This window comes from Notolepis coatsorum, assembly GCF_963971535.1.
Source record: "Notolepis coatsorum genome assembly, chromosome: 14".
Classification (NCBI taxonomy): Eukaryota; Metazoa; Chordata; class Actinopteri; order Aulopiformes; family Paralepididae; genus Notolepis; species Notolepis coatsorum.
This window is the reverse complement of record NC_140178.1, coordinates 61,096,031-61,217,926: the sequence shown is the minus strand read 5'-3', so window position 1 is coordinate 61,217,926 and position 121,896 is coordinate 61,096,031. Positions and strand designations below refer to the sequence as shown.

The window sequence follows — 121,896 nt, the reverse complement described above, 5'->3', positions numbered from 1 at the left end:
TAGACAGCCTATTTCCGCGCTGCAGCTCTCTCGCAATGGCCAATCAGAGAAAACGCGGAAGCACGCAACGCACTCTTCCGCTGGGAATAAGCTACACGCGTCCTGGCTGAGAGAAGGAGGTTCTCACCCAAGATTTCCCGGTACATGGCCCCGTTCATCCTCCTCGATGTGGTGAAGTCGTCCTGTCCCCTTAGCAGAGACACACCCCCAGAGCATAATGTTTCCACCGCCATGTTTGACAGTGGGATGGTATTCTTGGGGTCAAAGTCAGCATTTTTCGTCCTCCAAACACGGCAAGGCGAGTTGATGCCAAAGAGCTTGATTTTAGTCTCATCTGACCACATCAACTTCTCCCAAGCCTCCTCTGAATCATCCAGGTGCTCATTGGCAAACTTCAAACATGCCTGTACATGTACCTTCTTGAGCAGGGGGACCTTGCGGGGCATGCGGGCACTACAGGATTTCGATCCATTATGGCATAGTGTGTTACCAATGGTCATCTTGGTGACTGTGGTCCCAGCTGCCTTGAGATCATTAACTCATTCAGCGCCAGTCACGATGATAGTCGGGTTAACTCGCCATCGCTTGAGCGCCAGAGTATAGTCAGGTTTTAATCGTTATTTCTTTTATTAGCGATATCCATTCATTTTCATCCATCCAGCCTGATATCGTTGGGAATGGGTCTGAGCTCGCAAAAGGGCAAATACCGCCGCCTACGCCTTCCAGTTGGTATTGCACCCCATTGGGAATGGTCTAGTTTCTTTTCTGGGACGATCCAAGCCGTGCGGGCGGGGTTTAAATACTCAGGCGAGGTAACCTGTTTCAACGATACATCTGCAAGGCTGCCCCCCCCCCCCCCCCCCCTCAATATATTATATGCAATGCTGTTGAACGTGGCACGGACCTCCGCGCCCAGTACTTCAAATGGCTGAGATAATTGGTTATTTCTTTTGCATTACATCAGATACAAGGTAAGAACACTATATATAAATTTGATTGTTGATCTGATATGTCTTTCTACCGCGATCGCGGCTGTGTGTGTGTGGCTGTGTGCCGTTGAGTTTGATGAGGCTGCGGCGGAGCCCCGCGGTCCAATGCTCTTTTCATGTATGCACGAGGAAGGATAATAATAATCTAGCGTTGATTTCAGGAAGATACGATAATCAGGCGAAAAATTACGTGTTTAGTGTATTCCACTAAAACGCTATTATCCGTCTTTCTCTGGAATTACTCAGAGGCACCCAAAGTTATACTCATTCAAAAGGCTATAAAACGGAAATGTACAGATGAAAAAACAATCCGTTTTGTACATGTTGACTGGATGCAACTAACTGATAATCGATGGGTGTATTAGACCCATAGCTATACTTTAAGATATATTTATGGACTCGCAAATCTCACAGTCCCCCCATTGACTTACAGCGGTGGCGCACTAGTGCCATCGAGGATTAAGCGGTGGTGCTGAATGAGTTAACAAGCTCCTCCCATGTAGTTCTGGGTTGTTCCCTCACCTTTCTCATGATCAAGTTCACCCCACAAGGTGAGATCTTGCGTGGAGCCCCAGACCGAGGGAGATTAATGGTAATTTTGTGTTTCTTCCATTTTCGAATTATCGCACCAACAGTTGACTCCTTCTTATCAAGCTGCTTGGCAATGGTCTTGTACAGGTCTATTATTTTGTCCCTGATTGTCCTTAGACAATTCTTTGGTCTTGCCCATGGTGGAGAGGTTGGAATCTGATTGATTGATTCTGTGGACAGGTGTCTTTTATATTCTGTGGACAGATGTCTTTTATATAGGTAACGAGTACTTAATTAAGTAAGAGGACTAATCTGTGTGCCTCCTGGTCACATAACTGGTCTGGGAGCCAGAATTATTGCTGGTTGGTAGGGGGTGAAATACTTATTTTACTCAATAAAACACAAATAAATGTTTAGAATTCATGTGATTTTCTGGGATTTATTTTTTATATTCCATCTCTCACTGTTAAGATGAACCTACCATGAAAGTTATAGACCGTTCATTTCTTTGTAAGGGGGCAAACTCACAAAATCAGCAGGGGGTAAAATACTTATTTTCCCCACTGTAGGTAGACCAGACTAGTATGAATGATCAACCAGAGGTTCTCTTTGAACCCCAAGTATGCTATTTATTGACACAATGTATTAAATTATAAAAAAAATGTAAAGTCAAGAACTCGCAAGGATTTGTTGTTCTTAGACAGAAGTGGACACTGGTCTATGGAACAATAGTAATAATCAGATTGACATTAGTAATAAAACACAATATTTCAACCACTTTAGGTTTTATTTCATGAATAAATTAAATAAATACATGTCGGTTAATGAATGCCTTGGAATGCTCGTTTGAGACCATGGTGGAAGTTGCCCCTTACCACTGATTTCAGAGCAGATCTTTGTACCCCTTCATACTTGTAGTTAGCGCTCTACATGGGCAGATCTGTGACTGAGGACAGACTGCCACAGGGCTAGGCTACCTTAATTCTACCTCCACAGCCTCGGCTACCAAAGCCCAGCGCTGAACACAGAGTGCTCCACTGGCGAGCGCAACACAGTAATCTCATATCGGAATACAAAAAGTAAACAAACCTAGAAATCTTATTACCACATCCACCATGCTAATTTAGCTATTCACTAAACATACAGTATTGTTGCCCTTACGGTCCTAGGATGCAGACTTCACACTGGGAAGAGGAAACACTACGGACAGGTTTTGACGATGAGCGAGCGAGGAGAGGGGGAAAATGAACGACTGAGGGCTTATTTGGAACGTGTTCACAAACATACGGAGAACAGGTCTTGGTTGGCTACTTTGGTTTCTTCCTCCTTGTCTAAGGTCTTGCCTCCTATTCGAGAAGAGTACTAAGGTGGACGGGTCAATTGAGGTGCAGGATTGGCTAGCCCCGGGACTCCAGAGATCTGTGTTGGATAGGAGAGAGCGAGAAAGAGGTTATGCCACACTTTAAAATCCTGATCTCTAATATCACTGAACGCAATAGCAGTATTACCATGGAAAAAGGAACTTACAGACTACATAACCAAACAGTAAACAAGATCATTTGTTTATTTACATGCTTCACTATCCCAGCCAATACCAGTATATCCCTGTGAACATAGTCAGGATATGATGTTATTCCACTTATGATAAACAAGATAGAAGATTTACAAAAAAAACATTAAATATTAATGTAAATGCAAACACACTCATTGCATATTTGCAGTATTGTCAGTCTACCTGTGCTGTTTGTGTGTATATGACATGAATGTATTGGTGTGGTTGTTTGAGAGCCTTTGCATGGGCCTAGTAATGCCAGTATTCCTTCTAAATGCATTCATGAATTGTGGGCCACTCCAGCTACAGTAAATGTGAAGGGGGAACATTTGTTTGTTTATTAATTGTATTTTATGATTACACAATTTTCGATCACAGGTTTTATTTATTTTTACTCTATAACATCTTAACGTGGACACACTTCATTGACCAGTGTAGCAGCAGTGCACAGATGTTGGTGCCTGTTTTGTGGTTCATTAGGATTTCTATTGTTTCTTGATTGGCGAGTTCCCACAGGTTAGCATGTGTGATGGTGTTGGGCCAGTAGATTCCCAGGAGGTGTTGGAGGCAGCAGTTAATAACGTCTGTAGTAGAGATGAGCCGAACTCTAATATGAATTCAGGGAAAGCACGGATAATGCAATGGACAGATGTTCTTTTATACTCTAATATGCTTGTTATTATCTAGGGGGGGGGGGAATCCCTTGTTATGTTATGCACAGAATGCGCTCCTACTATGCAGCTACCAGTCATCTATGCCAGGTCTCAGTCATTAAAATGTATTGAAATAATGTATTTTCTTGAATAAAAATTACTTAATTTACATTTCAATCGATTCATTTGATTTCTGAGGGTTTCCATATGAAGAAATAAAAGATCCAATAATTGCACATGTAACAGTCACATAGACTTGGTGTTCAAAAGGCATGTTATTCGTCAGCGGCCACTCCTCTCTGTAAACACTTGAATGATATTCTCTGATTCTGATGAGCTGACGTGCCTAGAAGGGCAGTGACTACTTCCACAGAAAAGGTAGAGGAAAATTATATTTTCTGTTGAGTCAACATTTCCAAGTTGCATAAGAACAAGAGAAACTATCCTATTTACACCTGCTGTCTCTGACCATCTTACCTGTGACGATACCCAAACAGGCTATTCACTCCTGTTTCTCCCCTCTAAGTTTGAAAACATTGTTCCTCTGTAAACATAAAAACAGACTTACAGTATATGGTTCTTCGTCTGAGGTACTCAAATGTCCAGTATAAGCCACACCCACTTCTGGTATTCTATAATAATAATAATAATTTAGGACCTGCTCAGAGGTCATCAATCGGCACACATGCGATGCATGCAATTCGTATCTGCGATTAACCCATCCCGTCGTCCTTCCCCCCCCCATGGGCAGCCGGGAGCAGACAGGCGTCAACGTGAGCCGCGCCAGGGGACCAATCCAAGTGCTCCTGTCCGTCTTCGTCAAGGACGCCACAGCGTTAGCGATCTATACATATCATTTTGTTGGTTGAACAGATACAGATAATTATGTAGATAAAGCCTCAGACAAATGGCTCTTTAGAATGGAATATCTCTGCACTGCTGCTACACTGGTCGATAATGCACTCACAGCAGTGAGTGTGTAGCGAGTAAGTCTGACCACATTAAGATTAAGAGTCCACAGGTTCTCATTTTGTCATGAGGACGGCATGTGCGTGCGTGTGTGTGTTGTTAAAGAGGTGCCGCTCACGAGTAGCTGGTGTGCTGCTGACGCCTCCTGGCACTCCTCATCTTCTCAAAGCGAGCCTCCATCTCCTCCAGCACCTTGGGGGTGTACCGCACCACCAGCTTGACGGAGCCCTGGGCGGCCTTCAGCAGCTCCACCGCCTTCTCGTGGTGCTCCCCCTCGACACTCTGCATGGACACACAGCACGTGCACGAATCAGACCAGGACGTATGCGTATATACAGTGTTGGGGAAGCTACTCTGAATGCATGGTTTCAAAATGTTTTTTTTGCAGTGCAATACAAAATGATAACATTATAGGCTAAGACACATTGACTGCAAAAGACAAATACAAAAGATAAAGATGTTCATTTAAAACTTGTTTATCCTGAACTGGCACATTTGCCAACCTTACCATCCGTCAGCTTAGTTGTCAAGAGTAGAATATCTTGCACGGTAGGGAGAGGGGAAGGGTTGGTCACAGGACTCGGTATACCAAGCTAGGGCTGTACCGAATGTCATTTTTTAACATTCGAAGCTATTGAAGTATTTGAATGAAGATTCGAATGTCTGTCATATTTTATGACGTAATCAAAAAAGAAATGGAGGAACCTACTTCCAGTGACTGACGCTAAACTAGGCTAACAGTGTGCGTCTATGTATCTTAACACCAACATTTTGGGAACCCTGGAGTTAGACAAGAAGATGCATACCTTTTTCTTCTCTGTGCATGCAGTAGGAGTAGGAAGACGTTGGGAACTAGGCTAATGGAGGAACCTACTTCCAGTGACTGACGCTAAGCTAGGCTAACAGTGCGTGTCTTCCTACTCCTACTGCATGCACAGAGAAGAAAAAAGGTATGTATCTTCTTGTCTAACTCCAGGGTAGATGGCAAATAAGCTAATTTCCCAAAATGTTGGAGTTTTCCTTTAATGTCCTAACTAAATCCTAAACAGCGATTAATCTGATTAAATTAGTTTTCTTTTTATTAAATCAACTTTCATTCAGCGCCAGGGATTAGCCGTGTCCCGTTCTAACTATGCCACGCTTGAAAGATATGGGTGCGTCACCTTGTTTGTAGAGCTATATCTATATTCTATATTACAGCTATGGAGACAATACTTTGGATAAAAGCGTCAGCTAAATGACTACATTTAAATGTAAATGAATATACTCACGGCGTAGAACACTCTCGACCAATCACAATGTGTGGTCGGACCTACCTGTTGTATAAATTATTTTATTTTTAAAACATCCACATAGCTTTCAGAAAGGTGCAGAATAAAAGTATTGCTTTTCCCAAAAAAGTATCCCCTCCCTACTTCCCATTTCCCCACGTGGAATGCACCAGATTGGATAAATGACATGCTGGTGCGTCATCTAGTGGCTTAATATTATCTATAGCACCTTTAAGTATGTCATCCCTTCATTCTAACACACACACTGCTGGCTCCCCCGACAGCCCCTCATACCACTCCGTTGACGGAGAGCAGCTGGTCTCCTCTCTTCAGCCCCCCTTGCCGGTCGGCCACCCCCCCGGGGATGACCCTGGAGATGTAGATGGGTGAGTTCTGCTCCTTGCCCCCCATGATGTTGAAGCCCAGGCCCTCGTCAGTCTTGGGCAGCTCGACCACACGTGGGTGGGCATGGCCCTCGCTGGCTGCAAAGGCTGCCACTGTGGCCTGGAATAGGGGGGAAAGTATTTCATTTCAACCTGTATTTAAAATCCTACATTTGAGGTTTCCCTCATTTACAGAAATGACGATGACACAAATACAAAACGGTACACAATAAAGCAGCAATATTCACAGAAGATTACACAAAGAATTCATAGAAATCAGCTAAAAACAGTTACTATAAATTATTTATAGTATGAGGGATAATGATTTATAGTTTAGCTGGAGGTTACATGCACAGTGCTATGTAAAGGTTTGGATGCATTAAACAGGACTACTTTCCCCATCAAGTACAAAACTAAAATAATTCGTCTTTTCTTTTCTTGCATGTACTGTATTTGTTATTCAGCTGCAACCATCAGTAGAGTGGTTGTCTCGTAATCAAAAAGGTTCCCGGTTCGATTCTGGCTCCTCCTGGGCAGTGTGTTGAAGTGTCTTTGAGCAAGACACTTAATCTCTTAACTCACGTGTCAAACTCAGCTAAATCCGGCCCCCAGACTGAATTTGCTTATCAATTCATTTTGGCCTGCTGCCTCCCCTAGGCCCAATTCAACCGGACTGTGAAATCAAGTGCACCCCACACAAATGTCCCGACTTTTCAAACAAATGGAGAGAGCGTTATTTGCACCTGGATCGTGTTTTTATTGAATAAAGATGCATCAATCTGCTTTCATGGACCATTGGAAGATGACAATATTTCTTCAGTTGTAGGCTACCTTGTGTTTTTATTTACTTTCGCCATTTTCACTAGACTCAAGCCGTGGTATTATTCGGTTGTATCCAATTTTACTTCATTAAGTGGATTATTGCCAATTCATCATACCTACTCTGAAATCAAATCTCAGATTCAGCAACAAGTACAATGGAATCTGTGGAAATGATAGTTTTTTGCACAAGATAAGTGAAACCTCTTTAGAAAGACACAGATGAGAGATGTTTTCTGTGTGTTGCTTGTGTGTGTCTGTGCGCGTACGTGCGTGCATGCATGTCCGTGCGCGCCACTTAGTTCTCCAGGACCAATTTAGAATGACTAATCTTACAAACTAGTGTGGGTGAATAACTAATTGAAACTTAATAGCTACAGTATCATTAGCTGCATCATTGCATCATTATTTTAATTAATTTCACATACCTACTCTGGAAATAATAATTTTGCATGAGATCAGTGAAAGTGAGGTGTTCTTCATTCTCCAATAGTCGAGGACCAGTTTAGCCTACAAGTGCTATCTTACAAACTCTTGTGGGTGAATAATGAATTACATCCTAATATATGTAATTTCAATCTATAAAAAATTATTCTATAATAAGCCAATTATTCATAATTACCCACCTTTTAAACAGCCTTCATTGTATTCATTGAGGCACCAGAGAATGAACAGAAGTGCATTTACAACAACATATTGAGCTGGTATGCACAAACTGAATAGATAAACAAAATTACCAATTAAGCAAGTGACCTCAGGAAAATGGACCCTTTAGGTATTATTATGTGTCTGGTCTGCAAAATCATCTGTATTTTTCATTTCGCCCCCTTTGGTAATTGAGTTTGACACCCCTGCCCTAACTGCTCCCGATTAGCAGGTTGGCAACCTTGCATGGTTGCTTCCACCGTTGGTGTGTGAATGTGTGAGTGAATGTGAGGCATAAGTTGTAAAGCGCTTTGGATAAAAGTGCTATATGAATGCAGCCATTTACCATACTGTATATTATGTAGGTAATTGTGGTGTACATTGCACTAAATTAATATCAATTATGTACAATGTAATGTATTTCATAAGCAAAGGGTGTCCCCATAACGCACGTTATTGTGAAAACAATGCTGTTGTGAAGTGTCAGCTGTGGATTTACATTGAAATTCAAAAGGAGTCTAGTCTACTGCATTCTCCTGAATCACCAACAAGGTCTAATCTGGATCAACATCTCTGGGACATATTGATTATTCCTCCAGTAATTTTTGGTCATGCGTCACTGGTACCTTGGCGGTAGCTTGTGCGCGCACCTCAGGCCCTCCCACGATGTCCAGAGTGTCATAGAGTTGCTCATACACCTGTGGGGCAGCAAAGCAGATGAGTTGTCAGAAAGCAGCCCGATCTCACTTAAAATATGTATAAAGTAAATAAAGTCCTAATCGACCACAGGGAAAAAAGGTACATAATGTATGTTATAGCAATAAGTAATATATTTATGTATTGTATCGAAAATGTAACATGTATACATATTACAAATAAGTACATATTATTCAAAAAAAATTAAAATGTAAGTTCCCCTGCTGGGGATCAAATCCTAACCTTAACTTTATGTCTGAACCATAACCGTTAAGCGAATGTTAAAACTAACCTCAACTCTAATCAGTTAGATAGTGGTGAGAGCACTCGCCCGCAATTGCAATGATAGCTGGTTTCAACTCCTCGTTGTGGCATTTGTTTTGCAGATACAATACGTAAATATATTACTCATGGCTATAACATAACATACATTATGTACCTTCTTTCCTGTAGTCGATTAGTACTTTATTTGTGTTTTCTGATGAGACCGTGTTGCAGCAAGAGGGGGGGGGGGGGGGGGGAAGGGTGTGGTCTAATAAAACTACCAAAGGTGCACCGATACCACCTTTTGCCGACCAAGCACAAGTACTTTGTTTGAGTACTTGGTATTAACCATTTTTTACAGATAATTTATTCTGCTGATAAATTGTGTGTTGGTGGGGAGCACACAACATTCTTTATATAAACGGTTCCATTTTTAAGTTCCGATCTAAGCAAATACCAGCCTCCCATTTTTATTTTCCAATTTGACTGATAGATAACCAATTAATACCAAGTCTGACTATTTGTACCTCTAAAAACGACCACACCAAGTCCAAACATTGTGTTTAGTTTATCTGTGATCATAATAAAGATATTCACTCGATGCAACAATTGTTAAGTAGCCTCACAAAGCCAGAGAAAATATGTAACGTATTTCATAACGTTATTGAATCATGCAAGATATTTTCTAGTTGTTAAGCAGTTGACTGAGGTAGGGCTGATGTTGTGGGACTTGTACAGCACTTTGTTCAACTTTGTCAGTGCTGTAAAGTTTAAACCTTTTTAAATCTTAGACAAACAAAACACTTTTAATGAAATATTGTAAGCCATCATTTGAGGCTTTATAAAAGCAGCACAATGAACACATCTGTCAGTGCTGAGTCCGACCTCATCTTAAATAACAAACTGCATTGCTTGTTGTAATTAACAAAGAGAGGCAGAGTTGATTTTGCAAAAAAAATCATACTTTTTTTTTCTTTTATAATCAATTTTTTTTTCATATTCGAATCCCATGCCCATCGAACGAAGCTTCGAAGTATTTAAGACAGCCCTAGACTGAGGAACACATCACATTCAGTTTAGTTTAGAATTAAACAAGTACATCTCAAGAGACTCTGCATGCTTACGTGGACATGCAGCAAACAATACAGACTAGCCGCAATCACAGTTTTAACTTATATAAAATGAACAAAAAGGACTCCAAGAAATGTTTAGTGAACACTGCCTTCAAGTTAGTCTAGTCAGTTTAGGCATAATGGCTGCAAAAAATTATTAACATTTGAGCCAATGTTTTTCTGTTCATTTAGGGCCTGATAAACAAAAAAATGCAAGGAGCCCAAAAAATGTGTTAGGCGAAGTCCCTGAAACGGCCACGCCCACTTTTTAGGCCTGGCATTTTGTATCTCGGCTCCTGAAGGTCACAGAGAGTTGATTTTGGGCTCAAAAGTTGCGGAAACACCACATTTATATTAGTGTTATGAACAAACATATGCCCTAAAACCTTTACTTTTTCAGATATTTGTGAAAAATCACTGCCATTCCGCCACGCCCGTTTTGGCTACGGCCGAAATTCGAAACCGCTCTGGGTGTATCGCGTATCATGGGAGAAGAGTTTTCTCATTCATACTTTGCTTTTATGGGTGGGCTGCACCTTGAGAAGGTTTCTCTGGTCTGTGTTGGCCAGTTGATAAAAGGAACTGGCCTGGATACCATCTTAACCTCAGCTAATCTGAACATCACTGGTCTGACAACTGCTGTATGTGATGTGAATTCCATAAAGAAGGCTAGATACTGCATTCAAATCTTGGCTGTGGTCCTGGCCAATAAGAGAGATGAGGCATTCCAGGCAAAACATCTAGAGGACAACAGTTTGATTTGGAGCAATTGGGTGGCCAATGAAAACAGCCCCATGTTTCACTACTGGACCAATGTCCTTGAAGCAATCAAGAAGGATCTTATCTTCATCAGATACTTTCGGGAGGCCAACTTCATCATGATGGTCAGTGGACTTGAGCAGCTCATTCCTCTTTACTTTGCACTTGATCATACACATATGCCAGATGGATATCAGTGTTTCTTCAGGATCTCAAAGAGCTCAAATGGAGACACCCAGAGTTGTTCAAGGAATTTCTATCAGGCTCTTTCGCAGTAAACACCAGAGGTAACCGATTTTCGAAGATTGTATGTGATCAAAAGCAGGAGCATAATATAAAGGTCATCAAGTCTGACACTGGATACGTCGATATCATCAATCGGGAAGATCAGGAATTCTTCAGGAAACTCGAACTTGCCCTACCCGAAATCCAGTGCTACCTAGCTGAGGTTGAAGGTCAAGATCTAGCACACGTACACAAAGAAATGCTGGACTCCTTCAAGGAAACGTTTTCAAGCCACACTCTCAAGGTGTACCAACCCCTTCAACCAAGCTCAGTTCATGAGGTTGACCTCATCCATTCCCTTCCCAGATGTGGTAACTAAAGATGCCAGCCTTGTTTTTACAGTTGGCAAAACACAGCATGACCAGTTTGTGCAGGAGCGATTTGTATATGCTCAGAAGGATGTTAGTGCAAAAATCTCCCGAAATGCCCTGAAACTCCAAGTTCAGGTGCAAAAGTCCAGCTTGCTAGCCCTGCAATCAAGCCACCTAAAGGAACCTTTGCAAAGCTGAAGGAGGCCTGCAGATCAAGAGAAGAAGAGACAAGGAGGCTCTTTGGTGGTGAATTCACAGGTAAATCTAGTTGATATAATTTCAAAGTTATTCAATGTTTTAGACGCAGGCAACTTTCGTCTTACCAGATTCTCGATACAGTGACGTTCAATTATTCATTTTATAAGTGAATTGATTTGACAGTGCTAATTTAGTTTTGGTAAAACTATTCATTTCAATCACAGGTTTACCAGAAGCCCTGTCAAGAAAGGATGGAGACATTTATCACAGCCAAAAGTCTCAAATCCTGAAGGACATCTGAGTACAAGTTCAATCTACAGCCTCAGAGGGACTCGTGATAGATCTATCTGTGCAAGTACGAATCCTGGCAAAGTCTCTCACCAAAGGCATGACATTCCGGGACTTTGTCTTCAAGGTGTTGAACAGTGTTGCCAAGATTGGTCATGAGAAGGGAGCAAATCGTATTGACATTGTGGCTGACCTCTACCAGACTATGAACATTAAGACTGCGACTAGGAATAATCGGGGGTCAGCAGGTAGTTCACAGATGGCCTTCAGCGAGAATGACACTGTGCCGGAATCTAAGCAATTCTTTGAAGGTTTTCTGTCTAATCAAGACAACAAGGTAGCCCTGAATTTAATGTTTGCCAGGATTGCTAAGGAACATGCATGGAACTGGAGCAAGGAGTTCAGCATCACTTACAGCAGGAAGATCCTTGCAAACGTTGGCGAAAATGTTGAGATCCAGCTTTATGACCGCATAGAGATGCTTGAGGAGGCTAACAACCGCATAATTTGCCATGAGATGGACATGCTAAACAAGGGGATCAAGTCAGTTACGGTTAGAACAGTCAACTCCGATGTAGTTGTCATCCTACTAGGGTTCACTACAAAGTTCCTGTCAGTATGTTGTGATTTGCAACTTCGTCGACTTTGCTGTTCCGGACAAATGCCAGTTCTACTCGATCACAGAAGCACACAAGAAGCTTGGTGGAGATGTGGCTGATGCCATGCCTGTGTTCCATTATTTCAGTGGCTGTGATTCTGTGAGCGCCTTCTTTGGCCACTCAAAGAATGCTCAATTCAAAGCCTGGATGAACCACAGTAAGTTGACAGAGCTCACTGCTGCATTGAGAGGACTAAGTTGCTGCCCTAGTATTGAGACTGTTAGGAACAGCATGGAAGTTATTGAACCCTGGGTAATGAGCTGGTACAACAAGGCTGGACTGTACGACTGTGCAAGTATAGATGGACTCAGATTCGAGCTGTTCAAGCAGTCAGTTAAAGATGAGCTGCGAGACCTGCCCCCAAGACAGGATGCACTTCTACAGCATCTGTTGAGAGATACAGTCCAGGCAGGATGGCTGTGGGAGAACAGCCTTCTACAACTCCCTTGTCCCCCGGTTGTTGAATGGGGATGGACTACCGATGGGGAGAAACTCTTCGTCAAGTGGAGCACAGTTTCCGCAGGAGACACATTATCTCAGGTAACGGGGGTATGTAGCTGCAGATCTAATAAATGCACCTCATGTTCTTGTGCTGGCAGGGGGATGAAATGTCTCATTTATTGCAAGTGCCTCAGAAAGTGTTTGAATACTGTGTGATGGGATGTGTGATGTGTTCAAATAAAGTTTTTTTGGGGGCGGCTGGGTGGTGCAGCGGACATTGCGCTCGTCACCAACGCAAGAGACACCGGGTTCGACTCCGGCTGTCGCCGTTGCCTCCGGCTTGGGCCAGCCGTCATACTAACTCAATTGGCAGAGTTAGCGGGTGGAAGTCAATGGGTGGTAATCTGGACATTGTGGATAGCGACTCCTACAGGTCGGTTGGGGACGCCTGCACAGCAGAGACAGGAAATGGCGGGGGTAGTGTGAGCCTCCCACACGTTACACCTCGCCAACAAGTCCACGCTGGCAGGTGAAAAGATGTATCGGAGGGGACACGTGATGCAAGGCTTCTATCCTCCCTACAACCGGCCAGTGGGGGGCATATGCAAGCAACGTTCAAGACAGGGGAGGGAAGAATTGGCACAGTGGAATTGGGATGGAAAATAGAAAAAGAGGAGAAAAAGTGGATAAAAGAAATTCAGTTTTTTTGGACTTCAAGTGGTTTGCTTTGTTTCTTGGGTGGTTGTTGGGTCCTCATCTTATAACAAAGCCTCAACCTAAACACTAGTATGCCCCATGAGTAGATTTAGAACTTTGGCCCAAACTAACTGCATGGCCTTCATGAGCAGATTTGGCTGAAGTGGCTTGGGCGCTGATCAATTCAGAGATAAAAAAAGGTTTTTCATGAATATCTCAAAAAGTTAAGGTTTTAGGGCATATGTTTGTTCATAACACTAATATAAATGTGGTGTTTCCGCAACTTTTGAGCCCAAAATCAACTCTGCGACCTCCAGGAGCCGAGATACAAAATTGCAGTTCTAAAAAGTGGGCGTGGCCGTTTCAGAGACTTCGCCTACCTAATTTTTTGGGCTCCTTGCTTTTTTTTCTTTATTGGACCCTAAATGAACAGAAAAACATTGGCTCAAATGTTAATCATGATTTGCAGCCTTGACCCCATATTTGCCCCAAACTGACCAGACTAAGTGGGTTTGGTTACTAGAAGTGAAGAACTTTTTAGTGGTCCAATAACATTACATAGCACTGAAAAGGTGCTACAAAGTAGTAAACTGCAGTTTTAGGAGTTTCTTGAGCTTTTTTCTTCTTCCATGAGATAATTCAAATGTGAACAAAAGTCTAGCAACATATTCTCAATTGATTGACAAGACATCTCAGAAAAAGGGCTGACAATGTGACTTAACTTAGTTTACAATACTGTACACTGAAATGTGTTTTTGTTGTTTATTTACTGACTTTTTTTGTGAATTTTTTTGCCGATGTTGGAATTCCATTTCTAATTTTGTCAATAAGCGAGTACTCAAAATGAGAACCCCTGATATTGTACAATGATAAATATCCCAATAACAAATATCCCAATGATAAATATCCCAATAACAAATATCCCAATGATGAGGGCGGCTACGTGGCGTAGTGGGCAAGGTGCTCGCCACGAATGACGGAGACGCTGGGCTTGCCTGTTCGAGCCCAGCGCTCCACATTGCTTTCAGTTTAGCTGGCCGTCCATACTGATACACATTGGCCGTATCAGGGGGTGGGAAACTGATGGGTGGGGATCGGGCGTTGTGGACAGCGACTCCTACAGGTCGGTTGGTGCGCCTGCGCAGTAGAATCAGGAAGTGTCGGGGGCAGCGTGAGCCTCCCACGCGTTACTCCTCGCCACTGAGAGATCGAGCTGCGCAGGTGAAAAGATGCGACTGCTGTTACCTCAAGTACCGGAGGGGACTTGTGCTATGTATGACTTAGTCCACATTGCAGCCGGCTTGTGGGAGGCAAGAAACAGCGTTCGTGACAGGGGAGGGTTGAATTGGATGATACGAAATTGGGATGGGAGAAAAATAGAAAATGGGAGAAAAAGTGGATCAAAAGAAATTTAAAAATCCCAATGATGAATATCACAATAATAAATATGACATAGATTAAAATGTTATGTCTCTGGAAAGCATTTAGCATGCACTTACTAGTGCTTACTAGAGGTAGATGGAAATCTCATCAATAGCCAAATAAACTTAAATCATGCCTGTATGTGAAGGGCCCCTATGAAAGGCATTGAATGTCAGAACCTTTTCCATTACTTTTCACAGTTCTTAGTTCACAATTTCTGACATCACTTGAGCACAATTACATGTTTAAAAACAACGCTGTAGCAGGAATATCAAGGGTTCTCGAGACTCCATCAGTAGTACTTACATCGCAGAGTTTACCATTTCTAGTCAATTCTAGGATGACCTAGACATCAAGACAAGTGAGATCAAGTGACTCAACAAGTGAATGGGTGCAGGTGGTCGTGTGCAAAACATCAGTGAGATGGACATCAGAGATACACCATGGCTGCAAGGCTGTTAAGCCTCAAAGTGAAAAGAAATCATTCTGTTTAGTCAAGAACAGGGTTTGGATCAATCCCATCACTTTGATAAAAAAATTCCGGCCATGAATTCTCAAATGAAAAATAAACATTAAAATTGTATATATATATTACATTTTTTATATGAATTGATTCCAAATCCTATTCAAGAGGAGGGAACAGGGAGGTGATGTTAGTGCTACTAGCTTACCTACCTACACACAGAGTAGGCCTACTGGTAACCGCTGTAAACAGGTACATACATTGTTTACAATTGTTATTATATACAATATGACCATGTTCACTTTTAGGTTTCTCTATGTAGCTTTTAGTTTCCCTGAAATCGTATGTTAGCATTGCTTAACACATTGACCACCGGGCATTGTGCCCATCTCATACCCCTCTCTGCCACCGTTAAAAGCCTATGGAGATGTTTACCTTCTTTGCAGGGCTATAACTTTTTTAATTGTATTGCTATATTAACATTACTATGGCCCATTCAACATCGATTATCTATCGTTCAGGATGTGGGAACGTTATACTTTTTCATTCATACATTGTTGTGTTAATACCTTCTAGAATATAAGTATGTTTTTAATATTTTCTGCTGTAATTCCAAAAACGCTAGTTATAGGCCCAAACGCATATGATAGATTATCGATTGCCGTTTCTTTCCCATACACGCCATATAAAAAATGTCAAATGTATATGATCGGTATACATTATGCTTCATCATGCGTGGAGGAAAGGGGGGGGGGTCGTTTATAATTCCTTGATCATCAGTAACGGCTTTATGTAGTATCGGTGATATATTGATCAAATGGTTTGCAGTGAAATTAATAAACAATCGGGTGAAAAATAACGTTATATTCCCCTTACCGTGGGCCGATGAGACTGGCAGTGAAAGATCCCAATTATTCGACGCTGATCGCCTAGGTCCATTTCCGGTTTGTATGGCGCAATAAACGCCGAAATCATATCGATTATTAAAGGTCAACCTCCACGTTGTATTTTTGTTCAATAAACAATGTGGACTAGGCCAACAGTGACTTTCATGAAGAATTGTAAAAAAAAGTATTGAAATTGACCCAGTTTTAGCGTTTTTATCAAAACATTTTGTCTGCCCAACACAATCAACATGCACTTGCATATTTTAATCAATGGTTTATAACGTGCACGTGTAATGTCGTCACAACAGGTATTGGTCACCAGGGGTATCACCAGGGGGCGCTGAGAGTCACACAGCTAGTGGCAGGCAGAGAGCCTTGCTACCATAGATATATGCTTGCTACTACTAGCCGAATGGAAATGTATCTGTTTCACCTCACTATTGCTCCGTGATTATAGCCATCCATCCATCTCTAAAGCTAACCACGTTACCATATTTGTAATAATGTAAATCATTGTGTCGTTGTACACATTGTGTTTATAACGTTAGTAGATAACATAGCTTAGCTTGGTAGCTATTGTGCTAACAACATATCCCGACATCCGGCTCGCTGGCCGGCATGAACGGCCGACCCAAAATGGTTCTCTCCTCTCTGTACACCCCGACCCGACCCCACGGGTGCCCTGCCGGGGGGCCCATGGACGCGACGGCGGCGGCAGCCGCAGGGCGCCCGAGCCCGCAAAGGCTAGTGTTACACGATAGCTATGAGCTAACTAGCGCTGCGGGCTCCGGCGCCCTGCGGCCGCCGCTGTTGTCGAGTCCACAAGCTTCACTCGGTGCATCAGTCACGAAAGGGGCTATGATGAGCTTGGCAAGCCAGAGTAAAACACAGTTTTCATTCAATCAATCAATAACAACATTAACCAGACTCTCGTTGTGTCTATTATGCTAACGCTAACGTTACCTCATTGTGTCTATTCTACACAGATAGCCTCTCGTGTCTATCTGCTAACGTTAGCATTAGGCTAACTAACGTTACGTCCCTAACCCCCAACAACAAGCGTAACTAATCAGCGATCTTTTTGTCAGACTAAACTCTCCGCTCGGTGGCAAATTGTGTTGATGTCGGTTTTGTTTCATCAATAAATGAGGCAGAATACACAGTGACTGTATCCTTTTTTATTGCACTCGTTTCTTGCTGCAAACGTACAAAAGATATCCTACGCGAGACATTAAAGATGGCGGCGCGGACATTCTGTTTTCGTTCAGACTCCCCAAACAGTGACGTCACGCGTCTCTCTTCTGACCAATCAGTGGTCTGCAGTTTTTCACGTGTCATTTCTGGAGCTCTCATGCTGATCACCAGCAGCCCCGCCTCCCCACACGGAGACAAACTGAGTACTTTATTTTAGTGGAAAAGCAACATTAGATTCGGCTCATTAATATGCAAGCCACACCTGTTGTGACGTCGGCGTTTTGATAAGCTTTTTTGATTCGCGCGTGCATGTTATTCGTGCGTGGACCTTTTTAACTCTTTCAGAGTGGCATTTCCGGTGTCAAATGGAAATAAATAAATAATGAAATTATATACCAATGATGTAAACTACCCATAATTGATCAGTAGGGTTTAACCTAGAGGTTGGCCTTTAAGTTTAGAAAGCGATCCATATGTACTATAGTGTCTGTCAGGAGTCTCGTAGCGAGATGTGACTGCCGGAGGAATTTCATCGATGCACCGATGACACTTCCGGTTTTTGCGAGAGTGTAACTCGCCTGACCATCCACCAGGCGGCGGTATTGAGCCGTTGCAGTCACATCTAGGGTCCCGCTAGGGCATCGGGGGTTGGCTGGATGAATTATGAATGCCATGGCGAAAAAATTAAATATTGATCTAAAAAACGCGGTACAGCGATCTTGGCAGACAACGCATGGCGGGCAATAACGCTGGACAGCGTTTCCGGCGCTGGATGTGTTAAAGGAACACGCCAACATTATGGGAAATGTGCTCACCGCCTTCTCCAGAGTCAAACAAGAAAATAGATAGCAATTTCCTCTCTATACGTTCAGTAGAAAGCTATTCGGCTGCAAGCTAGCCTAGCTTAGCACAAATTAATTGAAGCAGATACAGACCACTACCGCAACAGTTTTTGTCAACAGCTAAGCTAGCTGGTCCGTATCCAAGCCCACGTGGTTGAACTAAAAACTCGAAGAAACAGACTAAGAAATGACGTAAACACCATGATCAAAACCGCAAAAAAAAATCATCAATGACAAAACTGAGGAAAACAAAAACAAACCCTGCGAACTTTGGAAATTACTCAACAACCAACTAGGCTGCAGCAAAAAACCAAAAACCAGATTTACAAACATAAACATAAAGACAGAAAACACTCAACACAGACAAACTGGATGTGGCCAAATACCTAAACCAGCAGCGGAGCCTATCAGACCCGGGCCGGGGGGCGGGGTTACATGACCGGGCCCTTTAAAGCCAATAAAGCTTGACATTATATCGGGAGTCCGGGGTGCCGACACGCGTCCGGGGTGGTAATCTGACGCTTGCGTAAAAAGTCTAAGATTACAATTTAAAACAATGTTTGAAAGAAAACTAACCAAAGAAAAGGTGTAATATTTAAGATTTCGTTTCTACAAAGGGTATAGAAACGAAATATATACAGATAATGATATAACATGACATGAAGCCAACAAACTACAAGAACAACGTAAACATAGCCTAATAAAATTACTACATTTCTGACACACCATTCACCACGGACCACGAGAGCAGCTCGTGGCGATGTCCCGACTATAGTGCTCTCCTGGGCAGCTTGGTGTAAACTCCTCATCCTTTGCTTGCAGTAGTGTGTTGGGGTGAATTGCCTCAAACATGTTCACAGTTGCATTTAAACTTTTGTCCCCTATAGGCTACTCCACCAAAACAGGCATGTTGCAGTAGAGTAGATGCTTTAAGAATATCCGCGTCTTTTGCAACAAGCGCATCATGGCAAGATGACCAGCGAGTGGGACATAAGCGCTTGTGATACTACACGAAGTAACAACAACCATATCAACATTAACAAACTCACGTTGTCTTGTTGACAGTGTGTGTTCGTGATTGTAGCCTACCTGTAAATCTGGCTCATCGCCTCATCCCCACTAACGTTGTTGGCGGGCAGGAGGAGAGTAGGGCGGAAAAAAGATACATCTATAGCTTGGACAATTTGTCTTTTCCTTGGTCCCTTTTATCTTTTTCTTTGCGTTTTGTCGCTCCACTTGTGTTTATAACTGCTCCCGCTCATGCTTAGGCAGTGCTCTGTTGACAAGTGATTGATGATGAAGTTCATTTACGTATGATGTTGATGGACGGCTGATGACGCTTTTACCCAAAATACATTTGGAGATGGAGACAATAGAAGGGATTCACTTGCAATTTTTCATGTTTTAATGTTAAATGTGAGTGTGAAAATAGCAGCACAAGTTCAACTCATATTATAGGCTACGATGCTTTATACCTAATATATGACCACAAACGTCAGTGCACTCAGTGGCGCGAGGCAGCAGGGCCCGCCTGCGAATATCTCGGGGGCGGAGCCTGCTGCCTCGGCGACGGGCCCCCATTGGGTCCCGACCGTCCCGGGCCCGGGGAGCACCGCCCCTACAGCCCCCCCTGAAGCTCCGCCCATGACCTAAACATATTCTTTACAAACATAGCCACAACACTGGTTAACACATTCCCGCCCGAGCACGGAGATCTCCGTGTTTCGAGTCCATGCGTTGTGGACAGAGGCACGGATATATCCGTGGGAAGTTGTTATTGCTTTTATTCCATTTTAATAACCTATTCAAGGTCGCCGAGCGGCACTGCAGATTTACCCTACTCTATGAATTCGACAAGGTGCAATACCGGCCAGATCCTCTTAGGGGCGCTATCGCGATAATGCAGTGTGCCCTGTGGCTGAACGGATCAGTATTTTTTTTTTCTTTCAATGGAGATTTCAGTAGCAGGATTCTGGATGTGCAGCATGTAGCTTGGATTACGTTTCAGATCGCAGATTTCACCATGCAATAAGGGCATTTATCATCAGCCAATGGACATATCGATCTACCAGATGGCGATCGATAATGGGGAAATGCTCGGGGGGGGGGGGGTCAGCCCGGACCACGGTAAGATCTTTTTCACGTAAATTACAGCCCGATCGGGCATTGTTTTGATAGCCATCCAGGCGTTCGGCCTATGTGGCTAGTTAGACGAACACGGTTATTGGTAATCAATAATAATAAACGACGTCCCCCCCCCCCCCCCCCTTTCATGCATACATGCTTTGGGATCGTGTCGATCATATGCAGTTTGAGTTATTTCTGTAGAATCTGTAAAACGGAAATGCCATTGGATATAACGTTAGCAGCTATTAGCCCTATAACTAGCCTTCCAGAAAATATACTAGTCCCAAATCTTGTATAACGCTTATATTCACGGCGCTATAAAATGAGAACCTATTAATGAATTATTTTTTTCTTTAAGCCATTTTGAAGGGACGGTTTATGGACTCAATTGACAATGAGAATGGACAGATAGCAATACTATAAAGTATAGATTTAGCTGTACAAACAGCCCCACGTTTGTTTACATTCCCCGGTCCTCTTGACATTAATTAGACTCAGCTCAATGGCCCCGAATGTGTGTTAATAAACTACCCTCCCACTCAGGGCATTATGGGGTAGAACACTGTTACATTCAAGCCTAAAATATGGCTCGTCAAGGCCTTGAATGCGACGTGGTGAACACAGGACACTGGACAAAAGTTTATCAAAAATAACTATTTATTTACAACTAACTAAATGGACAGAAATAGTGGGAGCTGGGTGTTCCAGACTCCAAAGTTAAATAACAAAACTATAGGCAAAAAGGAAGAACAAGCCGAATGTACAACAAAACAATGAGAGCAGGTGAGACGCTGGAGAGCTGACACATCTCCTGTGAAGTGGGGGAGACTTGACAACTGCTCCCTGCACTGCATTTGTAGGGCGTGGTGCCTCATCACCACACCTGTGATGAATTAGAAGGGCGGCCATTTTAATAACAAAAACAGGAAGAATCAGTGTGTCAATTAAACCACCAATTAGTGACAGCACACTTAACCACAATGTGAATATGCACCACAGACAGTAAGTATCCCTCCACCATGTGAAAGTAATACGTAACAAACACATAGTAGCATACTACAAAAACCTAGGGGTCCGCAAAGACGACTTCAAACTGGAAATGGTAACAACAGATGAGGTACTCAAAAAACTGAGCGCCCTCCAACCTAACAAGGCCACTGGCCATGACAACATCCCCTCCAAATTCCTCAGAGATTCAGCAGCCGCCATCACCCCAGTCATCACACACATAATAAACCTCTCCATAAAACAGGGACACGTCCCCAAGGACTTCAAAATTGCGAGAGTGACCCCCCTGAACAAAAAGGGCAGCAAATTAGACCCAGGCAACTACCGCCCTGTTTCTATTCTTACCTCCATCTCGAAAGTCATGGAAAAAATTGTCTACGAACAGGTCGAAAAGTACCTAGCGGGAAAAAATCAAATCTACGAATTCCAATCTGGCTTCAGAACATCCCACTCCACTGACACATGCCTTCTCTATTTGAACGACCACATCAAACAAGAGGTGGACGTGGGCAGATACTGCGGCATGGTCATGCTGGACCTACAAAAGGCCTTCGACACTGTCAATCACTCCATTCTGATTGACAAGCTAAAAGTAATTGGTTTTGATAGTCTATCAGTGAGCTGGATGCAATCCTACCTTGAGGGGAGAGAACAGATGGTGGAGGTAAACGGTACCCTATCCCCCCCCCCCCCTCACAGTGAGCTGTGGTGTTCCACAAGGAAGCATACTAGGACCGCTACTGTTCCTAATTTATGCAAATTACATGTCGTCAGCTTGTGACTGCAACTTGTTCTTGTTCTCGGACGACTCAGCCCTGCTGGTCTCTGACAAGAACAAGTTACACGTTGAAAAAACCCTCAGCTCAGAACTCGGCAGAATCTGCACCTGGCTCGCTGATAACAAACTATCATTACACCTGGGTAAAACAGAGTCCATTCTCTTCGGATCAAATAACAAACTCAGCAAGACCGACGGCTTCTCAGTTACAGTGGGTGACAATATTATCACAAGGAAAGATGAAATTACATAACAAGGTTCCATCCTAGAGGCAAATCTTTCCTGTGACAAAATGGCATCCAATGTAATCAAAAAAGTCAACCAACGAACTAGATTCTTGTACCTGATCTCCTCTTTGGTTAACAAGAATATCCTGAAGACTCTGGCAGGAGCACTCCTGCAAGGGTACTACGACTATGCTTGCACCGCATGGTACCAAAGCACCTCAAAGGCGCTAAAAACAAGATTACAAACATCACAAAACAAAGTGGTCAGACTACTACTTGACCTTACTCCTAGAACCCACCTCACCCCTGCCCACTTTGACTACCTAGGATGGCTTAGAGTAGACGACAGAGTACAGCAACTTGCAATGGGCCTGGTCTACAAGATACACTATATGACTAAGGTACCCATTTACATGTCAAAATACTTCCCAAAGGTCAGTGAATACCACGACCACAACACCAGAGGGAGCTCCACAAATCATGTTAAACCCAGATTCGGCTCAAACAAGGGACTAAACACGTTTCGCAATTATGCCACATCAATGTGGAACGCCCTACCCAAAGCTGTAAAGGAATGTGAATCACTACCCACTTTCAAAACCACTCTCAAAGAGCACCTACGGGAGACTGCAATTTGAAACTGGCCCCTGTAAATGTACAGTAAATGTCCTAACCCAATAATACACGAGACCCTCTTCTTGGGACCAAGTAAGGTTGTCGATATTCCAATGTACAGTTTTGCTTGTACAGTTGTACAGTTTCCCCCACCCCACCCAACCACCTCCAATGTACCAACCACTACCTTCCCCACGATCCGAACGTATGTGTGTAATGTATTCCGTTGGTGACAATCAAACCATAGAAAAACGACATTTAGTGAAATGCACTAAACGCTGCATAGCGGCGTTTTCTGGGATTAGACAGGATTACTCTAAAACTATACTCATATTCACCACGGTATGAACGGGAATGTATGGATGAAACTTATTTATTTTTTCACAAATTTAACGATAGATACTCAATGTCAAATGGGCAATAGTATTATATCCATAGCTATGATATTTAATATAGTTTGAGCCCTGCAAACACCGCCATGTATTCCAATTTCCTATTCTTTAAAGCGGTGGCCTTCTTACCACACGGTAAACAGCGACCTCTGGTGCTGATTGAGTTAAAGGCGAATGTCACCCATTTGAAATAACCAGTACAATGATGTTAATTCAGTCATAAAAAAGCTTATCGTGGGGCGACAGTGGCTCAGGAGGTAGATCAGTCGTCTGGCAATCCGGAGGTTCCCGGTTCGATTCCCGCTCCTCCCGGGCATCGTGTCGATGTGTCCTTGAGCAAGACACTTAACCCCTAATTGCTCCCGATGAGCAGGTTGGCACCTTGCATGGTTGCCTCCGCCGTCGGTGTGTGAATGTGTGAGTGAATGGGTAAAATGTGAGTAACAAATTGTAAAGCGCTTTGAATAAAAGCACTATATAAAAAATCAGCCATTTACCATTTATGTTAATGTTGTGTAACGGTTGTCGTTTTTTTCAGCTTCACGTGTATCTAAGTGTTTTAGTGCTGCACCCTCTCTGAGCACAGCCAACTCTTAATAATTATGCTGAGGGGGAGTGGCCTTCTGTTCATTGAAAGGAGATGTCAAGTTAGTCAAGAAGCGGACAATAAATATAAAACATATAAAAATAAGTTAACTCATTTCATTATAAATAGGGCAAATAAAAAAGATAAGAAAATACTAGATGATAATAAAAACAATATTAAGGGAATATGGAAGTTATTGAACAGTATTATAAGAAACAGTACCACAGCTAATAATTATCCAAAATATTTCATTGATGATGACAAAGATAATTATAATATAGAAGATGTGGCCAACAGCTTTAATAAATTCTTTGTAAGTGTTGGACCCGATCTTGCAAAAATAATTCCTGATCCTGGGACAGCTGGTAAAATTGTTTATGGATTGTTGGAGAGAAATCCCAGTTCAATGTTTCTTTTTTTCTTATTTTTTTTTATTTGTTTTTGGTAGATTTTTTTTTGTTTTTACTACCGGCAGTCTATGTGTATTGTGTAACAACCATCAAATGCACTCACAGCACACACATCCACACGCACACACTCACTTTAAACAAACAACTCACTGCAGCACCCACTTTAGAACACCTAAACACACTTTATATTTATTGGCAAAGAATTTGCACTACAACCCATACCTCATTACACCTTACTGTAAATTGTACCTAAATTGTACCTCATCCCATTTCTGCATTGTACTGTATAGTATATATTGTATTGTAACTCAGTTACTTTTCTACTCTGCATTGTACATTGTATATATGTATATACTTTTGTCTACGTACTTGCCTTCTATTTTATACTTACTATACTTATTTTATACTTATCTATTTTTATCTAGCACAATCTCTGGAGCAAAACAGAAAGAAGCATTTTATATAAAAGTATTCTGTACTTCTGTATGACAACTAATAAAGAAACTTGAACTTGAACTTGAACAGAGCGGGGGGAAGACATTCGGCAAAGGACGCCGGGTCCGGGAATCGAACCCGGGACGGCCGCGTCACGACGCACGCAGCGCGTTACATGGTTCGCCACTTGGGCACCCCCAGTTCAATGTTTTTAAAAGCAGTGGATGGAAAAGAATTTTTGGACATTGTAAATAAATGTAAGAACAAAAAGTCCACTGATTGTGATGACATTGATATGACATTAGTGAAAAAGGTCATTGATGGGATTTCAAAACCATTGACCATCTGCAATTTATCATTTCAAACTGGTTAATTTCCAGATTAAATAAAAACAGCTAAAGTCATACCACTGTATAAAACTGGGAGCAAACACCACTTCACAAACTATAGGCCTGTCTCTTTACTCCCACAATTCTCCAAAGTACTTGAAAAAAGGTTAGATGCTTTCTTAGATAAGCATCAACTACTCTCTGATAGCCAATATGGGTTCAGAGCAAACAGATCAACGTCACTGGCAATAATAGAAACAATAGAGGAAATCACAAATGCCAGACAAAAAACAAAATGCAATTGGAGTATTTATTGATCTATTATATCTGATATATTAATTTAAAAATTTGGAAAAGTATGGCATCAGGGGGGTAGTACTAGACTGGATCAAAAGTTTTTTAAATAAGAGACAACAAACAGTATGTGAAACTGGGTGATTGCTCTTCAATGTGTTTGGACATTGCTTGTGGTGTCCCCCAGGGGTCAGTTTTGGGGCCAAAATTATTTATACTGTATATCAGGGGTCAGCAACCTTTTTGACATGAAGTGCCTGTTTGAAATATAGTTGTAACTAGTGTGCCATATCAACAATATTCCATGCATCGTAAAAAACATTTCTCATAATCAGGTATTTTTAACCTGTTAATCTGTAGACCGTTTTCACCTAAAGGTACATGCCTAAGTAAATGGAAGATTGCTCCACTTCTGCAAGGTCAATTTGCATGTTCTTGGTATCTATGTATTTCTGGGGGTATGTATTTCCAGTGTCAGAAATATTGTGTCTGTTACTAGTAATTATTCAATTGTAATGAATAAATTAATTATGATTAATTATGATTTTGATGATGATGATAAAAAATGTATACGGGTAGGAGAAAATGCTCACTGAGCTCATTCACCACCTTATTGAGATCATGTGTAAAAAAATCTAAGCAAATGAACCGCGGGAAGATGATTAAACAGAAGGATTTGTAGATACAGTAATTTTTTTTTGTATCCACTTTTTCTCCCATTTTCTATATTTTCTCCCATCCCAATTTCGTAGCATCCAATTCAACCCTCCCCTGTCACGGACGCTGTTTCTTGCCTCCCACAAGCCGGCTGCAATGTGGACTAAGTCATACATAGCACAAGTCCCCTCCGGTACTTGAGGTAACAGCAGTCGCATCTTTTCACCTGCGCAGCTCGATCTCTCAGTGGCGAGGAGTAACGCGTGGGAGGCTCACGCTGCCCCCGACACTTCCTGATTCTACTGCGCAGGCGCACCAACCGACCTGTAGGAGTCGCTGTCCACAACGCCCGATCCCCACCCATCAGTTTCCCACCCCCTAATACGGCCAATGTGTATTAGTATGAACGACCAGCTAAACTGAAAGCAATGTGGAGCGCTGGGCTCGAACAGGCAAGCCCAGCGTCTGTCATTCGTGGCGAGCGCCTTGCCCACTACGCCACGTAGCCGCCCTTTGTAGATACAGTAATTAATGATAATCGACTTTAATTATAAATTCATATTTGACCTTGAACTTGACCTTATTATGGCCAAATCATACATCTATGGATATGGAAAATGCGCCTCTTTCCAATGGCCGGGTTGAATCTGGATTTAGTCATTTCTTGCGGTTTTTACGATAATTAGCATTTTCCGATAAATTTTTATTTCCGATAAATCGTATAAAACATCGGTAAAAATTAAAATAGACACTTTGACTACTGTTTTTGATAGGGTTATGGTCTTTACTCTTGGCTACAAAAAAATATTTAAAAACATTGACCTCTTAACATCCAAGGGCCCACATGTGGACGATTCTTTGCCGACCTCTAGTGGCTCGGGTGTGCATTTCTTTTAATACAATATATAGATATTTGTTGCCTGTCGATTGCCCTTCCAGGTGACAAAATCCGTTCAGCGGTTCTCGAGTTACATGCCGATATGTGAGGCGTGCCCCAAAGTACGCAAAAGTACACATTACCACCCCGACTCCCGGGGCTCTAGCTCCGTCAATCATTTGGCGATCTCGAAAGTCTTTGCACAGGGTTGTAGCCAATGAGTGTGGCTTTCCAATGATACCCCATGATATGATAATTGGGGATCTAATACGGTCTCTATTGATCGATTTATGATAAAGAAAAGCAGGGTCCCCCTATAGGGGGACCTTAAGGCTTAACAGGTTAATGATAATTTTTACATTATTACATCATTATTGTTATTGTTATTATTAACAATATTATTATGATGGTTGTATCAACCCTAAATCTGAGTTGGGGCGGGGGTGCAATGCAGACAAACAGTTTTGCTTTACTGAGCTCCGTTATCTGGGGGCTGTAGTTGGTCACTTTAAGCTGCACACCGGAGCATCTTTTAATCCAGCTGTTTGCTGTTCTCTGATATTTTCTGACATTTCGTTGATGCGTCGCTCGACACTTCAAGCTGACATGGGGATATCTTTTATCCTTGATTTGATTGTCTCTTTGTTTGGCAAGCCTTCAAACAAAACATCTGAGCTACAGAGAAAAGCCTCCTTGATATACTCGACTTACAAAAAAGAACCTGTGGGAGGATTTCAACAAGATAAATGCGACAACAGTGCAAAATATTTCACTATAATATTTCAAAGCAAAAGAAATTAAAAAAATTATATTTTTATTTTTATTCTTTTTATTTTTTTGAATGCTGCCCCCTGTGCCAGAAAATGCCCCTGCGTGCATGCACGCGTGCCTAGGGTTGCCTACCCCAGCTGTATATCAACGACATATGTAAAGTGTCCAAGTTACTTATTTGTTTTGTTTTCTGTTCTGGGGATAATTTAAATAAACTGCAGGAGGACATTACGCAGGAAATGTTTAAACTTAAAATATGGTTTGATTTCAACAAATTGTCATTTAATTTATCTAACACCAAAATAATGCTGTTTAGAAATTGTAGGAAAGATATAAATGTGTACAGATAAAAATAGATGGGGTGGAAATTGAAAGAGTGTCTGAAAATCACTCTACATTCTCTACTGTTAACTAGTTTTACCATATTTAAATTACTGTGCTGAAGTCTGGGGAAACAATTATAAGTCTACACTACAACCACTTTTTATACTCCAAAAAAGGGCCATAAGGATAGTTCACATTGCAGGTTATCGTGATCACACAAACATATTATTTTTAAAGTAAAAAACATTAAAGTTAAATGATCTTGTGGAATTTAAAAACGGCACAATTAATATATAAAGCAAAAAGTCATGCACTTCCAAGAAACATTCAAGAATTGTTCTTTTTTTTTAAACTTAAATTTTTTATTAAACATTTATAGACAAACAACACGACATATACAATAACATCAACAACACTATTAACACTTTGGTTGCCTTGGGTTAAATTAATGATATACCATAGATTGCCAGCGCTATTTGTCTATGGAGAAAGTCCCCTTCTTTGCAGGGCTATAACTTTTTAAATTATATTGCTACATTGCCATTATTAGGGCCCATTCAAAGTCCTATATGTATTGTTCATTGTGTAGCAACGTTAAACTTTTTCATTCACATATTCATAGTAAAGTATGGTCTAATGTATAAGTATGTTTTCATCTCTTTCTGCAGCTTTCTCCAGAACGTGATATATAGCCCCAAATGCATTATATTGATGATGAAATACAGTTTGATGGCAATCAGCGCGATATAAAAAATTCCAACTAGACGTACTTCTAGAAGTTACTACACGTCATCTGATGTTGACCGGATGGGCGAGGGGGCGTTTATAATTCCGTGGGCAGCGTTATACCAATCATCTAATGTGGGTCAAATGTTGATAAAAGCAGTTAGTATCGAAGATGGTAACGTTACACGCTGAAACTCACCCCAGTCTCCGCGCGCCGTTGGGCGATCATCGTCGAGTAGAAATTTTATCATTATGGGATATATTATTACCCGGTCCATCTCCAGCTTGTATAATGGTATATACGTCCAAATCATGTTGTTTATCGAGTTATTGGCAATCGATCGCTATGTAGTGTGACGAGCTAGAGTGCCGGAACCTATACCGAGTGCCCGGAAGTAATAGGGCCGACCAGCAAAACCTCTACTGCGCTTCCTGTTAAGCGGTTGCGCCGATCGGCCACCAGATGGCGCTCCTGAACCGCCAGAGAGCTCAGTGGGTCCTGCTGGTGGATCTCAGGCCAGCGGAGGGGGATTATGAATCCGATCGCAGATTTTTGAAATATTGATATAAGGACGCTGTACAGCGTCCCCTGGCAACTTTAGCATGGCCAGGAAAGACGTCTAAAGACGGGTCCCGGCAGTCAAAGTGTTAATCAGACATAAATAATAAATAAAAAAAAATGTAATACCCAAAAGACGAAAAATAAAAAATACTGACTTAAGCAAATAAAAAACATAAAACAGTTGTCATACCTTAAACCAAAATGAAATTACAAAACATTAAATGTGTGACATGGGTTCAGAGACCCTCTTTGAACCTCTTTCCTCCTTTACCCTTTGCCCTCTTGTGGTGTATTTGGTTCTTCCTCTGTGATGTCGTTTTCGTTCCCCTTGTAATCCTCCCACTTACCCCATCTTTCTCCAAATTTCTCTTCCTGTAACCTCAGCATGTGTGTTATCCTCTCCATATCCTGTATCTCTTCCACCATTCCTACCCATTGTGCTATTGTCGGTGGGTCTTCCTTGTACCACAGCTTTTCTGGCCGCTATCAACATTATCTTTATTAAATATTTGTCCCCCCCTTGTATTCCCTCGTGTGTCAGGTCTCCTAAGTAAAGCACCAGTCCTGTTTGTGGTAATCCGTATCCTAATATTCTGATCATTGCCTCTCCTATCTCCTCCCAATACCCCTTCAGCTTCTGACATCCCCAGAATATGTGCGTGTGATTTGCCCCCTCCTTCCCACACATCCTCCAGCATGCTCTTTGTGTTGGTGTATATTTTCCCTTCAGCTCTGGGGTTATAAAGAATCTGATTATGTTTTTCCATCCAAACTCTTTCCATATCCTCGATCCTGTTGTTGAATGTTGCACCTTGCATATGTTCCCCCATTCCTTCCCTGTTATTTCTATCTCTAGCTCTCTCTGCCATTTCTCCCTTATGTAATCGGTCGTGTGTCCCTTGCTGTTCATTATAGCCCGGTATATTGCTGATATTACTCTTCCTTGCCCCCCTTCGTATGCCCATACTATCATCTTTATTATTCCATTCTGTTCTTCGTCTTTGGCCCCCCTTATTTCTTTGTTGTAGTAGTCTCTAACCTGTAAATATCTGAAGTGGTCCCTGTTTTCTAGTCCAAATTTCTCCTTTAATTTTTGTAGTGTCTGCATTTCCCCCTTCTCTATCATTTTGCATATCGCTGTTGCCCCCCCCCCCCCTCTCCCACCTTCTGAATCCATGGTCTAACCTCCCTGGTTTGAATCTCTTGTCATGTGCTACCCATCTCAGAACCCCTGACTGCTTCTCCAATTTGTGTGTTTTTACTACTCTGTTCCATTATGGTCAAGGTGCATTTGGTGATTGGATCTAATAGTCCCTCTTTTTCTTTAAATAGTTCCCTATCTCCCACCAGAGCTTGTACCTTGTATCCCTCCCCTTCTTTTTCAATGTCTTTCCATCTTACCTCATATCTGTCGTTACACCAGCACGTCACTGCTCTCAGTTGTGCTGCATAGTAATAATCTTGTAGGCTGGGTACTGCCATCCCTCCCTCTTCCTTTGGTAGTTGTAGTGTTTTATATCTGACCCGTGGTCTTCTCCCCGCCCATATGAACCTCGATATCAGTCTGTCCCACTCCCTGAATTGATTCTGTGGTATTTGTATCAGTAGTGACTGGAATAGGTACAGTAACCTTGATGTTCATTTTAATGACCTCTATTCTTGAATTGAAGTCCAAGGGCATTACTGTCCATCTCTCTAAGTCTCTCTTGATGTTCTGATTTATCTGTGTATAGTTCGCCTCAAACAGTTTCTCCACCCCTCTCGTGATGTTCACCCCTAAGTATTTAATCTTGTCCATGTCCCATCTTATCCCGTACTGTTCCCTAATTTCCGTTGTTGGGGTATAGTTCCATGCTAAGGTCTGTGTCTTTGTCACGTTTAGTTTGTATCCTGAGTAGTGGCCATATTCCTTCAGTAGATCCATCAGTGCTCTTGTCTGGTTGCCTCATGTATACTATCACGTCGTCCGCAAATAGGCCTAGTTTATATTCCGTTCCCTTTATCCTTACTCCCTTAATGTCCTCGGTCTGTCTGATCAGTTGTGCCAGTGGTTCTATGAAAACGGCGAAGAGCGTCGGTGAGAGACAACATCCCTGTCTGGTAGCCCTCTCTAATCTGATTCTATCCGTCAAGCTGCCATTCACCTTAACCCTCGCCGTCGGTTCTTGATATAGCGCCTTGATCATCTTCATCGCCCTCCCGTTCAGTCCGAACCTCATCAATGTTTTATATAAAAATGTCCAGCTCACACTGTCGAATGCTTTTTCTGCATCTAGGCTAATCAGTACCGCGCTACCACCTTGTTTTTGTATCTCCTCTACTATGTGTAATGTCTTTCTCACGTTGTCCTGTGTCTGTCTCCCTTTAATAAATCCAGTTTGATCTTCATCTATAATGTCTGGCATAAACGTCTCAAATCTCTTTGATATTATCGATGTATACATCTTGTAATCCACGTTGAGTATGGACACAGGTCTGAAACTACTACATAATTCTCTATCCTTCCCTTCCTTCGGTATCGTGGTGATTATGGCTTCCTTCCACGAGGGGGGCATTTTGCCCTCTTCCATCGTGTGTCTGAACGCCGCCCCTAACATGGGTGCTAATTCCGTTCTAAATGTCTTGTAGAATTCCGATGGGAATCCGTCGCTCCCCGGAGATTTGTTGTTTTTAGCTCTACTAATTGCCTCTTCCAGTTCTCGTTCCGTAATTATTTTATTTAATTCTTCATTCTGTTCTTTCACTATCGATGGTAACTCTAGCTTCTCCAGATATGCTTCTATTTCCTCTTCTCCCGCTGCTTTTGGCTGTGTGTATAGTTTCTCATAGTATTCTCTAAATGTCCTCTCTATTTCAGCTGGGTCTCTCAATATTTCATTAGTCTTTAATATCCCTTATTGTGTGTATCGTGTTCAACTTCTGTTGCGTCCTAATTCTCCTAGCCAACAGTCTGGTCGCTTTTGGTCCCCCTTCATAGTACGTTTGTTTCATGAACCTCGCTTTCTTTTCTATTTCCGTCAATAATTCCCTATTTATCCTGGCCTTTACTTCTTTGATTTCTCCGAGCGTTTCCTGTTCTTTTGATATCTGGTGTCTCCCTTCTAGCTTCTTCAGCTTCCCTATCAGATTGTGATATGTCTCCGTTCTGGCCTTCTTCAGCATTGCTGTCTTCTCCATCAATTTCCCCCTTATCACCACCTTCAGTGTGTCCCATAGAATGTTCGGATCTACCGCCCCGTTGTCATTTTCTTCCTTATACCTGGCTATCTCCTCCTTGATCTGACTCACCACCCCCTTGTTATTTAATATTCCTACATTTAGTCTCCAGATCGTGTTCCTCCGTCTCCCTTCTAGATCTACTGTCAGATATATGGCACTGTGATCCGATATGTCCGCTACTCCTATTCTGCTCTCCCGTACCCTGTAACTGTCCCCCGTCGTCATCAAAAAGTAGTCTATTCTCGCATATGTCACGTGCGGGTGTGAGTAATGTGTGTATTCCCTGTCCATGGCGTGCATCGCCCTCCAAACATCTGTAATTCCCATTTCCGTCATCTGAATATTCATATATCTACTGATTGGTGCCCGTCCTTTTCTAGTACTCGTGGTGTCTAGGTCGTGATTCAGTACTACATTAAAATCTCCCGCGCATATCAATATCCCTTCTAGTTCCATCACTATCATATCAAAGATGGTCTCATATAAATCCCTCTCACTCTCTGGGGGTGCATAAACATTTACTAACGTAACCATTTGGCCCTCCATTTTTCCCTTCACCAGAACAAACCTTCCCTCCTTGTCTCTTACTTCCTTGATCAATTCAAATTTGACTGTTTTTGATTAACGTGATTACTCCTCTCCTCAGGTTCCATTTAAAGGAACTATAGTATGCATTTTCATATCCGAACCTCTTCAGTTTCTCATGATCCTGTGCTACCAAATGTGTCTCCTGCAGAAAAATCACTTCCATCTCACTTTTTTTACATTTCAACATCACTTTGCCCCTCTTTATCACATTATTCATTCCATTGACGTTTAACGACATCATTTTTATACCTTTAACCATTGTCATCTTTCTTCTTCTTTCGTCTGTCAGTCCCCCCCATGTCACATTCATTCCCCCCTCCGGTTGTAGCCTCCGCTCTCTTCACCGAATACATATAATGATTAACATAAATAAAAAACATAAACTTTACATAAAGTGCTCCCTGTCCCCTGCTGGTGGGTGAGGAGTAATTGCTCTCCTAGTGAGAGGCCTCCTCCTGACGGCTTGGGGGTTTGAAACCTTTACCCCCATCCGCTCGTCATATTTGTCCAGCTTTCTTACTGTTTTTATTGCTGTCGTGCTCCTGGTCAAAAGCGCTCTGTCCTTCATTCTGATCAAAGACCCCCATTTCCTAGGTCCCCCTCAATGCGGCTCATATGTTCCAATGTCCCTCTTTCCTCCCAAACCTGTGTGTGGTGTCTTCTGTGTACCCCTTTTTATTTTCCTCCTCTCTATTTTCTATGTGATGTCCATTTATCCGCTTAATCCCTTCCAACTGTGTTACTCTCAGCGTGTGTCTATGTACTTGTTTCAATATGTTCTGTGTTCCGTCTATCATACCTAATTTTATTTCCATTTATTTCCTCCGTCAGCCTGTGTATTATGTGTCCATGTATACGTTATGTTCGTTCCTATATCCTGCCTCTACCTGGGAATGTGTGCTTATGTATATGTTATTTCAGTTTCTATATTTTGTCTCTATTTGGATAGTTTTTCAATCTCTTGTGCGTGTACTCATCCGTTCGTCTCCTCCCGCCTCCTCTCCCCTCCTTCTCCGTCTCTGGCCTCCTCGTCTGTCTCCGCCTTCGGTCTGTCACGTCTCACCTCGGCCTTCTCCTCTCTCCTCCCTCCTCTCCCGGGCCTCGATCTCCCACTCTGGTCCATCTGCGTGCCCCCTCCAATCTCTGCTGCAGGCTCCGCGTCTGGTCCTCCTGTCTCCTTCCCTCTCCGTCCTCCGCCATCTGCATCCCCCGTCGCCTCATCTCCTCCGCCGCCTCCCGCGCCGTCGCGTATGTCACCGTCCCTTCCTTCCAGTGAATCCTTAGCGAGGTCATGGGTGACTGGAATTTCATTCCGTTTTCTTTCAGAATTCTCTTCAGTCCCGCGTAGGACCTGCGTGTTATTGCCACCGCTGTCGAGTAATCTTTTTTTTTTTTATAACTTTCTTTTTATTGTTTTTCACAATATGCAAACAATCACAAACAACAAGACATAACAAAAACACAATCACAATCCCGGGCTGCATTATTAGTGTCACTTTACAAAAATATACTTTTCACATGCTGAGTTCTCAATTCTCTTACTTTCCATATAGGTATGGCGAATATTCTTTACAACTATACATCAATACATCATCCACTGGTTGTCGTCATTAACATATAAAAGTCCCACTTTTCCCAGTACTTCAAACCTTTCTCTTCCTGTAATCTGAGAATAAAAGTAAGTCTTTCCATTGTGTATATTTCGCCTATAATGGCCAACCATTTTTCTTTTGTTGGAGGTTCTTGTTAATACCAGAGACGCGTGATCGCTTTCTTACTTGCTGCTAAAAATATTTTCATCAAATATCTGTCTCCTCCTACCAATTCCTCAGGTAAGTTACCCAGGTACAAATAGGAGAAGGTCTCCGGTATCTTAAAATTCAATATAACCTGCATGGTGGAGTGAACATCTTGCCAATAACGTTGAATTCCTGGACAATTCCAAAAGATATGAGAGTGGTTTGCCTCCCTCTGGCCGCACTGTCTCCAACATGGTTGCTCTATGCCTACTTGTCGGGATTTGATTTTGGGAGTTATGAAGAATCTAGTCAAGTTTTTCCAGCAGAATTCTCTCCATGTTTTTGAATTAGTCGAGCTACATTGAGTTCTGCACATGTTCTCCCATTCGTCTTCGGTTATTTCAATGTTTGATTCCTTTTCCCAATTTCTCTTAATGTAACTTGTGGAGTCAGTTCTGGCCTGAACAAAGCTATTATACAATTTTGACACAGTTTTACTCATCTTGTCCCTGTATGCCTGAATGAATATCTGAATAACACTGTCTATTGGGGTATTGGGCTCAGACACCTTTACCTCTTTTAGAAAGTACTGGCGTAGTTGTAGGTATCTGAAGAAGTCGTGTTTATCCAAACCGTATGTATCTTTCAAGGTTTGAAAGCTCACAAGTTCTCCATTCTCTACCATTGTGCTGAATGAGGTAATACCTCGGAGAGCCCATTCCTTAAATGTTTGATCATACATTCTTGGTTTAAATCCTAAATCGAAGGCAAACCACCTCAAGATCTTAATCCTTTTTTCTAACTTGAATTGTTTCACAATTTTGAACCATGTCTGTAGGGTGTGTACAATAAATGGGTTTAAGTTTCTATATAGGGTCTTGGCCTGCTGTCTATCACCAATTACTGTCTGGAGTGGTATATCAATTGATTTCACTTCAATGTCCTTCCACTTCGCTTCGTAGTCCCTTTCACACCAACAGACCAAAGGTCTTATTTGCGCTGCATAGTAATACTCCTTCAGATTTGGGAGGGACATGCCTCCCTTCTCTTTAGGGAGTTTGAGTGTCCGGAACCTAATTCTCGGTTTTTTCCCGCTCCATATGAATCTAGAAATCATCCTGTCCCACTCGTTAAACTGTTTAGCAGGGATTTCCACCGGCAAGGACTGGAAAAGATATAGTAGTCTAGGGACTACGTTCATTTTTACTGAGTCTATTCTGGAGGTGAAATCCAGGGGGGCTAATGACCATCTTTCTATATCTTTTTTAATTTGTGTGTTTATGGGCTGGTAATTTGCTTCATACAATTTTGTTAAGTCCTTAGTCAGCCTTACTCCCATAGTTATATGTAAGTATCTGTGTTTTTCCTATATTTAGTTTGTATCCCGAATGTTGACCATAGGTTTCAATAAGGTCCATTAGTCTAGGGAGGCTCAGACTGGTTTTTTTTAAGTAAATTAAGACATCATCCGCGTATAATGCTATCTTATGCTCCGTTTCTTTTATATTAATACCTGTTATATTGGGGTCTTCCCTAATTGCTTGGGCTAGCGGTTCAATGAAAATCGCGAACAGGGCGGGGCTACATGGACAACCTTGGCGTGTACCGCGTTCTAGGGCGATCGGATTTGTTAGCCGACCGTTTACTTTTATTCTCGCTGTGGGTCTTGTATATAGTGTTTTAAAACACCTAATTGAATCTTCCTTGAATCCTAACCTTTCTAGTACCAAGAATAAATAGTCCCAGCTCACACAATCAAACGCTTTTTCCGCGTCCAGACTTAATAAGGCAGAATAAACGTTGGTTTGTTTAATCTGATTCATAATATGTAGTGTTCGTCTTAAATTATCCTGAGTTTGGCGACCAGATATAAATCCAGTTTGGTCCGTGCTTATTAGGTCTGGCAAAAACTGTTCTAATCTTTTTGTGATAATGGAGGCGTACAGCTTATAATCCAAATTAAGGATCGATATTGGTCTAAACGAACTACATAATTCCTTATCTTTACCCTCCTTGGGAAGTACTGTTATAGTCGCCTCCCTCCAGGAGGGAGGGGGGATGCCCTCTCTAAGAGTGTAGTTAAATGAGGCCACCAGCAATGGCATGATCTCCTGGCGAAAAGCTTTGTACCATTCTGCTGGAAGGCCGTCACTACCTGGCGATTTGTTAGTTTTAAGATTAGATATTGTCCTGTCTAACTCCTCTATAGTGATTTCTGCAGTCATAATTTTGTTCTGCATTTTGCCAATTGAGGGCAGGTCGAGAGACCACAGGAATGCAATAGTGGCTTCACTATCTATTTGTGCTGGTTGTGTATATAGGTTTTTGTAGTATGATTCAAATGCCTTCTCTATATCTCCCAAATTACTGGACACTACTCCAGTTAAGGGATCTTTAATCTTATTAATTGTATTTTGTGTCTGTTGCTTTCGCAACCTTCTGGCTAATAATCTAGTAGCCTTTGGGCCTGATTCATAATATGTTTGACGTAAAAATCTAGATTTTTTTCTCAATGTCATCTTTATAGACTTCGTCAATCAATTTTCTTGTTTCCCTAATTTGCTGTAGCAGCTGACTAGTTGGAGTATTTTTATGCTGTTGCTCTATAGATGTCAATTTTTGGGTTAGATCCTGATATTTGCGTTTCGTCTTCTTCAGTGTTGCTGTGATGGCAATCATTTTCCCCCTTAGCACAGCTTTTGCGGCATCCCAAACAATCACTGGATTAACCTCACCATTGTCATTAATCTCTATATATGTTTTTAATTCTGTCCTAATACTTTCAACAATTGTTTTGTTGTTCAATATTCCTGTGTTAAGCCTCCATAGTGTGTTCCTTGGCCTACTATCCAAGTGTAAAGTCATATAGACTGCAGAGTGGTCTGATATGTCAGTAGTTACCAAAGTACAATCCATTATCCTATGTCTATCACCTCTAAACATAAAAAGATAGTCAATTCTTGAATAAACAGAGTGAGGAACAGAATAGTGGGTGTAGTCTCTCTCAGATGGGTGGAGATCTCGCCATACATCAAACATTCCTAAGTCTGTGAGTGAAGCATTAATAATTTTTGTCTGTGGAGTCCTGTTCACCCTATGGCTTGTTGTGTCCAGCTCACGACTAAGAATAGTATTAAAATCTCCCCCACAGATTAGTATCCCCTCAGACTCCGCTGCTATCAGACCAAATATGAATTTATAGAAACCTTTGTTGCTCCCCGGTGGGGCATATACATTCAGCAGCGTAACCAAGTTGCCCTCTAATTTGCATTTTATCATGACATAGCGTCCTTCCTTATCATTAGTTTCTGTCATAAGTTCAAAATTTAATGAGTTAGGAATTAGTATAGAAACACCTCGTTTATGACCCGATCTAAACGAGCTATAGAACGTATTCCTATATCCATATTTCTTGAGTTTCTCGTGCTCCATCTGAGAGAGATGAGTTTCTTGCAAAAAGATAATTTGAGCTTTTTCACGTTTCAATTTGGTTATGACTTTGCTCCGTTTAACTGGGTTAACCAGACCATTTACATTTATAGATACCACCTTAAAGTTTCTACTCATCTGTGCTTTAACAACTTAAACCTGACACTGTCAACCCGGAATTCACACATTACTAAACATGAACAGTTAGACATATACACATAGAGAACAGGTGTAACATTAACAAAAACAATACTTGGCTTCCAAAAACAGACGTTCGCTGGCCATCCCATGGCTTAGGTCCCGTTGGGGGTGGGGGGATAGACTCCACTCAAGTGCAGGCCCCCGCGGAAAAAAAAGGAGCTATAAAAAAAAGAGAAAGTGTCTAGTCTACCTACAGCGTGCCTGAGTGACTCTCGTCGGTCTTTCAATAATCAAGTGGAGTCTGTTAAACTATAAAAAAAGGGGAGACTAATAGTCATCCAGTCATTTGGGTCAAGGGGCTATTCAGCGTTCACGTGAATAGCTTACAGCTAGTCCGCATTAGATCCAACAAAAACTCGGAACGTCTAGCGTTAAGCGAGTCAAAACAACACAATACAGCCCATAGTCTGCGACATATTCGGGCAGTTCACTCACGTCACGTTGAATTAACTCACCAGTCTTATTATGCTATGTATTTCTCACCCTGAGATTTATTTGCTGGTGGTACATTGAAAGTCCTGCAGTCTGTTCTTTGCTCGTTGGGCTATTCCTCTCTCCCTCTCGCTCGCGTCTCCCGGGTGTCTCTCCTTCCTTCCAGCGCGCTGCCACGGTTGCCCTCGCTGTAGTCGCTCGTCCTGGTCTGTTCTAGCAGCGCGGGGGGCTGGCTCCTCCACAGCGACTCCTCTCTTCTTCAGATCCTGTGCGGCTTCCTCGGCGCTGTCATATGTACGTGTGCCGGAGTCCCAGTGGATTCGGATCTTAGCGAGGGGTGTCTGGAACCGAATCCCGTTTACTTTCAGTGCCCTTTTGATGCCACCATATTCTCTTCTCCTCTGCATCACAGCTGTCGCGTAGTCATGGTCAAACGACAAGCGTTTGCCCTCGATCTCGATCTTCTTCTGCCAGGCTTTACTGATGACCATCTCTTTGGTAGTGAATTGGAGGACGTTTATTATAATCGACCTAGGTGGTGCATCGGGTCCTGGCTTTTGAGCCAATGCTCTGTGGGCCCGCTGGATCTGCAGGTCGGTATCTGTCGGTAGTGAGAGCTCAGCTCTTAGCAGCTTATCAATAAACTCCGGGAGAGGGCAGTCTTTCTCCGTTCCCTCCGGTACATTATAGATGCGCATATTTGTTCTTCTGGACCTCCCTTCCATGTCCGTTAGCGCTTCTTGCATGGCTCTCTGCTGTTCCAAAGACATGAGGAGTGTTTCCTTGACTGTCATATTCCATGTTTCTGTTTCTCCGATGCGCGCCTCTGCCTCGTGTATTCTGGTGCTTTGTGCTTTGGCCTGTAGTGCGTTAGCTCTCAGTTCTTGATTAATTTCCTTTTTAAAATCTTTGAGTTCTGTCATCAGTTCTGTCTTTAATTCTTCTTGTGTCGTTTTCAAGTCATTCTTCAGTTCTGTCTTAAGGTCGCGTATCTCTCTGCTAATGTTGGCAAGTCCCTCTTGAATTGTTTCAGTCGTGTTTTCACCGCCGCCATCTTCACCCATGTTAGTTGATCTTACTTTGTCCATCTCGCCGTTTTCGTCGTCTTTCTCCTGTTTTTTACAATTCCTTCGACTCCTTCGACTCATAGTTTATGTCCTCTCACTTATTTCCGAGTATTTCATTATTGTTTGAGCTTTTCTTTTGAATTTGGAGAGGTTATCTCAATCGACCGTCGGGAGCTACAACTTCAAGCAGCCATCTCATGTGCCTCTCCCTACGGAAGCCTCGCTGTCGAGTAATCTTGATCAAACGACAGTCTTTTCCCCTCGATTTCTATCTTCTTGGTCCACGCAGTTCTGAGTATCAATTCCTTAATCTCAAATCTCAGAAAGTTAATAATCACCGCCCTCGGAGGTCTGTCCGGTTTCGGTCTCGGAGCCAACGCCCTGTGGGCCCTCTGTATCTCCATTTTTTCCAGTCCCGTCTCCTTCAGTTGTTCCTTGATAAGCTCTTCCACATATTGGATCACCGATTCCCCTTCGACTCCTTCTTTCAATCCCCATATTCTGATGTTATTTCTCCGTGACCTCCCCTCCATGTCCGATATCTTTGTCTCCATCTGTTCTTGTTTTTGAATCGCACACGTTAACACCTCGTGTATCTCTGTGTTCCATTCCTCCATTTGCGCCGTTCTAGTCTGTACCTCTGTTACGTTTCTGTCCTGTTCCGCCATCTTCTCATCCACCCTTTTGATTTCTGTATTCATTTCACCTCTGAAGTCCTCCTGTTCCTTCCTCAATTCCTCCCGTAACTTCCCAATATCATTTCTTATCGTGTCCAAGTTCAGTTTCATGGTCGCCTGCATCGTGTCCGAGTTCAATTTTATGGTCGCCAATATCCCGGCCTGCATGAGCACGGCCCATCCTGGCATTTCCTTGTCCGTCTCAGCCGAGACTCCCCCTTCCTCCGCCTGCTCCTTCTCGGTCTCGCCTCGGGGGTTCTGCTCCATCGAACTCTCCTCTTCCTGTGAGTTCTCCATTTCTCTCTCCTTCATATTTGTTTTCTCCTCCTTCCTTCTCGTTTGCATCTTCATTTTTAATCGCTTTCCGTCACTTTTCGGGTCCTTATTTCTCCATTTTTCGCTCTTTTGACCAGGAGCCTCACCGCATGCGTGCTACTCCTCCGCTCTCATACCGGAAGCCCCCTATGTATATCCAAGAATTGTTCTTTGATAGGGAGGGGGGTTATAATCTGAGGGGAGAACACAATTTAAAAAGTGCTAAATGTACGCACTACCATGAGAAGACACTGCATCTCGATATGTGGAGTGAAACTGTGGAACAGTCTAAATGTGGTGCTAAAGCAATGTCCAAACATGAGACAATTCAAACTGATGTATAAGGTAATGATATTTCTTTCATGTTTTACATATATAGTTTTTGTTTTGCATATATATATTTTTTTATGTTTTAAAATAGTACACTCATTTGAGTAGTGGAAAAGGGGTAGGATTAAATAAGTGTATACTTCTTCCTACTCCTTTTCGAACATGTAGATTGAGTTGTGTTTTGCTTTTGTTATTGTTTGTTTGTTATTCATTGCATGTTCGAAATAAAGATTTCAAATAAAAAATCAAATGTCTTGGTGTCACGATTGACGAAAAGATTTATTGGAAATCACATATCAAACATATTCAAACCAAATTGGCAAGGAGCATTTTAGTAAACAAAACAAAGCAGGTCCTGGATCACAAATCACTTCACATTCTCTACTGTTCACTAGTTTCACCATATTTAACTCTTTCACGGCCAACAATGTTTATATACGTTATATAGGACACTATGCATGTGTTGTGCCGTGGACCAGATGGACACCAATACTGGAAATTGCGATCAAACAATTGGAATATTCTTTTTGGAATACCCCCGATCAAAGGACTATCTGACGTCAATTCCAGCTTGATCGTACAATGTTTTCATATCGATCCAGCATGTGTGGTGTTCAATACGAATGCCGTTACTGGCCATCAAAGCATAAAAAAACGACCCCCCCCCCCCCCCCCCCCCCCCCCTTTCATGCATTCATGATGAAACATAATACCCATTATATACATTTGATTTGGAAATAGTAGCGTGTCCAGGAAAGAAACGCCAACGCTTATAGTAGAATTCACGTAGCGCCCTATAACTCCGCTTTTCAGGAATTATCCCGGATCACTCAAACTATACAATATTCACCACGGATTAACGCGCAAACGTATACATGAAAAAATATCTCTTTTTTGCATGTTCGACGGAAGAAAGTTACTGTCAAATGACCATAGTATTGTCTCCATAGCTATAATATAGAATATAGATATAGCTCTACAAACAAGGTGACGCACCCCTATCGTTAAAGCGTGGCCTAGCTAGAACGGGACAAGGCTAATCTCTGGCGCTGTATGAGTTAAGGGCCATAAACGTATATATACGTTTTTGGATAGTTTGGTTTTTTTCGATTTTAATATTCTATTCAATGTCACGGACCTGTCAACTTCCGGTTTGAACGCAATGTGAAGCGACACGCGTTTGGTTACAGCTCCGCTCCCGTCAACGTTAATTTCGTTTAAAAACCTTATTTGAACAATACCAAAAGAGATTAAACCACATCGTATGTATTGATAAGACCTTCTACTAACTATATCAAAAGACATAAAGACTCAACATGGATATTAAGGATAAGAAAAAGGTTGGAAAGAGATTCGGCACAACGGCGCCTATTTTGACACGGTCAAAAAATACAACAGGCGAGGCAACGGCGGAACCGTTGTTGACTAGCCCCGATGGGGGGACTATAGTAGAGAATATACCGGGACCAATGATGACTGGCCCCGAGAGGGAGACAGCAGTTGACAACACAACGGTAACGACGTGTAAAAATACCGTAAGAGATAAAGCAGGGGAACTTGAGAAGATAATCTCCAACAAACCCATCGGGTCCATCATTGCACCCACAACATCAACTGACACAAGCAGTGCAATTTCACAACCCGACTTCAACTCTCTGACTATCCTGATAAAAGATCAGATACAAGTAGGGAAGGATCAGATGGTAGCTTTCAAATTACACATCGAGGAACTCATAGATGAATTCAAAGCACACGTCGATGCTAAATTCGAAGAGGTTATGAAAGCAGCCGCTGCACAGGCCGGGCGAATCACGGCAGTGGAGAATACGGTGATAGAAATTACACAGATGGTCCAAGTGAACGAGAAGAACGTCAACGATGGATTAACAGAGTTATCGAAGGAGATAAAACAGGTGGAAGAAGAGTGTCGGAAGAAAATACAAGAAGTCGAAGAGAAAGCAATGGAGAGGCAGCTCGAGACCCAACGTTACTACAGGCGAAATAATATCTGCATTGTGGGACTAGATGAATCAGTCAATTGCACAGACGACAGCTTTCCAACAGTGTTAGTAGATATTTTAGGTAATAACACCCTTCCCACAGCGCTGACAGTGGACCAATGTTACAGAGTCGGTACACGAGGCCAAAGAGGTAACGGTCCGAGAGTTATCATTGTTACCCTGCGTAAGACTGTAATAAGAGACGCCATCATTAGAGCAGCGCGCAATCAAAGGGGGAAACTGAAATATGGTGAAAATTCAATATCTATCTACGAAGATCTATGTAAGGAGGCTATCGCTCAGCGTTTCCCCTACAAGGATGTGATGCAGAGAATGTTTAAGAGTGGTCTCAGGCCAATCCTTAACTATCGGCACTATTATCGATCTTGGGAAAAGACGGTATTAGGCAGGGAATACGCATGCCTAAAGCCGCCGAAGATTACATGAAGCAACATGGATCTGGTCCCCCCGGGCAGGACGCAACACTGGCTCGAATCAGATAAGCTTACTCATCTCTCTCTTTCTCTTTGTATTTTAGTAATTTTATTAGAATGACTTTACCACGGCTCAACAAAAGTAACAGATGATATGCACGCTGGCAACAATAAGGCACAAGATGTTTAATATGGCTCGTAAGGCATTATATTTACAGTCTTCTGGTCTCTGTGGAGACAATAATCCAACATTGACATTATGAACATTCTGGAACATTCTGGACTCCTCTCTCGACTGCTCAGGGACACAAAGGAATATCCCGGAAAATACTAGAAGGTCATGACCCCTGGGTAGGAAGATCATTCTGGAACATAACAGCAGTGTTTACATATTTACTAGTATTCTACAACCTTCTAGAATATAATGCACCCCTTCAATGAAGGCCTGTAAATTTAACACTAACATCCGGTGTGAATAAGCATAGGATTCAAGGACTGAAGTCTAATTAGGCTTTAATAAGGCTTTAAAAAAAAAAAAAAAAAAAAAAGACATTAGCCACATCTAAATGTATAAGCACGACAAGGTTATTCTAATATTTTAAATAATTACTCCACTGATTTAGAGATTTGCACAATGTAGCTCTAAAAGTCTCTGTTTTTCTCTTTTTTCTCTTTACTCAATTTTATTTTAGTTCTCACTCCTTTTTTTATTTTTTATCTTTCATTGTTATTTTTTTTCATTTTAAGGTGTTAGTGTTTATCTCCACTCTTTTCCTTTTTTCTGATGTTTCCTACATAAGTTAGTAGAAGGTTCAAATGAATATATTAATGAAGGTATATTTTTAATTTTTCAAACTTTTGTTAGTACATTAATGGGAAGGCGCAAGACCAAAAGCGACATTCTATTGAATTAGAATGAAAGTTTTAGATCCTATGGCAATTAGCATAGGAAGAATAGGATTACAAAGCTCAATTTGGGTAATCCGGTGGCCTAAGGGAGGGAGTCATACGTGTAGGATGTGTCTATGGGACACAATCCTGTACGACTCTCGGTGGGAGGGGGGGAAAGGGGATTTTTATTTGTATATATGTATGTTTTTAAGCTCGGCTCTCAACGGGACCTCACTAGTTGGATGTATATCTATTGTTGCCTCGCACTCCAGAAGCATTACCAATAACTACACAACAACATGTATAGATTATGGCTAGTTTGAATATAATGATCTGGAACACTGGGGGAATAAATAACCAACACAAACGCAAAAGCGTGCTCACACTGATGAAAAAAGAACAGGTGGACGTTGCTATGCTAAGCGAAACGCACATTCTAGAGAAAGACATAGATACGTTAGCGGACAACACATATCATAATATTAGTCACTCTTCTTTTGGTACGAGAACTTGAGGTGTAGCCATAGTCGTTAGACGTAAGTTGAATATTGAATTAAAGGGAGTATGGTCTGATGTAGATGGTCGGATAACTATAGCTAAGATTGTACACAAGAACAGGAAAATAGCGTTGGTAGCGGTATACGCCCCAAATTTGTACGAAGTGGGTTTCTTCACTACACTAACCAAAGCAATGTTAGACCTTCCCGATTACTCATTTATAATAGGTGCGGATTTTAATGCCATTTGGAATCCAAGGATGGACAAATCTTACCTCGCCTTTTCCAGCAAACAAAAGAATTCATCTAATGCATTAAAGGATTGGTCGAAGATTACAGGTGTAAATGACTTATGACGATCACTTAATCCCACGACCCGAAAGTACTCTTGTCGATCTGCGAGACATAACACATTATCCAGAATAGATTATGTCTTTGCATCCCCGAGACTATTTGATAATTATGAAGTGGAAATTATACCCAATGCAGATCACTGTTATTTACTCCTAAAAGGAACATTTGGTATACTATCTTCCCGAGCCCCAAGATGGCGATTTAACTCGATGCTGCTTAATAACAAGGAATTCATTACACAACTCAAAGAAGCTCTTACAGTATTCCTACGGGAGAATGCAAACTCGGTGCAAGACCCCAGAATAATATGGATGTCGGTAAAGGGAATGATCAAGGATTTCACTGATAGCTTTTCCTCCAAAATGCGCAAGAATCGATGTACAAAACTGGCAGAACTGGAAACACTTTACTCAACGTTATTTAATTCTTTACAATACAACAACTCAACTCGACTAGAAAATCAAGTTAAGGTACTAAAAAAAGAGATCAATGCCATATACAGACAACAATCGGAAATACAAATACGTAGCACAAGACAACAGCAGTACTCCCAAGGTTCTAAACCTAGTCACCTATTAGCCATGCGATTAAGAATTAATGCAAAATTTGCAGATATAACTACCATTAGAGCACAACAAGTACTTGAAACAGACCCTGAAAAAATAAACGTGACATTCAAAGAATTCTACTCCAACTTATATAAATCAGAAACGACCTTCGATCAAAACAAAATGGAAACATATCTTAATCAAATTATTCTCCCTAAACTTTCAGAGGATGACGCTAAACAGTTAGAAACACCGATCACACTAGAGGAACTCAAGAAGGCCATATCCGAAATGCAAAGTGGTAAGGCTCCTGGAAGAGACGGTATCCCACCAGAAATGTACCTCTCTTGTTGGGACATAATTGGACCCTTATTACTAAATATGATCTTATACTCAGTCAAGGAGGGGAACTTCCATAAGAACGACAATATTGCACTCATAACAGTCCTTCTCAAAAAAGACAAAGACCCCACCGAGTGCGGTAGTTACAGACCCTTAAGCCTCCTCGGAACCAATATCAAACTGTACTCTAAGGTATTAGCCATCAGATTACAAAAGCATATGACGTCTTTAGTTCATCCGGACCAAACTGGCTTCATAAGAGGCCGCCTGATCACTGATAACATAAGACGAATACTGCACGTACTAGATGCCGACAAGGACGACACCATACCTAAGGCGATGCTGTCCTTGGATGCAATGAAAGCTTTTGACAGGCTGGAATGGTCGTTCTATGGGCAGTATTAGAGAAGATGGGGTTAGGTAAAGGTTTCATTGATATGATTAAAGTAGTATACAAAGACCCATCGGCCATGATTACAACAGGTATAATCACCTCCGGAATCTTTCCGGTATCACGCTCAGCTAGACAGGGTTGCCCTCTTAGTCCCGGACTATTCGATCTATCATTAGAACCTTTAGCACAATATATAAGACAATCCCAATCCATAGAACCAATCGTAATCAAGGGCACACAACATAAAAAAAATTTATATGCGGACGACGTAATACTGTTCATGCAAAACCCCATCACCACACTGCCTCATCTGCTCAAGTTGATTGAGAACTTTGGAGATTTATCGGGATTCAAGATAAATTGGCCGAAGTCGGCTTTCCTTCCACTTAACGCCCCTTCAAAAAAAGATATAACCCTCCCAGGAGAGATACCTATGGTAAAACATTTTAGATGTTTGGGAGTGGAAATATTCCCCACCATAAGACAAACGGTGAAGCACAATTACACAAAAAACAAAATCAAAGACGACCTTGATAGGTGGGCAAAACTTAAAAACTCAGTACAGGCACGGATATCAATAGTTAAGATGGACGTACTACCTAGAATCAACTTCTTCAGCTCAATGCTACCGTTACCCCCTCCAGAGGGTTACTGGAAAAAATTACACTCCTCCACATACAAATTTATTTGGAATAACAAACCACCACGTATAAAAAGATCCACCGCACAGAGAAATAAAGCAGACGGTGGCATGGCATTTCCAGATTTTTTCCACTATTTTAAGGCGTACACATTAAGACCATTGACAACATGGTTTGATCCCCAAGCATTAGTATCCTGGAGAAAATTAGAAGAAAACATAGTAGCCCCACATAGACTGAAGGACATAGCATACACTAAACTATCAATCAAGCATTGCGAACGGAAATTTGGCCCCATAATTACTCATGCGATCCGGATATGGCGTGAAACACAAAAAAAATATCCTAACCCACATAAATGGCACAATCATACTCCCTTATTCAATAACAATGCACTCTTGATTGGAAAACGACCTATAAGATTCCCTATATGGGAAAAGCAAGGCATACACTCATTAGGGGATGTTTTTAACAAACAGGGTTTCTGTAGTTATGAAGAAATACGGAAAAAATGTAATCTCACCAAGTCCACACATCTTTTTTACTTACAGTTATTGTTATGTTTGAAGACTCAAGGTGTTCCATTAACGAAACCAATTGAACACCACAGATACCACACATTCTTCTATGAAAGAGAGACATCAAGAGGTTTTGTTTCAGATTTTTATCATCAATTACTAACGTCCTCATATGAAACCCTCCACCTAGACTCCGTCTGGAGGAGGGATATACCAGACCTGGAAAGTTATTTTGATTGGCAAGAAGCCTGGGCAAATGTTCGACTCACATCAAGGAACCCGGACCATCAACAAATCAATCTTAACTATATTCACAGGACATACTTGACTCCTATAAGACTGAAAAAAATGGGTCTTATACAAGACTCCAAATGCTCCTTATGTACAAATGGGGACGAGGGGACATTTATGCACATGTACTGGGACTGCCCACCAGTTAAGATATTCTGGAAAGAGGTGACCCAGCGATTATCAAATCTCTTAACTTGGAATATACCTGTACACCCCTCTGTATTACTGCTGAATGATGTTTTTGAGTGTGCAGTACATCCACAGCTAAAGAGATTGGTTTTATCGGGTATCACAGTGGCTAAAAAGCTGATAGCATCACGATGTGCCAACCAGCTGGCCCCTGTGTTCACCGCCATATTTAATCAATCACTGGCGGAGTCAGTGGTCCCTGCCTGCTTCAAGAGGTCTACCATCATCCCTGTGCCGAAGAAACCCTCCCCAGCATGTCCAAATGACTACAGACCGGTGGCACTCACCTCTGTGGTCATGAAATGTTTCGAGAGGCTGGTCAAGGACCACATTTGTGCCTCCCTCCCCAGTGATATGGACCCTATGCAATTTGCATACAGGACAAACAGGTCCACCGACGACGCGGTCTCCCAGGTACTGCACAGCACCCTCTCGCACCTTGACCGTCAGAAGGGGGGCTATGTGAGACTGTTGTTCATTGACTACAGCTCAGCGTTCAACACCATAGTCCCCACCAGACTGGTGGACAAGCTGATCGAGCTAGGTCTGAGCTCCGCCCTGAGCGCCTGGGTACTGGACTTTCTGAGCGAAAGACCCCAGGCGGTCAGGGTGGGGGGTCAGACCTCCAACACCATCACCCTGAGCATCGGGTCCCCCCAGGGCTGTGTTCTGAGCCCCCTGCTGTACTCACTCTACACACACGACTCTGTGGCCAAGTTCAGCTCCAACTCCATAGTGAAGTTCGCAGATGACACGGTGGTGGTGGGGCTGATCTCGGACAACGACGAGAAGGCCTACCGGGAGGAGGTTGAGGTACTGGAACGCTGGTGCCAGGACAACAGCCTGCTCCTGAACATTGGCAAAACCAAGGAACTGATCGTGGATTATAGGAGAGGACAGCAGGAGACACACACACCACTGATGATAAACGGGGCTACCGTGGACAGGGTGAGCAGCTTCAAGTACCTGGGGGTCCACATCTCAGAGGACCTGACATGGTCAACACACATAAACACAGTAGTAAAGAAGGCGAAACAGCGTCTCTACCACCTGAGACAGTTAAGGAAGTTCAGAGTATCGGGGAAGATACTCCAGTCCTTCTACTCAGGAGCTGTAGAGAGCATCCTGACCGGAAACATCACTGCCTGGTATGGAAACAGCACGGCACAGGACAAGAAGGCCCTACAGAAAGTGGTGCGCTCAGCCGAGCGTACCACGGGTATTGCACTACCCCCCCTGCAGGTTCTATACAACAAGAGGTGCAAATCCAGAGCCTGCAGGATAATGAAAGACCCTCACCACCCCAATAACAGCCTGTTTCAGCTGCTGAGGTCAGGCAGACGCCTGCAAATCCCAGCTACTAGGACAGAGCGGCTTAGGCTCAGCTTCTTCCCCCAGGCCATCAGAGCCATGAACAATGTACATTGAGTGCTCAGAACATTGAACTGTCCACACACAAGCACACATGAACACACACACGACACGCACACTGTGCACGCTCACACACGAGCAGCCACTTAACACTTTAACATGAGCGGGCACACACTCATGTCGCACACACGCACACTTATGGCCAAAGGAAAGGACACTTTAAATTAGAATAACAGGAACAGTGTATTGCACTACCAAAGCTAACTAGCATGTCACACATGCGCTGTAAATAACTATGTACAGATACCGAGATGTCACTCCATGTTACCTGCTACCTGTTACTGCACAATGTTGTTTCTTCTTTTGATTCTATTATATGTACCACTGTATTGCACATCGTTGCGGGCAAGACCACCCGCATTTCATTGTATACCTGTATGCCGTGACAATTAAAACTCTTGACTTGACTTGATGGTTCCAACCGGAAAAAATGTGCCGAAAGGTCTGGATTATTACATATCTCGATGTGATCTATCAAGAAATATCTACAGCAAGAATTTTGGGTCTCAATGAATCCAAAATGACATTGTGGTTAGAAGTGGTGGAGAAAATAAAAGCTAGCATATAATGGTAATGTCTGGTTAGGGTTAGCGAGGGAAAATGGATGGATTATCCAATGGGGGGTCCGGGAGGGGGGGGTACGAGCTGGAGCATATGTGTGTAGGTTTTTAGATAACAGGTATTAAGGGTATATCCTATATAAGACAATTAACTAAAATGTGATTTCATTGGATGTGCACTGTCAACTAATGCTTGTATATCTTATCGTGTGTTGTCAATTCCAATCTGGCTTCAGAACATCCCACTCCACTGACACATGCCTTCTCTATTTGAATGACCACATCAAACAAGAGGTGGACGCAGGCAAATACTGCGGCATGGTCATGCTGGACCTACAAAAGGCCTTTGACACGGTCAATCACTCCATTCTGATTGACAAGCTAAAAGCAATTGGTTTTGATAGTCTATCAGTGAGCTGGATGCAATCCTACCTTGAGGGGAGGGAACAGATGGTGGAGGTAAACGGTACCCTATCCCCCCCCCCTCACAGTGAGCTGTGGTGTTCCACAAGGAAGCATACTAGGACCGCTACTGTTCCTAATTTATGCAAATGACATGTCGTCAGCTTGTGACTGCAACTTGTTCCTGTTTGCGGACGACTCAGCCCTGCTGGTCTCTGACAAGAACAAGTTACAGGTTGAAAAAACCCTCAGCTCGGAACTAGGCAGAATCTGCATATGGCTCGCTGATAACAAACTATCATTACACATGGGCAAAACAGAGTCCATTCTCTTCGGTTCAAATAACAAACTCAGCAAGACCGACGGCTTCTCAGTTACAGTGGGTGACAATATTGTCACAAGGAAAGATGAAATTACCTACCTGGGTTCCATCCTAGAGGCTAATCTCTCCTGTGACAAAATGGCATCCAATGTAATAAAAAAAGTCAACCAACGAACTCGATTCTTGTACCGGATCTCCTCTCTGGTAAACAAGAACACCCTGAAGACTCTGGCAGGAGCACTCATTCAGGGGTACTACGACTATGCTTGCACCTCATGGTACCAAAGCACCTCAAAGGCGCTAAAAACAAAATTACAAACATCTCAAAACAAACTGGTCAGACTACTGCTTGACCTTACTCCTAGAACCCACCTCACCCCTGCCCACTTTGACAACCTAGGATGGCTTAGAGTAGACGACAGAGTACAACAACTTGCAATGGGCCTGGTCTACAAGATACACTACACGACCAAGGTACCCATGTACATGTCAAAATACTTCCCAAAGGTCAGTGAATACCACGATCACAACACCAGAGGGAGCTCCACAAATCATGTTAAACCCAGATTCGGCTCAAATAAGGGACTAAACACGTTTCGCAATTATGCCACATCAATGTGGAACGCCCTACCCAAAGCTGTAAAGGAATGTGGATCACTACCCACTTTCAAAACCTCTCTCAAGGGACACCTACGGGAGACTGCAATTCAACACTGGCCCCTGTAAATATCCTAACCCAACCCCCTCCAATGTACAGTCATTTACCTAGTATGGTTTTGTCAATAGTTCAATGTACAATTGTGTTTGTTTGTACAGTGTCTCCTCCCCCCCCCCCCCTCAATGTACAGTGTTACTTGTTTATACAGTGTGCCCCCCGGCCCCCCCCCCCCCCCAACCACCTCCAATGTAAATTACCCAGTATGGTTGTCAATATCCCAATGTACCCAACCTCCTCCAATGTACAGTTTCTACGTCAAATGTATATACTCCCTTTTCTTGACTCCTTCTGTATCACAAACAGTACTGTATTTGCAAATCTGGTATGTCATAAATGTATAGATGTAGCAGTACTGACTATCTGTATGTCATGTATGTCATATATGTCTATATGAATTGAAAATGGGGGACCCTGATGGAAACAAGACAAACGTCTTTCTCAGGTCTGCATCCCCTTAACAATTGTATGTATTGAGCCGTACTGTATTGTACCCATTCTGCAATCTGTTAAATAAAGTTTTCATTCATTCATTCATTCATGTTGGTTTATGTGTTTGTTTAAAAAATAATAAAAAAATAAAATACAAAAAAAAATTCACGGACCTGTATGTTGCGGTTAAAAGGCATACTGGGAGCCCGAGGGTGCAGTACCAGCCAGATCCTGCAAGTAGGCAGTATCGAGAGTGCAGTAAACCCTGTTCCAGACCGGGTGTTACGTTTAAACTGCTCCGGGCGCAGTTTTTTTAGTACATGGAAGCCTAGGGCTTCACTCAATCGCATTGAATAGTTTTCCAGACAATCGATGCATGTGTTGTGCTGGATTATGTCGTGGACCAGATGGACATCAGATGGACCAGATGGCGATCAAACAATTGGAATATTCTTTTTGGAATACCCCTGACCACAGGGGCTCCAGAGTGAGACTGTTTTGGTTGCACTGTGCACCCAAAAATCAGTGCAGTGCGACTGAATATTTTCCCTTGTTGCACTGGTGCAGCTCCCAGCAGGTCTGTCTGTCTGTGTGTATATGTGTAGCGTCTTTTCCCCCGTGGGCCGTGGCCATGTGCGTTCTCAAAAAAAAATGTAAATAAAAAGAAAAACTCTGCCTTTGATTGGCTCTAACACGTGCATTCTGCAAAGACCAGCCCCGATCTGCCTCTGATTGGCTCTGATCATCACCCTGACATTATTATTTGCTGAATGACGGGATAAACAAAAAAGCCATGTGAGCATCAACTTTCCGAATTGAAACGATAAAAAAGCACAGCGTCTCATACTGGTTTCATAATACAACGTTTCCGAATGGACGTTTGGATTAAACAAAGTGTATGCAGTGATGCTTTCCCAGCGGAACACAAGCTGCTTAATGTTACACAGGTATGTTATGCACGTTAATTAAGCTATGTAAAACGTTAGAGTGCAGCCCTTTAGCTTTAGCTTGCTAACGTTAAGATAGCAGGAGCCGCCGGCCAACAAAGTTGTTTCAACAAATGTATTCACAAAATAGATTATCATTTAAACGTTATTGAAGCCTCCTGTGACCAGTAAGTAGGTACTACTACTCAACCGCAGCAATGTGCGCTATGTACCTAAAGTCAAGACTCGACAGTACTGAACTAGAAAAAACCCACGAGTAAATCAAGTACGCTGGAGTGAGGCGCGGACGGAAGTGGCCATTTTTCAAAATAAAATACTGAAAGACTATTAGTATTTAGGAGCAAATTGTTTGCATGATTAAAAACGATGGTTCGAACGTCCGTTCGAAAAACCCTGGCAAATGTTCGAATCCCAAAAACAGGCTTGGGGACAGCTCTAACTGGAGCTGAGCTGAATGTGTTAAAATAGACATAAAAAAATGAGCTCTAACTGGAGCTGAGCTGAATGTGTTAAAATAGACTCTAAATAAAAAAGTGAAGGATTGGACTTTGCGAGCTAAATGTAATTCAATGTTATTTTTTACAATAATTCTTATTCTTATGAAATTACTAATGTATGGGAACTGACGAACACACGAAAAAGGTAATGGTAAAAGCAACGCTTAAAATGTATTATTGCAGCGGCAAAAGGCGCGGTGCACATTTTTGGGTGCACCTAAATGATGTGCTGGTGCACCTAAATGAAAAGGTTAGGCACACTGGACTGGTGCAACCAATATAAAAAGTTAGTCTGGACTGGAGCCCTTAAAGGACTATCTGACGTCAATTTCAGCTTGATCCAACAATGTTTTCGTACCGATCCAGCTGATCGGCGTGTGTTGTGGTAATAACGAATGCTGTTACTGGCAATCAAAGCATCAGAAACGACCCCCCCCCCCCCTTTCATGCATTCATGATGAAACATAATACCTATTATATACATTTGATTTGGAAAGGGTAGCATGTCCAGGGACAAAACGCCAATGCTTTTAGTAGAATTCCGAAATTATACTTATATTCACCATGGCATAACGCTCGAACGTATTCATGAAAAAATTTATTCTTTTTTGCATATTGGACAGAAGATAGTTACTGTCAAATGACCATAGTATTGTATCCATAGCTATAAATGATAGAATATAGATATAGCTCTACAAACAAGGTGACGCACAGTGAAAATATGTAATGGAAACCTGGCCTAGCTAGAACAGGATGAGGAAAGGCCTCGGCCCTGAATGGGTTACCTTACTGCGTTGAAGTCTGGGGAAATAATTATAAATGCTCATTACACCCATTAACCATCCTACAGAAAAGAGCTGTGCGCATCATTCACAAGGTTGGATATCTGGAACATACTCATTCACTTTTCTTACAGTCAAAATTATTAAAATGTACTGATATTGTAATGTATCAAACTGCACAAATAATGTACAAAGCAAAAAATAATAAACTCCCAGGAAATATTCAAAGATTGTTCAACGTACAAGATGGGGGTTACAATTTAAGGGGAACATTTCATTTAAAAAGATACAGTTTTCGAACGACCATGAAGAGTCTTTGTATTTCAATTTGCGGAGTAAAACTATGGAACAGTCTGATTGTGGAGTTAAAGCAATGTCAAAACATAAAACAGTTTAAAATAAAATACAGTCAAATGGTTTTCCAGAGGTACAGAGATGAAGAAGGGTTTGATAACTGGCAGTATGTATGTGTATGTATGTATATATAAATGTATATATGTGCATATGTAGGTATATAGTTATATATATGTATAGGAAATGTCTAGAGGAACTATACAGGGTAACATACAGTTTTGGCAAATATTAATAAGGTATTATTTAAAAAGATATTGTTAACTAAGTAAGTCTAGTAATGTATGAATTAGTAAATAAAATATAGTATGTTCTGATGAGTAAATAGGGGTGGGAATAAATAAGTGTATGCTTCTTCCCACTCCTTTTCAAATATGTAAATAACAAAAATTTAAAAATAAATTAAGTTTGACTTTTGTTTGTGCCGTTATTTTTTTTTATACACTTATTATTTGAACGGCTTATGGCTATATATACTTGATGTTTGTTTGTTATGTTGCATATTTTAAATAAACTTCAATCAAATCAAATAGTCAAGGTAATCATAATACATTAAAAGGTGCTATAGTTTTATGTAGAGTGATCACTTAAAAATATATAATAATACATCCACAGACATTTTAGAAGGGTGCAGAATAAAAGTATTGCTTTTTCCACCAATAAATTATTGATTAATGAATTATAATTTAAAAAATGTTGGTGGGTCAAAATGTATCTTGTTTACAGGTTGCATGCATGTATTCCCTCCCTACTTCCCATTTCCCCATGTGGAATGCACCTGATTGTATAAATGACATGCTGGTGCTCTAGTCTAGTGTGACTGAATATTATCTATAGCACCTTTAAGCTTTCAAATGTAAACAAATCCATGGGACCAGTCCACGCCGGTCATTCCTACCTCTCTGATGGCAGCACAAAACTTGCTCTGCAGGACTCTCTGCAAGGCTTGCAGCTTGGGGGGGGGCAGTTCCCCGCTCCTCTGCAGGCGATCCAGCAACTCAATCACCCTGCACACATCTGACAGAGAGAGGGAGGGAGACATGGTAAAAAATGAACAGGAGTGAAAACCCCAACAGAACAGTGGTACCAGTCTTGCCCATCTACACACCATTTGCATCAGCTCTCGTGGTTCCATTGATTAGGGGAGACCAGGGTTAGTTGTAACTAGTCTGGATCAACACCATGAGACCGTTGGTATAAGCTGCCATTGGCAGACAATTTCAGTCGGAATTCTCCTCCTCTTCCGCTATCTGCCACACTATTTTGCAAGGGTGCCATTGCTGCATCATGGGCTTAGCATGCCCGGGATGATTGTGATCGATTTAAATGAACGCAAACAAGCCAAATATACTAGACTAGAATGGAGTCATATATGTTCCTTGGGGTACACCTGAACAATAAACTGGACTGGTCGGACAACAGAGGCCCTCTACAGGAAGGGACAGAGCAGGCTGTTCTTCCGGAGGAGACTGTTCTGTTGTTTGCAATAGACTGCTGCAATAGACACTCAACTACTCGCCTCGGCCAGTCCTTCATACCAGCGGCCATCAGGCTCCACAACAGTGGGCAGGGACTGCTGCCAGACATCCAACTACAACTACTAGGAACCTAAAAGGACAATAATACTACCTTATGCATACTGCACCTTATGTGAATACTGTATACTTCAGTTAGTTCTTAACACATTGAGTGCCACGCTCCTTCCGGGAAGTTACCTGGCCTTGCCGTCCATTAACCCCTTTTAAATGGGGGCAGGTGGCGCACGGAGATTACGTTCGTCACCAACACCGGGAGACACTAGGATTCGCCTGTTCGAATCCAGCTCCCGGCGTTGCTATCAGCTTGGCTGGCCTCTCGCACTGATACAATTGGCTGTATCAGGGGGTGGGAAGCTGAAGGGTGGGTCCTGGGCGTTGTGGACAGCGACCCCTACAGTTCGGTCGGGGCGCCTGCTCAGCGAGGGTTGGATCTGAGGAGAGATAGTGTGGCCTCCCACACGCTACACTCTCCCCGGTGAGAACCTGCGCGGCCAGGTTGGCCTGCCCCAGGCTGCACATGCGTCGGAGGAAAGCATGTGACAGTCTCCGGTCTCCCGGACCAACAGTAGGGAAAAGTATGCAACAACCGGGAAGGGTGGGATGGGAGAAAAATCGGGAAAAAGGAGGGGAAGAAAGATAAGAAAAAAAAAAGAAAAAAAAAAACTTTTAAATGTAGTTGTACTTTGTAGACCTAAACCTATATTTTATAGTATAGCTATGGGTCTAATAACTCATTGAACTGCTTCTGGTCAACGTGCAAAAAAATGATTATTTTTTCATCTGTACATTTCCGTTTTATACCGTTTTGAATATGAACATAGTCCGGCCGCTTCTGAGAAATTCCAGGGAAAAGACACGAAAACAGCGTTTTTGTGTAATTCAATAAACACATTGTCATTTTTCACCTGATTATCGGATCTTCCTGAAATCAACGCTAGATCATCACTATTATCCTTTGTTGTGCACGCATGCAATGTATTAATACCGTCTGCCAGCTCAGACACACTCAGAACAGTATGCACAAGGTGCCCCGCTGAATTATGAATGGCAATAGATAATAAAATAAATACGGTGACAGAAACGTAGATCTACGTTTTCGGCACTCAACCGTCGGGCCACAGAAACGTAGTTCTACGTGAACGGCACCGGAAGTGTTAAGCTGCAACATCCCTCATATGGGAAGTTTTTTGGATTTTTTGCAACCGGCACTTTGGCGACCACTAGTGGCTCGGATGTGCATATTTTGTAATACAATATATATATCGAATTGAAGGCTTATTTGTTGCCTGTCGATAACTAAATCCGCTCAGCGGTTCTCGAGTTACATGCCGGTATTTGAGGCTTGTGCAAAGTAAACGGTATTGCGCAAAATACCACTCCCGACTCAGGCTGCAGTAGTTCCGTCAATCTAGATCCGATCTTGAAAATGATTGTGGATCGTTGTAACAAATGAGTGTGGCTTTCCAATGATACCCCACATGGGGATCTAAAAAAAAATAAAAAAATAAAAACACAAAGAACAGAAAACAGGAAGAGCGAAACAGCCGAATGAATTGAAGTCTGAGTTTTTCTTTGTACAGTTTACCAAAATCACTCCTAATCACTCATTTCTGAATGGATCTTTATGAAATTTGGATATGTACTACATAAGGCTTCAGGCTATGGCTCCGTCTGGATTTGTAAGCCATACCACCTTCTGGGGAAATACTACTTCTGGACTACTAACTACTACAGAAAAACTTGAGTAACACATTTTTTTTACAACTCAAGTTCAGACCTATGTTACTCTATTACGTTAGCACTAAAAGTGAATTTCTTTTCTGGAATCAGAAACTTCAGAATGTCATCTTTCAAAAGAGACCAGGCTCATGCATGTGCTATAAGTATAAAGTATGTTGTTTTGGTTTGCAAAAAAAGTATGCAGTCCTCAAAAACGAAAACGAAAATGGCCAGGATGCAGGTTAACAGGATTTATATTTGTTATATTGTTTACACTGCTTGTTTTTACTACCTGTACCTCCCCTCCCCCTCCCCCATGAATGAATGAATGAATGAATGAATGAATGAATGAATGAATGAATGAATGAATGAATGAATGAAAAACAGATTGCAGAATGGATAGAATACAGTACAGCTCAATACACACAATTGTTAAGGGGATGCAGACCAGAGAAAGACGTTTGTCTTGTTTACATCAGGGTCCCCCATTTTCAATTCATAGTGACATTTATGACATACACAACATACATGACATTTATGACATACAGGTATATAGTACTGTTACATTTGTGACATATACGATATGCAAATATACAGTACGGTTACCCAGTAACATGCTGCTATGATGCCTGAATTTCCCCAAGGGGATCAATAGAGGAATATCTTATCTTATTTTTTTTTATCCACTTTTTCTCCTTATTTTCTATTTTTCTCCCATCCCAATTGCGTATTTCCAATTCTCCCCTCCCCTGTCTTGAACATTGCTCGACTATGCCCCTCACTGGTCGGTTGTAGGGAGGATAGAAGCCTTGCATCACATGTCCCCTCCGCGTGTATATTTCCCTAACGCACTTTCACTTCTGCGTTCGGGTTCCGCGATCTGATTGGCCACTGACGTTTCTCTCAGCACCAATCGTGTTACGCCTAGTTATGCCTCTAACAGCCTGCTAGCTAGCTAACGCCTAGTTCTATCACTGGTTAAGCTTGGCGACTCTTTCGAAGTTGGTTAAGGTTAGTTTGGAATCAGGGCTGGTGGTCTATCGCCCTGCTCTAAACCAAACTCTAACCTTAACCAACTTCGAAAGAGTCGCCAAGCTTAACCAGTGATAGAACTAGGCGTAACGCGATTGGCGCTGAGAGAAACGTCAGTGGCCAATCAGATCGCGGAACACGAACGCGGAAGTGAAAGTGCGTTAGGGAAAATATACACGTGTCCCCTCCGGTACACGAGGAGGCAGCCTGTCACATCTTTTCACCTGCCAGTGCGGACTCTGTGGCGAGGTGTAACGCATGGGAGGCTCACACTACCCCCGCTACTTCCTGTCTCTGCTGTGCAGGCATCCCCCAACCGACCTGTAGGAGTCGCTGTCCACAAGGTCCAAATCCCCACCCATCGACTTCCACCCTCTAACTCCGCCAATTGAGTTAGTATAACGGCTGGCCCAAGCCGGAGGCAATGCTGACACCCGGATTCGAGACCAGTGACAAGCGCAATCTCCGCTGCGCCACCCAGCCGCCCAGGAATATCTTATCTTATAATAGGTTCAGACAGACCTCTCTCCGGCGCTGACGGTGCTAACGTACCAAGTTTCAACAGTTTGGTGAACATTGTTACTCAGCTGAAAGAGTTGTACCCTTCCTGCTGACTTGTCGTACAGAACTTGTGAGTCGCTTTGGATAAAAGAATCAGCTAAATGACTCAATGTAAATGTAGTTGTAACTTGTAACACAGGCTTTTCCAGCCTTGGAGTCCCCCATAACAAAAACAAAACAAACAAAATATTAAGCTTGCAAGAGCTTGATTGCCATCCTTCTGAGGAAATAAATGCACATATGGCAAGAATGTCTGTGTCTTTTAAATGTTGGACAATGATCTAATCTCAATAAGAGATCTACTTAAAAAGAAATGTTGGAAATCGTTGTTTTAACAGGTCAGTTTTTAACATATCAACAAAGGTTATGGAGATATTTATGATTTTGGAAACCTAGCCATACAATGCATGCTGTTCCTCATACCAGCTTAAATGAATTAACCACAAACTAATGCAAAGTCAAGCTCCTGTCTGTACAACTTTGTGTGCACAGTGGAGTATATTTCAGTTGTCTTCAGTCAGCTTGTACAGGCAGGAGCTCGACCCCATTGACTGCATTGGTTTGGGGCCAACTAGCCCAAGCTAATGTATGAGGAACAGTATGGATTGTGCTGAAAAGGGACCAATCAACATCATCATTGGGCAGAACCATTAAGTGTTGTGTATTCAATTCAATTCAAAAAACGTTATTAGTCCCGCAAGGGGCAATTTAGAGCATGATACGGCAAACAGCTGCATTTCTTTTTTTTTTTATCCACTTTTTCTCCCATTTTTCTATATTTTCTCCCATCCCAATTTCGTATCATCCAATTCAACCCTCCCCTGTCACGAACGCTGTTTCTTGCCTCCCACAAGCCGGCTGCAATGTGGACTAAGTCATACATAGCACAAGTCCCCTCCGGTACTTGAGGTAACAGCAGTCGCATCTTTTCACCTGCGCAGCTCGATCTCTCAGTGTCGAGGAGTAACGCGTGGGAGGCTCACGCTGCCCCCGACACTTACTGATTCTACTGCGCAGGCGCACCAACCGACTTGTAGGAGTCGCTTGTTCACAACGTTCGATCCCCACCCTTCAGTTTTCCCTCCCCGTAATACGGCCAATGTGTATTACTGCGGACGACCAGCTAAACTGAAAACAATGTGGAGAGCTGGATTCGAACACGCGAATCCTAGCGTCTCCACACTGGTGGCGAGTGCCTTGCCCACTACACCACCTAGCCACCCTGCAAACAGCTGCATTTCTATACATACAAGACAAAACAGGGACAAGAGACATACATGACACTTCAAAGCACAAGAGACATGACACTGCCAGAACGGGATCCCTACACTGTTGATCTGTCAAGTCCAATAAATAAATAAATTGATTCGGTCAGTACAAAAAAAGTACACTTTCGTCAAAGATGTTCAAATCAAGGGCTCAAACTTTCAAAGGGTGCACGTTAGTAAACTGACCTTTCCTTGTACTGTGGCCATTCACCAGTCGAATGGCCTCTGGTACAAACCCAAACTTTCTTCTGTTTGTTTTACAGGCAGGCTGTCTAAAGCGCTTTCCTGAGGGCAGCAGGTCAAAACACACATGAAGGACATGTGTGGGGTCATCAATTATTTTATGTGCTTTCTTGAGCATTGTAAAACTGCATTATGGATCTTTGTGTTCTGCCGATAATTTTTTAGCTAAGGTTGACAACACCTTGCAGTTTGTTCTTGTCTCTTTGACAGAGGGATGTGAACCAGCATACAAATGAAAAGGTTAAAATTAGGGCTGTCAAAATGAATGCTTTAATTTGAGATACATTTTCTTTTTTAAACTTAAATTTTTATTCAACATTTATGGACATACAACATAACATTTATATTGACATCAATACCATAACGACATACATATATGGGTACATTCATGAAATTAAAACTAAACACATCATAAAACAACACTGTTAACACTTTAATCGCCGTAGAGACGCTGAAACACGTCTTTCCCCACCATGGTCATTCTGCCGAAGACGCTGGACAGCTTCTTTGATATCAATATTTCAAAAATCTGTGATCGAAATCATATTTCTCCCCCGGAGACATGAGATGTACTGTTGAGCCCCTCTCAACTCTACAACGGTTCAAGAGCGCCATCTGGTGGCCGATCGGCGGATCGCCCAGGGCATAAACAGGAAGTGGAAGCTGGTGCTCATTTCAATTCGGTCCGATCACTCGCTAATAGTCCCAGGACTCGAGCTGATCACAACGGATAGTGATCCGTTACCAATAACTCGATAAACAACATGATTTGGACGTATATACTATTATACAACATGGAAATGGATCGGATATTTCGACATCCCATAATAGAAAAAATTCTGTTCCACGCTCATCTCCCAACGGCGAGAGGAAGCTATGGTGAATTTCAGCATTATTTTTTAATGTCTTCGATACTAACTGCTCTAATGATCATATCACCCACACTAGATGAATGATCTAACGTTGCCCACGGAATTATAAACCACCCCCCCCCCCATCCGGTCATCATCAGATCATACGTAGTAACTTCTAGAAGTACGTCCATTTGAAATTTTTTATCTCGCACAGATTCCTACCAAACTGTATTTGATCATCAATATAATGCATTTAGGGCTATAAATCAAGTTCTGGAGAAAGCTGCAGAAAACGATAAAAACATACTTATACTTTAGACCGTATTCTAGTATGAATATGTGAATGAAAAAGTATAACGTTGCTAGACCCTGAACAATAGATATAGGACGTTGAATGGGCCATAGTAATGTCAATTTAGCAATAAAATTTAAAAAGTTATAGCCCTGCAAAGAAGGGGAACTTCTCCATGTTAAATAGGGCTGGCGAGGGGTGGTAAATTATGAATTTAACCCCGGCAATCAAAGTGTTAAACAGACCTAAATAATAAAGTACAAAAAACATAAAACAATTGTCATACCCAACAGAAATAAAAATAGAAAAAACTAACTAAAGCAAAGGTGTGTGACACGGGTTCAGAGACCCTCCTTGAACCTCTTTCCTCCTTTACCCTTCGCCCTCTTGTGTTGCATTTGGTCCCTCCTCTGTGATGTCGTTTTCGTTCCCCTTATAATCCTCCCACTTTCCCCATCTTTCTCCAAATTTCTCTTCCTGTAGCCTCAGCATGTGTGTTATCCTCTCCATATTGAAGGATTTGGGGTGCTTTTTCAATGTATGTGATGTATAGATTGGGGGGAGATGATCACAGCTAAAACGGTGAGATCGAAATGTGCATGGAAGACGGTGATAGAAGAAGCGGTTCAGAGGCAGTAGCCAGCAGAATGTTTAGCAGCCAGCCGAATGTTTTGCATTCCTTGCAAGAACAAATTGATAAGAGCGAGTGTACTGTAGGCCCAGAGCAGGAGGGAGAGAGGTTCATCTTAATGAAAGTTTAATGGTGTTAAAGGTTATGCAGTTGTCATGACAGCACGTCGCATGACAACCAGAAGGCGGGCCGTCGTTGCTACGGCGAAGATCTATAAGTCGAACGGTGTTTCCGGGTGTAGGGCAGACTAGAATCTGACCAAGAGCGAGTAGGACTGAGATCACACAGAAGACACTCTCTCCTCTCATCGAGAGGGGGGGGGGGGGGGAGGAAGAATGCCACATCATCATTAGCTTCGGCTAACGCGAGGAGGGTTAGGCTGACGACCAGGCCTGAACACTATTGGACTGAATAACAAAAGGACGATAGACGAACACACCGAAAGATCATTAGAATAGACTCTTCAAGGACAATAACATCTGTTAACATCTGAGCTGAGGTTTCTGTTTATCAAATAAAACCACGCTTTTCCTTGTAAGGTATTTCACGTTGTCGAAGTGTCGAATTCTTACGGAGGTGGAGAATTATTATGGTTTGCGGATTGTACTAACGGGGAGAGATAAGGATCTTATCAGCCAGTGTCTTAGACGTCAGGACCATTAAAATGACACAACGCAGAGGAACTGGATAGAGAGCCAAACAGACGAAGAAGTGATACTGGACTGTTTGATCAGGATCTAACAGTTGGTGCCGATGACAGCCGGATTTGCAAGAGATTAAAACAACGGGAACAGTTGGTTGCCGAGAGATAAGAACAACGGAAAAAGACTTTTTCAATAATGGGGCGACAGTGGACAACAGTCATCGTGTGTGGGAGAATCATGATCGAGCAAGGCCGGCCAGCCCTGGGAGAGAACGTCGAGTCGAGCGGTCATGAGGCGGACCAGCGCTGTAGGAGAAACAGCGCTTAGGAGAAAGATGTGAGTTCACTGTGCACACACGGTTGTTTTGATTTTTTAAGCCAAATAAAAACGAACAGATAGTGCATTCGTAAATAATATGAGCAGAGAGCCATGGTGTTTTGAAAAACCAAGATTGGTTTTATCTACAGGGAATGAAAAACAAACGGGCCGGTGAAGGAAGGCAGTGTTCTAAGGGGTTAATTCCATTTTTGTTGGTCTGTAATATAAGGGTTGTTTTCCTCGCAAGAGGCGGGAACGCGGGACTGTGAGTCGGGAGAATCTACCTACGTTTTTCAGACCTACCGTCATTTGGCATTCAGTCTATTTTTGACCTGTTCAGTACTTGCATGTTAGTAGATCATCTATTGTCATGTGACCTGCAGACATCATTATGACCTGTTTGGCCGACGAGACTCTGAGAAACAGTTGTTTTGTTGTTAGGCCTTGAAAAAGGAGGGCAGCGGCCGTTTGTTGAGAGAGTAGCCATTATGAGCGAGACAAGATGGCCGCAAAAGGGGCCACGAGGAGGATGATACAAGATGGCCGTGAGCCACGAGGAGATAACAGATAAGAACCAGGAAGTGACACGTCAACTAAACCACCATAGAGGAGGAGTAGGTCGCCACCTAGTGGCGGAGAGGGGGTAGTGCTGGGGAGTTTTCATTACCCATAGGGGAATATTTAGATATAGGCCTGTACTACCATCTAGTGGCGGAGTGGGGGAGTGATTCAATAGTCAATCTACTGCAGCACAGAGAGTGGATCTATTATAATAATAATATTGATATACAGGTTAATTAAATAGAGTTTAATCATACAATGGATTAAATAAGAATTGCACAGACAGAGGAGGTGCAGTTATTTGTATGGGTCAATTATGGAATAAAGAGGGAGTTTGAATTCCAGTGGGGCCTTCTCACACCTAATAGATAGGCAGGGTCTTCAGAAGACACGTCACCAGAAGAACTGGCGCGCGCTGGGGGTCAAACTGGGATGAAGAGTTGCGCGGAGTTGGTATCGGAAGCTGCAAGTGTCACGCCGGAAGACAACAAACAGGGAACCGCCCTGTAAGATAGATAATAGGTGTGGAGAAGGTGGTAGACTAATAGCAAAACAAGGGAAGTCGAATGTACAGACGACTGCTGGTGTTGTGTTTCTGCTTTCAGCGGGGGAAGACACCGACAGCGGTGGAGACGACCAGGAGACAGACTGGAGGAGGAGGAAGCCGCAGGGGCCAGGCACCGCAGCCTGGTACACAGATCATCCACGACGAGAGAGAGGAGACGGCGGCGGTGGAGGAGCAGATGTGGAGAGGACAGCCAGAGACACTGAGCAGTAGCAGACCAGGGGAGACATTTTTGCCTAGGGAACCACGCCCTGGAAGGGGGACCAGCTCAGGAAAGGAGCCGTCACTGAAAGGGGCCCTTGCCCTAGGAGACGGGACCGGCCCAAGATGGGAGGTGTACTGTAAGAGGGAAGGGATCGCTCTGATTTGGACGTGGGGTGTAGCTAATAGGGGGGCCGAAGGGTTTAGGTGTGTCGTCTGAAAAGTTGCAATCTGTGTTTTTCTCTGTCTCTCTCTCTCTCTCTCCTCCATGACCGTTGTTTATCCTTTCTGGTTTGGGTGTGATGCGGGTAATGGAAAACAAAAGGAAAACAGCAGACGGCGGGGCCCTCATTGTTATGAGTCTATTTTTGTGTATAATTAATTGAAAAACCAAGTAGTCTGTTGATTCTGAAGGTTGATTAAGAATCAAAGGGGGGAATGAAGGATTTGGGGTGCTTTTTCAATGTATGTGATGTATAGATTGGGGGGAGATGATCACAGCTAAAACGGTGAGATCGAAATGTGCATGGAAGACGGTGATAGAAGAAGCGGTTCAGAGGCAGTAGCCAGCAGAATGTTTAGCAGCCAGCCGAATGTTTTGCATTCCTTGCAAGAACAAATTGATAAGAGCGAGTGTACTGTAGGCCCAGAGCAGGAGGGAGAGAGGTTCATCTTAATGAAAGTTTAATGGTGTTAAAGGTTATGCAGTTGTCATGACAGCACGTCGCATGACAACCAGAAGGCGGGCCGTCGTTGCTACGGCGAAGATCTATAAGTCGAACGGTGTTTCCGGGTGTAGGGCAGACTAGAATCTGACCAAGAGCGAGTAGGACTGAGATCACACAGAAGACACTCTCTCCTCTCATCGAGAGGGGGGGGGGGGGGGAGGAAGAATGCCACATCATCATTAGCTTCGGCTAACGCGAGGAGGGTTAGGCTGACGACCAGGCCTGAACACTATTGGACTGAATAACAAAAGGACGATAGACGAACACACCGAAAGATCATTAGAATAGACTCTTCAAGGACAATAACATGTTAACATCTGAGCTGAGGTTTCTGTTTATCAAATAAAACCACGCTTTTCCTTGTAAGGTATTTCACGTTGTCGAAGTGTCGAATTCTTACGGAGGTGGAGAATTATTATGGTTTGCGGATTGTACTAACGGGGAGAGATAAGGATCTTATCAGCCAGTGTCTTAGACGTCAGGACCATTAAAATGACACAACGCAGAGGAACTGGATGGAGAGCCAAACAGACGAAGACGTGATACTGGACTGTTTGATCATGGCTGTTGCAGGACACAGCCATGAGCGGTCGCAAATTCCTGAGCTCCCGGAGCCCTCGTCAATACAGCAAGCAAAAGAGATTTTGCGCACATTTTCTCCTCGTTATGTTTTGGATAACGGATTCGTACCTCTACTCAACGATGAAGCATAACCAGACAGAAGAGGAGAGAAGAGCAAAAATAGAAAAGGAGGTACACAGCGACTTTTATTTCCAAAACGGCACGGAGCATAAGCACCTGGCCGTGGGGACAGCGACCGTTCACGCAACATTAACGGCCAATCCTGAAAGAAAGAACAGACCCCCGAATGGCAGAATGGACCGAAAGACCTTTTTGTCCCTTATCCTGCTACTCTCGGGAGACATTCATCTAAACCCAGGCCCGGTCTTGACCAGAACTCAGGCGAGAAGACTTGGTCTGGCAGCGCAAGAAGCGAGGAACGTTACCATCGCGACCAACATCAACAACTCAACCTGTGGCTACATCCACTGCGCGGACGGCAACTCTTCCCAAATGACGCCGCAGCAGACGAGCACACGTGAGGCAGAGACGAGAGGAGGTGAACCGAGGGTCGAAACCATGACGACCATCCCGACGCGGGATTTAAACATCTCAACGCCCGATAGCCGGCTAGCCAGCGGAGCTAACGGCGAAAACATCCAGGAACAAAGGACTCTGGACCGAGTCCTTTGTTGTACCAGCACGGCGCGGGTCCCGACCCCCCCCTCCCCCCTTCCCACCCACGACAACAAAGCCCCCCCAACCGGCAACCCCACGGACAAATCGCCTGATAAATTAGCCAACCTAGCCAGGCTGGCTATGTTTACCAGCCCAGGAGAACAAAGGGTTGCCGCCAGAAAAGACAGGACAAAGGATCCCCCCTCCCCACACACCAGCACACAGACCTCACGGAGACAACAACAAAGCCCCCCCCCCCTCCCTCCCCCACAGCAGCACCAGAAAACAATTACCTGGAACTTGAAGACATCAATAACACAGCTAATAAAAACGGACTACACATCTTTCACCTTAATGTGAACAGCATTAAGCATAAGCTGGACGAAATAAGAAACCTGTTTATGAGCGGTAAGGTAGACTTATTATGCTTTACTGAAACTAAACTTGATCCATCTGTAACAGACCCTGAAATAGAAATAGAGAACTATACTATAGTCCGTAATGACAGAAACCAGTATGGAGGTGGTGTTTGTATGTACATACATAAGGACACCAAATTCATTACCCGTACTGACCTTCATCATGAGACAATTGAAACCGTATGGGTGGAAATTTTATTTGAAAGGGCAAAATCTGTTCTAGTCGGCACAATATACAGACCGCCAGATCAAACTGGCTTTTATGATACTCTGGATGTGTGCTTAGCTGGAGCTGAGGATGCGGAAAAAATTCTTATTGGGGATTGGAACACGGATATGCAACAAAAAGATGCACCCGTCTTCAAATCCTTCAATAGGTTTTGTGATCTGCACGGCCTCAGCCAACTAATCACCCAACCCACAAGGATATGTGAATCAACTCAGACTACCATTGACCTCATACTGACCTCTGACAAGTCCAAGATCTCCAACAAAGGGGTTATAGCATGCGGGTTAAGTGATCATTATATGATATTCTGTACCCGCAAAAAGCTAAAACTAAAGGCTGGCTGTCACAAAACAGTCACATCTAGAGACCTCAAAACCTACTCTAGCGAGGCCTTTAACCTTGAACTGGAGAGTCTGGACTGGTCAGATGAACTCAATGGTACACTGGTTGAAGAAACTTGGCTTGGCTTCAAAACCAAATTTTCATCAATACTAAACAACATGGCCCCCCTAAGAACCACCAGGGTAAAAAATCGCGCTGAGCCATGGATGCACACTGAAATACTGACCGCTATGAAAGCCAGAGACAAAAAATGCTCTGAGTTTCGTAAAAGTCAGTCAAAGCTTACCAAAAGCACGAGCAGTGAACTCCAAGACCACGTGACTGAACTCAAACTAGAAAGAAACAGACTAAGAAATGACGTAAACTCCATGATCAAAACTGCTAAAAAAAATTTCATCAATGACAAAACCGAGGAAAACAAAAATAAACCACGTGAACTTTGGAAATTACTCAACAATCAACTAGGCTGCAGTAAAAAACTCAAAACCAGGTTCTCAAACATAAACATAAAGACGGACAACACGCTCATCACAGACAAGCTGGATGTAGCCAATTACTTAAACACTTTCTTCACAAACATAGCCACAACACTGGTAAACAAACTACCCTCCCACTCAGGGCAGTATGGGGTAGAACACATAGTAGCATACTACAAGAACCTAGGCGTCCACAAAGACGACTTCAAACTGGAAATAGTAACTACAGATGAGGTACTCAAAAAACTGAGCGCCCTCCAACCAAACAAGGCCACTGGCCATGACAACATCCCCTCCAAATTCCTCAGAGACTCAGCAGCAGCCATCACCCCAGTCATCACACACATAATAAACCTCTCCATAAAACAGGGACACGTCCCCAAGGACTTCAAAATTGCGAGAGTAACACCCCTGCACAAAAAGGGCAGCAAATTAGACCCGGGTAACTACCGCCCTGTTTCTATCCTTACATCCATCTCGAAAGTCATGGAAAAAATAGTATACGAACAGATCGAAAAGTACCTCGCGGAAAAAAATCTAATCTACGAATTCCAATCTGGCTTCAGAACATCCCACTCCACTGACACATGCCTTCTCTACTTGAACGACCACATCAAACAAGAGGTGGACGCGGGCAAATACTGCGGCATGGTCATGCTGGACCTACAAAAGGCCTTCGACACTGTCAATCACACCATTCTGATTGACAAGCTAAAAGCAATTGGTTTTGATAGTTTATCAGTGAGCTGGATACAATCCTACCTGGAGGGGAGGGAACAGATGGTGGAAGTAAACGGTACACTATCCCCCCCCCTCACAGTGAGCTGTGGTGTTCCACAAGGAAGCATACTAGGACCGCTACTATTCCTAATTTATGCAAATGACATGTCGTCAGCTTGTGACTGCAACTTGTTCCTGTTTGCGGACGACTCAGCCCTGCTGGTCTCTGACAAGAACAAGTTACAGGTTGAAAAAGCCCTCAGCTCGGAACTAGGCAAAATCTGCATATGGCTCGCCGACAACAAACTATCATTACACATGGGCAAAACAGAGTCCATTCTCTTCGGTTCAAATAACAAACTCAGCAAGACCGACGGCTTCTCGGTTACAGTGGGTGACAATATTATCACAAGGAAAGATGAAATTACCTACCTGGGTTCCATCCTAGAGGCTAATCTTTCCTGTGACAAAATGGCATCCAATGTAATAAAAAAAGTCAACCAACGAACGCGATTCTTGTACCGGATCTCCTCTCTGGTAAACAAGAATACCCTGAAGACTCTAGCAGGAGCACTCATTCAAGGGTACTACGACTATGCTTGCACCTCATGGTACCAAAGCACCTCAAAGGCACTAAAAAACAAATTACAAACATCTCAAAACAAGCTAGTCAGACTACTACTTGACCTGACTCCTAGAACCCACCTCACCCCTGCCCACTTTGACAACCTAGGATGGCTTAGAGTAGACGACAGAGTACAGCAACTTGCAATGGGCCTGGTCTACAAGATACACTACGCGACCAAGGTACCCATGTACATGTCAAAATACTTCCCAAAGGTCAGTGAATACCACTATCACAACACCAGAGGGAGCTCCACAAATCATGTAAAACCCAGATTCGGCTCAAACAAGGGACTAAACACGTTTCGCAATTATGCCACATCAATGTGGAACGCCCTGCCTAAAGCTGTAAAGGAATGTGAATCACTACCCACCTTCAAAAACACTCTCAAAAAACACCTACGTGAGACTGCAATTCGAAACTGGCCCCTACAAATGTCCTAACCTAGTTGTACAGTAAATGACCAAGTAAGGCTTTGTCAATATTCCAATGTACAGTGTAAAATGTGTGTGTGTCCCCTTCCCAACCCCCCCCCCCCCCACCTCCAATGTACAGCCCTCACCCAACCCACCCAACCCCACCCCACCCAACCAACCTCCTCCAATGTACAGTTTCTATGCCAAATGTATATACACTCCTTTTCTGGACACTTCTGTATCACAAACAGTACTGTATTTGCAAATCTGATATGTCATAAATGTATAGATGTAGCAGTACTGTCTATCTGTATGTCATGTATGTCATATATGTTATGATGAATTGAAAATGGGGGACCCTGATGTAAACAAGACGAAAGTCTTTCTCTGGTCTGCATCCCCTTAACAATTGTATGTATTGAGCTGTACTGTACTGTACCCATTCTGCAATCTGTTAATAAACTTTTCAATCAATCAATCAATCTAACAATATCCTGTATCTCCTCTACTATTCCTACCCATTGTGCTATTGTTGGTGGATCTTCCTCGTTATTGCTTTTCTGGCCGATATCAGCATTATCTTTATTAAATACTTGTCCCCCCCTTGTATACCCTCGTGCGTCAGGTCCCCTAAGTAAAGCACCAGTCCCGTTTGTGGTAACCCGTATCCTATTATTCTGGACATTGCCTCCCCTATCTCCTCCCAATACCCCCTCAGCTTCTGACATCCCCAGAATATGTGCGTGTGATTTGCCCCCTCCTTCCCACACATCCTCCAGCATGCCCTTTGTGTCGGTGCATACTTTCCCTTCAACTCTGGGGTTATAAAGAACCTGATTATGTTTTTCCATCCAAATTCTTTCCATACCCTTGATCCTGTTGTTGAGTGCTGCACCTCGCATATGTTACCCCATTCCTTCTCTGTTATTCCTATCTCCAGTTCTCTCTCCCATTTCTCCCTTATATAATCGGTCGTGTGCCCCTTGCTGTTCATTATAGCCCGATACAGTGCTGATATTACCCTTCCTTTCCCCCCTTCGTATGCCCATACTATCATCTTGATTATTCCATTCTGTTCTTCGTCCTTGTCCCCTCTTATTTCTTTATTGTAGTAATCTCTAACCTGTAGATATCTGAAGTGGTCCCTGTTTTCTAGTCCAAATTTCCCCTTTAATTTTTGTAGGGTCTGCATTTCCCCCTTCTCTATCATCTTGCATATCGCTGTTGCCCCCCCCCCCGCCCCCCCTTTCCCACCTTCTGAATCCATGGTCCAACCTCCCTGGCTTGAATCTCTTGTCATGTGCTACCCATCTCAGAACCCCTGACTGCTTCTCCAATTTGTGTGATTTTACTACTCTGTTCCATATAATCAAGGTGCACTTGGTGATTGGATCTAACAGTCCCTCCTTTTCCTTGAATAGTTCCCTATCCCCCACCAGAGCCTGTACCTTGTATCCCTCCCCTTCTTTTTCAATGTCTTTCCATCTGGCCTCATATCTGTCGTTGCACCAGCACGTCACTGCTCTCAGTTGTGCTGCATAATAATAGTCTTGTAGGCTGGGTACTGCCATCCCTCCCTTTTTCTTTGGTAGTTGTAGTGTTTTATATCTGACCCGTGGTCTTCTCCCCACCCATATGAACCTCAATATCAGTCTGTCCCACTCCCTGAATTGGTTCTGTGGTATTTGTATCGGTAGTGACTGAAACTCTGACATACTATCCACTCTACCTTTGAGTGACACCTTCTCTGCTCTCTCCACAGAGATGGCAACCTCCACCCTCCTCTCAGCCCTTGCAACCTCCTTCGACAAGCTCTGTCCCCTCGTTGAGAAACCTGCCCGCCGTTCCCCACCCAGTCCATGGCTGACAGATCCAGTGAGAGAACAAAGACAGGTCCTGAGAGCAGCTGAAAGGAAGTATAGAAAGTCACGCCTCACTGCTGACATCGACACATATCACAACCTCTTGTTAACATTCTCCAAAACCATTACTAATGCCAAAGCTTCTTTCTTTCACCATAGGATCGAGGCCTCTGCCAAGAATCTTCGCAAACTGCATGCTACCATGTCCTCCCTCCTCACTCCCCCCCCACCCCCCCCTCCCTCATCTTTCTCTGCCGAAGACTTTGCGATCTTCTTTGAGGAAAAAGTGGAGAACATCCGCAGCTCCTTCTCCCAACCCCCACCCATTCCAAATGCTGAATCGAGAACCTCATCCTTCACTCTGTCATCTTTCTCTCCCATTACAGAAGCCGAGACCCTGACACTGGTAACGTCGAACCGTCCGACTACATGCCAGCTGGACCGGCTACCTTCCCCACTCCTCCAGACCATAGCACCAGACATCCTCCCATTCCTAACTGCAACCATCAACTCCTCACTCAACTCGGGGGTGGTCCCCACCTCCCTAAAACAAGCCAGAGTCACGCCCCTCATAAAAAAAACATCCCTGCACCCTACCGTCATAGGCAACTACCGTCCTGTCTCTCTTCTCTCCTTCCTTTCTAAAACACTTGAACGTGCTGTATCCAACCAACTTACTGCTTATCTCTTACAGAATGACCTCCTAGACCCTAATCAGTCAGGCTTCAGGACTGGTCACTCCACAGAGACAGCCCTCATTGCGGTCACAGAGGCACTTCACTTAGCAAAAGCGAAAGGACTCTCCTCTGTCCTGATTCTCCTAGATCTATCTGCAGCCTTCGACACAGTCAACCACCAGATCCTCCTCGCGGCCCTCGCAGGAATGGGAGTGGCTGGCTCTGCGCTGACATGGTTGTCATCATACCTCAATGACCGCTCCTACCAAGTGTCATGGAGAGGGACCCTGTCGGCCACCCGCCCCCTGCGGACGGGTGTCCCCCAGGGCTCGGTTTTAGGACCCCTTCTCTTCTCCCTCTACACTAAATCACTGGGTAACATTATCACGTCTCATGGCTTCTCCTACCACTGTTATGCCGACGATACTCAACTCTTCCTCTCCTTCCCTCCCTCAGATATCCACGTCTCTGAGCGGATCTCGGCCTGTCTGTCCGACATCTCCGCCTGGATGACGACCAACCACCTCAAACTGAACCTAAGCAAAACAGAATTGCTCCACCTGCCGGCCAAATCCTCCCCCCTGACCGACCTTTCCATCACAGTCGAGAATGCAGCTGTGACCGCGTCCCCGACCGCCAAGAACCTTGGTGTTGTCCTCGACGACCAGTTGAACTTCTCTGCTCACATCGCAGCGACAACCAGAACCTGCCGATTCCTCCTGAGCAACGTCAGAAGGATACGCCCCTTCCTGACAAAAGAAGCCACCCAACTCCTCGTCCAATCAACAGTCATCTCCCGCCTCGACTACTGCAACGCACTGCTCGCTGGCCTCCCGGCCACTGCCACTAAGCCTCTTCAACTCATTCAGAACGCAGCGGCCCGCCTGATCTCAAACCTACCGAAGTCGGCCCATGTCACCCCACTTCTTAGGGACCTGCACTGGCTCCCCATTGCTGCACGAATCTGCTTCAAGGCCCTCGACCTAGCATACCGTGCGGCAAAGGGAACTGCTCCCGCCTACCTCCGGTCAATGGTCTCTAACTACACACCCTCAAGACCCCTACGCTCTGCATCTTCTGGCCGCCTCAGACCTACTCCTATCCAAGCTCCGGGAGGGTCATCAAAGAGAAGTCGCCTATTCTCAGTCCTTGCCCCACAATGGTGGAATGAACTACCCACCCCAGTTAGGACAGCCGAAACACGTCCAATCTTTCGCCGTCGACTAAAGACGCACTTCTTCAACCATTATCTGAATTAAAAAAAAAATTAAATAAAAATCTAACCCTAACTAACCATACTGTCATGCACTTGTCCTAATAAACTAACCTACACTGTAGCACTCAACACTTTGATGAACATTGTTACTCAGCTGATAGAGTTGTGCTCTTCCTGATGGCTTGTCGTACAGAACTTGTAAGTCGCTTTGGATAAAAGCGTCAGCTAAATGACTAAATGTAAAATGTAAATGTAAACAGGTATAGTAACCTTGATAGTATGTTCATCTTAATAACCTCTATCCTTGAATTGAAGTCCAAGGGCATTACTGTCCATCTCTCTAAGTCTCTCTTGATGTTCTGATTTATATGTGTATAATTCGCCTCAAACAGCTTCCCCACCCCTCTCGTGATATTCACCCCTAGGTATTTAATCTTGTCCATGTCCCACCTTATCCCGTACTCCTCCGTAATTTCCGTCGTTGGGGTATAGTTCCATGCTAATGTCTGTCTTTGTCACGTTTAGTTTGTATCCTGAGTAGTGGCCATATTCCTTCAGTAGATCCATCAGTGCCGGGAAGCTCTTGTCTGGTTGCCTCATGTATACTATCACGTCGTCCGCAAATAGGCCTAGTTTGTATTCCGTTCCCTTTATCTCTACTCCCTTGATGTCCTCGGTCTGTCTGATCAGTTGTGCCAGTGGTTCTATGAAAACGTCGAAGAGCGTTGGTGAGAGACAACATCCCTGACTGGTAGCCCTCTCTAATCTGATTCTATCTGTCAGGCTGCCATTCACCTTAATTCTCGCGGTCGGCTCCTGATATAGTGCCTTGATCATCCTCATTGCCCTCTTTGATATTATTGATGTATACATCTTATAATCCACGTTGAGTATGGACACAGGCCTGAAACTACTACATAATTCTCTATCCTTCCCTTCCTTCGGTATCGTGGTGATTACGGCTTCCTTCCACGAGGGAGGCATTTTGCCCTCTTCCATCGTGTGTCTGAATGCCGCTCCTAACATGGGCGCTAATTCTGCTCTAAATGTCTTGTAGAATTCCGATGGGAATCCGTCACTCCCCGGAGATTTGTTGTTTTTAGCTCTACTAATTGCCTCTTCCAGTTCCTGTTCCGTAATTATTTTATTTAATTCTTCATTCTGTTCCCTCCCTATCGATGGTAACTCCAGCTTCTCCAGAAAAGTGTCTATTTCTTCTTCTCCCGCTGTCATTGGCTGCGTGTATAGTGTCTCATAGTATTCTCTAAATGTCCTCTCTATTTCAGCTGGGTCCCTCAATATTTCATTAGTCTTTGTATCCCTTATTGTGTGTATCGTGTTTAACTTCTGTTGCGTCCTGATTCTCCTAGCCAACAATCTGGTCGCCCTTCGTACCCCCCCTCATAGTATGTCTGTTTCATAAACCTCGCTTTCTTCTCTATTTCCGTCAATAATTCCCTATTTATCCTGGCCCTTACTTCTTTGATTTCTCTGAGCGTTTCCTGTTCTTTCGATATCTGGTGTCTCCCCTCTAGATCATTCAGCTTCCCTATCAGATTGTGATATGTCTCCGTTCTGGCCTTCTTCAGTAGTGCTGTTTTCTCCATCAATTTCCCCCTTATCACCACCTTCAGTGTGTCCCATAGAATGTTCGGGTCGACCTCCCCGTTGTAATTTTCCTCCTTATACCTGGCTATCTCCTCCTTAATCTGACTCACCACCCCCTTGTTTGAGATTAATTATTTAAAGCATTAAAATAAATTAATCTAGATTAATCTATGGAGTGCAAAATCTTCAATCTTAGCGCCGCGGATATAAGAAAGAGGTCAGCTGAGTCAATGTTGATGGTTTTGTTGAACATTTGTATTTCACAGGAGAGAAACTGTATTCAAAGAAAGCTATTAAAATAGCCTTTGAATAAGGGCGGCTGAGTGGTGCAGTGGGCAAGGCGCTCGCCACTAACGCAGGAGATGCTGGTATCTAGCCCAGCTCTCGGCGTTGCTGCCGGCTTGGCCGGCCGTCATACTAACACAATTGGCACTGTTAGAGGGTGGGAAAGCCGGTGGGTGGGGATTGGACGTTGTGGACAGCGACTCCTACAGGTCGGTTGGGTGATGCCGGTGCAGCGGAAACAGGACGTATCGGGGGCAGCGTGAGCCTCCCACGCGTTACTCCTCGCCACTGAGAGTTCGAGCTGCTGCGGTGAAAAGATGCGACAGGCTGCCTCCTCGTGTACCGGAGGGAACACGTGATGCAAGGCTTCTATCCTCACTACAGCCGACCAGTGGGAGGCATAGTCTATCAACGTTCAAGAGGGAAGAAGGAGAAAAAGTGGATAAAAAAAAGAAAGTCTTTGAATCTAATTATACAACGGCATGCAAATTTCTCGATTCTGATTGGCCATTTACACGTCTTTATTGGCAACAATCCACGGTCCTGGGCTCAGGACCCGCCCACAACCGAATCACATATCACTCCCCGGCTCACTCCGGGAGAAAACAAGATCGCGGACAACAAATGGATATGTTGATAGCACCATAACGACTAAATATGAAGTGATTCTGTCAAGGGGAATGTGTTAGTCCTTTAAACAATGTTGGATGATGTAATTGATGGGTCTTGAGTCAATCTAGAACAAAAGAAAAATCGCGGATTGATTGATTGATTAATTGATTGATTTAAATTTCTACTTCCTTCCCACTGACTGCAGCGTTCACTCTCACACTGTCCGACGCTGGCGTACCCACAAACACACACACACACACATACACACACACACACACACACACACACACACATACACACACACACACACTGTGACACACACACACACACGCACACACACACACACACTCTTTTGTTGATTGGTTGATTGCTAATTTTATTACTGTACCCCTGGTTTCCAACTGGTTAAGTTTAGGCTAAAAGAAATAAATAAAAAAATAGGGCGAAGAAAACGTTTTTTTCCTATAGGGCGAAGAAAACTTTTTAATTTGTTTTACCTACTTTATATAGAAGCATCTAAGAATGAAGTTCTATGGAAAGTAGGTCTGCATTCCCTTAACAATTGTGTGTATTGAGCCGTACTGTATTGTACCCATTCTGCATCTGGTAATAAAATTTTCAATCAATCATTCCAATAATACACAGTTGGATGTGTTAGTTGGTTGGATGCACTTCAAGCTGCTTCCACATGAGGCAACTTCTCTCAATCATTCCAATAATACACAGTTGGATGTGTTAGTTTGGTTGGATGCACTTCAAGCTGCTTCCACATGGAGGCAACTTGTCTTTTTTGTAGTTGTGGGAACTACTTTTTCTGGCGGATGGTTTTTTCAATAAATCTTCGATTAATGTGTGTTTATTGTATAGAAATAAGGTTGGATGAATCTGGCAGTTGTATAAAAGCTTTACACCACTTGCAGTCGTGATTTGTGACCAATAAACCATGCCTAGGGGGGTCTAACGACCACCCCTAGGCATGGTTTATTGGTCACAAACCACTCCTGCGCGTGATGTAATGCTTAAATATACTTTCTTTGTGTTGATTTTACATTAATTCCATGATTTTACTCAAGTAAATATCTGTTACAAGCTTCGGTAGAAAAATGCTATTTTTAATCTAGATTAATTACAGAAAATTGTGAGATTAATTAGTTACATTTTTTTAATCTATTGACAGCACTAGTTAAAATACTAAAATTATGAGTCAATGTAGTCTCTCAAGCCAGCCGCTCTTCCATAATCCTCGAATGCTCCAGACAACACTTCTGTCTTGACACTAGTCAATAAGATTCAACAATGCATAGTACAAATAATTATCAATGTGATAGTTCTCCACTCCTGCCTGTTGTAGTAAGCATTCTTTTAGTTTTTATTGTAACACCTGCCAGGCGTTGCACAAAGCAGCCAACAATGCAGTTTAACAAGCTAGTTCACAATGCTGATTAATTAAACTAAGACCACAATGCTTATGTGCAGAAAAGAAACACGTCTCAGGCTTCTTGCAGTGGGGGAGGGTGGCGGGGTCACGCACCTTATGGCAGGTGACGTGTTTGCAAATTGCAACCCCAGAATAAGGAACCCGTTTTGAGTGCAAAATGAGTATAATTTGACTCCTTCCACTGAGAGCTATACTCTAGATCGTTTATATTATATAACGTAGCCCATTTCTCTGCTGTTCCGTTATTTGGAGTGTTTGAAGGGTAGCCTACGTATAATGCAATCACTAGTACAGACATTGTTGGGGTATCTAAGCCAACCAGGCTGCATGGGCTCCTGGCGAACTCACTAAAGACAGAGTGGGTCACAAAGTGCCGCAGGTCACAGGTCAATGAATCAGTTTAACCAACAAAAGCAAATCTAGTAAACCGGGGAATGTGCTGCTGGGGACGTGACTAGAGTATTTACAATCGCACTAATCCGCTGCTGAGGGTCCAGGGAGAAATACACTATGCGTGGGTATTGGTTAATAATATCACACCAGGGCAACATCTAGGCTGGGCTTTCCCCTCAAGCAGCTACTTTGGAGGTTGCAACATTGTTGCTTTATGAAATTCTACAAAATTATGTACAAAGTTACCTCTCTCCAAGCAAAGCGGCTCCGTCATTGTCGCCATGTCCACCTCCTTCCCAGAATGATAATACGATGACATCATTGCGAGGCTCCTTGTTTCGACACTGCGGTGGGTGGACGGTTCTCGTCGGCCGGACGCGATTGGTGGGTCCGGGAAGATTTACAAGGATTTCCCCCCCGGATTCAATGGACTGCTAAGAATTATAGAACGATATCGCCGCTCTAAATGCGTTGAAATTATGGATGCACAAGGTCGCGACTCGCGAGAAGTAAATCTAAGCGGTTGAATGCCTAGAGAATGACTGACGCTCACGGATACTAAGGGAAATAGAAAAGGATACACGCAATCCAAATCGTAAGAACATGGGGCAATTTCATTCGTCCATAAACCAGTCACACAAACACGTCAAGTATATGCTTCCATTGGTGAGGTAGGCAGGACATTGCAATGCCTCGCATCCGTTCAGATTCACAAAAAAATAAAAACACACACAAGTCATAACAGTTTTGCACACATTAATTTTGTTAGTTATTGAGATTCAATTTGTTTGAATATGGCCACCAGTGATGACATCGTAGACAATTTAGACATTGAATCTGTGGTGTTAATTACAGCTCCATGAAATTGATGTAGATTGGAAAAATAGCAATAACTCGTCTTCTAGCGACTGCTACCTTATAATTTAATTAAACTGTAATTAACACAAGGATTAAATGTCCACGATGACATCAATGGTGGCCATATTCAAACTAATTTAATCTAAATAACTGTCAAACTAAATTAATGTGCAAAACAGTTTTTGGATGAGATTTTGTGCAAAATAAAATCACATCAATTATCCAAAGATTCTCATTTTAAGTCCACCAAGAACAGATATTGCCCACAACTGCTTTTTAAATAAAAAAAGAAAAACAATTTTATTCCGACAGAATAGAGATGCTGAACAGAACAATTCCTTTCAGAGGAAGAATTTTACAGTGTGGGGGGCAGGATATATATAATTTAATCAACATTGTATCAGGCAGAACATTTCTGCCAATCTGAAATTCAGTTATGCATTTGTAAATATCTGTATCCAATTGAGCAAGATTTAAATGGGCTGGTCTCTGGTTTGGAAAAATTGGAAATTAAAGGCAAAAAAATTACACATGAAACCCCAAAATAAAAACAAATGATTAAAGATCATCCACTTCTACAAATCTGAAGAAATAGCCTAGTCCTTGATGCCGCCGCACCCCCCCCCCCCCCCCCCCCAAAACAAAAAAAGGTACGAAAATAAAGTTATGACAACCCAGTTTGAAATTCTAAAATACAACATTTGGTGGCACGGATTAGTTGAGCAGGAGTAAAGCATTTCACCCGCTTGGAGAGCCGATTATAAACAGTCAATTATTTTTCGTACAATATCCAAGTGGACTCTTCCTAATACAAACGTTTGTCAAATTAAGATACTAGAGTGAAGGGTCGATGTAGACTCATGATCTTGGTGCTATGGAAGCTCAGAAATTACCTGGGGTTCCTATGCCTAAAACGCCCTGTAGCAGTCACAACAAGGCAGTCAATCATTATAGTATCATTCTCACAAAACGGGGGGGGGGGGGGGTAATGCAGCTTTAAGCATGCAACTATATGTTGTGTCTCATTGTGAGAGAGCGAGAGTCTGCTGAATTATAAAAAGAAAAATGGGTGGCTGGGTCAGAACTCCTCTCCCTGCTCTTCAACCGCCACCTTCAAGCCGTTCTCGTTGGAGCCGTAGCCTTCACCCGACTGTACAGACTCCTGGTCCATCGTCATCCCATCCTGGCTGTACTCCTCCGGAGGCTGCTTGTCGCCCTCGTGCCTGTCGCCCTCGTGCCTGTCGCCCTCGTGCCTGTCGCCCTCGTGCCTGTCACCCTCGTGCCTGTCACCCTCGTGCCTGTCACCCTCGTGCCTGTCGCCCTCGTGCCTGTCACCCTCGTGCCTGTCACCCTCGTGCCTGTCACCCTCGTGCCCGTTGCCCATGTCATCCTGGGGGCCCATGTCGTCTCGCGAGAGCATCGGCCCGTCATCCCTCCGTTCCCCACCTCCCCGTTCCCGGTCCCCACGATCTCTCTTGTGCTCCCTGTCTCGCTCGCGGTCTCCCCTGCGCCTCTCTCGGTCTCTGTCGCGGTCTTTGTCCCTGTGGCTGCGCCTACGGTCGCGGTCTCTCTCCCTGTCTCGGTCCCTGTCCCTGCCGCGCTCCTCTAAGCCCTCAGCCCCCTCCTCGCCCTCATGCTCCTCTGGCACCCTGTCGCCTGCCTCGCCAATCACCTCTGCTGGGCCTACGCTGCCCTCCTCCCCCCCCTCCAGGCCCTTGCCCCTCTCTCTGTCCCTCTTCCGATCGCGGCTGCGACTGCGTCTCTTCCGGTCCCCTCGGTCCCCTCTGTCCCCTCGGTCGCGGCTCCTTTCCCTGCTGCCCTCCCCCGGCCCTCCTGCGCCACGCTCCCTCTCCCTCTCCCTGCGCCTGCCGCCGCCCACACTGTTCTCCTCCCCGGGTGCGGGCATGGCCCTGTCCCCCCTGTCCCTTTCTCGCGATCGTGAGCTGCGCCGACGGCGTTCACGGGAACGGGACCTCCGTCGCTCTCCGCGGTCCTTGTCCCGCTCACCACGTTCGCGACTGCGCTCCCTTCGCTCTCCTCCACCACCACCACCACCACCACCAGCAGCACCAGGACCAGGACCAACACCAGCACCAGGACCACGTTCCCGCTCGCGATCCCTGGAGAGTGAATAAGAATGCCACCAATATTATTAATGGCATACATGGCACGGTACCGATCCAACATTGAGTAGCTGCTCAAACATGTGGAGCATTTCGGAGACAAAGCAACTCACCCTCCAATGGCCCGGTCATCGTAGCGCGAGGCATCGTCTCGGCCAGAGTGCTTGATGTTGACATCAACTCCGCCCCTTCTGGTTCCACCCAGTCCACCGCCTAGTTGGAAATGGATACAATAACCACTAGCAGTGAGTAAAGGTAAATAGGGCGGAAATCACCAGCAGCCCCCAAAGCATCCCTATGGCTCAAAGATCTCATGTTCTTTTTAAATCTGGAGAAAATTAAATACAACCTAAGGGGGTCTAGTGAAAAGTTTGAAATAGTTTGGGGCCCTTTTATTGGTTACATAGCCAAGCTAAAGACACTATAGGTCAGGACAATGAGAAGGAAGGATGAGTGAGAGAGGTATGCGTTTGTATGTTCCGTTTTCTGTTGTGTATTTGTAGGATTGGGTAGGACAGGGGAGGGATAAGGGGAGGGGGGGGAAGGGCGAAAATACAAAATGTGCCATTCAATGTGTATTGTATTCCACTGTACCTTAACAGTTTCAGTGCCCATGACGTCATATGACGTTTTATCAGCCCAATGCCTGAATGCCCACGACGTGTATTAGCGTTTTATTTTTTTATTAGCGATCTGATTTCATATTTCATCAACCGAGTCTCCCGTTGGTACAGCAGCTCCTCCAGCAGTTCAGAATGGAAAAAAGCACCCCCTATCGTCTATCCCTGTGTAACTGCAGGTCAGTCGCTTAGACTGACCTGGGATCTGTAGAGGCGGAGCCAGCTGGCTCCTTGAGCTGGCAAGCTGTCTGCTCAACATGGAAGTCATCGTGGGACGGGAATCAGCCTGGAATATATATTCACAGTAGCCAATACTCAATCAATAAGCGTGATCGATTTTTGGAATGGCGATCAGGAATTGGAATGATTTTTTGGAGAACATCTGATCTGAGGTAAGGAATCTATTTTACCCGTCTTGGGATAATCAGAGTTGTATTCACTGAGATCTCAGCGTTTGCCCTATGTGTGATGTGTCTGTGTGCGCGATCGCTGATGAGGAAATCAGAGAATCGATTTTTCAGCTCGCGGCCCCAGCGTGCATACGTACACATACTATCGATAATCTAACGTTTATTTGAAAACTATTCATAAATAGGCCAAAAAATTACAACGTTTGTGTATTCTAGAATATTTATATTTTCCTTGAAAACGAGGGCTAAAAAAACAATCCGCTTCGACAATGTTGACTGGAAAACGAGTCATTGATAAGCGACGGGCAGATTAGACAGCCATAATTTAAAACATAGATTAGGCGTTTTTAACGCTAACATTGAAGTGGATGGTGGGCATTCAACCGGTAAATCAAGGTTAAGCTTGGGCTCTGAAAGTGTTAACGACTAATAAATACATTAAAATAAAAATAAAAATAAAAAAGTAAATAGGGCGGATCTGAAGCCTGTTATAGCAGTGGTAGCAGAATGTTATTTTTGTGCGTTTTCACACGAGCCAAGTATTCTACCAGGCACCTTAGTACCTTACCAGATTGGTAATGAAATGCAGAGTATATTTTTTCCTATTCTGAAAATCATAACTGCCAATACCAAAGTAGATAGTAGTTTCATTTATGGTAGAACGTGAAAGAGCCCTCAGAGGTGTCGCACATCGAGACTACATGCACCTCTCCCGAAATGTAACTGCGCATCAGGCGATGCAGAACCGCAAGTGCTGCAATTGGCCTACTTGCCTTGCATTTCCACATTTACCTTGCTCCCAATGTGAAGGAGGGATTATCAAGGTGGTCTCGTGGAACTGTAAATGCTGGTACGCCCACAGCTAAAGAAGTCTAATTGAATGATCCCAAGCTCTGCCCTCTTCTTTTTTTGATCCACTTTTTTTTTCTCTTTTTCCATTTTCTCCCTCCCAGCATGGTGTTATTCACAGTCAAAGATGGGAAACATTTTTATAATAATTTATATTCTCCTTTGTTACTATGCTTGAGTAAATTGTAATGAACCAGACACAATATTTCTGACACTGAATAAATTCCCTGAGGTCCATAGATGTCCCTAGATACCTATGAACATGCAAATGGACCATGTAGAAGTGGAGCAATCTTCCATTTACTTGGGTATGTACTACTTTTAGGCGAATTTTCTGAAAATATGGCTGGGGCTTAAGAGGTTAATTACAGCTCAATGAAATGATGTAGATGAAAAATAGCAATACCATGTCTTATAGGTAGGGGTGTAACGATGCATCAATTCTAATGTGATGATTCAACTGCATTGATTTCAAAATGTTAAAATAGATTATAATCGAAATAAAAAAATGTAAATAAAAAAAAAAGTTTGTTTTTATTGACCTATGGTCCATTCATGCTGAGTGAGTCAGTTCTCCCAGCCACATTTATGTATTCAAAATTTTGGGGGGAATTAACTGATGGAAAATTTATCAAATCGTGGTCAAATGGAGATTTCACGATTTGTTTTATCTAATCTAATCGTTGTAAGGTCGAATCGTTACACCCCTAATTCTAAACCCACTGCCTTATCAGAGAGAAATGTATATTAGGCTTTGTTCACGGGACCACAGCTGCATGGACCACAGATGAAGCTAGGAGCGATCTATTAATATTCCATACATTTTCCTGTAGCTGCAGCAAAGACTGGAGATCCAGGAGCTGCCGGATGATACAGGTCTATAGAACTCCTACAAAACCTCTCCAAGAGATAGTTACTACTGCAGAGAAAAACGCCTCACCCAGCCGGCGGGGATGCCACCCCTTGACGGTGCGGCCACGCTCCACGTCCACAAGCACTCTCCTGCCATCAATCTTCTTCCCATCTGCATGCTTGTAGGCAGCTGGAGAAGGAGGGGGTGGGGAAGAGAGGGGGCAGACACGGAGGTAGGGGAGGGGGGTAAGTATGGAGTACGGCTGTATCACTGTGGCCAAGGAGACAAAAAAAAAGTACATGGTTATACTGACCAGGAGCAGGTGAGGCCGAGAGGGCTGCTCTCTGGGTAAAAGCCTGTGGGTATTGTAGCTGACCTCCTTCCACCACACCCATATACTGTACATCGGTCCTGTAGAAGTCCACATACACCTACGGTATGTTGTGAATATAGCCAAAATAATTTTTGTGATGTCAAGGGAGCTTCAGGATATTTAACTTTTAAATGAGGACATATTATGGGAAATTGATTTGACGCCTAGTCTTTGTATAGACATGGCAGTCTGAAATGTTATGTAGGTACTGGGGAGGGAGGGGACAGGGTTTGAAGTCTAGGGCTGTTACAATTACAATCTTTTGGGCTTCATTCTTCTCGCACACAAGTTTTAATGCAATAGGTAGCTCTTACAGGCAATTTTTTTTTACAGGGCAATAATTTTTTTTTTTAAATACACTGCATACCTTGTTATTTTTGCTATTGGATATTGCTATTGGATATAGGTAGCCAGGAAATAAACAATTTGGTGTGTGCAGATTAAGTAGAATACTATTCCCATCTAGTTTATAAATATATAAATGAAAGGCAATTGCGATAGCTCTTTCATATGATATTGATAATACAAACCAAATTACACCTTAGACATTATGTCTGTCGTACCCCAATTTATTTGCTTTAGCAAGGTTAGGCTTAAACACACGGGTAGCCACAGTATAGTAAACGGATCATTTTCATGTCGTGTTCAGAGGCAGTTTTAACATTCATCTTACAGTTATCCTAAGAATAGCTCCTAATTGGATGCAAACTAGAAGCTGCTAACGTAAGCCAAAGGTTTCAAAGAAACAAATAAGTTGAGCAGTTAACCGATATAATGCTGGACTTCATCACAAGATATTATGTGCTTGGTAAAATAATGAATAGTCTTAAGTATCATGATGTTCCTTTAAATTAAACGGCACACCTTTGCATGCCAGTTTGCTGCAGGCGTGGGGCTGGAGCATCATGACATTGACAACCAAAGACATGTTCAGGTTCCTGTGGCAAACTGGCAGGGTTTGCCTCAGGTGAAAATCCAACTCACTGTTCTGCTACTTCAAGACCTACCAGCTTCATGTTCTCTACGACAGTTAATCATTTAGTTCAGATCTGTTGGAAAGAGTAGTTTTGGGGATGGTGAAACCTACTTGTAAAGGCTCTAAGGTGCCGACTACCACCCAATTTAAAAGACACCAAAAAACGATGCAGATTTATTTTGCATATAATCACACATGTACACATTAATTTAGTTCCGACAGTTATTGAGTAAATACATTTCTATATGGCCACCAGTGATGTCATTGGAGACATTGAATCAGTCCGTTGTACAGCACCATGAAATGTAGATGAAAAAAAATGGCACTCTCTCATCTTATAGGGACTGCTACCTTATTTTGTTCAGCTGGAATGTCAATGAAATAACATCGCCAACTGTCGCAACTGAATTAGTGTACAAAAGAGTTTGACGCGTGCGAGATTATGTGCAAAAGTCAGCACTGCTTCTTGGTGAAGTGCCTCTTTAAGTACTTCAATAAAGCTTCATTGGGGATCCCTGAACCGCAGGGGGCACTCACAACCCCTTAAAGACACATTACTGTGACGGCCACGCAACAAACACGTTTCAACCACACCACATTCTTAGTGTAAAATTGCCTTTAATCTCAAACAATATTATAGATTCTAATGACTTAATTTATAAACATGATTGCCAAGTATAACATTGTTTAGGTCCAATATGGCATGGCATAATATGTTGTGTAGTACTTTTAAGTACTACGGTTAATCAACGGTGCAAATTGTTCGTTGCGAGAACATGTCGAGAAATACCCAGTTTGCCTAGAGATGGGGTGGAACTTCAGTGTCTCTTCACACCCTACGTAAGTTTCCTTAATAGTGAGGCACTTCACATTACACTTTAAACCATACAAAAATGGTCACAAATGGCTCTGTAAATGTAATGCAGCTTGATGAGGTCTTTTGACGAGTAATAAATGTGACCGATAAGTTATAACCCACCAGAAATTTGCTGCAAGTCATCAGTTATAAAATAAACCGGTAGCTATGAACCGTCAACAGTAGCTCAGCATTTCACTTAAACAAATCAAATCTTCTTGCCGAGAACCTTGAGGCAGCAAAACCAAATCACCTCACTTACCACAGAACGTCATACAACCTGCATTGCATCAGGTGAATTCTCTACCAAAAGAGACTTGAGCTGCATGGCAAACTATGCTTTGGTGACAGAGAACCTCGTTATTATATTCAGATTTTAATGATATTGTCAGAATACAGGGTCTGCTAAGGCAATTTATACTAGCATATGTTCCATAAGCATAAAGTATAAGTGTGAAGGTGTTTGGGGACGAGGGTGAAAGTCATTGTTAAGACGTCGAGTTTCTCTCATGGCTTAGCTTTGGGAACCGTTGGATTGCATTTCAACTTTAAACTACCTTACCACCACCTGGACTTGAGCTCAACGTGCTGCGACGAACCACGGACAAAGGGGGGGGGGGGGGAACGACGACTCCCGTCTCTGGCATGCGTTTACAACTCTAGGTTCTAACTCAAAATACACTCCCGTTATCTTACAGATCAGTCTTGGGGTCCATCTTTTTATGACCGAAGAACTCTGCGAGATCCTGATGAACCATCCTGGCTGCTACACTGGTCTGCTGTGGTTGACGATCCCAAGGGGGCGGGCCTTACAGTGCCCTCATTCTTTATGTCCAAGAAGAGGGACTTACCACAAACCTCTTCACGCAAACGTATACAAAGGTCTGAGGGCCTTACCAAAACCCCTCACTCAACCTGAGGGCCTTACCAAAACCCCCTCAATCACAGCAAAGACAGAATGCACATACTATCACGGCACCTCACAAAAGTATGGTACATGGGGGGCCTTACCAGAACCCCTCAATTTCCTGGATTTACTTAACGTGAACGATTCCCTTAAATAGTAGGGCCTTACCAGAACCCCTCCATTTCCTGGATTTACTTAACATGAACCATTCCATTCATAGTAGGGCCTTACCAATACCCCCAGTCTTAGCTTATCTCATCGTTTTAAACATGAATGAACAAACTAACCTAAGTGGAAATGGAACGTTCCTCACAGGAGTTGCCTTACCACAACCCCCCAAACAACTCTCACATAGGGCCGGTACATACTGACCTACTGTGTGGTCAGAAGTTTCTTGAAAAAAAATAACTTGCTTTTTAAATAGGACTTGACTATCCGGTTTCGCATGCTGTAATGTGTGCCTTATTTCTCAAACCTTCCAATGTCTGTATACATTCATGTCCTGAGCTATGCGAGTGGGATTTCTGTATAGCCTCATCTTACTACTCTTTTCTGCATTGTGCTGCATTACCCAGATTACTAACCATTAGTTATGTAGTGGATGCGTCAGTGTATGAGTAGAGTAGCCCATGTCTTGGTTTTATAAAAGAGTCCCCTCATCTGCCTATTCTATTAAAGCCAGCTCAGTGTGCAATACACATCCGCCTAATGTGCCAACATTTGAGAAATTGATGGCAAGCTATGCATGTTATCAAGCTACTGTCGGTTTGAATTCCGAGAGGATTTCTAGAGACTGCAAGGAGACTTAAATATCAAATTCCAGGCTAAGAAAGTCAGGTCGGCACCCTTATGCCCCTTTTCCACTGCATGGTACCTACTTGACTCTACTCTGCATTTTCGGTTTTCCATTACCAAAGTACCTGGTACCAGGTACTTTTTGGGTACTTTTTTTTAGTCCCTGCTCTGTCGAGGTTCCAAGCGCGTGCCAAGCGAGAACTGGTACCAGAAAAATCACGTGAAACACTGCAGACCACTGATTGGTCAAAAGAGAGACGAGTCACTCGTTGGAGTCTGAACGAAAACAGAAAGCCGCCATCTTTAATGTCTCGCATAGGATTTCATTATGTTTGCAGCAGGCACAAGTGCAATAAACAAAGGATAGTCACTGTGTATTCTGCCTCATTTATTGATTAAACAAAACAGACATCAACACAATTAGCCACAGAGCGGAGAGTTTAGTCTCGCAAAAAGATCGCTGACTTGTTAAGGCTTAAGCTTGTTGTTAGGTTAGGTGCTAATGTTGTGCTAGCGTTTTAGCATGGCTATCGTACATAGCGTGATCAATATAACTCGCTATTGATTGTTTGTATGAGTAACGTTAATGCTAGTAGAATACACAACGTGAGGTAATCACCATCCATTTTAAACCGGTTATTACCTAATGCTAACGTTAGCAAATAGACACGAGACTGGTAACGTTACAGCTTTGTTGTTAGCCTAATGCTAACGTTAACGTTAGCATAGACAGCCTAGCTAACGTTACAACGCTTGTAGAATAGACACAATGAGAGGTAACGTTAGCGTTAGCAGAATAGACACAACGAGTCTCGTTAATGTTGTTGTTGATTGAAAACTGTGTTTTACTCTGGCTTGCGCCTAGCTCACGGACATAGCTATGCTGGAGCTCTCAGAGCTATTGAGCTCTCAACTGTACACCAGCAGCCCCGCCTCCCCACACAGAGACAAACCGAGTACTTTATTTTAGTACCTGCAGTGGAAAAGGAACGAAGTACCAGGTACCTAAAGCGAGTAGAGTAGGGTAGAGTCGAGTAGGTACCATGCAATGGAAAAGAGGCATTAGTAATGTCTTACCCTTAACCTACACTGTGAAGGTCTTAACCTACACAGTGAAAGTTTGATAGACTTGGCTTAAATCCCTATTTTCTTCAAGTGTCACTTTAGTGTGTCACTTCATAGACAGGTTTTTCAATTAACTAATTTTTAAGAGGCACATTTACTGCAAACATGCTCTCCATAGACAAAGTGTTCCTTTATTCATTCCCCTGGGGAAATTATGCACAAAGCATAATAAGCATTTATGCTTTATGGTGCTGTACTGATGAATAATCTGCATCACTAGTGCTACAACTACAAGTCCACACTACCTGAGGTGGCTTTAACACAAAGGGCAGATTAATTGGGCACCCATCAATACACTACGGCCTGGGGGCGCGTTCAATGGTCAAAGCTCAAAGAAATGCTATCGATTACAATCAAAGCTCAGGCCTTGCATCGAAGAGAAAAAAAAGAATAAGTGCTTTGCCCACTGAACGTGGCTCCTCTTCCCTAAGTAGATGGAGGGTGGAAAGAAATCTTACCCATCATACAAACCCATTATACCAACCATATACTGAGCTGTGGTAGTAGGGTGTAGATGTATCATAACCTTCATCATCATCTGCAAGCCAGCTCTGGCCAATAGCCATCACAGATTGGCGGCTGCAGTGGCAATGAAAACAACACACAGTTAATACACTGCAGGAGCACCCGAAACTCCCTATTCAGCCCCCCCCCCCCCCCCAGTCAGCCCCCACACCCACTCAGTCAATCCCTTGCCGTGACAATGGCAGGGGCGGTCAACCCTGGTCCTGAAGAGCCCCGCTACTCTCAACTGGACACCACTTGAAAATACAAGAACCAGATCTAGTAGTCAGTGATTGGCTGATTGACCAGTCATTTACACTTTGAACAACGATGCATTATCTCCACTGTGGCATTAACCACTTAAGCCTGAGCCATAGTCAGAAAATGCACCTAATAGTAGTACATACCCAAGTAAATGGAAGATGCTCCAGTTTCACAAGGTCCATTTGCATGCATTTGGTATCTAGGGACATGGACCTCAGGGAATGTATTCTCAGTGTCAGAAATATTGTGTCTTTTACTATGCTCGAGTAAATTGTAATGAACCAAAAAGGAGAATACATTTTTTTCCCCCTTTGACCAGAGGTGAAAAATTCAGTTCATTCAGCACCTTCTTGAGATCAAGTGTCAAATCTAAGCAAAAGAATAAAGGGAAGATGATTTACAAGTTTTTTTTGTAGATACAGTACTGAATTTTGCCATCCGGACACATGCAATTTTAAACATGAATATTATCAACGTGAATTAAATCTACTTTAAGTACAGTTACTTTTGTATGATGTCCATAGCTTCAACGGATTGCGACACAGAAAGGTAAAGAAACAATATACGCTGTATTTTATGGCAATAATGTTCCGTTTGTTTTACCCCGTGAGATATAATCACGAACATAACGTTAGCCCTGGGTCTCCTCTTATGACAACGATTTCATGACAGCTTAATTTCCTCGCATTTCCTAACACTTAAAATCATGGCAAACAAATGTAGTGCTGAAAACACACGTTGACTGCTGTTTTTATAGAGTCTTGAGTAAATTTGAAAAAGAAACGCAACAATAATTAATACGGATCGATTTATGGACATGAAATAAATCTTGGGCTTAATATAGGCTTGAGAGACTACCGTCCTTATCCGGAAGTAAAGTAGAATCAAGCTCAACGTGACCAGGGTTGAGGACCACCGACAACCCTAACCTGTACTATCCTTAGACATTTTTGCAAACAGAAACCCAGTCAAATCTTGTGGTGGTCAATGTGTGACCTTGTGCTTACCATCACGGTGGAACCGGGACACCTGCTCTTCCACAGAGCTACCATGCCTACCAATTAAAAAAAATAAAAATACTGCCCTATGTCAGGCAGAGATGTTCAGGTTTACAGAGGAAACAGGCTGAGATGTATTTCTGCATGTGTGGCTTTCTACCTCTCACTCCTCCCACCTACTTACACCACCCCATCCTCCAAACAACCACCAAGGCGGCATACATTGGTAAAAACCTACGGTGTAGCAGTAGACCCCACCCTTCACGACCACACCAGTATCAGTCACCTGATCATGCTCACCAAACAAGACACGTCACACAAACCTCCGACTTTCGTCTTGCTCTAGACATGCAAATTGTCGACAATATAGGCACAAATTAAGGTTTCTTTTGACCATCTATAACTGCACATGTTGGCAAATAATGTTTCCTACAGCAGATAACTACTTGGGGAGGGCATAGAAAAGTAGCTATTCTAGAAAGCTGCCATTCCACCATTCAATTAAACTATATAACCAAGTGCAGAAAATGGCATTTGACTTACACTATTAAAAAAACGTACTTACTCTAATAAAACTCACATATGCTATTAAAAAAGGGGATCAGTCCTTTTAAGAGAAGGCATTACCAGATGTCATTGCCAAGTGCCACTATTAATGTATTGCATATTACTGCAATATTGATCCTTGTAATTGAGATTCTGTGTACATGTCATCCACATAACACAAGATTCCCATCCAAGATGTAGTGTTTTGGCGGGGTCCTGGTACTCACAGTGCATGTCCCGCTCATGTTCGTATTCGATGAACGCATAGCCTCGTGGCTTCCCGGTGCTCTTATTGTAGACGATATAGATCTGGAACAAAGACAGAGGTTTGAGGTTGAGCATGCGTTTTGAGTATCGACAATCCAGCAGTACTAGAGACGGGGTTCCTACACAATTTCCCTTTTTTAAATGCCATACTACAGAGCACATTTGTCGCTTGTCTTCAAACAGTTATTTTAATTAGATTATATTTACCGTGTAGTTTCAGTTCATAAGAAGGGTCTGTTAAGTATATTTACTAGAATCCTTTTCATAAATGTAATTTTATGTTTGCTTCCAAGTTTTCATTTGATCAATGGTCATGTCATATGACTATAGTATCCATTATATGTACATGACAGAAAATGTGCTTTTGATCACATTATGTTAATAACAATAGTAATTAGGGGTGGGTGATACAAGTAACTTAAAATAATGTGACGATATTTGGCCCTCGATATACATTTCAAGAATGATACAGCAGCACAATATCAAAGAAGAAAAAATACCCACAAAAAGGCAAAGATTATGTTTTTGTTCACAGAATTTACACAAGCTTCTTTAGCGAATCTTTAGTGCGAGTCACAAACTGGCTAATTGCACATGAAACAATGTACAACAAATGACATAGTGCCTCTTTAACGCACACTGAATGCAACAAGATTATCATTAACCATTATGTCCCCAGTGGAAAGTTGTTACCATCTGCAATAAAAACGATCAGATGTTTTATCCAATAAGATAACGTTTTCAGTCTGTTCACCCCATTCCTTTTTATTTCAGTCAAATGAGATTCAAGCCAAAGGGGGAAAAAAGGTTTTATAAATATAAATACTTGGCATCACAGTATCAATATAATAACATATAGAATATTGATTACTGTATACCGATTTTTTCCCCCAATCACTAATAATTATATTATTATTATAATAATATTACAAGAGGATACTCTTCACAGAAAGGACAGTTCAGACTAAAACTGACTGTTGAGTAAAGGTCCATTAAACATAATACTGGTTTCCACATCTTTTAACTTTTAACACTAAGTGGCTTACACAGTTACTATCAAGGGCAAGCAATGGTAGTAAATGTATCAGACTTCACTGAAAACCCATAATTTGTTTTGATACGATTTGCAAGTGATGGGAATAATTTCCCATACTTTCCTGACAAGACACAAAAACCCTGTAACAAATCAGGAGACTCACCCGTTTGATGGGCCCATACACCTCAAACTCACGGCGAAGCTTGGACTCTGTGGTGTCATAGTTCTAGAGAGAATGAAAATGGATAAATTTAAGGGCATTACAAACCACCATAATGTAAAACATCCACACGGTAGTGCACTTATCAATAATCGATTAAAGGGGACATGTCTTGCTATTCCTTTTATTTGGGCAACTTTACACAATTCCTGAGTCTATTGAACACATCTGTAAAAAAAATCAAAAAATCCCATTGTTTTGTATTTTCTAATCAAGTATTCAAAAGCAGCATTTTTCCACTTCAAGATTCCAAGCTGTTTTGGCCTGGCTCCGCCCATACGCGCTTTGAGTGACAGTCACCCACAGTCTGCGACTGGTAGACAGAGAGATAGAGGGGGATAATAATGAATTTCGCCACGGGGCATAATCCCACGGGACTTGGGTCGAGGTTGTGTGTAAAACGTGTGCGCTTCCCCGCACGCCGGTCAAGGTTGTGTGTAAAATGCATGCATGCTTCCCCGCACGCCGGTCAAGGTTGTGTGTAAAATGCGTGTGTGCTTCCCAGAGAGAGAAGCTCATGTCCCTCTCCCTCTCTATCCATCTCTCTTTCGCTCGTTCTCTGCCGGCACCCTCTGTTTGAGGAAGTAATTCCACTCGCTCTGTTGTTGAGCGAATTGTTGATTGTGGGCCGGTGACTACAACCAGTGCCTTATTCACATCAGTCAAATCAGAATGGCTCAGGCCCCGTCCACACGAACGCTGGGTTTAATGTAACCGTGATTGTATGTGCGCAGTTGCACTGTTCGGCCACACACAACCGGGGATTTGCTACACTGCAACCGCGGTCTTTTGAAACCGGTGGCCAGGGTGGAGTTGTGCGGTTTTGCAGTTGCGTGTGGGCATAGCAACCGAGGTTATTCCCAGTGTTTACAGCAGAGCTGTCGCAATTATTCCCCATGTTCACGGCAGACCGCGGGGTAGAGAGATTAGAGCAGAGCCAACTACACCAGTGTTTACAGCAGAGCTGTCCCAAGTAGCGTTATATGAAAATGATTGTAACAAACTTTTGTTCAAAACGTATCGTCTGTGTTGAAGAGTGTTGTGATCGACTGATGTCTGTTGACGCTCAGAGTAAACATGTAGCTGCAGCTAAACTAAACTCATGTGTTGTCAAGTTATTGTTATAAGGAACCCAGTCCAGACTGCATCCCCATAACAATTGTTTGTATTGAGCCGTATTGTATTGTACCCATTCTGCAATGTGTTAAATAACGTTTGCATCCATTCATTATACTAGCGTTAACGTTACATTATTACGTTAGCATTTAAGCTATATACTATACATAGAGAATGCCATTGACATTAGCATGTGTAGCTAACAACACCGGAGATCTTTTTTGTGAGACTAAACTATCCGCTCTTGGTGGTAAATTGTGTTGCTGATGGTTTTGTTTCATCAACAAAATGAGAGGCAGAACACAGTGAATGTATCCGTTTGTTTATTGCAGTTTCTTTCTTTGCTGAAAATATATGTTCCGTTGGCAAAATGATCAATAGGGTCCAGCTGTGCTTCTAAACGGGAAGTTTACTTCTTCTTCTTCAGTAAATTAATGGCAGATCGCGACCCAACGGGAAGTTTAGTGAGCGTTCAGTCTTTTCTGATTGGTTGAAATGGCCTTCATGTCTGAACAACATCGCCGCCTACTGCTTTGGCATTGTATTACATTGTACTGAATGTATCGGTTGCTGGGTTCCAGCTCTGCCTGTGAGTACGCAGTTATACACGGTTGTCCACCTGTGTTCACCGTGTGGACGGAGTTTTATTTTTTCAAACTTCGGTCATATTAAATCCAAACTCTCGTGTGGACAGGGCCTTAGTTGAGTGAGGGAAGATCTTGTGAACTCGAGACTAGACTGATGAGTCTAAATGATAATTAGACACACAGACCACATTGATATAATCCCCCATTGCTAGGAAACAATGCTAAACACTGGAAAAGGCCATTTATAAGACAGGACCTTTAACCAAAATAGACATCTTATTCACCACCATTATACTTACCACTCGTGCGACAAACAATGTCTTGAAAGCATCCCCTTGTGCATTAGCGTCATTGTGAGGATCCCCTATAGTGAGGAAGATGGAGGGCGGTTAACAGACTGCCATTTCCAGTCTAAAAAGGAGTTTGTACGTTTAATGTTGGAGACTTACAAAGCTTGAGTTCTTCCTCCACCACCGTCTGCCGCCTTTCGATCTTCTCCGTCCTCTGAAAAACACATTTGAAGGAAATGTTGAATGCATAAAAACGGCTCTCAGGAACCAGGTACGCACAAGACGGACAGCTTCTCTACCAACAATGACCATGGTTATCAGCGCCATATTTATCACAAGTCATAAGTGTGTGACGTTGTTATGGCTCGATCTAAACAAACAATGTTTTGCTAGCATGTATACATTTTTATTTTTTAAACTCACCTTTCTCTCCAACCTCTCGTCACGTGTTTCGGCCCTTGTTGGTGGAGGGGCATCTCTGGGGTCCTGTTCGGTACACAAAGTTATCAACAAAAGGCCATACAGCACATCTGGCGATGATAAACCACAAGCAAACAAGCCTATTAGTAATGTGTGCAAGTCCTCTGTACCTCGAAATGCCTTATGAAGGGGGCAATGCCACAGTAAGGCTGGTTGTGATGCTTCTCGTGGGGAAGCTTCTCTAGCTGGGGTAGAAAAGGGATGGGGTCCCGCGGCGCAAAAAGCGCCAGCAGGTTCGGAGGTAAAAACTGGGTCATTTTTCACCTAAAGCGGCGGAAAAAGTCAAGTTAGCGTTAGTGACACAAGTTAAGATAGTTTGAACGACCAATAAGGCGCTGCCAGGAAGTAAGCGTTAATTTGTTACTGGCGCTCAACGTATCTCGTATATAACGTTAACATTACATCCAACAACAGAACAATATCGCGTTTAATTCCCACCTAGTAGCGCGTTAGCCAACGTCAATCACTGGCTGACATTAGTTAACGTTATGCATCTTCATGCAACACACCTTGCAGACATACTATAACGTCAACGATGGGTAATATAAAATATAACGTTCAGAGAAAGGTTGGAAAGGCCAGCTCGGTGGCTAATGTTAGCTTAACAGGTTAGCTAGGCCTCGTTATTTAGTCAAGCAAATTCTCACTCACCTCAAATCATTCAACCGTCGAACAACTCTTACAGCCTGGAGCAGGCGACGACGAAGAAAAGTATAGTCACTACTCTACTTCCAAGCCAATTTGTACCCAGCAGCAGAAATACAACTTGAAATAAAACGGTCGAACACCGTTAGCAAGCAACACAGCGTGGTTCTGTGAGAGAAAAGTAGCTCGTTTTGTGTCCTCCCCAAAATGGCGCGCGTTATGCCATAAACTGACTGCAGATGACGTAAATCGCGAGTTGTCTTTCCTTCTTCCTCGCCCCTGCCTCTCGTTGACGGTTCGCAATTAACGGAAGTATATCGCCGCCTACTGTACAATACGGTGTGTGTCCCATAGATAAAGACTAGATTGATTGATTGATTGATTGATTGATGAATGAATGAATGAATGAATGAATGAATGAATGAATGAATGAATGAATGAATGAATGAAAACTTTATTTAACAGATTGCAGAATGGGTACAATACAGTACGGCTCAATACATACAATTGTTAAGGGGATGCAGACCTGATTGATTGATTGATTGAAAAGTTTATTAACAGATTGCAGAATGGGTACAGTACAGTACAGCTCAATACATACAATTGTTAAGGGGATGCAGACCAGAGAAAGACTTTCGACTTGTTTACATCAGGGTCCCCCATTTTCAATTCATCATAACATATATGACATACATGACATACAGATAGACAGTACTGCTACATCTATACATTTATGACATATCAGATTTGCAAATACAGTACTGTTTGTGATACAAAAGTGTCCAGAAAAGGAGTGTATATACATTTGGCATAGAAACTGTACATTGGAGGAGGTTGGTTGGGTGGGGTGGGGTTGGGTGGGTTGGGTGAGGGCTGTACATTGGAGGTGGGGGGGGGGGGGGGGGGGTTGGGAAGGGGACACACACATTTTACACTGTACATTTGAATATTGACAAAGCCTTACTTGGTCATTTACTGTACAACTAGGTTAGGACATTTGTAGGGGCCAGTTTCGAATTGCAGTCTCACGTAGGTGTTTTTTGAGAGTGTTTTTGAACCTGAGAAAGACGTTTGTCTTGTTTCCATCAGGGTCCCCCATTTTCAATTCATATAGACATTTATGACATACACAACATACATGACATTTATGGCATAGGGACATATAGGTATTTAGTACTGATACATTTGTGACATAAACGGTATTCAAATATACAGTACTGTTACCCCTAGATCCTGACAGAGTATTTACATATGATGGGGAGGGGACTGTACATTAGGAGGGGGTGGGTGGGTGGGAGAGAAATATACATACGGCGGGGAGGGAATATATACATGCGGTGGGGAGGAGACTGTCTATTAGGAGGTGGTGGGGGTTTTGGGCATTTACGGTGGCCAGTTTCGAATTGCAGCCTCCCGTAGGTGCTCTTTAAGAGCGGTTTTGAATGTGGGCAGGGATTCACATTCCTTTACAGCTTTGGGTAGGGCGTTCCACATTGTTGTGGCATAATTGCGAAACGTGTTTAGTCCCTTGTTTGATCCGAATCTGGGTTTAACATGATTTGTTGAGCTTCCTCTGGTTGTGGTATTCACTGACCTTTGGGAAGTATTTTGACATGTACATGGGCACCCCGGTCGTATAGTGTATCTTGTAGACCAGGCCCATTGCAAGTTGCTGTACTCTGTCGTCTACTCTAAGCCATCCTAGGTTGTCAAAGTGGGCAGGGGTGAGGTGGATTCTGGGGTTCAGGTCAAGTAGTAGTCTGACCAGTTTGTTTTGTGATGTTTGTAATTTTGTTTTAAGCGCCTTTGAGGTGCTTTGGTACCATGAGGTGCATGCATAGTCATAGTACCCTTGAATGAGTGCTCCTGCCAGAGTCTTCAGGGTATTCTTGTTTACCAGGGAGGAGATCCGGTACAAGAATCTAGTTCGTTGGTTGACTTTTTTTATTACATTGGATGCCATTTTGTCACAGGAAAGATTTGCCTCTAGGATGGAACCCAGGTAGGTAATTTCGTCTTTCCTTGTGACAATATTGTCACCCACTGTAACTGAGAAGCCGTCGGTCTTGCTGAGTTTGTTATTTGAACCGAAGAGAATGGACTCTGTTTTGCCCATGTGTAATGATAGTTTGTTATCAGCGAGCCATATGCAGATTTTGCCTAGTTCCGAGCTGAGGGTTTTTTCAACCTGCAACTTGTTCTTGTCAGAGACCAGCAGGGCTGAGTCGTCCGCAAACAGGAACAAGTTGCAGTCACAGGCTGACGACATGTCATTTGCATAAATTAGGAAGAGTAGCGGTCCTAGTATGCTTCCTTGTGGAACACCACAGCTCACTGTGAGGGGGGGGGGATAGAGTACCGTTTTCCTCTACCATCTGTTCTCTCCCCTCCAGGTAGGATTGCATCCAGCTCACTGATAAGCTATCAAAACCAATTGCTTTTAGCTTGTCCATTAGAATGGAGTGATTGACAGTGTCGAAGGCCTTTTGTAGGTCCAGCATGACCATGCCGCAGTATTTGCCCGCGTCCACCTCTTGTTTGATGTGGTCGTTCAAATAGAGGAGGCATGTGTCAGTGGAGTGGGACGTTCTGAAGCCAGATTGAAAACTTTATTAACAGATTGCAGAATGGGTACAATAGTATGGTTCAATAATCATAGCTGTCAAAGATCCCGTTTTTCCCAGGATTGTCACATATTTCAACCTTCCTGTGCAGGCCGGGGCTCCACTCCACTGGTCAAATTACTTACTCATTGATAAAGAAAAGCAATGTCCACAGCGTAAAGTAGTTATCCAAATGGTTTATTTGCAAAGTCTCTCTTTACAGAAGTGGTCCTAAATCTACTTTCCTAAATATTCCTGTGAATACTACTACAAGGTAAGAAAACTGTATTTTCCCAGTCTCCAAAATCACTGACTCGACACATGAAAATTCCTTTGCAATGTGGAAACCGCAAATCCGCTGGTGGGCTCCTGGCTGCCTATTGCTTATTAACAGCGAAGGAGTGCGCCGAATGCTTCCGCGTTTTCCCTGATTGGCTGCGACACGCCCCGCGGCAGGCGCGGCAACCGCAGAGCGGAGCGGCAGAGCTTGCGGCATTATTTAGCTGTAAACCGCCATGATTCTCATTAGAAGCTTAGCTCACCTGGCAGCGCGGCGGTCCTGTGGTCCGTTTTTTTTTTTTTTTTTACGTGTATTCTTTCGCCGGTTAAGGTTAGGCATGGTTAAGGTTAAGGTTAGGCATTGTTTCGGAGTTGGTTAAGGTTAGAAAGGTTAAGTTTAGGCGCTGTTAAGGAGCTGGTTAAGGTTAGTTTGTCTTAGAGAATGGCAATATTCTTTCTATGGTTAAGGTTAAGGTTAGGCATGGTTATGGTTAAGGTTAAGGTTAAGGTTAGGCATTGTTTCGGAGTTGGTTAAGGTTAGAAAGGTTAAGTTTAGGCGCTGTTAAGGAGCTGGTTAAGGTTAGCGTTTGTCTTAGAGAATGGCAATAGACAGCCTATTTCCGCACTGCCGCTCTCTCGCGCTGCCGCGGTCACATTGTCACATTCTTGCACTCCTCCGCTGTTAAAAAGCAACACGCCTCCTGGCTTCAGTCCTCTGTTGGGTCCTCTCCAGTCTGGTCGAAGATGCAAAAAGCCTCTTTCTTCTTCTTCTTATTTGAATTTCCGGCAGTGTAGACGCATCGTGGCGTATTACTGCCCTCCGCAATTCTTTTTATGGGCTCTTCTTCTTCTCCTTCTTCTCCTTCTTCACCGTCTTTTTCTCCTTCTACTGGACCCCGTCATCAACTACATTGTCCATTGGAGTGCAGCTAATGCTGCTACTTCCTGTCTGAGCCCCCCTCCGCGGGACCCTCCTTGCCCCCTGCAATCTTATTCTGGGCTGCTTTGTCCCTCTCAGCCCCCTCAGCCAATTCGCTATACACCTCCTCCCAGCCCAGACCTTCCAATCCCAGATGTTGAACCGCTATCCTAACAATCATCTTCACCATCGCTGTTTTACCCTTAGCCTCTGCCATACCAGTAACTACCCCTGCCACGAAGGCCACAATACCTAATTTCTCCTCCCTTCCCCTCTCTCTTTCCACCTGCTCTACCCTCTCTGCCACATGCCCTCCTTCCACCCCCTGCACCCTTTCTTGACTGCCCTGTCCTACCCTGCTAACCGCCTCAGCATACGACAACTTACCCTCCTTTCTCACTCTCCGAACCGCGACCTCCTTCTTCATCACCTCACACCCCCTAAACGCTACACTATGCTCCCCACCACAACTACAGCACTTCGGCTTCACTCCCTCTCCACACTTCCCATATTCATGTTCCCCGCCACACCTAGCGCACCTCAGCCCCTTCCTACACGTGGTAGCTATATGGCCAAACTCCTGGCACCTATAGCACCTAAGAGGATTCTGGACAAATGCCCTAACCCTATACATCCTACGCCCTACAAACACCTCCCTAGGAACAACCCCACCCTCAAACGTAATCACTACCGTCTCCGTCACTGCCCTCTCTGCTCCCCTCTTCATCCTTTCTGCACTCTTAACTATGCCATTACGCCCGTTCTCCTTTAGCTTTTCCACCAGCTGCTCTACTGTAACCTCGACCGGTACCCCAGCTATCACCCCCTTACATCCCCCCTCCCCTACTCTCGCCACCCTACTTATACCCACCCCACCAATGCTCCCCATCTTCCTAGCCCTCTCCACCTGCCCCTCACTACCACACCCTACGGCCAGATTCCCATCCCACAAAACTCTTGCGTACTTTACCTCCCCTAATTGCTCGACAATGAGTTTGGGCCACTCGAGCCTACCTACTTTCCCCTCTCCCCTCTCCCCCTCAAGCCTGACCACTATATGAATCACTTCCTCTTTTGCCACATCATTTCCAGCACCCTCGCCTCCCGGCCCACTTGAGCTATCGTCCCTCGCTTTCTTCCTCTTCCCCCCTTCTTCCCCACTCTCCTCCCCCCTACTCTCCACGGCACCACCCGACCCCTTACCCTTGCCCTGGCTACTCTCACCCCCATCGCTGTCGTTCCTCTCCGTCTGTTTCTTCCTCTTCTTCCCCGCCGTTTCCCACACCTCCCTCTCAATCTCTTCTTTCTCACTCTCCCTCTCCTCCCCACTATACTCCATTCTGTCACCACCCGACTCTTTGCCCTGGCTATTCTCACCCCCTATCGCTGTCGCTCCTTGCTTGCAGCTCCTTTTTAGCTCGCGACGACATTCTCGCCAAGACCGAGTTATACTCGTCAAGGCTCAACAATTCCCACCCGTCGTCACGCGTCTTCAGCTCGTCAAGGCTCATCAATTCCCACCACTTGTTGTCACTCCCCTTCATGTCACCATCGTTTCTTCCACTTGAGCTATCGTCCCGCACTTTCTTCCCTTCTCCCCCACTCTCCTCCCCCCTACTCTCACCCGACCCCTTACCCTTCCACTGATCGCGAATATCTGTCGTTCTGGAAATTCGTATCTCCATTTGCCGTTCTTCCTCTCCCTTCTTCTTCTTCTTTCCACCACCCATGAAGAAACAACCGATTATATAGGACCCAAAGGTTCTAGAATGTTCAGTTTATGACCTCATTCGGAGCCCTCAAGAAGGTTCCAGGGCCCTCATTCATCAACGTGTTCTACGCACAGATTTGTGCTTACCCTGTGCGTACGATCATTTCTAAGCAAAGAGTGGGATTCATCAATTTCAACTTGAACTTGACTCCGTGCTTACGTCTACGCACAGGTCAGACCATGCGTACCTGGCGCCCAGTGGTAGAATATATTATTACAACAAGGAAATGAGCTTCTGTGCATAATAACACTGGCATGTTCTGTACGAACCGTAGTTCATTATAGTTCATTGTAAAATAGCAACAGTAGTGTAATTATGGTCGAAACCCTATAAATAGCATTTGGAATAATAGATCTTTCTCTCAGAATGAATGCAGCATGGTTTATATAGCGTTATCGGAATATACGGGGTGTAGGCTACTGACTGACTGCGCTCCGCGTAGCTTGATTGATTGATTGATTGAAAAGTTTATTAACAGATTGCAGAATGGGTACAGTACAGTACAGCTCAGTACATACAATTGTTAATTGGGGATGCAGACCAGAGAAAGACTTTCGTCTTGTTTACATCAGGGTCCCCCATTTTCAATTCATCATAAATCATAAAGCTCAACTCGTTATTATTTTGCGCAGACCGCAGAAACACGGGAACGTTTTGATTATATTTAAAAGGCTTTACGTTAAACGAAACAAGTGGAATTTCGAAGCTGTAAGCAGAATACAAGTCATATGAATATAGTGTTCTTCCCCCTTTTTACTGTATAAGAAAGAATAGAAAACGCATTGCAATGACACCAGATAGTGGATGGGATTCAAGTTCGCGTTTTTGTTGATCATAGGCATGCTGTCAGAGTATGATATCTTAATCAAACATTCTAGAACATTTGTCGTCACAGATCATGTCCTAATAGAACATAGGCTATGGCATGGATCGTGATATTGTGTGGACTGTTATTATTACTGTACCGGCTACCGGTACCACCCATTGTGACAACAGCCTTGTGAGTCCCGCACACAAACATGATGGAATTCAAGTTCATGTATTGAAAGGCAGGCTACATCATACATGCAGTGAGATTCATTGTTCTTGTATATGCTCTCGTATTATTGTTTATATAGGCTACCCAATACTGACATCAAAATAGATTGTAGTATGCCTCTAGAAATCATATGCAGCAGGTAGAAAATTGACGGGAGATCCATCGCGATTTGGAATAAAATTGAGGAGAACTTTAATCCCTGGGTATTAATCAAACAACACGGGAAAAGGCAGTCATATTCCAGCGCGGTATTTATTAGTGTTTGCGCTGCCCAGGCAGCAATGGTTAATAGATATCATATCCGACATCACCGTAAGTGTACACGTCTGTCAGCCTGTCTCATGACACGCTTCCCTCGGCTTAGTCAATTTTTCCACATTTCATGGGTGTATTCCATTACCGTATATGGTTAATCGGGGCGTTTCTGGTATGCAAATACGTGAAAGTGTGCACGAGCCTCGGCGCAGAGCCAAGGTGGGATTCATCATGACAGGTGTGCGTAGAGCCTGCATACGCACGTGTGATGAATCCCGACTTCCCTGTGCGTACACTGGTTCTACATTCCGTGCTTACGTGTGGAAATAGAACATGTTCTACGCACACATTGATGAATGAGGGCCCAGGACCTTACAGTAAGTCCGGAATGTTTTACGTTCTAGCATGTTCTACTATGACTATGACTTACTCTAGAGAGGCCTTTAACCTAGAACTGGGGAGCTTGGACTGGTCAGATGAACTCAGTGGTACACAGGTTGAAGAAACATGGCTTGGATTCAAAACCAAATTCACAGCAATACTCAACAACATGGCACCCATAAGAACCACCAGGGTTAAAAATCGCGCTGAGCCATGGATGCACACTGAAATACTGGCCGCTATAAAAACCAGAGACAAAAAATGCTCTGAACTTCATAAAAGTCAGACAAAGCTTTCCAAAAGCTCAAACAGTGAACTCCAAGCCCACGTGGTTGAACTAAAAATTCAAAGAAACAGACAAAAAAATGACGTAAACACCATGATCAAAACCGCAAAAAGAAATGTCATCAACGACAAAACTGAGGAAAACAAAAACAAACCCTGCGAACTTTGGAAATTACTCAATAATCAACTAGGCTGCAGTAAAAAACGTAAAACCAGATTCTCAAACATAAACATAAAGACGGACAACACGCTCATCACAGACAAGCTGGATGTAGCCAATTACTTAAACATCTTCTTCACAAACATAGCCACAACACTGGTAAACAAACTACCCTCCCACTCAGGGCATTATGGGGTAGAACACATAGTAGTATACTACAAAAACCTAGGGGTCCACAAAGACGACTTCAAACTTGAAATGGTAACAACCGATGAGGTACTCAAAAAAATTTGCGCCCTCCAACCTAACAAGGCCACTGGCCATGACAACATCCCCTCCAAATTCCTCAGAGCCTCAGCAGCCGCCATCACCCGAGTCATCACACACATAATAAACCTCTCTATAAAACAGGGACACGTCCCCAAGGACTTCAAAATTGCGAGAGTGACCCCTCTGCACAAAAAGGGCAGCAAATTAGACCCAGGCAACTATCCGCCCTGTTTCTATTCTTACCTCCATCTCGAAAGTCATAGAGAATAGTCTACGAACAGGTCGAAAAGTACCTGGCGGGAAAAAAATCGAATCTACGAATTCCAATCTGGCTTCAGAACGTCCCACTCCACTGACACATGCCTCCTCTATTTGAACGACCACATCAAACAAGAGGTGGACGCGGGCAAATACTGCGGCATGGTCATGCTGGACCTACAAAAGGCCTTCGACACTGTCAATCACTCCATTCTGATTGACAAGCTAAAAGCAATTGGTTTTGATAGCTTATCAGTGAGCTGGATGCAATCCTACCTGGAGGGGAGAGAACGTAAGGTTATGTATATAACCAAGTTCTATGAATTATGGTGACGCTCAGCATCGGTTGCATATATCTCGCTTCAGTGGATATACTGAATACATTTCAAAATGTACCTTTACATACCAACATCAGTCTGACCACACCCCCATCTGCTGCCTACATAAGCAGGGGTGGGGCTACACACTCATCTCCTTCCCAACAAATTTCACCACAATGAAAGATCAAGGGCCGCAGCGGCGTCCTGATGCTGAGCGTCACCATAATTCATAGAACTTGGTTATATACATAACCTTACGTTCTATTTCATTCTGGCTCCGCTCAGCGTCAGTCGGCACAAGAGGAGCTGAGCGGAAGCCAGAAGCTCGACAAATGTACCCTGCTGAGGCCCCCCACAACCATCAGACCGGGGAGGACCGAGCCCCCCGACCCTCCCTAATGGAGGATACCCTCCCTATTGGAGGACGGGAGGGAGACGGATCCGACCGTGCGAAGAGGATCTCAAGCAACTCAACGCACAGGGTGAGCAGACCGTGGCTTGACCCCACGACTACGCACACGCACAACCCGCATGCCACCAGGGAACGAACGGAAGGAACAACCCTCGTTACTGCCCCCAAAATCACGGGGTCAAGAGCAAACCCAACCCCGTGGCAAGGCTGTAGCAGCGGAGCGCGAAGGAAGACCCAGACCCACTGAAGGGACTGGATCCCCTGGAAAAAGGGGGCCCGGAGAGGTCAATGACGCCAGGCATCAAGACCCCACCAGGTGGTCACTTAGTGACACCGCCCCCCCCACATCGCCAGCGTATTCGGATAAGGCCCCTCCAAGAGCGGGCCCTTTCCCCCCAATAGCACACCGCCTGGCACACTGACCCTGCAGAACAGGCAGTCAGCACGGCCGTAAGCACTCAAAAAAGGTTAACCAACGGAAGCAGGCAGCGCACCGGGGAAACCAGGCAGCAGGCTGTAACCTGAGCCTGGAGCACTGCGGACGAGACAGGTGCCAAAGGAGTCAGCTGAAAACAGCCCCCCCCGGCGGAAGGGGCGTATGCTGGCGTTGTTGATCACCATGACAAAGCCTCCATTAAAAAAAAACCACCCAGAGGGGTCGAGGCAGAGAAGGCTGACATGATTGGCAGACGTCATGAACGTGCAGGGGCACACTCAACCGGGTACCCCGGGAGTTGACTCTGCTCCAACACACCAGGGAATCAACCACCCTCTCGGTACAGACGGTGGGCCCGGCGGCTCGGGAAGCACAGGGTTACCAGAGGAGGTCCAAGACCACCCCAACAGCCCCCTCTTCGCCACGCGTGAGAGAGGAGCGAAAAGAATGGAGAACCAGCCTTAAGCACACCGCACTTGGTATTCCCAAGCGGTCTCCCAACCAAGTACTAACCAGGACCGAACCTGCTTAGCTTCCGAGATCGGACGAGATCGGGCGTGTACAGGTTGGTATGACCGTAAGCCATTACGATAGTGCAGAGTACAACATGTACCCAACAAAGAGTCTACATAACGCCTAACCCTGTGACACCCGGGGCGACCCGGCATTTTCCCCCCTGAAAAAAGCACAAGTCCCTCAGGGTACCAGAACAGCAGATCTGCATCCCCAGCGGACAACGGGTTAACTGACCTGGACCAGCGCGACCAGACCAGTCCCGTGCCCTAACCACGCCGACATGCCCACTCCAGAAGAGGGGGTAGGTATGCATGTCGATCTAAAACATGAAAAGAGGGCGCCACCCAGACGGTCCCATTTGTACCGCGCTCAGTGGCCCACCCCAAGGGCGTGAGACCCCTCTACCTATGTTCTGATCTATTCCATTAACATCCCCCAGATATGAACGAGAATTCATCGAGACAACCTAGTAAACTGGCGCTCGGAAGAGACAAAACTCCATCCCAGGGGGAGCTCCAGTAGCTCACCACGTACCGCGAGTGCTATTTCAGCGCCGTGGACAACCGCGCTCGCGCGGATCTGGGGCTGAGCGCGTTCGAATCCCGGACGGCAGCCGTGCCTTTCCCAGAGTGTCTTTCCCCCCATCTGAACCCTTTCAGCCTGCTTCTGTCGGTCGAACTTGACCAAGTATGAATGCGACGAAAAAAGCGATAAACGCTAAAAAGAACCAGCTGACTGGTCAAAGTTTAAAAAAAAAAAACTCCATCCCAGTTGCTCTATAAAAACGCTGTTTTAATAACAAGCAACCAAGGCGCACTTAGCCCCTGCGTGATTCTTAACAGAAACACCCCGAGCCAGCACTATGTACGCGTCGAGACCCAAACACATCAATGGATAGTCTAGCAAGACACCAAACATTGTTCCTCCAAGTCGCCTGGGAGAACGAGCCGTCGTGCTTCATGTTCCTTCCTCTTTTTATTTAAAAAAGAAAGAAACACAGACTGACATGAATCCCACGTGACGCAGCTGAGGGTAAAAATAGTTTACATTTTTACATCCCGCCACCCTCACGACAGGGAGGAGACGGAAATCCCCAGAGAGACTTCCCACGCGAGCTGTATAGATTGAAAAGAATATATTGCAACATTGAGCTATGTAACACTTGGGTTAGGGCTCTCCGAGGAGGAGGCACTGAACCAATACATACTCAATAATCGAATTGAATCGAATACACACAGAATAGAGCAGAACTCCTTTTTGAAGTTCTACTCACCTTGACAATCTGAGGAGGAGGCTCCCTCACAGGGAAGGAGAGTCCGAACTCACAGAAGGCACTTCTCTTTGAGGAGGAGCTTCGTGAGGAGGAGCTCTGACAACTCCCTGAAACAGATCCATAACATGGACCCGAACAACCCACGGAAGTCTTACCAACAGAGACGCGCTCAGTGACGTACTCTATGGCGGGGGAATTTCCGCTGTGCACACGCCCAATCTTCCAGGGCGTGGGACCAGGAAACAACCCCCCCCCCCCCCCCTCTTACCCTGTAACGTGCCGAACAGCAACGTGACAGGAACCTTCAGAAAAGGGGAGGAAAGGATTACCAGTTCACCCCTTTACGACCCCACACCCATGATACGATGTAATGACAAGTAGAGCATGACAGTCATAGCCTGCTACATGAAGCATTGAACAGCCTCACATAGCTCATGTGCTAACCTGCTATCTGATTTTTACTAAGGAAAAAACACAGAACAGAGAGGGCCCCCTTCAAGAGCCCCGGTACCAGACTTACATATGTATAAACAAACAAACAAACAAACAACAAAAAATGGCAAAAGTACACTCTTGCTACAGAGGAACGCCGTTTTTCATAACGAGAGAATACAGAATCCTCGATTATGTATTGGCCACAGGCCTTGCTAAGCACACATGATAAGTGACCAAACAATCTTTTCTTTAAGAAAAAATAGTGTCTCAAGCGGAAAGCACAACCCCAGCAATTAAGCAGAGGGTTACATCGTATCCCCACAAACACAGTGACACAATATATTGTAAACAACATGTCTGAGAGGAGGGTGGGGAAGCCCCAGGGAAAACCGGGGGGACCACCCCTCCTTCCTTACCCTTGATACGACCAAGTTGAACAGGTAACCCTGTTAATATGTGAACACACTGTTCATGGTCATTACAGGCTGAGAAAATAATTCATTCCTCAATCACAACAATTCACACACAACACGCGTCGTATCCTCAATGTATTGCAGCAACACACGTTTTGGAAAACATCGTTATTACAAAACATTTAGAAGGGAAGGAAAGAAGAAGTGTTTAAATCCCTGCCCACATTCAAAACCGCTCTTAAAGGGGCGGTTAGGTGGCCGAGCGGAGATTGCGTTCGTCACCAACCCCGGAGCTGTGAGCTGGATTCGCCTGTTCGAATCCAGCTCACCGGGGTTGTCACCAGCTTGGCTGGCCGTCTGCACTAATACAATTGGCTGTATTAGAGGGTGGGAGAAGCTGGCGGGGTGGGTCTGGGTCGTTGTAAACAGCGACTCCTACAGTTCGGTCGGGGCGCCTGCTAAGCGCGGATAGGACTTGAGGGGGATAGTGTGATCCTCCCACACGCTACGCCCTCTCGATGAGAATCCGCGCTGCCAGGTGAAAAGAAGCGGTGATTGGCTGGACGTGTGTCGGAGGAAGCACGTGGTAGCCTCCACTCTCCCAGATGATCTGACTGTGGGGGGTAAGTGCGCAGCGACCAGGAAGGGACTGGGAATTGGCATACGACTAACATTGGGATGGGAGAAAATCGGAGGAAAATGGAGGGGGAAAAAGATAATAAAAAAAAAAAAAAACGCTCTTAAAGAGCACCTACGGGAGGCTGCAATTCGAAACTGGCCACCATAAATGCCCAAAACCCCCACCACCTCCTAATAGACAGTCTCCTCCCCACCGCATGTATATATTCCCTCCCCGCCGTATGTATATTTCTCTCCCACCCACCCACCCCCTCCTAATGTACAGTCCCCTCCCCATCATATGTATATACGCTGTCAGGATCTAGGGGTAACAGTACTGTATATTTGAATACCGTTTATGTCACAAATGTATCAGTACTAAATACCTATATGTCCCTATGCCATAAATGTCATGTATGTTGCGTATGTCATAAATGTCTATATGAATTGAAAATGGGGGACCCTGATGGAAACAAGACAAACGTCTTTCTCAGGTCTGCATCCCCTTAACAATTGTATGTATTGAGCCGTACTGTATTGTACCCATTCTGCAATCTGTTAAATAAAGTTTTCATTCATTCATTCACACTCCAGTGACGAAGACAATATCGCCGTATTTTCTCGAAAATAGTGAGAGAGAAAATAAAGATATAATGTCAACGTATCTCCTTGTTCTTCTGTTTTCCTTTCTCCAGCTAATACTTTCTTCCTCGCCAAGTGGTGGTATACAGGCACTATATTGTGGATGAAATTTGAGAAGGAGATGAGTGTGTGGCCCCACCCCTGCTTATGTAGGCAGCAGATGGGGGTGTGGTCAGACGGATGTTGGTATGAAAGGTACATTTTGAAATTTATTCAGTGCATATCCACTGAAGCGAGATATATGCAACCGATGCTGAGCGGAGCCATAATGAAATAGAACAGATGGTAGAGGTAAACGGTACTCTATCCCCCCCCCTCACAGTGAGCTGTGGTGTTCCACAAGGAAGCATACTAGGACCGCTACTCTTCCTAATTTATGCAAATGACTAGGGATGCCCCGATCACGTTTTTTGCCACCGATACCGGTCACCGATCGTCGTGAGCCATATCGGCCGATACCGATCTGATACCGATCGTTTTTGATTAAAAAGAAATTAAAAATAATTGTATATACATTTTTTATTTTTTTATTTTTTTATAAAATATATATATTATATAATTAGACTTGTACTTGTATTATCTGCGAGACATCACCACCATGCAACAAGTCAAAATGCTCGCTATCTGCAAACAGCTCCACTGTCTGTTTGTACTCTAGTAGCCTCCAGCTCCAAAAAGGATTCTCCTGTGCTGCAGCTGGACCCTATTGGTAACGTTACTGTGCTTTGGTCATATCACATTCAGCAAGCCCTCAGCTCGAATACGCATTGAATCAATGTTATAAGCACTGGGTGGATAGAATATGATTCAGTTTACTGTTTATAATCCATATTCCAGCCGGTGAGAGAAGGAGAAACCTGCGTCATTGTTCGAGGGAATATCAATGAAAACTAGTTAATGTCTTTGTGCACAAAGGAGAGATAAAAGGCAAGTCAGCACTTCTGAATAATAGTCACATATTCAGGGTGCTACATGTATAAACCTTTATCCTGCTACTAAACAAAACATTCCTGAGTGCCTCCCATTGACCCTTTATCAAACTGGCATGACATTCACCCTCCCCCACAGTGGGTCAATAATGGTTCTGTCTTTAATGAGACACTTGTGGTCTCTCCTGTTGGCGCACAATAGAAGGAATGTCAACTTCAATGTTTGTGCATGCAATCTGCATCAGATGAAATAACATTTCATTTTTGTGTGTGCACATCCGTGCGCGTACTTCTGCTCAGAAAAGTGCTGGGACGGCGTGGTACCGCGTGGCATGACCACTGCACCCCTGATTATTAGTGACCCACAATAGATGGAAATTATGTTAGCGAACTTACCTGATGTATAATGCAGTGCAGCATTGGACACTCAACGCCACTCTGCCTTAGAAGCCCGGCGAATCCTGTGTGTTTTCCTTTCATTGCGGGTGCTCCATCGGTAACAACAGCGGACAGTTTATCAAACCCCCCATATTGCTGCACGGCACTTTCAACAGTGTTGAATATGTCCACACTAGGGCTGACCCCTATTAGTCGAATAGTCGACTAATGGATCGAAAGGAGCCATAGTCGACTGCCAACCTCTTAGTCGAATGCAAAAAAAAAATATTATAATTTTTTTTTATTTTTTTTATTTTTTAATATTGCCCTGTGGCCGCATGTGAGGGCCGCCAGTTGCCCCTCCCTGCTATAGACACATGTTAAAAGTCAAAGTCAACTTTGTCATTTTCCAATTTGTGCAAGACATACAGAAAAATTCAATTACGTGCCCCCTTCCCACGGTGTATATAGAAAGAGACAATAAACACAAAAGTAACATAGGACACAATATACAACACACAGGACTATGTACAATATAAACAGTGCCTACAATATCCAGTTTTTTCAAATCCCAATGTTGACAGCTATGTCAATAATACACACAATTGTTACCCAACCCCCCCCCCCCCCCACCTACCCAACCTACTCCAATGTACAGTTTCTTCCCCCTCAAATGTATACTCTCTTCTTAGACACCTTTTGTACACATAAACAGTACTGTATATTTGTAGATCTGGTATGTCATAAATGTCTAGAATGCAACAGTACTGTCTACCTGTTTGTCATGTATGTCATATATTATGTTATGATGAATTGAAAATGGGGGACCCTGATGTAAACAAGACGAAAGTCTTTCTCTGGTCTGCATCCCCTTAACAATTGTGTGTATTGAGCTGTACTGTATTGTACCCATTCTGCAATCTGTTAATAAAATGTTCAATCAATCAATCAATCAATCAATCAATCAATCAATCAATCAATCAATCAATCAATGCAGACGAAAGAAAGACTTTCGTCTTGTTTACATCAGGGTCCCCCATTTTCAATTAATCATAACGACATACAGATAAACAGTACTGTTACATCCAGACATTTATGACATACAAGATATACAAATATACAGTACTGTTTAAGAGACAGAGTTTCTAAAAGAGCGTATATACATTTGAGGGGGAAGAAACTGTACACTGGAGGGGGTTGGGTGGGGGGGGGTTGGACATTTACAGGGGCCAGTTTCGAATTCCTGCCTCCCGTAGTGCTCTTTGAGAGCGGTTTTGAAGGTGGGTAGGGATTCACATTATTTTACGGCTGTGGGTAGGGCGTTCCACATTGATGTGGCATAATTGCGAAACGTGTTTAGTCCCTTGTTTGCGCCGAATCTGGGTTGAACATGATTTGTGGAACTCCCTCCTGGCTCGCTGATAACAAATGATCATTACACCTGGGTAAAACAGAGTCCATTCTCTTCGGATCAAATAACAAACTCAGCAAGACCAACGGCTTCTCTGTTACAGTGGGTGACAATATTGTCACAAGGAAAGATGAAATTACATACCTGGGTTCCATCCTAGAGGCTAATCTTTCCTGTGACAAAATGGCAACCAATGTAATAAAAAAGAGTCAACCAACGAACAAGATTCTTCTACCGGATCTCCTCTCTGGTAAACAAGATTACCCTGAAGACTCTAACAGGAGCACTCATTCAAGGGTACTATGACTATGCTTGCACCTCATGGTACCAAAGCACCTCAAAGGCACTAAAAAAGGATTACAAACATCACAAAACAAACTGGTCAGACTACTGCTTGACCTTACTCCTAAAACCCACCTCACCCCTGCCCATTTTGACAAACTAGGATGACTTAGACTAAGGGGGCTTTCTCACTGGCCATTTGGGGTCGAATCACAGCGGGATCGCACCCAAATAGGGTGCGATCGTCCTAATGAGAACGCTCCCCCCCCCCGTCACCGGGGACGCTGATTCGCTCCAAACCTGGACCGCTGGAATAGGTGGTTTCGGGTGCACGCCAGTGGGAGCGGGGGGCGTGGTGTACAAGCTTGTACCAATACACGGAAGAGGCTTGCTGTATCAACTTGCTGACAGACACGTCATTACTGTAATGCTTTCATGCTTGCTTGAATTTTGGGCAGATAAAAACATACAGCAACAACTGGACAATACCCACAAAAACGATATTTATGGGCAATTTGGCGAGTTCAGACCTCAACCAAACAAGCATGTTGAGCCTCACGGCTCAGTGGATGAAAACTTCTAAATGAAGCCACGTTACAAGCACAAGACTGCCCTGGCTCGCATTAGGCCTGGCAATTTTTTTGCCATTGCTATGTCTACTATACATTGGTTTCTTGTTCGAATGCATTTATTTCTATAGACCAGTGGTGCCCAACCAGTCGGCCGTGATCGACCGGTAGATCAATGACATGCAATATAATTGACGCAAGCAATGGGCTAATGTTAGCTGCTAACTAGTAATAAATAGGCTAAGCTAACTAGCGTTAGCTTAGCGTTAACCCTGGAAAACGCTCAAAGCGGACTCCACGACACCAGTTCCATTCATGGGAAAAGGGGGTGGGTTATATTGACAAGGCTTGACAACAGAGGTTCAAATATAACTTCATATTTATTGCTTATTTATTTCTTTATATCAGCATCCAGTTTCCACCACCGTGTGTTAAACTCTTCCTGTGTTGACGTTAGAGCGTGACATCATCGCCTACGGCAGCTTACACGCTCAAAACGCAAACCGTAAACAAAACCCAGAGCGCACCAAGACTGCAGTGTGTACGCAAACTAGATGGGGAGGGAGGGGGGGAGTTTGCACCCATGGACGGAGCGGAGCTGATTCGACCCCGAATGGCTAGTGAGAAAGCCCCCTAAGGTTGTGGTATTCACTGACCTTTGGGAAGTATTTCGACATGTACATGGGTACCTTAGTGGTGTAGTGTATCTTGTAGACCAGGCCCATTGCAAGTTGCTGTACTCTGTCGTCTACTCTAAGCCATCCTAGGTTGTCAAAATGGGCAGGGGTGAGGTGGGTTTTAGGAGTAAGGTCAAGCAGTAGTCTGACCAGTTTGTTTTGTGATGTTTGTAGTCTTGTTTTTAGGGCCTTTGAGGTGCTTTGGTACCATGAGGTGCAAGCATAGTCGTAGTACCCTTGAATGAGTGCTCCTGTTAGTGTGTTCAAGGTATTCTTGTTTACAAGAGAGGAGATCCGGTACAAGAATCTTGTTCGTTGGTTGACTTTATTTTATTACATTGGTTGCCATTTTGTTACAGGAAATATTTGCCTCTAGGATGGAACCCAGGTAGGTCATTTCATCTTTCCTTGTGACAATATTGTCACCCACTGTAACAGAGAAGCCGTTGGCCTTGCTGAGTTGTTATTTGATCCAAAGAGAATGGACTCTGTTTTACCCAGGTGTAATGATCTGTAACGGTCCTAGTATGCTACCATGTGGAACACCACAGCTCACTGGGAGGGGGGGGATAGTGTACCCAGGGCCGCTTGGGAGAAATGCGAGGCCCTGTGCAAGATTTAAACGCGAGGCCCCCCCCCCCCCTAAAAGGTAAGAAAAAATATATATATATAATTATTATTATTATTATTTTTTTTATACAGTCAACATATTCTTAAATAATACCGCTGCCCGAGGCTGGGCATGATACAGTCAACATATAGCAAGAGAGAGAGCGAGAGAGAGCTCCCGTTCTACAGTCAATATACAGTGTTATCGCTGCACAGACCCGGCAATGCCCCTGACCCTCCACCAGAGCAAGGCCAGAGAGAGAGAGAGAGAGAGAGAGAGAGAGAGAGAGAGAGAGAGAGAGAGAGAGAGAGAGAGAGACACACATTGGAAAGAAACAACCCAAAACCAGAGCAAATTGAAATGCTATTTGGCCCTAAACAGAGAGTACACAGTGGCAGAATACCTGAGCACTGTGACTGACCCAATACTAAGAAGATCCTTGACTAGGTACAGACTCAGCGAGCACAGCCTAGCCATCGAGAAAGGCCGCCATAGGCAGACCTGGCTCCCAAGCGAAGACAGACCCACTGCACACAAGATGAGGTGGAAACCGAGCTCCACTTCTTAACAACCTGCCCACTATACCAAGACATACTTCCCACAAATTGCAAACACCCAAAGAGACTTTGAAAACATCGACAATAACTCAAAACTACCATACCTACTGGGAGAAATACAAGAATGTGAAATAAAGCCCATTTGAATTGAAGAGAGAGAGATAGATAGAGCATGTGTGTGTGTGTTAGAAAGAGAGAGATAGAGAGAGAGCATGTCTGTTTGTGTGTGTGTTAGAGAGAGAGCATGTATATGTGTGTTAGAAAGAGAGAGAAATATAGAGAGAGAGAGCATGTCATTTTGTGTGTTAGAGAGAGATATAGAGCATGTCTGTGTGTGTTAGAAAGAGAGAGAGAGAGCATGTGTGTTTGTGTGTTAGAGAGAGAGAGCATGTCTGTGTGTGTGTGTGTTAGAGAGAGAGCATGTATGAGAGAGATAAGCAAAGATGAGCCCCTAAAGGATATTCAACTTTTAATGAAGAACAAAACAGAAGGAAAAGATAACTTCACAAAGGCAACATGAATATACATAGATCCAAAAGGACAAAGATCAACACTTAAATCCAAAGAGAAGAGGGTCTATACCAGAGAAAACAAAGTAGCAAGGAGCCAATGGCCGACATCAGCTAAATAGGCTAACTGAAAATAGAGTAGCCAGGTACTGACACCAGGCCACACACCGTTAGCTACTACAACAGCTAGCCGGCCCGTTTGGCTCAATATAACGTTAGCTACGTTAGCTAGCCGGCCCGCTTTGGCTCAATATAACATTAGCTACAACAGCTAGCTGGCCCGTTTGGCTCCCGAGAGAGAGAGAGAGAGAGAGATATATCCACGGCGGGAATAGAATAGAGTGCATTAAAAACTCACCAAACGTCCAAGAGGATGGAGACAACCGCGTCGAGTTGACGACGTTCATCTGCCGAATGACCGTCCTCTTCATCTTGGCATAACAATGCTGCACGCGCTCTCTCTAGGTTAGCTAACGCTAGTTAGCCTTTAGCTAAGCTAGCTACTAGCCGACATCATCATGGCTATCCCGACTGAACCACACGTTAGCACTCGATATTATAACGTAGCTAAAGCTAACTAGCTGTCCCTGCCTCTAGCTAAGCCGACATGGCTAGCCTGACTGAACTGTCTAACATGCAACAACTTTCATCTTCAGTCCATCTGCCGAATGACCGTCCTCTTCGTCTTGGCTGGCATAACTAAGCATAACCTCCAAAGCTGCACGCGCGAAATAGTCAAACGCAGCTGACGCCCGCCGGCGTACACATGATGTAACCCCTCCCTTCGTTGAAACCAATAGTATGTCTGCTGCAGAGCCCCAGAGCTCCAATAGTGAGTATGTCTGCTGTAGAGCCGCAGAGCCAGGAACAAGTCAGACACATTCTACAAACGTGTCTAATGTGAAATATATCATAAGCATATAAGCAAAACTAGATTTTAGGTCTGTGATGAAAAAGGGCCTCGCGGGAAGGGGGGCCTCGCAAAAAATTCAAAAAAAAAAAAAAAAAAAAAATTAAAGATATTTTATTTTTATTTTTTTTTATTTTTTTTTGTGCAAGGCCCCCCTTCCCGCGAGGCCCTGTGCGACTGCACTGCTCGCACACCCCCTGAGGCGGCCCTGAGTGTACCGTTTACCTCCAACATCTGTTCTCACCCCTTATGTAGGATTGCATCCAGCTCACTGATGAACTATCAAAACTAATTGCTTTTAGCTTGTCAATCAGAAAGGAGTTATTGACAGTGTCGAAAGCCTTTTGGAGGTCCAGCATGACCATGCCGCATTATTTGCCCGCGTCCACCTCTTGTTTGATGTGGTCATTCAAATAGAGAAGGCATGTGTCAGTGACTCAGTGGAGTGGGATGTTCTGAAGCCAGATTGGAATTCGTAGATTTGCTTTTTTTCCGCAAGGTACTTTTCGACCTGTTCATAGACTATTCTTTCCATGACTTTCGAGATGGAGGTAAGAATAGAAACAGGGCGGTAGTTGCCTGGGTCTAATTTGCTGCCTTTTTTTGTGCAGGGGGGTCACTCTCGCAATTTTGAAGTCTTTGGGGACATATCCCTGTTTTATGGAGAGGTTTATTATGTGGGTGATGACTGGGGTGATGGTGGCTGCTGAGTCTCTGAGGAATTTGGATGGGATATTGTCATGGCCAGTGGCCTTGTTAGGTTGGAGGGCGCTCAGTTTTTTGAGCACCTCATCTGTTGTTACTGTAATGGAAATATGATCATGTCATTATAGATCTGTGTTGAAATACATATTCTATTCGATATCCTTGACTAGTTTAATATAGGTCAACTAGCAGAGCTCAAAGACACTAGGGCCAGGACAGATAGACATTTCCAAGTAAATCACATCTTGTTCTTTTCTTGTTTAATCTTGACTCCAGTCTTGTCTCAGGGATGACAAACCCTTAGACCTATCTTCCGTTTTTATTTTCTCTTCTATGTTAAATCTATGTTTACCTGTTTGGTCATCTTAATGTACATCATGTCATGTTCAGTGATGTATTTAATTGTACATCTGACCAAGGTTCTGTCTCACTTTCTGGTCAGACGTTTGTGTACACAAGGGGTCAAATCCAAGATGGCATTCAGTGTTTTCTTTTTAGCATAATGCCTGTTCGAATTTTATCTCCATTGTTTTTGTTTCCTTTCATATTGTTTGGAGGTAAGATCTTCCATTTTCTTGATCTTAACATTTTCCTTTCGTTTTTGATATCTAGAAATGGAAAGGAAGCATACCATAAAATTAGGAAAAACATATATGGACAGACCCTACACTAGTGTGTGTGCATATGTGTGTCCTAGGGTTCTCCCTGTGTGTGTGTGTGTGTGTGTGTGTGTGTGTGTGTGTGTGTGTGTGTGTGTGTGTGTGTGTGTGTGTGTGTGTGTGTGTGTGTGTGTGTGTGTGCTACAGTAGGGACTGAATGGCTTACAAAGTGCGAGTGTGTACACATCCTCTAGTAAGGGCCAGAAAGCTGGACATCCTATCAACTAAATGGCTTGTATGAGGCTTCCTATAAACTAGCATGTTTGCTAATGACTGTACCATTTCCAACCCCCCCAACCTCTCTCTCCTTCCTTCTGTACTCGTCTAGCAGGTCAGGGTTGTTGTAAACCTTTTCTCTGAATTTTGCTAGCCTAGCCTTTGCTAACGCTTTCTTCTTCTCAGTGGCTGACTGTCTGCAATGAAACAGGAAAATTAGTAAATTACATCAAAATGAACTGTTGATGATACACATTTTATTATTACTATGTAATTACAACCTTATGAACACTTAATGTTGAAGTGTTACCAATTATTACTATTTAATGACAAAGTTATGTGATGTGTTACCAAATTGTCATTGCCGAAAGAGAAGTTCTCATTACCGAAACACCCATTAAAATGTTGCGGTATATGAGAAGTGTGTTGCAGAGGATGAGAGGAGTTAGCATTTTTAGCTAACAATGGAGAAGCCATGATGACATCTGCAAAAAAAATGTCATGGCACATGTTAGGAATGTATTAACCTTTGTATTGATCAAATATTGATGATCAAAACTTTTTTCAAACAAGTAATACTTCATGTTTCAGTAATGAGAATCAATTTTGTCGTGTACAAGGGCTGAAGCGGGAAGTTAGAACTTTTAAGTGTTAACCATTGAGGTGACTTAACTTACCTTGTAGCCATCTTCTAGCTTGTCTTCTTTGTGATGCATCATGGGAGAATAAAACTTTATTTAAAAAATACTGTAGTCTTAACAGGAAGGTGAAAACTGTTGTGGATAATGAGAACTGCATCCATGGACATTATGTTTTCCACAAAAAAAATCATTAATTTGTAAATTTAATTGTATAATTCATCAGAATTTCCTTGATGACACAAATAAATAAACAATATTAATAAAGTTTTAGAGAAATATTTTGAGTTTATTAAATATAAAATTAAGTCAATGGTCCATAGAAATCAATGTGGACGTATTGCGCTAATGAGAATTTAAGCACAAAATGTACTAAAATATTAAAATAATTAATTGTTATGAGTAAACAACTCATTGTACAAGAAAGAGCACATTTTTATCTTTAATATTATGTTTTGTTTACTTGAATAAATGCTAACCTTTATTTAGAAAAGATCACGGCCATTGTAAATCATTGATTTCATGAGAATGACCCAAGAGTCTCTCCATCAATGAGCCAGATGCCACACAGGTACCGGAGCAAGATGGAGGCCTACCGGTACCACCAAGCCCCCCAGAACTGCCATCAAACTGCCCAACACCAGAGCAGACGTCCACCCCCAAAGCAAGAAGAAAAAGGAAGATGCAGGATGTCCAGGTAGTACCAAGCCCTCCTGAGCCACCTTTGAACTGCCCAACACCAGAGCAGACCTCCACCCCCAAAGCAGGAAGATTGGGTTGGCTTTATATGGTCATTTAGGGAGTCGAATGGAATGGGCTTTTTTGAGGGGGTAGAGGCGCTGCGGCCTTGGACACAAACGCTATCGGCCTGCTCTGAATTTAATGAATGGATATACTGTTTTAACAGTTTTTGAGAGAAGGATAAACATGACTTAACGATCAACCCTGTTGTGGGGCCCCAGAGGATTAAGAATGTGAAATTACACTTCACAAACCTTACTGAGAAAGAGGTGGCCGTCCACATTGATTACAGTGAGGTGACCACCCACACTATTGTAATCTATACTATTTATTTTTATTTATTTATTATTTATTCCGCCAATTTTTGTCCACTAACTCCTGCCAGAGCTTTCACACCACAAACAAGTGTAAGGTATCAAAACGACCGGCTTGAGGGCGGCTAAGTGGCGCAGTGGGCAAGGCGCTCGCCACTAACGCAGGAGATGCTGGGTTCGAGCCCAGCTCTCTGCGTTGCTTCCAGCTTGGCTGGTCGTTCATACTAATACAATTGGCAGTATTAGGGGGTGGGAAAGCCGGTGGGGATCGGATGTTGTGGACAGCGACTCCTACAGGTCGGTTGGTGCGCCTGTACAGCAGAATCAGGAAGTAACGGGGGCAGCGTGAGCCTCCCACGCGTTACCCCTCGCCACTGAGAGATTGCGCTGTACAGGTGAAAAGATGCGACGGCTGCCTCCTCGTGTACCGGAGGGGACACGTGATGCAAGGCGTCGTCATCACTGCAGCCGACCAGTGGGAGGCATGGTCTGGCAACGTTCGAGACAGGGGAGGGGAGAATTGAAGGGAGAATTGGCGAGGCGAAATTGGGATGGGAGAAAAATAGAAAAGAAATGGGAGAAAAAGTGGATAAAAAACTAAAAACGACCGGCTTGGTCCAACTCGAGTTGCTATTACTTTTTGGAAAGTTTCACCGCACCGTTTGGCTACAAATCGACTTTAAACGGGAAATGTTGGTCATAAGGAATGAATGGCAGAACATTCTAGAACATTTGTGATGTTACAGTATGATGTCATAATAGAACATTCTAAAACATTTGTGATGTTACAGTATGATGTCATAATAGAACATTCTAGAACATTTGTGATGTCACAGTATGATGTCATAATAGTTCATTCTAGAACATTTGTGATGTCACAGTATGTCATAATATAATTCTAGAACATTTGTGATGTCACAGTATGATGTCATAATATAATTCTAGAACATTTGTGATGTCACAGTATGTCATATTATATCATTCTAGAACATTTGTGATGTCACAGTATGATGTCATAATAGACCATTCTAGAACATTTGTGGTGTCACAGTATGATGTCATAATAGAACATTCTAGACCATTTGTGATGTCACAGTATGATGTCACAATAGAACATTCTAAAACATTTGTGATGTCACAGTATGATGTCATAATAGAACATTCTAGAACATTTGTGATGTCACAGTATGATGTCATAATAGATCATTCTAGAACATTTGTGATGTCACAGTATGATGTCATAATATAACATTCTAGAACATTTGTGATGTCGCAGTATGATGTCATAATAGAACATTCTAGAACATTTGTGTATCTATTCAACAATTCATAGACCCTCTCCCGTTGGCCAGCGGTGCACAGGCATCACCCACACTTTCACAATTTCCCCACGCGGACAGCTAGCTAGCCGTTGTGGACACTCACCTTAGGCATCTTGTTTGAGAAATGCAGGCTTCAGTCTGTGTTGTTTAGTCTATCTGTCTGAACAGGACTGATTAGTTCTGTTTCAAGATGCACAATGAGATCTTCTTCTTCTTCTTCTTCTTATTTGAATTTCCGGCAGAGTAGACGCATCGAGGCGTATTACTGCCCTCCGCAATTCTTTTTATGGGCTCTTCTTCTTCTCCTTCTTATCCTTCTTCACCTTCTTTTTCTTCTTCTACTGGACCCCGTCATCAACTACATTGTCCATTGGAGTGCATCTACTGCTGCTACTTCCTGTCTGAGCCCCCCTCCGCGGGACCCTCCTTGCCCCCTGCTATCTTATCCTGGGCTGCTTTGTCCCTCGCAGCCTTGTCCCTCGCAGCCCCCTCAGCCAATTCTTTACACACCTCCTTCCAGTTCAGACCTTCCAATCCCAGATGTTGAACCGCTATCCTAACAATCATCTTCACCATCTCTGTTCTACCCGTAACCTCTGCCATACCAGTAACTACCCCTGCCACGAAGGCCACAATACCTAATTTCTCCTCCCTTCCCCTGTCTCTTTCCACCTGCTCTACCCTCACTGCCAAATGCCCTCCTTCAACCCCCTGCACCCTTTCTTGGCTCCCCTGTCCTGCCCTGCTAACCGCCCCAGCATACGTCAACTTACCCTCCCTTCTCTCTCTCC

General features: G+C 43.5%; 2 protein-coding genes across 3 annotated transcripts; both read right to left on the bottom strand.

Moving 5' to 3' along the window:
• Window positions 1-2,026: 2,026 nt before the first annotated feature.
• Window positions 2,027-79,231, bottom strand: lin7b (lin-7 homolog B (C. elegans)). Its single transcript, XM_084329396.1, has 6 exons — window positions 78,941-79,231; window positions 55,881-55,999; window positions 8,439-8,510; window positions 6,260-6,469; window positions 4,813-4,976; window positions 2,027-2,939 (listed from the first exon to the last, which is right to left on the bottom strand). Exons 1-6 carry the CDS (start codon window positions 79,014-79,016, stop codon window positions 2,918-2,920), a joined length of 663 nt encoding a protein of 220 aa, XP_084185522.1. The 5' UTR covers window positions 79,017-79,231; the 3' UTR covers window positions 2,027-2,917.
• Window positions 79,232-79,822: 591 nt separating this feature from the next.
• On the bottom strand, window positions 79,823-96,594 carry snrnp70 (small nuclear ribonucleoprotein 70 (U1)). 2 transcript variants are annotated; one of them, XM_084328947.1, is made up of 10 exons: window positions 96,399-96,594; window positions 95,858-96,011; window positions 95,691-95,753; window positions 95,427-95,481; window positions 95,277-95,341; window positions 93,218-93,280; window positions 91,979-92,060; window positions 84,495-84,596; window positions 81,789-81,888; window positions 79,823-81,672 (listed from the first exon to the last, which is right to left on the bottom strand). In XM_084328947.1, exons 2-10 carry the CDS (start codon window positions 96,002-96,004, stop codon window positions 80,631-80,633), a joined length of 1,719 nt encoding a protein of 572 aa, XP_084185073.1. In that variant the 5' UTR covers window positions 96,005-96,011; window positions 96,399-96,594; the 3' UTR covers window positions 79,823-80,630. The 2 variants fall into 2 exon arrangements, with proteins under 2 accessions (XP_084185073.1, XP_084185074.1); XM_084328948.1 differs by lacking the exons at window positions 91,979-92,060; window positions 93,218-93,280; window positions 95,277-95,341; ... (2 more) ...; window positions 95,858-96,011; window positions 96,399-96,594 and adding exons at window positions 84,721-84,838; window positions 89,924-89,987.
• Window positions 96,595-121,896: the final 25,302 nt, after the last annotated feature.

Excerpts from the sequence above, each read along its gene's own strand:
- snrnp70 (XM_084328947.1), bottom strand. The coding sequence starts at position 96,004 with ATGACCCAGTTTTTACCTCCGAACCTGCTGGCGCTTTTTGCGCCGCGG. Across the intron at positions 95,342-95,426 it reads GGAGGAAGAACTCAAGCTTT|GGGATCCTCACAATGACGCT; the intron begins GTAAGTCTCCAA and ends TCCTCACTATAG. Across the intron at positions 81,673-81,788 it reads GATGACCGGGCCATTGGAGG|GGATCGCGAGCGGGAACGTG; the intron begins GTGAGTTGCTTT and ends TTCACTCTCCAG.
- lin7b (XM_084329396.1), bottom strand. The coding sequence starts at position 79,016 with ATGATGTCATCGTATTATCATTCTGGGAAGGAGGTGGACATGGCGACA. Across the intron at positions 8,511-55,880 it reads TTTGTGCTGCCATCAGAGAG|GTGTATGAGCAACTCTATGA; the intron begins GTAGGAATGACC and ends GCTGCCCCACAG. Across the intron at positions 2,940-4,812 it reads CAGCAGCACACCAGCTACTC|ATCTCTGGAGTCCCGGGGCT; the intron begins GTGAGCGGCACC and ends TATCCAACACAG.